The sequence below is a fragment of the Anabas testudineus genome, chromosome 7 (genome assembly GCF_900324465.2).
Source record: "Anabas testudineus chromosome 7, fAnaTes1.2, whole genome shotgun sequence".
NCBI lineage: Eukaryota > Metazoa > Chordata > Actinopteri > Anabantiformes > Anabantidae > Anabas > Anabas testudineus.
Window position 1 is genome coordinate 20,177,614 of NC_046616.1, and position 112,990 is coordinate 20,290,603.

At 40.6% G+C, this 112,990-nt stretch overlaps 10 protein-coding genes across 12 annotated transcripts; 3 read left to right on the forward strand and 7 right to left on the reverse strand.

Moving 5' to 3' along the window:
- The first annotated feature begins 12,332 nt into the window (after positions 1-12,332).
- LOC113166990 (DNA (cytosine-5)-methyltransferase 3A-like) lies at positions 12,333-29,317 on the forward strand. Its single transcript, XM_026367280.1, is given in 27 exon segments — positions 12,333-12,433; positions 13,951-14,083; positions 14,454-14,599; positions 15,558-15,723; positions 15,811-17,537; positions 17,636-17,774; positions 17,943-18,002; positions 18,240-18,295; positions 18,542-18,688; positions 20,551-20,613; positions 20,701-20,718; positions 20,720-20,851; positions 20,943-21,050; positions 21,467-21,596; positions 21,809-21,922; positions 22,082-22,126; positions 22,220-22,299; positions 22,452-22,564; positions 23,558-23,741; positions 24,430-24,514; positions 24,647-24,792; positions 24,939-25,029; positions 25,143-25,291; positions 25,400-25,485; positions 25,606-25,675; positions 25,954-26,072; positions 26,545-29,317. Coding segments are annotated over 27 exon segments (4,506 nt in total). The 5' UTR covers positions 12,333-12,376; the 3' UTR covers positions 26,687-29,317.
- A 528-nt stretch (positions 29,318-29,845) lies between these two features.
- Positions 29,846-31,215, reverse strand: LOC113166985. Its single transcript, XM_026367273.1, has 2 exons — positions 30,994-31,215; positions 29,846-30,220 (listed from the first exon to the last, which is right to left on the reverse strand). The coding sequence occupies exons 1-2, from the start codon at positions 31,128-31,130 to the stop codon at positions 29,905-29,907; spliced, it is 453 nt and encodes a 150-aa protein (XP_026223058.1). The 5' UTR covers positions 31,131-31,215; the 3' UTR covers positions 29,846-29,904.
- Positions 31,216-32,240: 1,025 nt separating this feature from the next.
- si:ch211-197l9.2 (protein SOGA1) lies at positions 32,241-43,817 on the reverse strand. 2 transcript variants are annotated; one of them, XM_026367159.1, is made up of 9 exons: positions 43,763-43,817; positions 39,752-39,976; positions 38,662-38,820; positions 36,892-36,963; positions 35,570-36,787; positions 35,338-35,457; positions 34,144-34,193; positions 32,899-34,057; positions 32,241-32,765 (listed from the first exon to the last, which is right to left on the reverse strand). In XM_026367159.1, the coding sequence occupies exons 2-9, from the start codon at positions 39,947-39,949 to the stop codon at positions 32,610-32,612; spliced, it is 3,132 nt and encodes a 1,043-aa protein (XP_026222944.1). In that variant the 5' UTR covers positions 39,950-39,976; positions 43,763-43,817; the 3' UTR covers positions 32,241-32,609. The 2 variants fall into 2 exon arrangements, with proteins under 2 accessions (XP_026222944.1, XP_026222943.1); XM_026367158.1 differs by lacking the exon at positions 43,763-43,817 and adding an exon at positions 41,604-42,385.
- A 13-nt stretch (positions 43,818-43,830) lies between these two features.
- Positions 43,831-52,329, forward strand: LOC113166950 (oxysterol-binding protein-related protein 2-like). The gene is made up of 14 exons (XM_026367229.1): positions 43,831-43,934; positions 44,254-44,399; positions 44,502-44,613; positions 45,733-45,808; positions 46,273-46,407; positions 46,805-46,902; positions 47,007-47,189; positions 47,422-47,529; positions 47,620-47,709; positions 47,801-47,915; positions 48,441-48,560; positions 48,683-48,806; positions 48,884-48,974; positions 50,209-52,329. The coding sequence occupies exons 2-14, from the start codon at positions 44,363-44,365 to the stop codon at positions 50,309-50,311; spliced, it is 1,392 nt and encodes a 463-aa protein (XP_026223014.1). The 5' UTR covers positions 43,831-43,934; positions 44,254-44,362; the 3' UTR covers positions 50,312-52,329.
- A 1,134-nt stretch (positions 52,330-53,463) lies between these two features.
- LOC113166960 (proteasomal ubiquitin receptor ADRM1-like) lies at positions 53,464-59,763 on the forward strand. The gene is made up of 10 exons (XM_026367241.1): positions 53,464-53,540; positions 54,379-54,595; positions 54,701-54,817; positions 54,965-55,088; positions 55,218-55,304; positions 55,416-55,509; positions 56,313-56,554; positions 57,864-58,021; positions 58,371-58,473; positions 59,429-59,763. The coding sequence occupies exons 2-10, from the start codon at positions 54,386-54,388 to the stop codon at positions 59,530-59,532; spliced, it is 1,239 nt and encodes a 412-aa protein (XP_026223026.1). The 5' UTR covers positions 53,464-53,540; positions 54,379-54,385; the 3' UTR covers positions 59,533-59,763.
- A 132-nt stretch (positions 59,764-59,895) lies between these two features.
- cables2a (Cdk5 and Abl enzyme substrate 2a) lies at positions 59,896-68,333 on the reverse strand. Its single transcript, XM_026367221.1, has 9 exons — positions 66,678-68,333; positions 66,087-66,179; positions 64,647-64,724; positions 64,407-64,506; positions 64,099-64,267; positions 63,895-63,992; positions 62,952-63,058; positions 62,610-62,814; positions 59,896-61,546 (listed from the first exon to the last, which is right to left on the reverse strand). The coding sequence occupies exons 1-9, from the start codon at positions 67,229-67,231 to the stop codon at positions 61,406-61,408; spliced, it is 1,545 nt and encodes a 514-aa protein (XP_026223006.1). The 5' UTR covers positions 67,232-68,333; the 3' UTR covers positions 59,896-61,405.
- A 1,848-nt stretch (positions 68,334-70,181) lies between these two features.
- zgc:198371 (XK-related protein) lies at positions 70,182-75,845 on the reverse strand. Its single transcript, XM_026367208.1, has 3 exons — positions 75,310-75,845; positions 72,831-73,030; positions 70,182-72,562 (listed from the first exon to the last, which is right to left on the reverse strand). Exons 1-3 carry the CDS (start codon positions 75,843-75,845, stop codon positions 71,607-71,609), a joined length of 1,692 nt encoding a protein of 563 aa, XP_026222993.1. The 3' UTR covers positions 70,182-71,606.
- A 1,850-nt stretch (positions 75,846-77,695) lies between these two features.
- rap1aa (RAP1A, member of RAS oncogene family a) lies at positions 77,696-85,907 on the reverse strand. 2 transcript variants are annotated; one of them, XM_026367268.1, is made up of 9 exons: positions 85,804-85,907; positions 84,168-84,319; positions 81,820-81,907; positions 81,293-81,361; positions 81,119-81,175; positions 80,891-81,031; positions 80,040-80,183; positions 79,710-79,844; positions 77,696-78,440 (listed from the first exon to the last, which is right to left on the reverse strand). In XM_026367268.1, exons 3-8 carry the CDS (start codon positions 81,874-81,876, stop codon positions 79,755-79,757), a joined length of 558 nt encoding a protein of 185 aa, XP_026223053.1. In that variant the 5' UTR covers positions 81,877-81,907; positions 84,168-84,319; positions 85,804-85,907; the 3' UTR covers positions 77,696-78,440; positions 79,710-79,754. The 2 variants fall into 2 exon arrangements, with proteins under 2 accessions (XP_026223053.1, XP_026223054.1); XM_026367269.1 differs by lacking the exon at positions 85,804-85,907 and adding an exon at positions 84,484-84,566.
- Positions 85,908-90,265: 4,358 nt separating this feature from the next.
- On the reverse strand, positions 90,266-105,237 carry kdm5bb (lysine (K)-specific demethylase 5Bb). The gene is made up of 28 exons (XM_026367157.1): positions 105,048-105,237; positions 103,537-103,614; positions 102,979-103,101; positions 102,716-102,886; positions 101,321-101,377; positions 100,529-100,675; positions 100,313-100,406; positions 99,742-99,860; positions 99,025-99,183; positions 98,758-98,877; positions 98,500-98,658; positions 98,201-98,382; positions 97,924-98,086; positions 97,687-97,806; positions 96,859-97,053; positions 96,427-96,608; positions 96,108-96,232; positions 95,446-95,596; positions 95,224-95,338; positions 94,341-94,696; positions 93,345-93,483; positions 93,046-93,225; positions 92,487-92,648; positions 91,885-92,370; positions 91,713-91,797; positions 91,440-91,618; positions 91,113-91,358; positions 90,266-90,403 (listed from the first exon to the last, which is right to left on the reverse strand). Exons 1-28 carry the CDS (start codon positions 105,198-105,200, stop codon positions 90,266-90,268), a joined length of 4,584 nt encoding a protein of 1,527 aa, XP_026222942.1. The 5' UTR covers positions 105,201-105,237.
- A 1,703-nt stretch (positions 105,238-106,940) lies between these two features.
- On the reverse strand, positions 106,941-111,986 carry tuba8l (tubulin, alpha 8 like). The gene is made up of 5 exons (XM_026367236.1): positions 111,787-111,986; positions 110,337-110,562; positions 109,437-109,585; positions 107,856-108,536; positions 106,941-107,780 (listed from the first exon to the last, which is right to left on the reverse strand). Exons 1-5 carry the CDS (start codon positions 111,787-111,789, stop codon positions 107,487-107,489), a joined length of 1,353 nt encoding a protein of 450 aa, XP_026223021.1. The 5' UTR covers positions 111,790-111,986; the 3' UTR covers positions 106,941-107,486.
- Between the last annotated feature and the right edge of the window lie 1,004 nt (positions 111,987-112,990).

Consider the following 112,990-nt stretch of genomic DNA (forward strand, 5'->3'; position numbering starts at 1 on the left):
ATTTTGCACAATTTTAGATACCATAGGCAGTATTTATAACAGATGGGATATATTTTCCCCAGTGAGTATTCTAGTTTTGCAGCTTTAAGCATATTTTATTGCTATTGAATTCAAGTATAGAAGCTCAAAAATCTTCTTTTTCCACTGTACAAAATACACAGGTTTCATGAGACACAACATTCAGATTTCTCTTCTGCATGACACCAATCCCTCGCCTCTTCTGAGCGGAGAGATTCGATCATCTCTGAGCGCCACCACCACCCGTACAGTTCAGCTGTGTGACCTGTAGGGTCACGCCTCCTCACTCCTAATGAGGCAAAACCGCTGTAATTACACTCGCAATCCCCCACTGAGCACTTTCCTTTCACCATGAGGTGGACAACTCCTGTTCTGGAGGACCACAGCGAGGGCTGTCTCACACTGAGGCACCACACCTACCAGAATAAAAACCCTCACTAAAAACATACAAGTCTGATGACAGCGTTTTCACACATCTGCTTACAGCCTGACCCACACCTCACACAAACCTCTGGATTAACTGGGTAGGAGAACCATCAGTGTCACCTCCATCCTGTAGATTAAATCTGTCTCTGTCTACTTCTGCATCTTCGACATTAGATAACATAACTTGAAACTCTACCAGTTAATTTATCTGTAAAAGGCATCAACAACTCTGTTAGAATATGTATGGTTATTTGATAAACTGCCTTGAATTAGAAGCCAACTACGCTTCCCAAGATGCATTTCTGCAAGAAATATGTCCAGTAACCAAACTTCTTCTGTCAACAGGTGGCAAGAGTCTAATGTAATGGTGTTGAATGTTACTACTGCAAAAACAGAGAGTTGTAAATTTGCTGATTCCTCAGAAACAAAGCTAATTTAACTGAACTGGTGAGACATTGGACCAACATGGTTATGTTAGACTCATGTTTTAGTTATTTGCAACTCTGTTGTATGTCTAGTGACATCACTTGATTCATTTCAGGCTGCATGTGGAAACAGATTTATAGTGGAAACCCTGCAAAACGTGTCAGTGATAACAGAAAACAGAAAGGACTGAGTGGAAAAATGGAAGAGAGCATAAAGAGGGATAAAACCAAGTTATATCTACAAAATGACCTGTGCTCTCACACAAGAATATGGACAATAGACTCCAGTAACATGTTTCATGTGTCTAAAAAGATAAAGAGATAAAAGAATGACTGAAGTTAACCCGGACCAGAAGTGATGATGTCATTTCTTTGTTTTTCAGTCAATGTTCTACAGTGATATTAAATTGCCTTAGGGACATTTGGGATCCAGTGGTCAATGTCCGACCCACACTAGAGACTAAAGGTTTAACAGACAAATTTATAGCATTTAAAGGAAAATATGCATAAAGTAAAGTAAAGTACTGAGTGAGGTAAGTGCTGCTATACTGTTACTGTGTACTGCACTTAGTCCAAGTCTCCATTTGTTAATTTTACCAGTGAAAATATTTAACACAGATTTATAACGTATAGGAATAGATTTGTATAACTTAACATTAGGTGTTTCCTGCTTTTTTCCTATATTGCTTGTATTTAAGGTCAATCCAATAACATGCATTTAATTGTTGCAGATGGACAAAAGGAAATTACTGAGGCAACTACAATACCTCAATCTGCAGAGTAATTATAGCTCTCAGGTGTGGCAGAGTAAACAGTAAAATATTTCTACATAAAATGGAGTCACGTGGAAGTATAAAGTAAACTGTATAAAAACTTCTCTTTACAAATGTAAAATGAATAAAGTTGTGCACACTTATTTCTACCACTGATGGTATCACTGAGGGGTTTCTCCTCTGCAGTATTTACTTTGTTATACCAGGAGATACTTCCAAATCTTGTTTTAAAGATCATTCTGGTGTAGTTGTAGTGTAAACAAACACAATGTGTTTTGGAGGCAAGTGCATGAACCTAAACAGAGTTTAAGGGAGGACGAACACAGCAAACAGAGGCAGAGAGACAGACAGTGACACAGAGCAGCGAGCGTTAGACTGAATATGACTATGAGAGACAGACACACTGAGGGGGAGTGAGGGTGAATCAGCCTCAGTTAGGGTGGCAACTTACCCTGCTCAGCCTGGTGTTGATCTCATCAGAGTGTGATCAAATCTGAGTGACAATTTGATAACTACTGCCTCCTGATGGTGGAGCTGAAAATTGCACTTCCTTTGTGTCACCCATCCTGAACCGGACCTGTCCTGCAGAATACTACAACATCAATAATATACATTTACGTTTCCTTTAATTGCATGATTAGTTTGTTGGTGCTGTAAATATTTTGATTTTAGACTAAAATATTCTACGTAAGAGTAGATCATTTTTGATTAAAGGGTCAGTTCATCGCATGAAAACATATAACAATTCTCACATGCCAGTGGTGATAGCTTGTCATGAAAATCATTTTTGTGTTATTCTGAAATATATTCAAAATGGTTTGCATATTTTTCAATATGAATAATAAAGAAGGATTAAAATGTGTTAAAACGTGACTTATTTATACAGTAAATCGTGGGTTGTAATCCAAAGTATTACAAAACATCACAGTGGTCTGTTCTCATCACTGGTGTTGCGTTTCATGTGTGATGAGATAAACGTGGCAGTGCAAAGGAGAGAGGGAGCATGCTGACTACATATATAGAGTCTATTATATCCACTCTTCCTTTGTCTGCTCAGTGAGCCACAACGCAGAGCAGCCAGAAGTTGCATTACCAGTCTGGCTTGGTGAGGGGCTGCAGTGCGACGTGAACGCACACTGACAGCCTTATGGGACCATGAGGCAGGGAAGCAGAGCTCTGTGGGTCAGGGCCCAGGGTGGCTACAGGCCATCGGGACAGCACAGCCAAGAGGCAGCCAGGAGACGACAGAATGGGCACAGTCGCCATGGAAACACAAGCGGCCCAGGCAAATCATGGCAACTGGTAACTAAGTAACAGGAAACGACAGGCCATAGAGGGCTGGTTAATCATGAGGAGGGAGGGAGGCACAATGACAGGGAGATAAGGTCCACACAGTTGTGGCTCACCGCAGACGCCCTCTCCTCCAAAGTGTGAGCTCATTCCCTCCCCACGTGCACTCGATTGACACTGGATTAGTGTCAGTGTGAGCAGGAGAGGGTGGAGGGGCAGCCTCCACCCTTCCTTCACCCTCATTTTCTTTGTAAATCCATGAGGGGGTGTAAATGAGCAGACACTGCAAGTAGAGGAGAAAGGACCAGGAGTGCAGTCTGTGAGTAAGTGGCTATAATCAGTGATGGAGGAAGCATCTACATCTTCTACTCAAATAAAAGCACTACTTCTCCACAGAAAAAAGAAAATAAAAGGATAAAATACAAAAAAATAGTGTTTAACTAAAACTACATAAGAATAATGAGCAAAATATCCTCTGAATATAAAAAGTAAAAGTACTGAATAAAAACAATACTCAAAAAGGTTGCATGTGACGCAGACAGTTTTAAACAGAATTGCATTATTGCACTATTTTAATTATGGATTAATTTTGTTTGTTTTGTTTATTTTTTATTTTTTGATTAATCAATTGTTTAGTAAAAAGCTCTAGAAATATCCACACACACACACACAATTATCCATGTATATGATAACTTAAACCAAGGATAAGGATCAAATCAAAAATGAATCCGTTTTAATAATACTTTTCAGGTCAGCTTAAATATTTAATTGGGTAGGTTCATTCAGTTTGTCATTTGTTTAGATGATTTGTATACTAATGTTATCTAATGACGTAACCAGTAAATCCAATGTATTTGAGTAAATTAATTAACAATATTTCCCTCTGAATTATAGTGGATTTTAAATATAATTTAGTAATAGTACAATTCTCAAGTAAAGTGCACCTTTTTTGATGTTGTATAAGTAACTTACAGTACAAGATAAGGCTAAATGTAGGTCTATTCCACCACTGACGTATTACAATGACAATGTGTCAGGTAACAAAGAGAAAGAGGTGCTTAAAGAAACAAAAATGTACCACTTGATTCTGCTGCTGGCCTCATCTCAAGGTACTTTACAGTGTTTAAGTTTTAAGACCATACAAAATATAACTCTACAGAATTATAGAAAACCTAACAACCCCACTTGAGTAAGCTTTAGTCAACAGTGGAGAGGAAAAACTCCCTTTAGAGGAAGAAACGCCCTGCAGAACCAGGTTCAGGGTGGGCGGGCATCTGCCTCGACTGGTTGGGGAGACGGACACAAAGAAGAGGAAGCACAACTGGGAGAGAGAAAAGACAACGTTATCCATTCAAATGGTTGCATTTGAATGGATAGAGAGGAGAGGAGCTCAGTAGAGGTCGCCCAGCAGGCTAACCTATAGCAGCATAACTAAGAGATGGTTCAGAGTCACCTGATCCATCTCTAAGTATAAGCTTTGTAAAAAAGGAAAAGCTTTGAGTCTAGTCTTAAATGTAGAGAGGGTGTCTCCCTCCAGAAACCTGAAATGGGAACTGGTTTCACAGCTTGATAGCTAAAGGCTCTTTACAGCTTCTGCTCATTCTCCTGCTGTCCTTAACTTTATAGTTTTCTTTCTTCTTCACTCCTGATAGTGTTGTTTTTGGCCACAGCAGGAAGCTTCAATCAGCTGATCGCTTCAACACCTGCTCAGCATCAAACACAGTTAATAAAAAGCTAATTAACATAACATTTAGCAGCTAAAGAGCCATATATATCCCTAAATACAGGAAAAGCATTGTGAATAGTAGGCTTATATTTATCTGGTGACAGGAAACCTAATTTTAGCTGGGTGTTAATGCTGCTCTATGATTGCTAAGTGTGTAAAAACTGAAAAATGTTAGCTAGCTGCTAGCTAAGTTCGCTAGTATCAACCTAATATTAAAAGCAAGTGTTCACGACTTGTTTCCACTGCCACCAAGTGGCCAAAAACAGTGTGTTTAAAATGTGATGTGTTATTATGTGAAAGTAAAAGTTAGCAGTGCGTAAAACCACAGTGTTCCTACAACACAACTGTCTTAGACGTTGCATGTCTGCCAGCTCAACCCTTTTGAACATTCCTCTGCAGTCTCAGAGGCTGCGAGGGGGCCCAGAGGAAGCCTGCTACCTCCACACAAAGGCAGATTGTGTGTGTGACCCCACTGACCTAACCACTGCTCGTAACTAAAGCTTTATCTTTCACCCAACATCTGCTTGTTGAACTGGCAGGCACGAAGAGGTTGAGTGGCTTCGAAATCGGCTAGTCGAGTCATAAACAAGTACCGGTTGTCAGAGAGCCAGCTGCTGTACCTGCTTTACCTGATCTGATCCATTAACAAACATCTAGCTGCACCCGATCGACCACTCCCGCTCACGTGCGTGGAATCTGTCAGTGCCACCTGCGTTCGTGCTTGTGCTGCTCGGCCTCGACAGCTGTAATGGGCTCACCGTGGAGAGACACAAACAACCCCTGCTGCCCAACACTCTGCAGCTCTTATGCTACCGTCCTGATTGGCTGTGACATGCTTATAGTGGCCCCCCACCGGTGCACTGACATCCACTTTGCCACGGCGGTGTGACACATCTGATTGCACCTGTCAGGCTCTGTCTTCTAAGCCTTCTCCCCTCAGTTGTCCCACTGACCTTTGTCTCGGTTTTCTTCCCCTTTTTCAAACTTTACTTCCCTTTCTCAGACCTCGTGTTGTTCCCATTTCTATACCCACACCACATGTCCCGCTTGAAAGTGGTTTAGTCAAGATCTGTTTAGCCTCACAACCCCACACATGTTATTCAATAATTGTTACTGTAATAACTGTTGATGTAGTAGTTCAGGTGGGGGCGGTTCCAACCCTTCTTGCATTCTGCTTAATTAATATGAGACAATCTACAGCAGCCCAACTAAATTTCAATATATTAAACATACACCTGTTGGCTTATTACCCACATCACGTCTACATTTGATAATAAACTCAAAATTTGCATTTGAAAAGAAGAAGTCTGGTGTTGCAACTGACCCCATGGGAAAAGTCGCAATGGGTAACAGAGATGATTACAATATTAAAATGCATTAAAGTAGGATTAATGAGCTTAATTTAATTTTTTACCTGTCATATTAGTATGAATATTTGAACTCTTTTAACAATGTATTATAGCTATAAAAATGGCAGTTGTTTTGCTCCAATACTTGCCCTACACACTGCTGTAGTCTGGCAAAAATTTTGAGTTAATTGTTGTACAGGATAAGAGGATAAGTCTTTAAACGTTTAAATGCTTACATCAAATTAGAGCTAGAGTCCAAAAACTAGATGATTCATCGTGACTTTTATTTTTGCATATTTTCCTTTTTCCATTTCTTCATTTACTGCATTCACACTCCACTTAGTTGAAAATGTAACTCTCAACAAATAGTGCAGATGAATAAAGTGGTTGACTATTAACTACTGCAGAAACAAATGACCTACATTATAAAAAAGTAGTTCACACAGCTAGTGTGCCTGTGACTGTTCTCAGGTAGCATCATTCATTAGGTTAACTAAGATGTAATGTTCTTTTTGTTATCATTATTATTTGACTGCCATAGGAACAGTTGCACTGTGTTGCTGCAACTGTCCCCACTTCCACCACTCTTGATAAAACTTATGTTGGCTAACATGCTAACAATGTTATTTTAAAGTCAGCCAAACAATGAATGAAATAATACAATAAGAATAACAAATAATCTTAATAATGAAAAATAAAACATGTTTACAACCCTTAAATTTCTCACTGAGTTTCTGATTTGAGGAAATAATTTACTGAATTATATTTTATCATCAATATCATACAATTTTAACTATCACCAGTGATAGCCAGGGCTAGAGGCATTATGTTACAGCCACACACGCATTATCAAAGGAACACCTAGAGGGACTTCCTTCAAATTCGGCACAAATGCCACCCAGTGATGAACTGATTAGTTGCAGGTGTCCACAAATGAGACAGCCACAGATGAGCTGATTAGATTATGGTGGTCAAAAGGTCAAGTGTCAAGGTCACTGTGACTTAGACGTATTTCCCACCCTCCTCAATGCGATAGCTCTGTAATGCCTGGATGGAATTTCATTACATCTGGTACTTGGACTAGAATATGAGTCTGGACAGACGCATATAAACTACAACGTAGGTAGCAGCAGCACACAACCACAATGCTGTAGTTCTACTTCTTATATGTCTTACGGCGTCTCTTAATTCTGTGTGACCTCCCTTTGTCTGTCTCATTATTTATTCTTCCTGAACAAATCCTTAAAATAGTTGTACTATAGTCATTATTTTTGGATGACAACAGATTGCATGAACTCTTGTATATGACAGGTGTTTGCTGAGAGATAGACGAACCCAAAGAGAATTGCCTGTCTCTGCAGATCTCTTCTTCTTCTTTGGTTTTACAGGTTCAGCTGGAATGTCTTATTTTCACTCACCACTTTCATGGTGTTGTTTGCACTTGGATGTGGCAGAAAAAGTTATCAACTAGATAGTGAATTAAGCATTTTAATATACTCACATATTATGATGGCTTTTGACAGGCTGATCCTGGAGTCCCTCTGACCTTTCGTCAAACCCACCAGTTTGCCTATCAACCCCAACTTGGAGTGGATGACGCCACCATACATCTGCTCCATCGCACCTACACCAACCTAGGCAAGCCTGGGGGCTTAGTGAGGATCATGTTTTTTGATTTCTCCAGTGCATTCAGCACCATACAGCCTGCACTGGTGCAGGTTGATTCTGTGGCTCAAGCTTTACCACACTTACCATCCTTAGTATGTCTGCCTGCAGAACTGTGTGTCTGACACTGTGTTCTGTAGCACAGGTGCTCAACAGAGGAAGGTTCTGCCCCTCTTCCCCCTTTATACCTCAGACTTCAGGTAAAACTCAGAGTCCTGTCATCTTCAGAGGTTCTCTGATGATTCTGCAGTTGTAGGATGTATTCAGGGTAGAGACGTCACCAGGGTTTCGTAAACTGGTGTTGACTAAATCATCTTCAACTCAACATCAGCAAAACAAAGCAGTTGGTGATAGACTTTGGGCAATCTGGGAGTCCTGTCACGCCTCTCTCTATACAGGGGGAGGAGGTGGAGGTCATATCCAAGTATAAATATGACAAACTGGACTGGACAAAGAACTCACTGGTGGCCAGTGTCTTCTTCTATGCTGTGGCAGCAACATGAAGGTAACAGACATTAACAGACTGAACAAACTGATCAGAAGGGCTGGCTCTGTTCTGGGGGTGGAGCTGGACCTTCTACGTGTTGTAGATGAGAGTAGGATGCTGTCCAAACTCCTTTCAGTCCTGAACAATCCCTCTCATCCACTACACAGTGTGCAGTGTGTAACAGAGGAGCACATTCAGTCAGAGACTGATCAACATTAAGTGCTCCTCAGAACGTCACAGGAGATCCTTTCTACCTGTGGCCATCAAACTTTACAATTCCTACCTCCTCTATACTGACAATTTCTTCTTATATAACTGCTGTCATTCCACCCTTGTCATTCATTTATAGACCAATTTTTATTCATCTATTTTCATCAATCTCACATATGCTGTATATATATTGATATTCTGTGTTGATGTTATTCTGTATTGATGTTTGATTGATTTGATTTTTTGGTTGTGGTTCCCTTTCTTTCTGTCTGTGTTGAGAACAACTTTAACGAGGCAAAACCATTTCCATCTGGGATTAATGAAGTTTTTTGAATCTTGAAGAATTTAGCAGTTGAGGAGCCAGATATTTTCCTCAGGAGCTGTATTTGCAGAAGTGTATTGTTACAGGTACCAAAAAGATTATAAAAAGCTAGTTTAGGTTAAAGATCCCTGAGTTGAAACATTTATTTAGGTGCCAAAACACTGTGATTTCTAGTAAAAGGCGGGATTTTTTCTGCTCCTAAAAGTGGCAGTATGAATAGAATTCACTTTATAAAGTAATTCAACAAATTACACAGCAGTGTTGTCTATCTGAGCACAATCCCATACACTATTGAACCTCAATTATGTACTTAGAGTTGAGGGATGGTGTTAGATTGACTTAAAATAAACTACAGCAGCCATATTCATGGTAATGAAGATACAGTATGTCACTCATTCATGTGTTTTTGATTTTGTACAACAATAAGCTCCATGACAGACAGTACCTGGTTTTTGTTAGATTTTTTTTCTCACACATTTTGATAAAAAACGTGTATTAATGTGTGTTGCAGTTAAAGTTTTCCCATCCAATATTTCTCACAAAGAATGAGCAGCAGCAACAACCTAAACTCTGAGGGGCAAAATAAAATGAAAGCCTTGTGATATTAAAGGGGCTGCAGTGTTTTGAGATTAAACTTACATGTTCTCTACCCAGTGAGTTAATCATTTACAGGTATGGCTATGTCTGTCTTAATCTAATCTTTGAGGGCCAAGAGCTTGCAATCCAAGACCAATGCCAGACTGTTATTCAGAGAAAAGCTGCCCTCCATGATGACACTGATTGTTAATAAATGAGCTAGGACAGACCAATATTCTTAACAACATCCATTCTTTTCAGATAACTTTCTAACATATTTGACTCTGTTAGACCAGTGATTCAATGTGTTGATCAGTGGATTTTAGTGTTTTGGGTTTTTTTTTTGTTTTTTTTTGTCCTTTTATGACTCCTGAATTCCTTTGTCTCAAATCTTATCCCAACGCATGACAAAACTGTAAACAAAACACCAACTTACATTTGACACACACATAAACTGCACCAATAAACCATCTCAAAGACTTATAGCAAATGAAGAAAAGTGAGCATCCAGTGCCTTGATTTCACTCTCTCCACTTTAACAACCCTGTCTGTTGGGAGGATGGGCTGGTGCAAAGGTGGCCAGACAAACAAAGCCTGCTCCGACCCCTATGACCCCGCTGTAGGCTACCATTGGAGTGGCTCTGGCCTCAACACAGATGGTGTGACAAAGGCCTGAAGTTATCTTCATACTGATATAATAAAAAGACATTCGCACTGTATTAGCATTATTCCATCATAGGTTGTACACCTCAGTATCAGTTCACAAATACTGTGCCACGGACATCAGCCCCCATGAAGAAGCAAAGTCATGGCTGCTCAGCCTTTGTGGACCCATCTATAAACATTCACTTAAATTTATTACAAAACAGAGCTTGAACACAAATTTATATACATGCATTAACCTCTGGACCTCCTCAGTGACTTCTACCACTAATACCATTGTTACCCTTTAAACCATCAAGTCTGCAGGTATAAATACTAGTAATTCATTATGAATAAAATGGACTATGTGTCTGATGTCATCTTGCATGCATTATGCAAATGTTAAGGAGCTTTTGATAAAAGGTGATGGGGTTCTCATGTTGTAACAAACCATCATCAAACACTAGCCAGGACCATATGAACATTAATAATAATACATCTAAATACCCTGCAGCTTATTTCTCGACAGCGAATGGCCAAACATTTCCTTGAAGGTAATTAAATGACCAAGTGGTTACTGTATGTTTGATCTATAATTCATTCATATGAAACCCTGGGCATTACAACACGTAGTACTACTAACATGTGGATTCAACAACACACCCTTCACTAAAGAGGCAACAACAGTCAGAGTGGGTTATAACCATAACACTTATTTATTGAGAGCATTAAAAAAAGATCAATAAATAGTGGCCTCCATCCACAGGTGCAGTCAGTGTATGGACATTCATTCAACTTTACAATGACTGGGATTGTGTTTACAGGATTTTGTGCTGTTTCTGTTTGACTTACAGGTTTGTTTAGTTTTATTCTCTACTTAGTTAGGATACTAAGATAAAGGACTGTTACAACAAATAACCCACGCTGGCAGCTGTGGCCTGTGTTTATTTCACATATTAGTACTGTTGGGTAGTATAATGCAGAGGGTTAAACAAAAACGAATTATTAACTAGTTATATTTTGCAAACTACTGTTTATAAACCCCTTTATTAAAGTTGCTTCATCAGACCTCCTGCTCCACTGACTCACTGTATGTGCAAGTTAACTATGGGTCAGTGGAACAAGCAGCGATGAAACAAACTTAGCTACACATATAATATACAGCAGAGAAATGTGCAACTGTTGCTGCTTAAACTCTGTTTTTCTGTCACATTTTCATACAATCGCACGATTTCACAAACTATCCTAAAGAGGCGCCATACATGCTGCGTCATGTTATCTCGTGTTTTCGTTTAGGCTCACAACACGCTGCCTGATTAAATGTTTCACGAAACCCAGTCGACCTGAATATTTGTGTGTGTTTATTTCTTCTCACCTGCTCAACAGCCATTACCCTGTCACAACACAACGTAACGTAAATGTAAAATGTAAATGTAAACACAACGTAGACATCCAGTGGGGAAAAAGGCCCGGTCACCAAATAACTAGCTTTAGCATTTGCAACCCAGCCGTCATTAGTATCTGTTTATCAAAGCTGCACTTCGTGTACATCACAGGAAAATCAGCAATCAATGTTAGTGACCTGAGCGACCATCAGCTACAATAACCAACACAAGCCAGAGGTCGTTGGGTGTTCGAGCTAACGTTAGCTTATAATGTTGCAATTGTGGAGCAATGGTACGTCGGAGCGAAACGTTAACTGCTTTTTATCGTAGATTAGGTGAAATGATATAACTAATTAATTTGTTATAAGTTATAATTAAACATGTTGTTGTTATACACAGCTGTGTTAGCACACGTGTGGTTCGTTTTTAGTCTGACAGTACGAGCTCCAGTTTAACTGTTAGCTGGTAGCTAGCTACGTTAGCAGCAACATTTTTCCAATTAAGATTTGGGATAAACTCGTGTTTTGGCCTGTGGTTCAACTCCAGCTCTTGTGTTAGTTAGGGTAGATCACTGCTCAGTCTAATTTTGAGAGGGGTGACCGTCGTAGCTTTGCTAGCTAGTTTCCATAAAGTTAGCGGTTCTCCGAAAACTGAGATGTGGGGTAGCTACTGAAGGTTAAGCCAGTGATAGCCGCCATGTTTGTCGACTAACAGGAAATAATAGTGTTAGCTAGCAGCGTGGCCCTAGCATTATATTGTCTGACGGTAACTAGTTGATCAATGGCGGCCTGTGCTAATGTTCAGAGGAGTGGATGTGTTACGTTACAGTGGGCTGAAACCGAAACACGATATTGATCAACAACATAGCAGCCATATTTCTGTCAACTGAAAATCGCCGACGTGGGTTTATTGCCTACGATGTGCTCATTAATGACCAGTTTAGCGTACGCTCCTTTTTGGGGGGGGGGGGGGGATTGCGCAAACCCGAGGCTAGCAATCCGACCCCGGGACAGCCCCCCCCCGGGTCGGGTCGTCCAATAGAGCTTTAGTGGTAATGCAGACGTCACCGGTGCTTATTGAAAATGTGCTTTCGGATGAAGAGTCAGGGGGACGTCTGTACCTATAGGGGAACGGCCGAGGTAAGTGAACCATTATCTATCTTTAGACAAAACCAGCTTCTCTTATTCTGATCAGACTTTGTCATATTAAATCGCTTTACGCACAGAGTCGAGTTGTTAACGTTAGCGCGGTACCGTTTTATTGTCCTGGTTTGTAAATGCACTCTTCAGCAGCCCCACAACACAAAAGACCGACTCACACAAATACACGGCGATAGCAGCAGAATGGACCCTGAGCACCGGAGAATAGGACTTCCTAATCATGAATCCTGCTTACTTAGATTACTTTCATTTTCCCGGCTTCTGTAATAACGCGTGGATGGACACATCGTCAATTGTAATTACATGTTCCTAAAGTAAATAAAATAGCAATGCGACTTTAACTTGTTTTTTCACCATAATGATAAAACATACAAAGCCACCCCCGTGTCAAACCCAGCTAACCTGATAGCCGCTGCAGCATGTCTGTAATGTGAAATGTTTTAGACAGAACAGGACTGTAAAAGTACGATGCCGGCCGGTGTAGTCTTTGCACCACTTAACTTGGTGCATTACGTTTGATCTTGGTACAGAAAGTAACAGGGTGTTGCTTTCGTGCAGAAGCTCAACTTCTGCCACTGAAAGTTGTGCAGTGAGTAGGTTCGCGGCAAAAATAGACAACGCGAGATCTTCTATAGATTGAAGAAAGGAGGAGGACGCAGCGGCAGCGTGGCTCATGGGTCCCGTAGCTCTCAGCTGCTTCACAGCTCACTGTTTACATGTACACATGACAAGGGAATGATCAAATACAACCGAAAGATGCAAATGTCAAAATTATTTACCAATAAACCCTCATCATTTATCCTCCATTGTCAACCAGACAATAGAGGATTAGGCAACCCACCCACTTGCCCATTCTCACCCACTACCCCCACCCGTAGGAGCCAGTAGCAGAGTAGGGGCATACACGAGATTTCTTAAAGAGAAACAACAACAAACAAATCTTGGACTTCTTTAGTGGTAATCGCCAGGACCTACTTAAATATAGATGCATGCACAAGAAACACAGAGGTTCACCAATCCATAAAATAAGCAAATAGGAGACCACATTTTAATGGACATACTAGGGTAGGATATCAGTTGACTGACCTCTCAGTTTGATCACTTCAGTTCACACAGTCTGCCCTGTTGTGTAGACTACACAGTGTAAACCAAATTGCACATATTTCCTAGTTATGAAGCAGAAATACAGTATATTGTTTGGCAAAAGAGTTAGTGTCAGGTGTTCTGATTAATTAAAGCATATCCATGTTAGTGACCTCTGCACTCGTAAGGCATAGCAGGGTCTGGACGAGCTGGGAATTGAACTGCCAATGCTGCGAGTAGTGAACAATGACTGTCTCCGGAGCAAAAGCCACTAAACAGTTAAAATATGGAGAATGTTAAGAGTTCATGTTTGGCTTACAGAGAAATATAAAAAAATATTATGTACATACGTACACAAGTTAACAATGAAAATAATTACATAAATAAAAATCTGCTGATTGTCTTTCTTACAGAGCTGCAAGATGGAAAGTTCTGTGGTTGTGCCTCCAGACTCCTCCAGTGATAAAACAAGCCACTTTCATTTGCTGAAATGGACCAACAGCCTGCTGAAGACAAACTTCAAAGATGTGAAAGAGATGGGTTCAGGTGATTTATCAGTATGTGCAGAGCTAATGCCATTTCATCTCCTTCAGTCTACTTCAAGCATGGCAACCAGCAACAAGCCACAAATACATGCATTTCCACTTTTCCTGCACAGTGTTGAATTAGTTGTAGTAGCCGATGATTTCCTCCTTTATGAAGATGTCCCTTGTCCTTAACTGCTTGGCTCACCATGAGAAAAAGCAGTGGATTCAGAAATCTTTCAGCCCATGGTAGTTTGGCGTTGAGTAGTCTGCTCCAGCTCGTCTTGGTATAATATCTCCACTGCTACTAAAAGCAGCAAAAGAGAGCTACCTCCCTCCATTGTTTCAGAAGATATGTTCTGAAGTGTCTTTATGTCTGTTTTTTCCTTCAGGTGCATGCCACTGTCAGATCATGGATTCTTCTATTCCTGGCTCTGTTGACATGACCAAGGTGAAGTTTGATGCACAGAGCGAGGAGGACTCTAAGCACAACTTCAGTCTTCTCCACAAGGCCTTCAGCAAGATTGGCATCACAAGGGTATGCATTTTTTTGGTGGAGTAGCGTTACAATTTTTTGTTGTGGTTGAATTTACATAGGAGGAGAAGCAATTTTTAAAATGATCAATTTTGAGAGACAACAATTACTATGTTAATGTATTATTTTTCATGTGTGTATGGTATGCTAGCCTCAGCAACCCAGTTGACATCTAATGTTAGCTTAGCTGTCCTTAATAGCTAGGCTCCTTACATACTTGTTCATAACCCTGCTACCAGAGTTGATTGTGTGAGAGGCTGGCTGAGAGAGTCAATGTGCTGCTCACAGCTCTTAAATGAGAGACGATTTCAGCATGTGGCAGTATGTGTTCAGTATTTGTTGATATTGTGGCAGGCTGCCACGAAGAAATCGGTATGTGAGAAACACTGTTGTAGCACCAAAAATGAAATATTGTAGAACCAGGAGGAGTTCCTTCTTTGGATGTCAAGAAATTTTAAGAAGAATTAGTGTCAATGTTGGAACCTAGAAATGCAAAAATATCACAGGGTGGTTTAGATATTGTAAAGTAAAAAGAATGATGAGTGTGGGGGCAAGGAGAGATCCAACTGGTACATGGTATTTTATAGAAGCTGACTGGTCATCTCGGACCGGAAAGATCCTGAAGAAAACAGACAGATGTGAAAATAACTGCACTACTAAAAAGACCAACCCAGGAGAACAACAACTGCAACAATCTGGCAACAATTAAATAAACTGAGCAGGTGAAATAAACCAGAGAACAGGCACATTCATTCAGGAAATAATCATTGTGGGCTAGAGCAACACAGCAGGCATAACCAAGGCAGACATGGAGTAGATAGGAGCAAAGATTAAAACAGAGCAAGATAGTAAACTGCAGAAAACCAGGAATTCAATGAGTTTTATAGTATTTAATTTGGGGCTGGTATAGAACAAAAATTTATTTCTTAGTACTGTGTCACCTTTTTTTGTCTTGATTTAGACCATTCCAGTTGAGAAGCTCATAAAGGGGGATTTTCAAAGCCACTTTGAGTTCCTGAAGTGGTTGAAAATTTTCTACACAGCAAATGTGAAAAGTACAGAATACGACCCTGTGAAAGTGCGGAACAGCCATGATGTCAGACCTATTGTGGCATCTCCACAATCACGTAAATGTTTTTAAAAATCTTCAGTTGTGTTTCAATCAACACACCTACATTTCTTGTGCAGTAATTGCATTTCTCTTTCTTTGTCAGGGAGCTCTAAATTGGAATCACGCACAGATGAAAATGGTGATGAAACGACTAGAAAGTTCCCTTATACCGAAAAGTGGAAGGATATTTTTGAGTGGGCTGAATGTAGTTCACTTGGAGAGCAATTTACCCACTGCCTGATTTGTACCAGCAGCCTAAACACATATCATAAAGGCCTTTATAATCTTCAGCGACATGTGAAGACAAAGAAACACCAAGAAAGGGCTAGAATTTACAGGAGTTCTGGTCAAATCTGTGAGCCGCTGTCATGTAATGACGCAGCGATTCGATTTCTTCACAAACACTTTTACACTGGCTCGGCCAAAGGCAAACAGGCCCCCAGACATTTTGTACGCTGTATGCTGGGGCTGCAGTATCCCAAAGACATTACACATGTTTGCCAGAACACTCCCTACTGTCTATACATTTATGAAGGGGTAGCAGTCGGAAAGGACGACACTGTCTCTGTGGTTCTTGTTGGGTTTTTTGACATTGTATCCTCCAGGTATTGCATTCGATTTCTAGATGCTTTTCAGTCAGTAGATGATGCAGGAGATCAAGCAGCAGGAGCAGCAGTGGTGGAGATCCTGAATAAATTTGGGTTACCCACAAATAATCTTGTTGCTGCTTATGGTGACAGAAATGGCGAGGCCTCAAAGCACATCTGCTCTCAGCTCAGGGAACTCAACCCAAACATAGTAGCCTTAGGAAGGCTTTACACCATTGCTGATGCTGCTCTCCATGCTGGGGTTAAGCAGCTCTCCAATCAAGCTCAAGAGTTGATGGCAGACATCCATGCCTACCACTCCTCCTGCCCTACAAAGAATGACAACCTCTCTACTCTTTTTGGCTCAGATATCACTGCGGACAGTCCATTTCATCTCAACACCAGCTGCCTTAGGTTTTGCATGTTTGTCACGAAAATTTTGGAAATATGGACAGATCTTGTACTGTACTTTAGCTCTGGCGATGATGATGACAAAGCCAAGTTAATCTGCTCCCAGCTGCAAGATCCCAAAGTCAGGGCAACGTTTATGTTCCTGGAGCAGGCCCTAAAGCCTCTACTCAATTTTCAAAGGCATCTGCAAACACAGGGAAAATCTTGTCCTTCAGACATGCTACTTATGTTAGAGGAAGCCAGTAACCTGCTGTGCACTTACACTTCCTACTTCCTTCGTCCAGAAGATGCCTCTCGCTACCTAAAGGAACATGATGCTCACATTCTTAAGAACAAGAAATTCCATCTGTCAAACCCTGAACTAAGTCTGGGTGGGAAAGTGGTCGAAGACTTCTTGAATAAGTCTGAGGCTGCAGATGCCCTTCCACTGTTGAAAGAGCAGGTGTTGTCTTTCTACATTGCACTCACAGGTTGCATTGCAGAGGAGCTGCCTCTCAGCAACAAGTTGCTTAGGAGCATAGCTCAGCTGCTGAACCCCCACAGCAGGCTGGAATTGACAGGGAAAGCAATAGGGGAGCTTGGGACCAAGCTTGGGCTCTGCAACTCCCCTGATGAGGACAGTCAGCTTATGAGTGAATTCCTTGAGTACCAGCTGGCTGAGGAGGGAGACAATGAAAGTGAAGAGAAGGACAAGCCAGCTGTGGTTTCACTGGAGAAACACTGGGCCAGTGTACTGAAGGACACCAAGCCAACCTCAGTCTTCAGGAAGCTTGTTTTGACCCTGTTGTCTCTCCCCTGTCCACCTCTTAGTGCTCAGCAAGTTTTTAATCAGGCATGTAAAAGGAGAAGCTGTTTTGACATCTGTCATCTGTGTATATGTTTAATTCGTGTTTATTTACTTTTCTGCACTCGCTGTATTTCCTGTCTCAGGCATTAGAAAATGGAGGTACGGCACTGTCATCTGAAACTGAAGCCTTAACAGAAAGCAAGGGTGACCTCTCATCTGACAGCACCAACAACACAGACTCGCCACATCAAACTGAAGTTAAGAAGAAATATAATCCATTAGGTAAATAAAACAAATTTGCACCAAATTTAATGTAATTTGATGAATAAAACACCTTTCATAAGATGAATGTAATGAATTGTACAGGTTACATGCGAAAGAGTTTTGGTTGTTAGAAGTGTGCAAGAAATCAGTGCATTTCCTAATTTGACATATCCACTTTTTTTCTAGAACTGAATGGCCTTAAAGTGATATTGAAGCCGTGTGAAGTCCGCCTAAAAAAACTGAATCGTAAGGAACACTATTTTTTACTTTTTATTTGCATCTTAAGAAAAATATCTGACATACCTTTATTAAATAGTAACTTAACTCCTCCAAATATATTTTGTACAATGTGGTAAATGTGACATTACCTTTAAGCTAATCTAGATCCTCCAGATTTTCACTTTTAGCACGTCATAACGCAGTTATTGCCTCTCTGAACACTAGAACTCACTGTGCTACAATATGTTCTCTTTCCTTTCAAAGAGCTAACGAATGAATGTGATGTATTACCTGGAAGGAACGACGACTCATGGAAAGAGGTAAACATTTATATACCTGAAAAAAATGTTCATATTAAACTTTATTTATTCTCCATCTATTTATCACATCTCTTTTCATTGCGAAACAGTCTTTTGTCCATAAGTCTTTATTTTAATCTTAATGGCCAGATGTAGGCACTGGTATGATGAGGGGCTGTTTGCATATATAACGGCATGTGAGTCTCTTGGAGTACATTTGCATGTGCATGATATTTGAATGTGTAGTGAGAATATGTTGTCTCCCAGAGGACCAATAGGGGAGGTTTTGGCTGGGAGAGCTTGCGCCAGAAGCCACAGGCCCGCACAGTGTTCCAGGCTGGTGCTAGCACTTGGTCTAAGCCCATAGGTCTTGAAAAGGACAACAAAAAGGGTCTGGACTCCCAAGATGAGGGGGTAGGTATACTTAAGTATACTACCTGTAAACCCCTTCTAGATTATACAGTAAATTACAGTTTACCCCATAGTGTGTTGATTAGAAAGTTAAATTAGAAAGTTAAATGTGGTTTGCATGTCGTTGCTGTCTGTAAAAGACAGAGACTGATCAGTCATTTTTGTGGAATTTCAGTTGGCACCATCAGATCTGTAGCAAGCACAGTAGCTAGGAAATTCACAGGCTCAAAATGGACAGGTTTTAGTTTTAGCAAAATTATGGTGTACTCAAATTTATTTCTCTCTTCATAGCAAGTATTTTAAACCAAGGATTTACAACCATGTTTACCGTCCAACAGTCTTCCCATTTCTTTGCTTTGCTGGTACACAACACATATATTATGCATACACATGGCAGAGAAATCTGAGTTCTCTGGAAAACATTTACCTGGAGAAATCAGACTTCTCTAATCCCCTACCTCAAATACAGAAACTACAGTTCAGCTTACTTGAGAAAGTGAACTGTAACCAGGTTACTTAAGTGCATGAAAATGCACTGATTGGTGGGATGTCATGAAATAAAGAAAACAGAAGTTCACTCATAGTGTTGCAGTCTTTAATACTAAAACTTGATATAGTAATAGTTAAAATCCTTGGTTAATTAATCATAGTTGATTTTTTTTTTCTAAAATCTGTTTTTGTATACTAAATAAAATCAAATAATAACATGTAGATTCATTTATATAGTTAATATTTCTAAAGAAATAAGGCAAAAGTGGTATACTGCCAAGAATTATGTTATTGTCGATGTTTTGCTTCTGTACTGCCCCCCATACCTGTAAAGTACCTCATGGTTCCATTCCAGGGCCCATTTAATTTGTTTTGTAAGTGCATTTTCTTGACTCCATCTCTATCTCATCCTGGGTGGCCAAAAATCTGTCTTGATCTTCAGTTAAATGACAGAGGTAAAACAGAGGTAATTCTCTTTGGCCCCCCTCAGTGAGTATAACTAGCTACTTAGGGTCACCAACATCTAATCTCAATGCCAAAAATCCTGGTGTCACTGTTGAATCTCATTTATGTGATGAACATAGTGGCTCCACAGTAAAAGGTTGCTAGTCAGTTTACTATGTCAGTTTGCATATAATGCTACTTTACCCAAGTACATCATAACAAAATACATAACTGATTTGAAGGTGATTTTATTAGTTTTCAAAGCCATGCATGGGTTGGCACCTGAGTACATTACATAAGTTCTCTGCCTCTACTTTACCTCTAGGCCTCCACAGCAACCGCTTCTAACCATGATTAAGACTAGTTGGTAAGGAATAATGTGCCTTTGCAGTGGCTGCTCCAAAGGTTTAGAACAGCCTTCATTTTTTTGTTTAGATGATCTCCCACTATTGCAGCTTTAAAGAAATATCTTAAGACATACATGATTTTGGTTGGCTTAGGTTGGGCTTAATATTCGTGCAATTTTATATTTGTTTCCTGTACTCGCGCCACTCTTGTTTATATTTTTTTATCTTTTCCCATTGCTTTTCTTGTTTGCCTTTACTTAATTTGTTTGTATTTCATGTGTAAAGCACTTTGGTCAACTTCAGTTATTGCAGAATTCAAATTTGAATTTTAAATTTGATATTTTTGTGTGAAAATGGTGGAAAAGATATTTTCTTGTTACTGTTTCGCTTTGAACAAGATGAATGTTCATATTCTAATGAGAAGGGGCTTCTTTACTACTTTCTTTTAATAACATTCTCTTTTTGTTACCTGAAAGAAAATTAGTTTATTGAAAACAATAACAGAGATGTTTATACTGTAAGAAATACACCTAAATTACTTGATATCTTTGACATCATCCTGTTCTAAATGTCGTTGACTTTCAGGCAGAAGATTTATCACCGTCCAGCAAAAACACTGGAAGAGGACGACGGAAAAATGCGTATCAGGTAATATGTTACAGAGAATGCCTGTGTTAAATTTTATCTGCTTTCAGTAGTTTTCAACAAGGTGTACTTTTCTTTGGACTTCTGCAGGATGGGAAAGGGTTTCTGCACAGGAGAGCTGGTCTGGGGAAAAGTGAAGGGGTTTTCCTGGTGGCCTGGTATGGTGATGTCTTGGAAAACCAAGTCAGCTCCGCCGGGTATGCGGAGGGTGGAGTGGTTTGGAGATGGGATGTTCTCAGAGGTTAGAAGTACAGTGTATGTGCTTGAAGTATACTGCCTTTGTTTTGAGGTAGATTTTTTTTTTTTTACATTACCGTTCCTTTCTGTTGTAGATCCAGACAGACAATCTACTGGCTTTCAGTGCCTTCACTAGATGCTTCTGTAAAAATTCCTTTGCCAGCTTCCCCATTTACAAGGAAGCCATCTACCAGATCATTGAGGTAAGAGACAAAACCTGTCAAACCGTCAAAACATTTTGTACCAATTTTTGTTCTACTTGCTTGGTAATGTTGTGTTGTTCTTTGGTTAGGTTTAGTTATAGCTAAGCAGAGGTCCAATCAAAACAGATAGTTGGCAAAAGCAGTTATAGGACTGTTCCTCTGCTTGATGATATCAAAGGGTTTGCTGTTTGGGACTAAACTGTGAACTATATTTATACCAACACAGGCAATTTTCCAACACTGTACCTGTCAATCTGCTCAGTGACCTTTTGGTCCTGTCAACAGAAACAGCATTTTAGTAAAAATGAAACATATTTCATTTATTGTGATGTCAAGCAGGTTGCTTAGATTCACTTTAGAAAAGTGAAAAATGTTTCACCAAATGCTCCAGATTTCGATCACACCTGTATCTGTAGTTGGCAGGTGAGCGTTGTGAGAAGTCTTTTGCTGATGCAGAAGGAAGTAAAGAAAAAGAGCTGAAGCTGATGCTGGACTGGGCTTTTGAAGGTTTTCTGCCTACAGGACCTGAAGGATTCCAACCTCCTGGTATATGCACAATAATAAATCCATTAGACATAATATACTGTATATGCAGGTGAAGCACATTTTTTTTATGAAATATACATATATATATAATGAAATATTTATAGGTGGAAAAGATGTTTTTCGTAATGCAGTACATTATAGTTGATGCTTCTTAGCAACAGGATTTTTTTCCATGAAATGTCCCTTGATTCCATCATTTTCTGATCTCCTAGATTCTTCTGCACATCTTGAGTCTTCTGACTCAGCTCTGTCTGACTACCAGCCTCCAGTAAAAAGAAAATATGTGAAAAATAAGGCAAATGCAGCTGCTGTTACCTACAGCAAAGGTATGTGTTATTTTTGTTCACATTTAGTCTACAAACATAACACTCTCATGAGAGTAATCACATACTAGGACCTACTAGACTATATGTAATATGTTTTATGATAATCATCATCTTTAGTTTTACTATATGTGATTTGTTTTGTGGTATTTTACTTTACAGAATCAATAATAGAAAAGGTCAAAGAGAAAGGCAAAACTATTGAGGGTAAGTCTATGAGATTATGTAAGAAGAAGAAATTATTTGAGCTCCTCTTGACATAGACTTAAAATTCTTAAAGTGAATCGTTTGTTATTTCAGATTTTTGTTTGTCTTGCGGATCATCTGAGATTGAAGTGCGGCACCCTTTGTTTGAAGGTGGTCTTTGTCTAAAATGCAAGGTAATCTCACATCCTAAATGACCTCTTTTTGTCTGTGTCAATGTGGTCTGCTTTACTCCATTCCAGCCCAGTTTATCAGTGTCTAACCTCCATCTGAAACACAGCTGCCAATAACATCTCAAATGCTGCAACGACCATTTCACTGTTTGCAGGAGAACTTTACCGAAACACTGTATCGCTACGATGAAGATGGCTACCAGTCGTACTGCACCGTGTGCTGTGGTGGCTCAGAGGTCATTCTGTGTGGCAACACCAGCTGCTGCAGGTAAACAATCTAATTATTTATTTAATTTATCTGAAACATGCTAACAAATAATTTCTACAAAACTAACTACTACCAATGCTATAACACTAAAGTCATAACCTGGACTAGGATACTGAATAATGAATTTACTAACAAAACAACAATAAATGCAGATCCAAATAATCAGCCTATTAAATTAAAAACAACACATTGCTGGCCTTAGAAATCACATGCTCACGTGCATCCAGCAATGATAACATTTACACACTGTAGTTTTACTGATTGGAGCAAAGTAAAATGTTTTCAATATATGTACACATATTTGTTAACCTCATTAAGAAGAATAGGCTGTGCTGATGGTAGTTAACTGTACGTCATAAATATTATACAGACAGTCTAAATACAAGCACCAAACAAACTAAAGTCACCACAGTAATCTGAAGCCTGCCTGACAGCAGTTCAGTGAAAAGGGCGTCTCGTTCTCTTCTTTCCTCTCTCTTCACATCTTTTCCTTGTGTCCCTCCTTGTATCTGAGAGGGGGATGCATGTGTAATTGAAATGCATCCAGTGAGTAACACTATAGTCTACATCTTGAGCCTCATTATGTTAGCGTGTATTTGTTAACATTTTTGCATATTGGCATTAAATGACATTACAATTTATTATTCCTGTTATTATTGTTGAGAGTTCTATGTTCAGTTCTATGTTCAGTGTACCAATAAATGTACAAACAAGAGACAATCTACAATAATAAACTTTTATTTTTCTGTTTATAAAAGGTCCTGCTCTTATAAACAGAACTGTCCTTGTCCTAATGTATGATTTGTCCAAATTCCAGCCTGAATTTCAACTTTCTAAATTACTAATAAATGAGAAATAACAAGCGTAGTAAGTGACAGTAGTCACTTTGCTCAGATGGCTCAGACAACAGATACACAACTTCATTTAGTGTCTGAACATTAGTCATTTTCTAACTCTCGTGTTATGCTCTTGGGTATTTGCCATGTGTCCCAGATGTTTCTGTAAGGACTGTCTGGACATCCTGGTGGGTGATGGAACATTTGACAAGCTGAAAGACATTGATCCTTGGAGCTGCTACATATGCAAGCCATCGCAGTGTGAAGGAAATCTCAAACTCAGACCAGACTGGAGTGTTAACGTTCAAGACTTCTTTGCCAACACCAGTGCCATGGAGTTTGTACGTATCACTCTTCTATCAACACTTCTACCATGGCATAATCATCAGTCATGGCAAATTGTCACAAGATTTACAACTTTTAGAAATAATTTCAGTTTCAGTCACTTTATTAGGTGAAACTATCAATATCCAGAAGTCCAACCATCATTGTGATTCAGCTCTATGCTCATTTTCAGACCACACCTTGTGGTTGTGGAATAAAATTTAAACATGTTACCTTTATATACACAAAATATTACAATCGCACAATAAGCTGTGGACTCATTTGTAACAAAGCAGATTCCTTGTTATACTCAAAAACATTTTTGTAAAGGCTGCAACAATTATTTTCATGAAATGAAAATTTAATTCCTCTAATTATTCTATAGTTTAATGAATTGTGCTATTGCACCCAAAACAAGAATCATATTCCCAGACCAACAAGCTGAGTGTTACTCTTGCTGATGTCACTCAGAACTAACTACTTTTGAAATGCATTGTTCACCTTGATGAAACTATCTAAACATTACTCCCTGTGTTTCTGCAACATGCTGAACAGCATTAAGTTCTAAGACTTGGGAGTAGTGACAAATGACAGACCAGCATGTACTTCTTGTCACTTGGCCAGTCCTCATTGTAGCATCTAATAATATTCTTGCCTTTTAGGTGAGTTACTAGAGTTAGATATATATCTATATATTTTTCACAGGAGCCTCATAGAGTTTACCCCGTCATCCCAGCTGATCAGCGCAGACCGCTGAAGGTGCTCTCACTTTTTGATGGCATCGCAACAGGTTGGTTCATCCTGTCTTTGTAATGCAGACATCTAAATCAAATGCAGTAGCTTAATGGAAAAACAAAAATGGAGTTAATTTTGCATAGACTATGAATCTTACCTGCATTTAAACTCTTTGGCATCATGACAGGGTACCTGGTTCTTCAGGAATTGGGGCTCAAGATCGAGCGCTACATTGCTTCAGAGATTTGTGAGGATTCCATTGCTGTGGGGATGATCAAGCATGAGGGAAAGATCGAATATGTGAATGATGTTCGCACTATCACAAGGAAACATGTGAGTATAGGCTGAAGTTAGAATACTCATGTTGTTTATCAATGCATGCCACACCAACCACTAAGATCTAATGTGAACTCTGTGATCATTTCATTAATGTATGTAAGTTTATTTGAAAAATTTATGTCTGTAATTGTATGTTGCAGTTAGCTGAATGGGGTCCATTTGATCTTCTGATTGGAGGCAGTCCATGTAACGACCTGTCCATGGTCAACCCCCTTCGAAAAGGATTATTTGGTATGGAGCTTATATACTTGTGTTGTTGTTTTTTGTGGTGATACATATAACTATTTACCTGAACTCCTCTTCTTTAATCACTTTCTTCTTCTCTGTTGCTGTTTGTCCTGCAGAGGGCACTGGAAGGCTCTTTTTTGAGTTCTACCGCATATTGACATTGTTGAAACCGAAGGAGGGCGACGACCGTCCGTTCTTCTGGCTATTTGAGAATGTGGTTTTCATGAGTGCCAATGACAAATCGGACATCTGCAGATTCCTTGAGGTGATTATATTTGATTACTGGTCAATGTGTCCTCATAGCCTGATGGCAGAGGACAGACTGCATTCAGTCATTATTTGTCATCAGTTGCTTTTTCTTATTTTTGTTCAGTGTAATCCGGTTCTGATTGATGCAATTAAAGTCAGCCCTGCTCACAGAGCACGGTACTTCTGGGGAAACCTCCCTGGCATGAACAGGTACAAACTAATACACAATCATTTTCCTCATTTTCCTTTGATGCTGATTCTCACACTGTAAGACAAAAAATATTCTTTAAAAATTCTCCAGTTTACATGCCACTCTGCATTTCTCTTTAGACCTCTTGCTACATCTTTAGACCACAAAGTGACTCTGCAGGATTGTTTGGAAGTCGGACGCACAGCAAAGGTAGAAAGATATAGTTTAATGACAGATAATAACTTGAATGTCTGTACTCTGTTGTAGTTTGTTCTTTCTGAAACAACATAATGTAACCAGCAAATAAGGTATTTGTGGGTCTTGAAATATCAAAGGATAGACTTCAACAAGATTATATAGATATTTTTTCTCTTCTGTGGGCAGTAATATGGGAAAGATTTTTTGGCCTTTATGATTTTTTTCTAAATGCTTTTAAAAAGGCTTTAAAAGATATAAAATTGATTCAGATTTGCTGTGTCTTTATTCAGTTTGAGAAAGTACGCACCATCACAACAAAGTCGAACTCCATAAGGCAGGGTAAGATGGGACCACTTCCTGTCTCCATGAACGGCAAGGAGGACTACCTGTGGTGCACCGAAATGGAACAGTATGTATAAGTATATATGAAATCAGCATGTTCTTGTGAACATACTGTTCACATCGTATATATAATATATATATATATATATATATATAAAAAAGTTAGTTAATACTTTCTAGATGCACTGTATGTGATGCTTCTGTAAACATAGTTTCTACTGCTTAAGAAAGAATATTTTGTTATGTTTATAATAAACATTAGAAGTAGATGCTGATCTTGTTCTTAATTTATTCCTCGTTTGCACAGCAACGCAAACATGAAAACGGCAACAAGTAGGGGTAGCAGTAGTAGCAGTCGTGGTAGTAAGTGATTTGTTTAAGTGCTGAGGTGATTCTTTTGGAGCAGCATCAAATTTAACATTTGTAAAAGTTTAACAAATAGTTACAAATACGTTTTGGTGTGCTGGTGATTTATATGAGGTCCCTGCTGGATTTTGACCTTCTAACTTTAAGTTTGTATGTGTGGTTGACTCTTTTAGGGTCTTTGGCTTTCCCAAACACTACACCGATGTGAACAACATGGGCCGGATGCAAAGACAGAAAGTCCTGGGTCGGTCCTGGAGTGTCCCCGTCATCCGTCATCTCTTCGCCCCTCTGAAAGATTATTTTGCATGTGAATAACAACTGTGAAGCACCAGTGGTAAACCTACTGCCTTATTCTATCCTTCATTACTAAGTAGTTCAAAAAGACCTGATTTAGCATTTAATATTTTGTGTTTGTTCATGAGTGCCTTCAAATCGGTCATTCACAGTCCACTATCACCAGCAGGCAAACACATATTCTTCAGGTTTCCTTTGACAAATGATGGTGCTTTGATCAAACAAAAATTCCTCAGAACATGGACCTGTATCATGAATTAAGATTAGATTGTTATCCAACTATCTTTGGCTTTAACTCAGGTTGTCTGGTATCACAAAGCTGGTTCATCAGTGGAAACATGGGGATCATAATTTTTACAGGATGTTGATATTGTTTACAGTAAAATGACAAGGAATAAATTAAAAAATAGGATGTAGCAGAGAACAAACATTTTTAGATAGAAACAGGTCTTTTAATAAACATAACTAAACATGCTAATAAAAAGATGGTTATAGCTGCATATTAATTTCACACCTTTTTTTTTAGTACCCAGTATGGTATATTTTAAATTAAATGCTGTGCTCTTTGAAGCAGCAATAATCAGTATTTTTACATTAACAGAGTCAGAGGAAGGGGAACCTCATGCTTAGAATGATCACCAGACTGTATGGCTCTACAAGCGTTTTAGCATCTTTTATCCCAGTATTTAGATTTTCTGTCATTGAACTCTTTTCCCCCTTCAGCAGAAAAGCTCTATGAACTCACTGTGCACTACCTGCTCAGGAACAAATGACATACAGACGCAGTTAGCAACTAGTTGAACATTTAGCAGCTAAAGAGCCAGAAATCTCCCTCAGGTAAAGGTGAAAAACAGGAATGAAATGAAAAAGTGAACAGAAAGAACTGTACACCTCCTACACTTATTTATAAACTAGCTTTTTATATTTGCATATTATTGCTGATCTCTACAGTGTCTTATTAAATACTGTGTGATCTGTTGTATGAACATGTCTACGAAAACCAGCCTCCTGATACCAGGTCACCAACTGACTCAGTGAACCCAGAGAGGGCTACTGAACTTGCTTTGTGATACAGGCCCCAGTCTCTACCTCAACACTGATTTATCTGTTAAAATCTGCAGTTATACTTTTAATAAACTTTATTAATTTATAAAACTTTTTTTTAGTGCATATTTTATTTTTTATGTCTGAGCTAATAATTTTTATCATCAACTATGAATTGAACTGTTTTAACTTCTAATGAGTTGATCGTAGCCAGTTTTTAATCTGCCTTTTAATACATTTTATCCAAAAAATGTAAAGAAATCGCCTCACTATGGTGCTCCAGAGGTACTGTGTAAAATTACTTAGACAGACCCTGGGTTTGCATTTGTGTTGACATTTGATCTATTTTTAAAGTTTTTTTACTAGACCAAAAATATTTTGTTGCTACTTATTGAAAACAACGTGTTATGACTGTTAACATTTCAAATGGAGTGTTTTTATTGTTGCAGACAATACCACTGAGGTCAGAATTAAACAGTTTCTTCTATTGAACAAGACATGTGGCTTAAAAGACTGTAACAATGGTTTTGCACATTTGATCCCTTTCACATGTGAAAGTGTGGACACTGTTAAACAAAAAAGCCAACCAAAATGTGGATGCACTGTAATTGATAACTGAAAAAAATCATTGTTGGGGTTTTAAGTTTATCCAAAATCCAAAACATTTCACAATGTACTAAAGTTTCAAAGGAAAGCAGGCAGTTTGATGCTTGATTATTTGTTATTTATCAGGCATAACATTTAAAATGTTTCCAGTTCCTTAAATGAGAGTTTCTTTAATTACGATGAAAGTAAAATCTGATTATTCAGGTTAATTTGATTTTGTTCTGTTGGTTGGACAAAAAAATGCACAACTACAACTTGTTTAGTAGTAGTACATATATATATATTTGTGTAAGTAAATACTTTAGACATACATGCAAGATCACTGGTACAGTCCTTTAAATCTCAGTGAGACTTGATCCCGCGTTAGTTTGCATGACTGTAATGTCTGTGTGGTTTTTAACATTTGTTGTGATTTTCACTGACTCTTAAAACATGGACAGTACTGTTCAGGTGTCTGTGCCTGTCCACATGCTGAACACATGCATGATGGACAGAGCTACAGGCAAATCTGGCAACAGCTTTACCTCACTAATCGTCTGGATGGTGCTATGCTAACGGTGCTAACTGTGCTGGTTTGGTTTTGTTCGTTTTACATGTACCGTAATAGGCACAGACTAAAAGTGAACATTTCTTGTAGACTATGTTGATTGAATGTGTGTTTCTTTGTAAGAAAGAAATGTAGTGAAATATTAGTGTGATGTATTGTCAGTTCCTTTGGTTAGCACAACATGAATGAATGTGCATATGATGGATTGTTACTTTCAAACAGGTCCTGACTAATTTAGTCCAAAATGCCTTTTTTCATGAGCCAAATGTCTAATTCTGACTTTGATGCATGGCTAAAACTTAATTTAGGAAAGAGGGCCCTGGACCCCTTTTTTTAATGTTGTATACAGGTAGTTAAGGTCATACTCAAAGATCTTCTGTTAAATTATGCTACAGAACAACTGGATCTCAGTGGTGCTACAAAACCGTGTAATAAATCATAATGTAATAAATTCTAGCCTGCTGATGTCCCGCTTTGTTCTTTAAATGAAACATATGTGGATGTTATAACTGAAATACCTGATGCTCCTCCTCAAGACATCAACATTGTTTCTAGTGAATCACAGAGACAATCTCTGGTTCTACTTGTACGTTGAGTACATGAATCTACTTTTATACATTTACATAACCTTATTTTTTGTTTTGCTGCCGTTTGTAATAATATTTTCCATTAATATAATTAATTTAGTTAATGACCTGTCCTGGGCTCTCTGGGTCTTGTTAGTCATGAGAGACGTCTGGGAAAGAGACACAAAAGGACAACAGAGCCTCAACCACAACACAGAAGACAGAAGAGCCACACAGATCAGTTTTAAATAGTCAAGGTCATTGTAAATGGAATTTAAGAAACAATCATACCTTCTGATGAGGAACATGAATTCAATATTTCAATGAATTCAATATTCAATATTTTTTACTAACACCTGCGGAGACCCTGTTACATTCATGCTCTGCAGTCCTGATGAATAATGACATACCATCTACTGAGAATTTGTTATCATTTTTATTGAAAAATGTTTTTAATCTACATAAAGGCTGAAATATCATTTGGGAGATGATGCTGTTTCCCAGGGTTTCATTATCCTTTCCCTCCGAGAAGGAGTGGGACTCTGGTTGCTTGGTTTTATGTCCAGTTTTATTGCACCCGGCACTTCCTTCCCTGCCTGAACCAGCTGCATCACCTCTGCAAAGGAAAGTTGTGCTGTCTCTGTCTCTGCTGTCTGGTCTTTACAGATACGAGATTCTGGGTCTGAAGGCGTCCTCTGATCCAGCTGCTCCAAGCTGCAGTCTGTGGGTTTCATATGAGGAGAAGAAGAGCTCCACTGTTTGTAGCTGGCTCGGTCTATGGGCTCAACAAACCTGGTGATTTTAGAGAGTGGAGGCATCAAGACATGAAATAAGAAACAAAAGCATCAAGACATGTTAATAGAAAACAAGTATTAAAAAATTAGAAAAGACTCAGAGATTCACAGAGTCAATGAAGTTAAGTACTTACCGAAATACTATAACTTTGTATCATACTGTTGGTGTAAACTAGTGTAAATCAGAAAAATAAATATATTTTTATGCATTAACTGTTAAAAAATGAAGTTAAGTAAGAAGAGTGGCATTAAAAGTAACTGAAGCCTTTGGGTTTCCTGCAATTAAAAATACTTTTTTTAAATATAGTTTCACCAAAACAACAGTCTACTTCAACTAATAACACACACATCACTGTCACTTGACACAAAACAAACTTGAGTCAGAAAAACCTGCAGTCTAAACAATAAAACAAGAATAAGGGTGAGAGTTAGAGCAACTTTTTATTAATAATATTATTGTGAAATTTATTTTTATAGTTTATTTTTGCTATGCTTCTTGAACATGCTATGTCTTCTTATTTAATTTATGCCATTTTAAGTAATTCTTACTCGGACTTTGTGCTTGTTACTCCAGTGGTATCTTTACTTTTTATTGTTTGAAGTATTAGCTTGTGATTAGCACACATATAAACTGTACCAGAGTAGATCAAAACACAACTGTGGGATCTGATTACACTTGAATGTAGCATGTGGAAAAAAGGGGTTCAACATATTTTAGTCACTCATCGATGACTTCATGTCGGTAAATGAAGCAGCACAGCTGCCACACACCTGTTATAAAAGAAGAGCTTCATGTCCAGCAGTTTGGTTTCGTCCCTGCTGGACTGGTCTAAAACCTTCAGTCCGTCCTGAAACCTCGGATCAGCCTCGAAGTCGTAAGAGTCAAACCTCAAGAAAACAGGCTCCATCTCAGCTCTGGTTTAGGTTTATTTCCATGATTATCCTCTGATTTGAAAGACAGATCTCAGACCGACACAGGAGCACTTCCGGCTGAGTTTGTGTTTGGCAACAACAAATGTAATTAAAGAAGGTGCACGGCTGACGAGAGACAGCAGCGCTGCAGGTGTGGCGCCCCCTGAGGTAGGAGTCAGTACTGCAACACAGCCAGTTACCAATGTAGGAGCCCATCACTTAAGTTTATATTGTTTGTTAGTTCAGTAGTTTATTAGATTGCCGCAGAGACTTGAGGTTGTGCTTCTCATCAGATGTTAGTTTATATTTATAGCAACATTAATAATTTTACAAACAATAGCCAATAAAGACACAGTTCAACATGCTGGAAAATACTTATACATTTTTTCTTATACATTTCTATGACTTTTGCACAACTGTAGGATAACAGCTAGTAAATGTTACAATATGATCTCTATCATACATGTCTTGTACTGTGAATTGTTTTTGCCAGTTTTTCACTGATGTTGTGAAACTGAGTTACACTCAACTGAAGCTACTCCCACATTAATATTTGTGTGTGTGTGTGCGAGTGTGTGTGTGTGTGTGTGTATAAGAGGATGAACATGTGTTGTGAGCTGAAATGTGACACCGTGTGATTGTGCGACTCCTCCGCTCGCTTTGTCCTTGACCACAGTGGGCCAGCTGCCCATCACACCGACTGTAGACAAAGTATTTCATCTGACCTGCTGCAAGAAAATCTGAACCTCTCACAGTAAATTTAAATTGAACTGTAATATCCAGCCAATGTACATATAGACACACTTCGATGTGCTAGTTGGACTTACTTTTCAATGACACTGAACATCAAGAGTCACACGATTAGACAGTGAGGGAAGAAAGGAGGGAGATGATGCTCCCAACTGAGGAGGAAATCTTATCTTATTAACTACTTAGCACTTTCTTTTTCTTTTTTGAGCATGTGACGTACTGTAATACCCAGCAGCCCTGTCCTGAGGCAGCTGATTACTGCAGAGTAAACAAGTTCCTACAGCCTAACAGATAAATAAAATTACATTTAAGGGTTGGTCAGATCTTACAACTTTATTCAGTAAAAGGTTATTTATACTCTAGAGATCATACAAAATGTAGTTGCAGGTCACAATGCAAGTGTAAAATCCGTTTTACAGAAAGTTTAATTGTGTAAATATGAAATAAACTGTTAAATTATATACTACCTACCATGATTGAAATAAAGATGAATCTTTATTATCTGTAAAAAGGTAATAACTTAATTGCACCAAAAGAAATATAACTTGGTTTATTCACAGCTCTTCTGAACCCCACTCTTCTAAATCCCACACAAAGTCTACCAAAACTCCCGGGTCACCATTGTGCAGTAAAGAGTTTAAATTCCTGTCCCGTGGCTCTGACTGTTCTCAGCTGTCCAGAAGTATCAGCCGAGCTGCTTCTGTTGTTGTTTTTTCTCCTTCTGCTCACTCTTGGCTGGAGTCGGTGGCCACGCTCGCAGGAGCCGAGTATCTGTGTCGAAGGAGTCTGCTCTGGTTTGACGTTTGTCTCTGGGTGGCACGAGATGGACGAGGTATGCAGAAGGTCAAGGTGCTGCTGGAGCTGCAGTCGTAGTTTCCATCCTGTTTAGGAAGAGCAGAGACAGAAAAATTAGCTGGCATTCATAATCTTGAATTATGCTTGAATAATGCTTGAATTGGTGGTCTAAAGTGTCCCATGTTATAACAGTGTCATGAGTGTGTATATGATGAATACCTCTGCTGTGGCCGGGCTCATGCTGGGTTTGACACTGTGGTTCAGGCTGCTGCCTCTCTCCTCTCTCTGCTTTATGAACCTCTGGTTGACGATCCTTGTCACACTGTCGTTCCTGTGCAGCGGGACGGCAGGAGGCCTCGTCTGACCTCGTTCGTTCAGGTTCTTCAGGCTGCTCTTCGTCTTCTGTCCCAGGTCTGGTGCAGGTTTCTCTGCCCGGCCGCTCACCCTTCGCAGAAACTCTGTGACCAAACCATAACGGTTGGCGCCTACAGATTTGCTGGGCGGCTTGCCGTTACCCAGAGCGGTGTGGTTCTGCCCTGTACCTGCTCTGTGACTGGCTTGTCGGGTCAATGTGAGGCTAGTTTGGCTTTGGTGATTCAGGTTCCACAATGCTCGATCTCTAGAAGGGGAAAGAGAGGAGGTGGAGGAGCTCAGATTGGCGGCTGAGGCCGCACCAGACTGTCTCCGGTAGAGTTTAGGCGAGGAGGTGGAGCGAGAAATGGGCCTCTCAACTCGACCTGTTACTGCATCCAGCGAGGTGGAGATGTGGTGGGAGCGAGCAGACACCAGGGAGGAGGTCAGGACTCGAGAAGGGCTGTTTCTCACAGTGACACAGTCAGTCTGCAGACCCACACTCACCATCTGTGGCTTCATGTGGGTCTGAGTACATGAGCAGGTCCCGTCCGCCCACCACTCGGCTAATCTCCCCCTCTTCTTCAGTGAACTGCCATGACCCGACTGCGTCCAGGTGGCCGTCATCTCCTTCATGTCGTCACTCAGGTTAGCAGACGAGTCTAGACGGAGCAGAGAGAAGGAGGTTGGCGGTGTGCACCAGGCAGAGGGAGTGTTGACAGACTCTCTCTCTCTGTCTGTGAAGGGGCTTTGCTGCAGCTGAGCCAGCTGGACTCTACGAGCAGACGGGGGGCTGTAGTAGATGCGAAAGACCGACTTCTCCGGGGCAGTGTGGCTTCTCTCCATGGACATCTGCTCAAAGTCAAGATCAGGGAAGTTAAGCGGCATGATTAGATGGTCCCACGTCTTAACGGGGTCCTCTCGGTCCAGCTGGGCAGCCTCCTGGCTCACGTAGCACCAGTTCTTTTTCCTATGGCAGCAAGGAGAAGACTGTTGCCTATGTCTTTGTCCTTTCAAGCTGTAGATTCTGTGAATACAGCAGAAGGTACAACTTCAGTGATCTTCACGAACAAGATGGACAAGATGTGAACATGAATGCTGGAAAACACTGACCTGTCAGCATCACTTTGTTGTCCATTATGAAAGATACCACTGACAGCACACTAAGCAAAGAGAAAAACCACTTAGTACACAAAAAGGTTACTGAACAATGGTCAGCACCATGCCTTATTCATCTCAATAGCAGTTATACTGGTTTCCCACTTCCGACTCGCCTGGAGGTACAAGTATATAAAGATAAAGAGTGACGCTGAGTGTTATGTGGAACAAGCAAAGTATTTCGAACCGTCTAACATTCAAATATGCTGTAAAACAACCATCACTCACATGAATAGGACTTGTTATGTAACACGTGAAAGTCTTTGAAGAAGTAGACGCCCCATGACATCTAAATCACTGAATCTGCCCCTGGCCCACATTTTCTGACTGCAAATTGGTGTTGGCAAAGTCAATATTGTAAATCTGATCTTTGGATTCAGTGTTGCTGAAGTGTGACTGTTTACCAGCCTCTCTCTCTCTCTCTCTCTCTCTCTCATTTCAAGTATTTTGTTGACTTGCTGCACATTCCAGCAATTCAGGTTGGCACAAGCAGCATAATGTGTGTCAAATTTAAATGGCACAGAAACCACATACATCTGACACAAAACCACAAACCAGAGCTGTGGATCCCGAGAGAAGCAGCAGCAGCAGCACAGGAGGACTGATAGCTGCCATCTCTACTGTCCCATTGGAGCTCAGAGCCTCACAGACTCTTGTTCTATAACTAAATGTTCGTCTGAGGAAAGGAGTGATTCAGGGAGGGAGTCAGTGAAATAGAACAAAAACAACCATTAAACAGATAAATCCTCTCCTTGCAGAGCAGATCGAGAGCCATGCTGTGACAAGAAGACATCAACAACCCAAAGATCCAAACTGTATGTGCGTCAATAACTGTTTTTCTATTTGCATTTGAGCCAGCAGGCGTACACAGTAACTGAGGCTATGTAGGACTCAACTGCACACGCACAGGCCCGTGTTTGGACAATTCACAGAATAAGTTGAGTGTTTTCATACAGCAGATTTGAACATGCATGTCCTGTTTGGCTGCAGCCGCTACAAGAGATTAGCCTAAATACTCTGGCATGGGTCTTTTCGCGATGCCCGATGAACTGAGTGTCAGGAGGATGCGTGGCCAGGGAGACAGATCATCAGCGGGGACTTCACACACAGCGGGGAAAAGCAGGCCTGCAGGGTAAACACCATCCTTACCTCAGATGCCTTGCCCTGTGTGGTCTTGGCCTCACTGTTGGATTCCGTCTGCTCATCCCGAAGCTCCACACTGAGGTTTTGCATCAACCCTCGCAGCACGGACATGGTTTTGTCTTTACACTGAATCAAATCAATCCAGATACATTTAGGTATCGCAGATATGTACCTACACAACTGACAGATTAAACTACCACGCAGTCTGCCACTAGGTGAAATGAAGCTTATATTTTACCTTTTTTCCCTGCACGTCAGGTCCTTTAACTTGACACCACTGATGGAGGATCCACAGAATCTGCAGACACAGCTGCATTTTTGGGTTCCTACAGTTGTGGACGTTGTCCCACTGGAAGCTGGGCGCTTGTCTTGTGTCGTTTTTCTCTTCAACCTTGGTGGTGTGAAGGTCTTCATCACACTGCTTACTTGGTGACACCTTCAGTTTATGAGTATTCCCGACATGATCTGCACCGTCTCCAGAGAAAAAGGAGGAAGCGTATGAATCCCAAACACGTTGGTCCTTGTGAACAGAGTTTCTGCTCAAATCTTCTCCTGTTAAAAGTGTCTCCACTCTCCCAATGAAAGCTAAAAGCATGGCCTGCAAAAGCTCCAAAGGTTCATTCAAAGGCCCCGGTAGGATTACCTTGTGCGCCTTACCGCTCGAGTCCACCTCTGTGGTAAAAGCACACGATGGTGATGAGCAATGGCCGTGTCTCTGTGGTTTGGTCAGGAGCTGTATGGCTGAGCTCAAAATGCAGGAATGATCTCTGAGAGCTAGGAGAGTTTCATAGTCTTTCACAGTCATCCCTTTGAGACCTCTGTCAGGGTTTTTGTTGTTTTCTCCCTCCTGACTGTCTGACGGGTCCCACTCACCACCTACAGGACCTTCACGGGTGATGTGACAAGCAGTAATCATCCCTTCAGTCTGTGACCGGTTACTAAGCAAGGATGACTCGACATCACTTCTACCTTTTTCTGCTACCTCTTCCTGACTTTGCTCATAATCCGTGCATCCAGTTTTTAAACCTTGTTCGCTTCCCTCTCTGCCCTTCGCTGTAATAGAGGCTGACACATTGTTCTCCAGTACATCCCGATTCTCCTCTTCCTCATCCTCCCCCCCTCCGGCTCCGTCTCCTATCTTCTCTCTCAGATCGCTCATTTCCGCTCTCAGTCCACGGTTCTCCACCTCCAGTTCGACAATGCGTCGGCTCAGGAGCGTGGCTTCCTCTTCCACCAGCTTCAAGTGAACTTTGACCTCTGCCTCCCTGGAATGGGCGGAGTTGTGTTTGCCTTGAGATGATTGGGTGACATCGATGTCACCGTAGGCTGAGTGGTATTTGGCCAGCTCCTCGCGCATGCCCTCACTGTCTGATACCAACTTGGTGAGCTTCTTGCACATGAGAGCTAATTCCTCTTTGGCAAAGTGGAGTTGGCACTTGAGGTCGGCACTGTCATCCTGTTGGCAAACGAGGACAATTACAATCAGGAATAATACCAGATGCAATTTCTCATGGGTGCAGCCACTTTTTAAATGAATTATGAATTTCAAATATATCAAACCTCAAGCTGTTGCGAGAGCCTCTTCTCAGTCTTACTGACTGATGATCTGATGCTCTTCTTCTTTAGAGAGCACTGAGGACAAAAACATTAGCAAGAGCTCTATTTATCAGGAGTGCATGCACTATGTACCAACAGATCCAAGACTGTAACACCATCCACCTTGCAACTCCTCTTAGGTACTCTCATCAAAATGCTTTTTGTAAAACATCAGTTTGGGGTTTTACAAGTTTACATGCCAGTCTATTTCCTGGTCTGGTGCAGTGTATGACTGAGCAGTGACTTTCTTTTTTCCCCATTATTATTGTTTGATAATATTGTTTTGTGGGTTTGTATGGATAAACACACAACATACTTTTGTTATTAATGAGCTTTAGGGGTGCAGTGAGTGATGTCATTCTTTCACATTGCGCTTTCGGCAAGAAAGTAAATAAGCACATTGTCTAAAAACTTATGATTGAAATACTTTTCATGCCTGTGCCACTTTCAGACATACCTGCACTAATGCACTAACTATGTATGGAGTGATTCTATTTATTCTGTCTTCTACGTGACTCAGAGGTGACAAAATGTGAGTTTGTGAATCTGAGCATGACAACAATAAAAGCTACTGTCTGGTGTCTCATTCTTAGGACGACACTGTGGTAACAATCGTGATCTCATGGTCAGGCTAGACCAATGTCTTTTCACTTAAAGGACGGTACGCTTAGAAACTGAATCCACCTATTGTTACCTGAAATGTGATATTACCCGTTAGTGAGTAGGATGAGTGATGGAGATAAACGATTTGCATTTTAAAATAAAAATGCAGTGTTGGTCTGTGTCGTTGTGTCACCTACAGTCCAGCACCAGTTTCAGTCCCTGAAATGTTCTCCTACACATCTATTTACGTTGTGTCCTCCTAGATTAAGTAATCTAAGTGGATTTCCCTATTGGGATCAGAGGGACTAGCAGGCAGCTGTCTCAGATGAGGGGACCAGACTGAGCTCATGCCAGAGCACAGAATCCTGGATTAAACCGAGCACATGCCACCAGAGTGCACAATCATTCTCACAGGAGCCACGGAGGCCGGAGGAGCTGCGAGAATAAAAGGTGAACTAGAAATTCAATCACCGTCAGGGTGTGGTGGCCTCAACTTAGAAACGTGTTGTAGGTCAGTATGTCACCGCACAAACACCCGCCTTTTTGAATGCCATAAGACACAGTGATCCAGATTTAGCCCAGCTTAATAGAAGTAGAAACAGAGAAAGCAAGTCTATTTTTGTAATCTCTCGCCCCCATCACTCATTCATTCGCACCCGCTTTCCTTTTCTCTGTCCTCTCAGCTGAGGATCTCAGCTGTGCCTGGAGGTTGGACTTCAGCATACCAGGCTGCTTCACCCCGCTCAGGCACCAGGCAGCTGCTGGCCGAGCCCTTCACTCGTATCAGTGATCTGGATCGGGGTCATGTGTTGCCTGACATCAGGGTAACAGAGGGGTGAGGGGGACTACTCTCTGGGATGGGGGCAGCTGTGTGTAGTAATGGAGCAGGATTCCTGAGCAGAGGGATCAAGGTTTATGGAGCATGTCAGTGGTGGAAACTTAAGTTTCTGTCAAGGTTTTGACTGCATATTATTTAATAAAGTTTGTTCTATATCGCTCCCAGACCTTTTCCAGAATCTGCTCTGAATAACAGGGAACTTCAGTTGCCTCCCTCATGAAAATGCACATCGGACCTAAGGTTTGAGTCGAAGTTGTGAGGTTTTAAGGGGCTGTTCTGTTTCAGTGTTGTACCTCTCTGAATTTCTCCACCTCAGCCTGTAAGACCTGCTTGGCCACCTCCAGTTCCTGTGTCTTCTCACGCAGTGCCTCATTTTCCCACTCCAACTGGGAATTTTTCTTCTGCACTGCCTCCAGCTCACTGCACAGCCGGAAGGACACGCTCTTTGCAACCTGCAAGCAAAGCAAAGAGCGGTTTATTATTGCTCCATTTATGGATGGCTTGTGAGATAATGGGCCACTGGGTCCTGCCATGTAAGCTGCCCTCCATCACTCCTTTATAAGAATAAAACCTGAGGATTGCAACACAAATCAACAACAAATGAGGCGGCCTGTGTCTCTCTGTGGTCGTTTTTTGATTCCACTTTACTTGGCCCCTTGCCACACTCAGTAATCTATCCCTGGTTCCACTCAGTGTATCTGTACTCGTGAGCATTGTTTTACGACTGAGTGAAACACATTCTTGGCAGCAGCTGGCAGCAAAGCTAAGAGACTTTTTAAGAAAATGCTTGTGACAGGAATTCACCATGTGAGTGGATGAAGGGGGTGAGGCTGTTGGGAATCCTACACCACCACCACACACCCCGGTTCAGAGAAACAAGAAGCTGGTTGCCACCACAGAGTCTCTTTTTAACCATCCAGTAATCGACCTGCCCTGATTCTGATCAAGATTACTGTGCTTTTATGTTTTCTAGTCATGGAGAACACCTCACCACATAATTACACCATGGTATGGAAAAAATATGAACAGGATGCATGATGAAGGCACTTCAACCTAATGACATTTTTGTGGCATGGACAAACAGCAGTAAGTACTTTACAGAGCAGCAACCAGCCGTGACTCAGGGTGCCGTCAACTGATTACAGCCCTTCAGTGCATATGAACAACTCGATCAATGTCTTTTTCTCTCAAAGAGGGAAATACTTTGTGGGACTATCAGAAAATATCCACTTTGATGTAAACAACGGGAACAGAGTGATTCAGCCAAAAGTCAGATTTCTGAGAAAGAGCTTTTACTGATTGTACGTGGGTAGTGAGTTTTAACAAGACCACACGGTCACGCACACAGTAAAGGAGGAGAGGAGGAGGCGGTGAACATCTGACCTTGATATCGTGCTCCAGACTCCTGACCAGCTCCCCGTCCACCTGTCCCGTCTGAGCTACACGGATGCTGCGGCGCTCTGCCTTGCGGAGGCGGTACTGCAGGATGCGGCACGTCTTGTTGGCCTGCTCCAGCTGCAGCCGCAGCTCCTGCAGCTGGTACTCCCCCTCCTCCTGGAACATGTCGCGCATTTCCAGCATCTCGCAGCGAAGCTCCTCCACCTCATCCTGGACGGACAACACAGAAACACACAGACTTTAAGACCAGAAGTAGCACATTCAGTTAAAACCATTTGTTTCGTTGTGCATTGTGTCGTAAGTGTGAAAATGTATTTTTAAGTGAATGTAACAAAGGGTCAGTTATGAGTACAAGGAAGGGAAAGTTAAAAGTCACCTTTATCAAAGTGTGCATGTTAAATTATTAAGGTGAGTTTGTTACAGCTTCCACTCTTCTCACTGCTGCAATATCAGCATCTGTGCTACAAGTGTGTGCATGTTGTGCAGAAATCAGCTCTTTACTTCAACTAGACCACTGAACATTTGACATTTTTATCAAAAAGGCTGTGTTAAAAAACATAATGTGAAAGAAGTGGGCATATAAGAAGGAAGAAGCTTGGTAAATATTGTACTTCTTACTCCACTTTTTGACAACCATAACAAATGAAGACCTTTTATAACATTGTTAAATGTGTAACTAGCCAGCAAAACAAAAAGACAAATCATTTTCATGGTTTCCGCTTCTAAAATGTGATGGTTTGACAGTTGTTCATATTGGACAAGATAAGATGTGAAAGTTTGACTTTGGGCTTTTGACTAATTGTGATGAGCATTTCTCACTATTTGCTTTTGCATTAGAAATTAAACAAGGAGGTACTGATCATAAAATCAGTTAAAATTAAAATTGTTAAATCAAACTGCAGTGACATGCAGGTATAAATACATGAGTAATAATGATCTCCTTATATAAAATATAACAGTATCACAGACTGTATATGTTTAAAAAACAATTCAATGTAACTGAGTGTTTGTTTTTGGTACTACTGGCTATTTACAAAGGAAATGTTATAAATCTTACAGTTAGAGATGGCTCAAGTGACTCTGAACCATCTCTTAGTTATGCTGCTATAGGTTAGTCTGCTGGGGGACCTCTACTGATACACTGTCTCTGTACTTTTTTGCAGGTACCCTCGGCCGTATATATCTCCAGAATGTAGTTGACCTGCCCAATGTTTTTGCTGCTTGTTGTTGTTTTTGTTGCCTGCTGTTCTTTTCTCACCCCAGCCAGTCGAGGCAGATGGCCGTCCACCATGAGCCTGATTCTGCTGGAGGTTTCTTCCTCTAAGAGTTTTTCCTCTCCACTGTTGCCTAAAGCTTGCTCGAATGGGATTGTTGGGTTTTCTATGTCATTTTCTCTTTAATTATAGACTGTAAAGTGCCTTCAGATGACTTCTGTTGTGATTTGGCACTTTACAAATAAAATTGAATTGAATTGAATTAAATGTACTTTTGAACTGCAGAAATAAAATTGGCAGTGAGGTCATTAATGACTTCCCTAAAACTATTTGAAAAGGTTTACCTGGTGATTTCTCTTTCAGTAAAAGGTTTGCTGTGTAAAATGCTACTGATGATGCCAAAACGGTTTGAATCAGTAGATACTCTTGACTTGTGACTCTTGCATGAGAGCTGCTGCTCACTTGTCCTTCAGTCACTAATGAAGACTGACATGAGCATCATCAGCAAATCCGCTCTGGTGTTCAGGCTCTGGAGGGCCTCCTACTGGGACTCACAAGCTGTTATAGCTCTTATAAACAAACAGGGTCTAAATGAAAAAAATATTACAAATTAATGAACCTACTTTTAAATACTCGTTCTCTGATCTCAAATCGTCCACTTCCCTGACAAGATCTTCCGTTGTCTCCCCCATCATTAGTTCCATAAAAGCCCCTGAGGAGTTGAACACACTGAAGACCCCTGCTGCAGCGTCTGGCTGGAGGGCGCAGGAATCTCTGTCTACCTTTACGCAGTGTTTAACGTCGCCATTCGGCTCACTGTCCGGGCTCATGTACGCTTTCCCCGGTATCCAGCTTAATTCGTTGTCGCTGCTCGGAGAGTCGTTCTTGTTGCCCTCCGAGGTGCAGTCGGATATTTCTGAGCTGCTGTCTGAGGACGAGAGTTTCCCTGACAGGCAGCCGGAGTCTTTGCTCAGGTCCTCTGACGCGTTGCTGGCGTCGGACAGTTTCCTCTGCGCTCCGGGGCTCCGCTGGCACTCTGATGTGGCACTGGATGAGACTTTCCCCGTCCGCTTTCCCGTCGACTTAACTTCCTTCCCGGAGTCGCACTGACCTGACGGTGTGTCCTTGGCGTATGAGCTGCTCTGGACATCTTTAGAAGACGACTCCTTCCTCCTCTTCTGAGCAGAGACCTGCTGGTGCGTCCTGGGCTGTTTCTGGCTCCGGAGCGCAGCCTTTGCGCTCTTGTCTCCGTTTCTGTACATCGCAACAGTTTTTCTCAAATATTTCCAGGAGGAAAAATGAAAAAGCTTGTTTATTTATTTTATAAATCACGATGTTTTCACATATGTGATCAAAGGTTTCCAGCTCTTTGAGTGAAGAAGTGCAACTGATTGCTCTCCATCCTGAGGACTGACACTGACACGCCAAGACGCACGTAGAGAAAGAGGCGGAGAGTGGCCCCTGGCGAGGTTCCGGTCATCATTTCCAAAATAAAATCCTGTTCTCTTGTTGTTTCTTTTGAAGAAATTGAAATATACACTTTCTACATTTTTACAAACATCCTCCATCTTGCTTGTGGCACCCAAACCTGTCCTTTTACCTACATTTTCTTTCTATTCAGTGACAGAGATAAAACTTTGATTAACCAAACTTTCTAGCTAAATCTCATTTTTGACATGGACAAGAAATGAGGAAGGCTCAGGAAAGCGTCTCACTGTGACTCTCCTGTTGATTTAACGCAGTTGTGTGATGTTGCAGCTACAGCCTCTATTTTCTGTGTTAAATATTCCTCAAACCACAGAACCGGAAACATTAATCCCTCAGCTGTCATTTATTTACACTGTAGCCTGAGGAAATATTTAAGTGACTATATTAAGTTTTGCACATCAACAAATCTGAAGGAAACCCGTTCAAAATCCTTTATAATGTCACTATAATCGGATTCTTACCTTGTTGTAGATTTATCACAGAATGAACTGAAGGATTTCAAACCAAACCTGAACATCAGTGAGTTGAATGAATTGTTCACAGGTATAAAGCTGCCACCTTGTGGATAACTGGGGTTTTAAGACCAGAGGAAAACGTTAAGCATTTAATATCTTGTGATTTCTAACGCGGTGCAAATGTTTTAAATTGAACACACATGTTTCCTGTGGCTAGAAATTACAGATGGCAGTCTATTGGATTTAGCTATCTGTTGGTTATTTACAGGCTACAAGGTATATATATATATATATATATATATATATATATATATATATATATATATATATATATATATTATTTAAGAGTATTAGTTACAAGATTTTACATATTAAAGGCCAAGATCTTATAAATTCTGATGCTCTGTCATAAATGAAGCTACTGAGGTACAGTCAAACACAATTAACATGGTGCACAAGTATTTTCAGTAATAAAGTAAAGGTATCACAGAAAGGTTGCAGCTGGCTCACAAGATAAATCTGAGGAAGAGGAAATAAAAAATAATAGCTCTGCTAGACAGGCCTGTAGTCCTTTTTAAAATTGTTTTAGTGAAAAGAATCAGGTCTCAAACAGTTATTTAACCCAAATGAAACCATTTGGGAAGCTGAGAGTGGGGAAGTGAATTTAACAAGTGAAATCTAAAGGGGCCAATTTTGTCAAAATAATGGATTTTTTTTTTATATTATTATCTTTGAAGAGTCCCATCTACCAGATTAATGTACTGTAGTGGAAAGTGAAAGCAGTATAATACAGTAAATTACTGATAGTTAAGTTGAGGACTAGTTGTTTTTCATGTCACCTCATTTCTTCTGTGTTGAAACTAGCTGCTGGGCTCAACATCTGGCTGCCAGCTGATTGGCTGACGTATCCGTCCATCACGGTGTCCTTGCCGCCCACTTCCGCCCATCTTCAGGCAGCTCACTCTTCGGCTGTTTATGTTACCACAGCTTTCATTTCGCCTCAAATCACAGGTATGCCCGATTTAACCGTGTTTAAGTCGTCTTGCGTGTGTTGGTATTTGTTCGCCAATGACCGTGTTGATAACGTTAGCTAATCTCTGCTGTCCGCTGTCCAGCTGACGGTTTAACTCAGTGCAGCAGCGAAGCTAAAGGCTAGTTAGCCTGTCCGAGCGCTAACTAACTAATACCTGAGGCTCTTTGGGGACCAGAGCTGCTGACAGCGAGCTCACAAGCTCTTATTATTCTATGTACAACACTTACTAGATGATGTGAGGCTTTAACGACCACACGCTGCTGCCCAGCTTGGTGTAACGAGCTGCCCGTGTTGCAGGTTGTGTGTTTGGCTGTCTGTGATGCTTGGAGAGAGGCTGGGCTGCAGGGACAGACCGGTGGTGGAAACATGACTTCTGAGTAACGCTTAGTTACTTTCTCAGCTCAGTATGAACAGCGAGGAGGAGTTTTACGACGCGGAGACAGGTGAGACACGTAGTGTCACACACACAAGCTTAGTTCTTGTGCGTTTGTATGAATGAACCTTGCTCTCATTGTCCTCACTCGCTGTCCTCTTGCATCCATCAGGGCTGGAGTCAGATGATTCCTGCGAGGTCAGTTTTAAAGATGCCCTGGTGTTTGACAGCAAGCCGGTGACTGATGGCAGCGCCACACAAGAGAATGGAGTGTGGGAGCGCAGGTGAAGAGACATGTAGAAGTGTGGCATGCATGTGTGTGCAGATGTAGCCAGCTTTAGATACATTACCCTGTTTGCTGAGTGCTCATGTTTTTTCAGACCATCTTCAAAAATAGGAATCTGACAGATGAAACAAAGCAGAGGAGGCTACACACATAATAACATAGATCCATCTTAGAAACTGCCAGAAATGTTTCTTAATAGCAAATTGTGGGTGTTGACACCCCAAGAAATGCACAAACTTAGTCTGAATGAAAAGATTCTCATGAAAACGTGAGTGTCTGAAATGTGCAGGGCAACATCTGCATGAGACAGAGGTGAAAACTACTGCTGTGGAGCCGAAACAGTGTTTCATGAAAATAACATATAACCGACTGTTAAGCACTGAGGTGGGAATAGCCTGCTTTGAGGTCGTGTTGCAGCCAGTGGAAAGCATTGCACAAGTAGCTGGAAGACTGGAATCCACCAGTCATCAGAAAATTCCTGTAATCAGTCAGTGATAATTATCCTAAGCAGACCTTAATCTGCCCAAGATACTGTCTGTCCAAGACAGTCGGAAATACCTCAGAACTTGAAAGGATATGATGAGAAGAATGGTTGAAACTTTCAAAATGAAGAATTGAAAAATTCTTAGTTGTTACAAAAAGAGTTGTGCAAGCTGTGATCTCTGCCAAATGAGGGTTACGAAGTACTGACTTGAAGTTTGTGCAAACCTTTTCTATTTTTACATTAGTGTACTGTTACAGAAGTAACGGTCAACTAATGCTTGATTTAAAAACGCCACTTCTAGATAAATTAAATGTTGTCCTTTTCATTTTCCGATGTAAGCAAATATGTAACTCACCTGTACTTTTGCATACAACTGCACATAAGCATTCATGTTACTACTTGAACATGAATTTGTCTTAGGATGAAGGGTTGTAGGGCTTCATCATGCATGAGCCAGTGCAATCACATTTTTATATGTACTTGTGAGCACCTTCACAGCAGCACATTTATTATTATGTGTGTAGCTACAGTAGGCATTTTTTTTCTTAATGATAATTTTTGGCATTAAATGTCTCACCATTCACCTGTCTGATTTCACATCTTTAAATTTTCGGTTTAAACATGTGTCCCCAGGAAAATCCTTCCTGCTGAAATGATCTCAAGAAACAATTTCAGTGTGTGGAGTATACTGAAGAAATGTATCGGCATGGTGAGTCCTCCCTGACTTCTAACAAAACTGTGACCCCATAAAGCTGCTGCCCTAAGCTAATATTACATTCAGTTACTCAGGGGGTGTAGTCTGGATTTGGAACATCAAATATGAACAAAAAACTGACCTTGTATAATTTGCCTTTCTTTACATTAGATTACTAACATGTTTCTACCTTCACCAAGCTGGTGCTGTGAATTGTTCTCTGATCACATTTATTCAAATGAAAAAGCTTTGCGGCCACCAGAAAGAAAAAAGTAACTCAGATGAATATCTGAATGCCGTGCATGCATAATGGAGTGCACTTCAACATTTCATTAGAACAATATTAGATAAGGTGCGTGATACATGAGTTAAGGGAAGACTTAAGTATAACAGTGCGGTGCCTTCCTTAGAATCTGATGTAAAACTTGTGTCTTCCTGTCTGCACTTCCTGTCTGATCTTTTTTTTTTTTTTTTAACAGGAGCTGTCCAAAATTGCGATGCCTGTTGTGTTTAATGAGCCACTGAGCTTTCTCCAGAGAATCTCAGAGTACATGGAACACACTCATCTTATCCACAAAGCCTGCAGTTTATCTGACTCCATAGAGCGCATGCAGGTAGAAATAATAGACGACTATGATGTTAAACATATTTGTCACATCTTACAGTATTTTTATTATATAATAATAATAATAATAATAATAATTCCTTTTCTTTTAGCATTATTAGCTGTATTAGTATTCAGGACAGATATATGTAACCGACAAAAAGGGAGTTTTTCCTTTCCACTGTCGCCTAGTGCATGATCAAGTTTTGGCTTTTCTATATAATTCAACGGTTACAGTATATTTCGTAAGGTCTTAAATGCTGTAAAGTGCCTTGAGATGACTTTTGTTGTGATTTGGCGCTATACAAATAAAATCGCTTTGAATTAGAAGTCACTCTGATGTAGGACTGCAAGCAACTGGTTAGTTTACTGAAAGTCTTCTGATTCACTTTATGCCTCTGTGACAGGTTGTTGCTGCGTTTGCTGTCTCGGCTGTAGCATCTCAATGGGAAAGGACTGGAAAGCCTTTTAACCCTTTGTTGGGGGAGACATATGAACTCGTAAGGTATTAGAGAACACTGTTGTCAAAAGTGGAACCTGTGTTTAAATTGCATAGCGCAGTTTTGTCTTGATGATAAATTGTTTTTGTTTTGTTGTTTGTTTTCTAAGAGAGGACGAGTGCTACAGGTTGATCTCGGAGCAGGTGAGCCACCATCCCCCTGTCAGTGCCTTCCATGCCGAGTCTCTGAAGAAAGAGTTTAAGTTTCATGGCTCCATCTACCCGAAACTCAAGTTCTGGGGAAAAAGTGTGGAGGCTGAGCCCAAAGGCACCATGACACTGGAGTTACTGAAGTGAGTATTTGTATCATGAGTCTTGAAGGGTTGCTCATACTCTTGTATTTCTGTCTGTTGGGAAACTTTGAATCATTTGTTTTTGTTGCAAGACTAGTAACAGGGGGAGACAGCTACCCTGGCTCAGTCCAGAAGTAATATAACTCATTTTGTAAAACCCCCAATATAAAACAAACAAGTATATTTCCCACATTTTGAACCATTCATTGAAAATGTCCTGGTTTTCTTACAGACATAAAGAAGCGTATACATGGACAAATCCAATGTGCTGTGTGCATAACATCATCTTGGGAAAACTCTGGATTGAGCAGTATGGAACTGTGGAGATAGTCAACCACAGGTACAATGACAAGTACTTTATTGCAACATCTGTACAGACCAGTGCTTAATGGTTGAGGTTTATGTATTTATTTTGCATTTATTTCCTCAGCACGGGAGATAAGTGTGTGTTGAACTTCAAACCATGCGGCATGTTCGGCAAAGAGTTGCACAAAGTAGAAGGTTATATCCAAGACAAAAGGTAAGAGCATGACTATGCTAACAATAACCAGTGTCTGTGGTCGATGTATTTTCTGATGCTGGTTTTAATAACTGTGCTGCTGTCGTACCAGCAAGAAGAAGCGACTAGTGATCTATGGAAAGTGGACAGAGTGCATGTACAGCGTGGACCCCAAGGTTTATGACGCGTCTAAAAAGACAGGAGGAGACTCAAAAAAGCTCAAACAGGTGAAGGATGCTCAGATTGAACTGAAATGTGATTAACTGATTCACATTATCCTCCACTGCGATGAAATGCTGCCATGATTTTCTTATGGTGATTGTTTTTGATATGTTTTATCTAAAGTGAAGTAATCTGTGAATTTTACTCTTCACTTTGAAATGTTTGTTTCTCAAACGGTATCTCTTCCTTTCACAATAACATGCAGTGGCATTAGTAGAAGGTAAGGTAAAAGTGTATTTGATATCTATAGTGTGCCACTGCTGTTGTCTAGTTATGTTCAAAGTGTAGTGTATGTTTAGGTCATTGCCAGCACTAACCCATAATGTCTTGCAATGACATGCATTGTTGCTTGAGAGACGTGTTGAATTTGTGGCAACTGTAGTTCTGTGAATCACCTGTTTGCACATGTACTCTACGTACTGTAAGCTTTGGCTAGTTAGTGTCTACGTCTGATAATGTCATATATCTGGATGGATGTGTGTGTGTGTGTGTCTGTGTGTGTGTGTGTGTGTGTGTGTGTGTCTGTGTAGGAACATAGTTGTGAGGGTGAGGAAGCAGATGAGATGCCAGAAGTTCAAGAGACCGTGACTGTGATACCTGGAAGTGCCTTACTCTGGAGGATAACACCGCGGCCTGCTCACTCAGCACAGGTCAGTATGTCACACACATGCACAAATAATCTTTTTTTTAGATTTCATTCTCCTGTTACTGAAACATAATTATTTAGTGTTAAATAATTATGTTTTACTCTGCTGTGTTTCCGGTTGAGTAGATGTATAACTTCACCAGCTTTGCCATGACACTAAACGAGCTGGAGCCCAGCATGGAGAGACTACTGGCACCGACAGACTGCCGGCTCAGACCCGACATTAGAGCCATGGAAAACGGAGACATAGGTAACACCATCGGGACTTCTGTCCACACACATTAGAAGGACCCTCATGTGATGCTGTAATGGCTTCTCCATGTATAGATACAGCAAGTACGGAAAAAGAGCGGTTAGAGGAGAAGCAACGGGCCGCGCGCCGGGAGCGATCCCAGGATAAAGAGGAGTGGTCGACCAGGTGTGTGTTTATAAGTTGCAAACTTAAAACTTTCCAAGGTGTATTTCAACATCTTTTCAATTGGAGTCTCTTTCAGAGATGTATTTTGTTACAAAAACGACTTTGCGGACACAGCAGCAGGATCACAGAGATTCTGTGGTAGCAGCAGACACAGCTAAGCTATAAGTTCTAATGGTGTCAGATAAACGTGGTACTTTACCACCATCTAATCCACTACTGCCATAAAAATAGTTTTAAAAGTTTCACAAGCTGTCTCTAGGACATCCCGACGTCCCACTGTGAACCGTTAACCATCTTTAGCATTACTGAGCAGGTAAAGTGGCTACATTTAACAAGCTAACCCAAACCAGACAAAAACACTTTCAAATGATAACATCTATGGCTTCAAACTTTGAACAAGGCCCAGCTTTAGGTCATAGAGAGTCAAAATGCGTCTATCTTTGAGCTTCAGTCCATAAAGTGAATCCAGCATCCATGAACTGGTTGGAATTTGCACACACAAATACTGGACCGTCCTGTCAAAATCAAATAAATCCAGTTTGTTCAGATCCTGAGTCCATTTATCTTAATGGTGAGCAGTGTCCGTGCTTTACACTCTGCTGCTAGTGTTTTGCTTACGTCATTTTGAATGCTAACTTTGAATGGACCACTAAGGGACTGGATTCTACAAAACCAGAAGATGTAAAGAGGATGGAGTGTACTAGTAACACAGTTGGGGTTGTCTACATGCACCAGAGTCATACAAATCTACCAAAACCACCAAAAAGTGGATTTGCATAACATGGGCACTTTAAATAGTTCAACAACTGGAAATGGCTCAGACAAAAACTTACTTAAATTATATTTAGTTACACAATCTTTAGAGGCAGTCACTGCAAACAAGTCATTTCTGTAGCTCTTTTAGTTGCGTGTTCATTGTTCTGTGACACTGGGCAGCACATTTCTAAACTAATAGTTACTTACAAAATGTTAACATTGACATTGTCAGTCTTTAATTTAATTGATTAAATAATAACTGCATTTTGCAAAATGCAAATTGGACGTCTGATTTAAACAGAGACTGTGCACATAACTGTATCAACTGCATACAATCTCGCCTAAACAACATATTGTTAGATGGTAGAAAAGTAGTTGCTCCCTTTCCTTGGATCCCAATTAGTTCCCAGGAACATGCATCACTTCTGTCTTAACCCTGTCATTAAAAACAGGTCTTGTATGTTTTATGTTTCATCAGGTGGTTTCAGCTGCGAACAAACCCTTATACAGGAGCTGAGGACTGGCTGTACACAGGTGGATACTTCGACAGGAATTACAGTGACTGTCCGAACATATACTGACACAGGCGGTGCTCGGTGTGAAGACCCCCCCCCCCCCCCCTTTGATAGGATTCACTTGTTTCTCTCAGCCTCTAAGAGTTGTGTTTATGTGACATCCACTGCTGCTTGGTCTTGGTGTTTGAAATAATGAAAAGCTGATATCAGAATCAGGCAGGCAGTTGATCAGATTATCCATAACTGAGACTGCTGTCCACAGGAGAAATGTTATAGAGTTGTAGAGTTTACTGACTTTAAATGTTGACATTGAACATCTTCATTTGACCTAACCATGGTTCTGACAGTAACAGTCCACATGTACAGTATGTTACTCACCTGTTGAGGATTTTCAGCTGCTCCCATGTGATCTCTGAATCACAGGACAGAAAGCTCTGACTTCTAAGGATATAGTAACAGTTTTAGTTCAGGTACTCAACCCTCATCTTTCTTGTAGATGCACCACACACTTCTGTCAAGTTGCATTCAGATATCAGGGGCTATTTAAACACATCTGCTACTTTTAAATGTAACCTATTTGAAAAATTCAATGTCTATTTTAGTTTTAGGCACTAAGAATCACAAAGCATCACATGTGTGATCATTTTCTGTGAATAGAGACTTAAAGTAGGAATGAAAGCTGCTTATAACAACGTTTACTGTAACACGAAACAGTAAAATATTGTTGGTACTTTAGATTGTCGTCTTCTGTAACATAGTTAATGTGTATAATAATTGGTGCATGCATGGTCACCAAGGTGATTATTTACACACGTTAAAGCCATAAAAACTCTTTTCTGCACTATAATACGGTAAATGCATTCATGTAAAGGTTAAAAGCTAAATGGATACAGAGCATAAAGCAGTGGTTTTCAAAGTCTTACTGTGTGGGCACCAACCCCCAACAGTTCTGAAGTGTTATCAGCACAAAGTCAATATCTGTAACTGGATGAATAGAAGAGAGCATCAGATATAAAAGTTGAACAGGTCACATAATTTAGAGGCTTTTGGAGCTGTAACCAAGAAGATAGTGCTGTAGTACTGTGGAAGATAATTAACTGTGATCTTCAACTTGGTTTTAAGCCTGTAGTTCCTGTCACTTGGTGAATTGACACGATTAAGAGTTTACAGAGTTAGCTATTAGCAGTGTACCCATGGATGTATTACAGACAGCTAATGAGGAAAAGTGATGGTTATCAGGTAGGTTCTGGACATAAGGAGCATCTTTATTCTGGGATTTCTGGGCAGATGTTTGAACGTTTATTTGTTATAGGACTGACCACATTAGACCTCCTCTGAAGGTGTAAGCCACATAGGATTATGTGTGTTATGACTACCCCATGGAAGATGCACTTCCTACTTTGAAAACCCCTGGTTTAAAGAGAAAGCTGTGTCATATTGACTCTTGATTATGGATTGAGTGTCCAGTTCGAGGTCCTGAGTCATTTTACAATAATTCAAAGCTGTGTTTTTGGACACAGTAGCCACAGATTAAGACCAGGACACTGTAGGCGTGATGAACCTATGCAAACTGATCCATCCGGTCTGCTCTCCTGAAATGTGAAATATAAAACCCTTAATTCCTCTTCAGCTAGTAGCCAATGTGTGCTTCAGACACTACAGTTAATGAATGTTGTGTGCTGATAATATAATGCTTACATGTGTACACGGTAATGTTTGTTACAGTGTAGCCAATTTTCCCGTTTTGTTGCCAAGCACTATCCTTGCATACAACTGCACATTTGACTGCTCACAGTCCTATGCACATATTGTCTGGTGAAATATCTGACATCATGTCTTCCCCCAACCGCTGTCAACTTTACTCTGAATTCAAAGCACTTTGTGACGCCAGCACACTCTTAAAGGTGCACGTCCAGTCTGATGGGTCCTCTGATCTCATACTCTTTACCCTTCTGTCTTTTGGTCTAGCGTCTATTTGGAAATGTTTACATTGTATGTTTTTTGATCTCTGTTTTCTTCATAGTTATCCAAACACAAGCATATGCATACAAGGCATATTTAAGAAATAAATTATGGATTATGGACTCTTGAAGTTACTGCCTATCCCTCTGTGTGTGTGTGTGTGTGTGTGTGTGTGTGTGTGTGTGTGTGTGTGTGTGTGTCTTATGCGTCACAATATAATTATTTATAACAGGCTTGTAGGACAGAAAACTCTCGAAAGGACAAATTGACATAATGTAAGTAGACTGAATAATTGGCAGAGAAGTACCAGTCTACTAAATATTCAAAACAAAACAAAAATAATTGGCAACTGTCACACAAATTCATGGCTTGAAACGTTTTTTTAGTCTGACATTGTGAAAAATGTTACTTTTCATTGTCATATAAAGTTGTGAAATACATGTTTTGGGGTATTTGGACTTCTGGTTGAACAGAACAAGACACAATGTCACAATCATCTCTGAACAATTTTAGACTAAATGATTTCTTAAATAATTACAGCTATAATAATCTATAGTTTCAGCCCCATCCATAAAGGGCACAGCAACCACTGATAAGAGGAATAATGTATATCACGCTTTAGGCGACTACACAGACAAGTTAGATCACATACATGCTTCTTTTGGTCTTTTCATGGGATTTGTTTACCATAAAAAATATGCATTATAATCAGAGTTATCGTTTAAGGCTCTCACTTTATTACCTGAGCATCACCCTGACCTAAATGAAGAACTTCCCCAGGTTAAATGTACTTTTAAGACTATGTTATTGTGCGCTTACAGCGTGTATTTTCAAACTAGATCTTGCAATAGTCCTCTAACACAGTAAAAGGTTTACAAAGACACAATGGTTGTTGGCTCATTCTGGCTCTGCATCCTTTAAGCTGGACTGAAGAGTTCAGGAACACTGTCTTACCAGCACAGCAGATCTTTGCCAAGTGCTGCTGAAGGCCTGGGAGGAAATCAGGTAAAGTTTAACATGCAATTTGATTTAACTATTATTTTGTGCTCAAATATGCTTGAACATGAAGAATTGTTCATTCTTTATTGTGTTTGTTATGATTCATTTGTTGTATATGTGTACATATACATGCACCCATACACACACATAGATGTTAATCATAGATTCAGATAGTGTTGTGTCATCTCTACCGAACATGCGCATCAGATTTAAAGTCCACATTATTGACACGCATTGCAGCCAATCACAGAGAAGCACTGGCGCCAGTCAACCAATCACGGTTACCTTCAGTGTGTTTGACCGCTCTGCGCTGAACGATAATTCAGAGACAAATGTAAGTACAAACATCTTATTTTTAATACGTTTTGACCTCGCAGGATAAAAGGCAGCTGCGTGTTTAGTCTGTGTGTGTACAGTGTGAATTTGTGGCTCAGTCGTGACCACAGTGAGCTGAAAACAGGCTGTTGTCTGCAGGATGCAGAGTCACTGTGGTGCATCCGTGTAGCTAGTCTAAAACCAGCAGCGTGTTTTTAATGTTTACCTTAATTACATGATTAACTTGAGCCCTGAAATGCTGGAACTGAAGAAAAACCTTACGTTTAATAAGGTAGACAAATGTCCAGAATGAATTAGCAAACAAGAGTTGCCGATTGTGATACACAGAAATCCGTTTACTGGATGAATACGAAGGAGCAGGTGGAAGACAACCTGTCATAGTCTAATATCTGGAACCAGACCTGCTCCCATCCTCATAATCAGTCTGTGTATTCCTGTTTATTCTATGTGAGGAAGGTAATGACATGTTTCAGCACAGGTTTAAAGATAATGGGAGCCATTATACATGTATAAGGATGTATCATTGCAGCATTAGGAGTATTCTGGGATCCACCAGTACATAGTTCTGACCTGGGAGTCTGACTCTCATGAGGTGTTAAAAGATAGTTACTTGATGATGTTTAAACAGGGCCAGGGTTCATCATCGAAGCTTCATTACGTTTGAATATACCAGGGCACACACGGCAGAAAATCTGTGTACTATAATGTCCTCGTAATGTCAAGATAAATTAAAACGTTTGCATGATTTCATTTGATTATACAAGGTTATCATACATGTTTGTATCGTGTTGTTTGGGTCAATCAACTATAACTAGTCCCCTCTGTCCTCCCATTAGTTTCATCATGGCTTCCGGAGCTTTGTTCCCCAGCATGGTGTCTGGATCCCGTGGATCTTCCAGCAAGTACCTGGTGGAGTTTCGGGCTGGTAAGATGACCATGAAGGGCAGCACCGTGACCCCTGACAAGCGTAAAGGTCAGGTGTACATCCAGCAGACTGACGACTCCCTCATCCACTTCTGCTGGAAGGATCGGACGACCGGGAATGTGGATGATGTAGGTGACAATATCTGTGCAGTACTGACCCGGTGTTGTGTGAGCCAGAATTTCAGTGGTGAGTGTCGCATGTTGACCTTAACCTCTTAATTTCCTACATTTTAGGACCTAATCATCTTCCCAGATGACTGTGAGTTCAAACGGGTCAACCAGTGCACCACTGGACGAGTTTATGTGTTGAAGTTTAAAGCTGGCTCCAAAAGACTCTTCTTCTGGATGCAGGTATGAAAGCACATCCTCCATTCTGAATATGAGGTTTTATCTTCTGACTGAAGACTGTGAGACTAAACTCTTAGGAAAACTAATTTAGTCCATCCTCTGTAATGATCTTTAACAGCAGTAACTAAATGCTTGTATTTCTGGTGTCAGGAGCCAAAGACCGACAAAGATGAGGAGTACTGCCGCAAAGTAAACGAGTACCTAAACAACCCGCCCATGCCCGGAGCTCTTGGTAGTGGCAGCAGTGGGGGGCACGATCTGTCTGCTCTGGGGGGTGAGAGATGCTCATATTCTCCTGATCAAACCTAAAACGTGTCATGGACAAAGAACCAGAAATCTATCACAGAGAAACACCAGAAACATGAATCTCAGTGCTGATGTCACGTGTCTTCTGTTTTGTAAGGGGAGGGAGGTCTGCAGAGCCTTCTGGGTAACATGAGCCACAACCAGCTCATGCAGCTTATTGGACCAACAGGACTTGGGGGGATTGGTATGTACCTTCTTAAATGATTCCTCAAGCTGCAGGGCTAACAGTGATCTCATATTTTTAGTTAGTTTCATGTCCACAGGAGAATAATGTGGCTGTTTTCCTGAATATCAGGTGGTCTCGGGGCGCTCGCTGGTCCAGGCTTGGCCAACCTCCTGGGCAGCAGCACCAGCAGCAGCGTTCCTGCAGCCAGCAACTCCTCAACAAGGTATATTATGCTTATTAAGTTAAACCTCCAAGAAGCCTCTTAAATATTGCCTGAACCCTTTCTGATCAGAAACTGCCTGTTCGCTGGGACTGTGTTTTTTTTTTTTTTTTATTCTGTGGCATATTTTTTCTTATTTCTACTGGCAAACACAGAAGATGAGATGTTGCCAAGAAATATATTAGGGACAGTTTTGACAGGCAGGAGGTGGGTGAGCATAAACAGAAGCATCTATCTAAAACACTGACATTAAACAGCCTGTCTAGTAGAAGTCATGAGAGTACAGATTCATTATCAACAGCACATTCTAGTTTCCATGCTGTTATATCATTATCAATTAGTCTGCTGATTATCTTCTCCCTTCATTTACATGATTAGTTTCCTTGTTACTGCTGATTTAAGCTATTTTCAGAGAATTTTTAATTTAGGAAAAAAGAAAGTTAGATAAAGGTTAAAACTCAGTTTTGACTGATTGTAGTTACTGCTTTTTGCCTTTGTAGGGCAGTATTATCCAGTAATTTTCTGTCGATCAAATGTTTCAGCTCTAGTTACATTAGTGGGTTAGAACAAGAAGAATTGACAGGAGGCATCTAGAATAAGTCAAACATCTGTTTTTTTATTGTATCAGTGTTGTTCTCTTAACCCTCAGGTTGTTGTTGTTGTTGAAACACATTCATAAAACGTAGGCAGAACTAGATTTGGTTTAGCACGTAATATCTATAAGAAATGATGATTCACATTAGTACCTTGAGCTGGAGGTTTGGTGTCCAGTGTCCAGAATGTCTTCTATTCTCTCTCTCCTTCAGTCCGTCCACAGCCGTCACCCCCACCTCCACCTCTGCTGCCAACCGGCTTGGTTCCTCTCAGGTGCCCACTACTCCCATCACTCCCTCAGCCACCTCAGCTGCCTCCCCCACAGCCACCACCCCCTCTACCCCTGCTGTGTCCTCTCTGGCTGCGGGGGCAGCCAACCCCACACAGCCCATCCAGCTGAGAGACCTGCAGAGCATCCTGGCCACCATGAACGTACCTGCCAGCGGTCAGGGAGGTGAGAAACCGACCACAGTGAAGGTAGCTTTAGGTAAAGCTGAGAGGAGCTGAGATGACGCCTACACTTAAACAACCAAAAGGGGAAATGCATAATAGGCAAATTAGTTTAATTTCAACTTATTATTTATATTATTTAAATAATTAGCATTGACAACACAACAGTTTCTGTAATATTGTGTAATTTTGACATAATACATTCAGTTTGTTGCAGAAGCAGGAGCCCTCTGCAAACACTGCAGTCTGGTGCTGTTTGTATTTAATTTTACTGTGCCCCACGCCATCAGGCACAACTCTCCATCCTTCCTGCTTCACTGACATGATTTAATACCTTCGCCACGCCTACAGATTCACCGTGTAAACCAGAGAAGGAGCAAGAAGAGGATGAAAGAAATGAAGGATGCAAAATTAGTTGAGGTCTCATGGAGCTATAATCAAAATATGTATTAACAGCACATCACATGGGTATTCTTATATGAAAGGCAGAATTACTATCCTCTCAGCGCTGTGGAGATCTACTGTATATTGTCTTTCAGCTCATTGCTTCAGTTCTCTTTACTGTTCGATCCTCTGTCAGTGTAATTGTAGTGAGCTTTGATAAACCCTGTAGTAGACAAACACAAGTGGTGTGTCAACAGTGCTAAAGAGCTATAGAGAGAATATTGGACCTGCCTGTGTGGAGATCTTTGTTTACCACCTTTAGTACAGGTTAGTGCAGGTCTTGACAGATTGGTCTGTATAGTGACTAGTACACAAATGCAAGAAATAAAAATGGTATTTATATATTAAAAAAGATAATAAATAAAATTAAACAAATAGTCAGAAGACAAAAGACAAAACCAATGCAACTGGAAACCTGAATGGTTTCAGTTTTCTATAATACAAATCTGTACATGCCAGACATAAACAGCTATTTTCATGTGTTCACTTGGGAATAATTATGGTAAATAAGTGCTGTTTTTTATAAAGCATTATAATAGATAATGCCAGAAAATAATTATCAGATGTATTGATATGGATGATAATTGCTGGTTGCAGCTTACAATTCATCTGTGAAGGAATAATACTGCCTGGGGCAGAATTGAACAATCGTAAAGCAACACACAGACGGACCTGGTGATTTGATGCTCTCTAGCTCTTCAAATGATTTGCTGCTATTCTTTCTCATATATCACTGTAGACTAAACTTCGACTGAGAGTCTAAGTCTGATAGTCAAACGCTGCGAAACTACAACAAGCAAAAGTAGTGATTTTGTATTTTTTCGTAATCCTTCGACTAATCCATTTTTGTTGGTGTTTGTCACCTGCAGTGGACCTCGCCAGCGTCCTGACGCCTGAGATCATGGCTCCCATCCTGGCAAACCCTGAGGTGCAGCAGAGGTTGATGCCCTACCTGCCTTCAGGAGAGTCCCTGCCTCAGAGCTCAGAGGAGCTCCACAACACACTCAGCTCGCCTCAGTTTCAGCAGGTAAAGAGCTCGTCCTCTTTGTAACACAGTGAAAACTGGTGTCCTCCTTAGTAGTTCTGAATGGAAAGGGTTTTTTTGTGCTTTCTTTGCTATTTAACATCAGACATGTGTGTTCATAGAGCTGTGAATTTTGTTTTTAGTTTCCAAGTGTCACTGCTTACTGAGACCTCAAATCAGCCATGTAACAAAGACATCACATTAACTTTAGGCTTTAGTTTCAGGCTGAGAAACAATCTACTTTACCTTTTAAACTTATGACGTGCGAGACGCTGTATTTTCCCTCTAGCAGGGCTTTGGTCCTGCTGTTGGTAATTTGCCCTCACTCTTGGTATTTGTTGTCTCTCTGCAGGCTATGAGCATGTTCAGCAGCGCTCTGGCGTCGGGGCAGCTCGGGCCTCTGATGAACCAGTTTGGACTTCCTGCAGAGGCCGTCGATGCAGCCAACAAAGGAGGTCAGTGCTTTACTAATATCACATTCATTCAGTTTTTATATTTAAACAGGATATTGTGATTCATTTAGAAAACATACATTTTTAACATACTTTACTTTTCAAGCGGTTTGTTTCATTCTATGGACCAGTGAGACCTTAATAATGACCTGATACCAGATGTATAAACTGTGCACATTTGCACAGTACAATAGTGTTAAGAGTTAACACAAGCATTTATTTTGTCCATGTCTGTCTGACAACACAGTACTGTGAAAACGTTCTAGGCCACCATTAATATTTTCTTTGGTTTGGCAGTGCTATTATAACTATATACCTATTTATATCGTAGTCACTTGATTAGAATACACATAGTGTCCATAGGAAATGTGTTCACAGTGATTAAAAAAACAACAAAAATATCAGAATAAACAGCTCACGTTGGCTAAAGTGACAAATTATTAAATGTAACCTCTGTAGAGGAATCTGGAAAATTCAAGGACAAAAAACAGAAGTGGAAGATCTGATGAGAAGTTTATTCATTGAGAGATCAGAAGTCCGGCAAGGACCTGGTTCAGCATCTGGCAGCTTCATGTGGATGCCAAGTTGGACCTGAAGAGGCTTGACCAGATTTTTTTTTTTTTTGTGGAAGGAGAGAAGCCAAGAAACCACTTTTTGTATTTCTAAGTTTAAAAAATAAAAAGAGAAATAAATACTGGTTATTGTTCATAAAAGAACAAAGCAAATGGTGCCTAAGGCTTTTGCACAGTACTGTATGTTATTGTATAGTCAGTCTATGTGGATCTTGTACTTCGTACTTTTTACACTTTTGCTTTTTTTAACATAAAAGCAGAGGAGAACACTTATTCCTAACCATACTGGTCTTATGGTTTATAGACTTTAGTAACTAAAAAACTAAAAACAAATAATGAAAATTACTCACAGCCCTAAAATCTGGACATTTGTCATTTGCCTGCAGATGTGGAGGCTTTTGCCAAAGCCATGGAGACGGAGACAAAGTCGGACCAGGACGGAGACTCCAAAGACAAGAAAGATGATGATGAAGACATGAGTTTGGACTAAGAACTCTTAACATTATTCAAAGTATTTATTTAGCTGCTTCTGCTGTTTTACTACTAACACAAGAATTAAGGATGATAGAGTAGAAACTGTAACTAAGACCTAAGACCCCTTCAGCTGACAGGATGTGTTCATCCTGTCACAGCGTGTTGAATTAATGTATACCGATTTATATGAACATGTATTCTACCGGCCTAGTGCGTCCTAACACAAGGGAAAAGTAAAATGATGACAAACACCGCCTTGTGTTGTTTATTTTCTCGCAGTCAGACTTTTGATATCCAAACCGCCCTGAAGAAATGAAAACCGCTGCACACACACTAAATTATTGATCAGTTGACTCGAAAGAACAAACTCCAAAGGCGCTTCAGTGTCTGAAAATATATTTCAAAAACATTCATTTTACAGTATGAAAACAACAAATATTTACCAGTGTGACACAAACCATACAGATGCATTTTTGCAGTTACACACATCTATTGGATGATACACTTTTCTCCACTGCAGACACACACAAGAAACTGAATCACCATCTCGTGTCTGACTAAGACATTCGTGATTATCTGTCCCAGACAAGAACCTTAACATTTAAAGATTCAACATCAGCTGGATGAAATGTCAATGCTAAATATCACTTAAGATAAGACGGTTAACCATTTCACTGCCACTGTAGTTTCAGGCACTTTCCTCCCCCATACTTCTACATTTAATGGCACACAAATGTGAAGAATACACTACTGCAGTCAGGTTAATACCATCTGGAACTTGTAGAAACAACAGATACATCCAACGGTTTGATTTCATATTCTGTCAAAACACTACAGTCAGTTAACTTCCACTGACTTACAATGAGCACGTGATTTCAGTAATGATAGCTACTGTTGCAACTGTACGTCAAAATTTCTCTTTGGGTTAGATTTTAATAACCATTTAGACACAAGATATGAGAAAGTAAAATTCCTGAGAAATGAAAAAGATGACAACTAAACAGGCTATTGAGGAATAAATTCCAGTGCATTTCACAAAAACACACATCCCTGGGTAATGACATGAAACATAAAAAACACATTTACTATAAATAATGTCTCCATAATCCCGTTTCCTTGCACGTGACACCACAGTGGTTATAAATATTAGCACAGTGTCTTCACCAATAACACAGAGCTGCCACATCAATATATTGTATTCAAGAACCAGATAAATACACCAATGTGGATTACTGTGGGACATACAGTACCGATACATTAAAGGCCACTTCTCTAAAAACAGGCTCAAAATTAAAATCATGTTTTTCACGCACCATCTACAGTTTCATGTCTAATGGCTAAAAATGCTTCAATGTCACAGTGGATTTTAAAGGCTTTTACAAAATTAACTGTATGGTTCTTTATCATTCGTAATAAATACTACACAGGCTGTATAGTCATGACAAAGGTGCAAGTTTTCCACATCACATCTCACAGTTCATTTAAATAGAGGTGAAGAATATTAGGATGTACCAAGAAAACGGGTCACAAGAATTCAAAATAAAAGCACAATTAATGTGCTAATTGAACATCTCTAACATAGAGCTCATGACTGGATCAACATCACACGTATTAAAAAAGACATTCAGACAGACACAGGTGCCACCAAGGCTGAAACGTTTGCAAGTGTAAACTAGTTATTCTGTACATTGAGCAAGTGACTCTGATGACTGACAGGAAATAAATAGTACCAGGATTATTTGTTTCTCCAACAGGACAGCTTATAAACTGGTCAATACACACTCACACACTCACATACTCACACACTCACACAGCTTTACTGCACACACACACAAATTGCTGGTGTAACTGCTGAAACCAGCAGAGAGTCAGACATCACCGTGTCTACTCTAACCCTGCTGCACCAGTCTGCGGTAGTGCGGCATGACCATGCTCTCAGGGAGATAAAGTCCCATCTCCAAGGCAACCAGCACCTGGAACTCCAGAGGAATCAACTCCCGTCTGTTGATACGGAAACGCTCCTCCAGCTTCTGCTCGTCCACGGGGAGAAAAAGAGAAGATGGGTTAAAAAGAATGTGTGTTACGATGTGGTCAGAGCCAAAGTGAAGTGGTTGATACCGACGGTTATGTTTCCTTTGTCGTCGTGGCGTTTTAATGCTCAAGCTATGTTGTTTTTTGTTATTGGTGATGAGGATTTCGTTGATGATATAATTGCAGATTGCAGTTTTTGTAGGCCAACACTCAGCTGATTGACACTAGCAGTTTGCTTCACAATGACTGGCTCCACCTCCCCATAAGGTGATATTTAGTGTTGTTTAGATTTAATGTTTATGTACATGTTTATTAAGAGGGATTCACTTTATCATTGCTGCTCTGATAAATCTAACTCTATAACCATTTGCTACAAAAGATCAGTGTTTCACTGTTTCTGCAGCAGTCATATTAAACAGGTAATGCAACATGGATATGTTCTAGTGCTGCTAGCTCAAATTTAAAGCATTCAGCTAACAACATGAGGTGTGGCTTTTGTTGTGAAGTCGACGTGGTTTGTCACTACATGGTTCCAACCCTTCAGTCATGTCACTGTGTCCTACTGAAAACAACTCTGACCTTGAGTAGAATGAAATCCAATTGCCAATTATTGACCAATGCCTTCAGTAAAGTTAAACTGAAATCACATAAAAAATGTCTACTGGTTTTTTTGTTTTGTTATGAGCGTTTCTTTATGTAAAAGAGAAACAGCCTCTTAAGAAACATCAGAAATGCTGCTGTTCAAATGAGCAGGTGGGGAGGCGTGTTTGTGTTTTATTGACAGCAGATGGGAGGCTGCATGAGCTCGAGTAGGAAAACGAGACAAAGTACACAAACTCGGTGTGTAGCTACAAATTATGGGTGTGTGTGTGTGTGTGTGCTGCAGTGGTGGGGTGTTGATGACAACACTGAGCTGGCTCCTACGTGTGTACAGGTTTTGCTACTTTGTCTACACTTCTCTTGTTAGCATTTAGAGGGTGAGAGCTAATCAGTCAACATGTCCTGTTTTGTGTTATTACTCTCTTCAACAATGAGATCTGTGTGTGTGGAAAATCTACTTACATCAATAAGCTGTTTGACTTCTGGCTTCCGCAGATCACTGCTGATCTTTGCAGCCAGAAGTACACAAGCCGCTGCCACAAGCTTCCTGTTCTGCTTGTTGAGGCGACCCTGCAGCACCAGCTTCTCAAAGTAAACAAAGGCCATTGATATAGTGACTGGCTGTAGACCACACTCCTCGCTCACGGCCCTCATCTCCCGCTTCAGGCTAGTGGACAGGAGCAGAGAAAACACATTTACCAATCGTGGCACTGTTTTCTGTGGTAGAATGCACCGCTTGACTCCTGAACCAGACTTAGAAACCACTAAGAAACGTGAGGAAGCACAAAAAAGGTCAATTTGAACCTTCTTATCTTGCTTAGTGTCAGCTTGATGTGAGGAAACTTCTCTTTGAAAGTCTCGTTCATGTCCTTCTTCAAGTCAGATGGTTTGACATACTCAATAACAGTCGTCTGCAAAGACAAAACAATTAAAAAACAGTATGAATTACAACAATAGAGCTTCACAGTTATGCCTATAAACTGTCTGTGAGGCGTGTTTCAAACACACTTATGCTGCAGTTCACAGTCTTATGATGGGGTCTGCTGACCAGCAATAAAATCAACTTCACATAATGGATGTATTTTACTCTATCACGACTGGGCGCTGGTTTAGAACTACTCCAATTCTACAGACAAACCTCAAAAGAAAACACTGAAGATGAAATGACTATGCAAGACTCTGAACTCTGAGCTTTAAGATAGTTCAACACCTGGACATATGCTGTCTTAGCAGTTTTTGACACTTTGATACAACCTTGATGTTACTTGCTTGTCTTTTTCATGCCAGTATAGTTGTAAAAGTCACGTACTGTAGAAATCTTGTTAGTTTTATGGTACAAAGCAGAAAAATCTGTTTTTAGGTAGAAAAATACTGTGCTGTGCAAACACTTTAAGCATTTTGGATTATTCATCATGCAAAACTCATCAGATCAGACTGCTCCAAAAAAGAGCAAGGAGTACTGCAACAGATGTTATGGTCCCCACAGAGCCCTGATCTCAACATCACAGAGTCAGTCTGGGATTACATGAAGAGAGGGCAGAAAATCCACAGGACCCTGGCAGGTTCTTTAAAAATGTGCAAACCTGTATTCTGTACTTTGAATTAAATTAAATTTTCATCACTTTCACTTTTTCTAATATCTAACCTCTTATGCTTACATGACACTTAAAAATTTCGCTTACTGCAAAAACGGGCTACAAGCCCCGTTACATGAGTGCATGTAAACACACACAAAATAAGTCCTCACCACATATGAGGCAAATATCAGAACTCTCTTGTGTCTCCCACATGGCCACTGAGGGTCACTGAGCAGGTTCGGGTCATACTCTGCCACCTCTTCCGTATCTGAAACACAAACAAAATTATAATAAGAGGAAGTGTATTCACCTCTGAGGTCAGTTACAGAGAGGAGAAACATGTGTGTGTCTGTAAGATGTAATTAGAGTCGTACAAGGGTCCTGTGCCACATTGTTGGTCAGACGAGCAGGGGTGAAGCTCTTCTGCCCGTTGCCACGGAGACCTGACTGAGGGGTCTGAGCTGTGCAGGTTTCTGGTACCCCACCGCTCTTCTGCCTCACCAAAGCATTGGTTGGATAAAGGAACTGAGCGTATGACACCGTCTGAGGAGGATAAACCAACAGTTATTAAAAAAAAAAAAAGAGAGAGAGCTTTGAATCAAGCTCATTTATGTAAGTGACGCGTGTATTTCTGCGTTTTCTGTTTCTCATCACAAAAGGGAATTAATAGATGTACACTGACCTTGCCATAGGCGCCTAGCTCCACACCTTCCAGGGAAGGAAGCAGGTCAGCAGCCACCACAGAGGAAAGTCTTTGTCTCTGAGCCTCCAGCTTAGGGTCACTGTTCAGAAGAAGTCACATACACGTTATTTTTACCACATGATACACACACTGCTCTTTTCTGACAATGATATGGAGGATGATGAAAACATAAAAGCAAAGGATGGATGCTCTCTGCATGGGGTGGTGCTTTCTTTGTACCTGATGTGAGCACTCTCTCCATAGGGCAGCACTGAGAAAGCAGCATATAGCGACCGCTTGGCACAAATCAGCATGATCCTGCAGGACACAGGAAGTACAGGCAGACAAAACAGATGGTGTGTCAGTCTACAAACAACTATGACAGCCACTGTTACTCGGCAGCTACTGTACGCACAACAGTCGTCAGTGCTGGAGCTGCAGTGACCGCAAACTCCATCACAGAGTCTCTTCTGTGTTGATCAGTATCAAAGTTAAACAGCTACTCTATCAACATTAATCTAAAGCTTAAAGCAGAAGGGAAATCTGCATCAGTTCCAGTTTGTGCCGCTCGTGTATTTCCGAAGTAAGCAGAGCCAACCAGTCTGACAATTCATGAGAGACACAGAGTGGTGCTAAGAACCGGACTAGATAAAACCTACAACAAGTCACCAACAAGCACATTACACTTCAACTAGGACACTTGTTTAGACAAAACACTTGCCGCATAGTCTACTTAATAACACGACAACCATTGAATCAAGCTGTGCATTTTGGAACTAAGAAAACTTCACAAACACTAGGAATTTTATCTACTCACAAAACACCAATCAATAACATACAGTCTGCAGTCTGTGCCGGAGCAGCTCAACACCCAGGTCAGACCTTGAGGGACAGATATCACATCTCTCACAGCGGGCAATATCGCAACACAGAATCTCCTGGTGCTTAATTAGCTTAGTTATATAACCTACCACACAATGTGTGACTGCCTCAAACAGAAAGAGAAACAGACCTGGGGGGAGGGGGGGTTTAGGATTGCTACATCACTCTCTGCACACACACCAGCAGAAAACACATGATGTATCTGAATGTGGATGGGTAATGAATATGAAGTTGTCTTAAACAATGAAATGTTGTCAAGAAATTACATTTTAAAATGGAATTCAACAGCCCATGGATTGCAGGAAAAAAAAAAAAGAAACAACTATGTGAGATGTTTAGTCCGAGCTTACAGTCATAGTTTAGTACTTTTCATAACATTAAATCCTGTCGAACACATGACCTCAGCGTTGTTTTCTAACACTGGTCAACTAGGTCAACAAACAGCCTACAGTGTGATATTTCAGTCCTGTTTTGCATTGGGGTTATCTCAGTGTTGATGCAATATGGTGTTACATTTCCACACTGCTTTTGCTGAGCTTCCAAGGGTGATTAAATTCACTGTAGCAATCACCACTCAGCAGCTGTACCACTGTTAGGCTTCTGCGGACCTAAGTCTATGTGCCAGAGTTAAGCAGCTTATTACTACACTATTAGGACGAGTACAACACTGCTTGTAAATGCCTGTTTCAGGCTGCAAAATAAAACAGCCATCTTTTCTCTTGCATTGCTCTAACAGGAAATATAGTGAAGTTGTTGATGCACTGTATTTATGTATGTAAATGCCTTTTGGAGACTCACCTACATCCTCTGGTATCATACTGCCTCATGCTCTTGATAAAGTGGACTTTCTTTGGCACCTTGGGTCCAGGAGAACCGGAGACATTCCTCAACCTGAGCAGAGAGCAAAGAAGACACAAAGACCTCTTCATTGAGTCTGGCACCAACCAAACAAAGGACCTTCACATGATAAGGTTGATCAGTGTATGCAGGTTTAGTTAGGTCAGACTAGAGGGTAAAACCAACTCTCCTGATGCAGGACAGCTAAGATTTATTAGGTCTTTTATCCAAACAGCACCTGATACCATTAAATCTGGTGACTGTTACAAATAGTAAAGCAGGAAGCTGACTGTGATTTATATCCAGGACACAGTGGAGGATTATTGAACAGAAGACAAACTATTACACTGTAACTCTGAGTTAAATGTACAACATCCATAACATTACACAGCCTGTGTGAAGGTTAAATGTGTGTACACCACAGAAAGGACTGGAACACTGCTTCATGACAGTCACAGTGAATTCCTGTGATACCTGCTGCTTTCACTCGATGCGGAAGTCAGCAGCCGGTTTAAAGGCCCAGGGTGAGACACCGAAAACGAACACGCTCACCTCTGCCGTGAATCCACGGGGTTCCCGGCCGGGGCCGGGCTCAGGGCGGCGGGCGTCGACCTGACACGGGAGCACGGCAGGTGACCGGTGGGCACCGGAGACAGAGGGGTGTCCGGAGTTAACGTCTCGGCCGCACTTCCACCCTCCAAAAATACCTCGTTGGCACCCACAGCACTTGCCCCGGCAGATCCTGGAGACATTACCAAAGAAGGCCGAGTGGGACTGAGCAGCCCTGGAAAACTGGAGGACGAGCCACAGCCGGCCGCGGCGGGTTCTGTCAGCGGGGCCACCGGCACTTGGCCGGTCACCGGCTGTGGCTCGACCGTCGCGCCGCCGTCTCTGCCCCTGAGCCGGTGCTCCTCGGCGGTTTTCTGGTGGGTATTTCCATCGTGAAGATGAGAGTGAGGCCGCCCGTCAAGAGAGATATTGTTGAGGAACAGCAGAGCCGCCTGTCTCCTTTTCGAGTCCTTGACTTTCCTCCGCTGCTCTCGGTGCGTCTTTGCCGGTTTGCTGTGACCGCCGGCGGACTGCGGCCCGCACACAGCCGTCGCCATTCTAGTTTGAAACGAGTCTGTTCGACGCTACGACTCCCGGTGACCGGTACCACAGCACGGGCCCCGCCCCTCTTCACCATGATTGGACGTGGAAGTGATTATGCGCCCGAGAGCGTGGAAATACTCGAAGGGGATTGGATGGAATTTAAATCATACAAAAATATTCTTATTGCTCGTAGTTGATTGGGTGGATGGAAATAGTGGGCGGTGCCCTGGAAACAAAGGAAATACCCTGAATCAATAAGAGAAATCTAATGAATTAATTTATGATTATGAAAATCCACATAATGCAGCTTCAGTTCCTACGCCTAAACCTAGTTATACACCCCAGGAATATAAATGTCAAGTATTTTTTATTTCCAAGTATTTTTAAATCAATGTCTAAAAGCTGATTATCCATAAGAGGGATTAATCTGTACTCAAGGTTTAAATTGTCCCTCAAACTACAAGTAATGCTGTATAGAAGGTTGTTTTGTACAGGGCACTCATTCGGTAGAAGAATATTACATCATTTTTAGACAGTATATGTTTAAGATTGCTTTTAAGGAAATAAGTTTAATGAGACATAAACAGAAAAGAGAAGGGAAAATTTGAATGTTGGGATATTTGCTCACATTGATCTGTAAACATGAAGCTTGAGTGAGTGTTTCTGTTAGATAGAAACTGAAGTGTGAAAGCTTTTCCATCTCCTGGGTGGAAGTGATCGATGGAATAGATGAAAATCCTGGTCCTCCCTTCCTTTACAGTGTCTGTCTGTCTATCTATCTATCTATCTATCTATCTATCTATCTATCTATCTATCTATCTAAATGAAACTAACTAAATAAATTCAACTATACCATAATATGTTGTGACATGACATGTTGGTGAATTTTACTATATTTGTATGGGCCTACTTAATCGTTTACACTAACTCTGACTCATTACAGTTCTTTCTGCCATTGTGTCTGTTGAATAAATGGACACATAAAATTGATTGTACACAAAATGTAACCAAACAATTCAGTTAAGTTAACTTCTAGAAAGTTTAGAAAAACAGGGTTCAGTTTTGTGTGTTTTGTTTTATTTAGCCATGCTAGCAGTGTGGTGGCAATGCAAAGTCCCCTACAGACTTTGATGATCTCCTTTATTTTCCTCTAAACCCACCTTGAGATTGAGAGTTTTGTTTTAAATAAATATTTATACAAATATTGATGAATTGCCATGAAAACCGATGTGTGAAGCTGTGTCCAAAGGATGAATCCAGACTTTAGTCTGCTTATCTAGTGTTACAAGCAGGTCAAAGTTCGATTTATCCAGTGAACAGTATTTCAGCATCCCGCTGAATGCATTGTTACAATTTCAGTACAAACATTCATGAATCCAAAGAGAGTAGCCGTCTTCCTGTTTCCTTCAGTGACACCAAGAGGGTAATATTTGTTTTTGTTGTTTTTTTGATCAAAATAACTACTATTGTGTTGATGTGGTGACATGGAAATTGCTTCAGGCATTTACATTCCTATCTGGATAAACTATATTTAGTTTTGCACCATGATCAGGTCAATAGTTTCATTGGTCCAGTACTTTGTTTTATGACCTATACACGCCAAAAGAATTGTAACAGCGAGGACATTTTTTTTTATTTCAACTTATACACAATAAACAACCTAGAAGATAGCAGAGTTTGTTTGAATCCATCCATTTTTCATGTGAGCAAATGTATTGGAACATGTGACTGACGTGTGTTATCGTCCAGCTGTGTCCTATTACATTGAGATTGAGATTATTGAGGTTATTCAAACAATGAATAGCACTCAATGTCTACACTCAGTTTCAGATTTGGGTTTTGCCTGTTCAGACTGCATTTATAGTTCAGGAGTGTAAACAACATGATACTAGACACGTCAGTCTCCAGACTTAAACTCTATACATTATTTTACCTGGTAAAGAGCAGACTGAAGGGAGTAACCAACCAAAACAAAGAACAACTGAAAGAGGCTGCAGTGAAAGCATCACAAAAGAAGAATGCAAACATTTCATGATGTCAATGAGTCATAGACTACATTCAGTTATAGCACCAAAAGATTTGCATCTAAATATTAATCTATTTTTAAGTCTACATTTTCCAATGCTCACATGAAAAATAGACAGGTTCAAACAAAGCTTGAAGTCCTCTAAATTGTGTATCAGTTCCAGAAACACCTGGAAATCAAAGCTAATTGTTGATCTTTTGTCTCATATTCATCTTCGGATGAAGTTTTTTCAGTCTACAGTAAAGATAAAGGAGCTTCAGTAAATAAAGACCTCACTGTTCCAATACATTTGAAGGGGTGTGTTTATCATAATTGTTGTTAAATGTTCACATGCTTCACTGGGGTGTTCTATGTCACATTGTCTCTCAGTGTCTGTGTGTTTTACAGTGTAAAAAGACACACACAGCAAAAATCAGGTCAACACACTGCTCTTTATTATAGCAACAACAACATAATGAAATTATCTTCACCTTCTTTTTATTGTTCCATAGTGTTTCTTCTCTCGCTCTGAACAGCAACAGTCTGGCATGACCAGTTTAAGGCTTTTTGATTCTAGCTTCCTGTCTGTGTTTGAGGTACAGCCCCGTCCAACTCCTACCACAACAAGCTGATGTTATGGTGTGGTTGTTAGATGATGGACTCAAACGTCTAGCACCATAAACATGGCTTTGTTTGTGCAACAGGGGTGGTAAAGGTGCTCTTTGAGCTTGTCGTTTTTTTATCTCAGCGTCCTCAGGGCAGAAATGAGCTGAACGGACAGAGTCTACAACAAAACATTTCTCAGTGACACAGTTTAAATGCACATGACAGAACTCCCTCCTCCTACACCCATACACATTCTGGTATGTGAGCACACACACACACACACACACACACACACACATCCACACAGAAGCACACGCGCATGTTTCCCTCTTTGACTATTCTATAAAAAACAACCCTGATGAAACAACATATGGTAACACTTCATTTTATAGCAGGTCAGCTGAACATTGCAGATATGTTCAACTGTGAATGATTAATTCACCTTTTCCTGGGTTTAAGTGAAGAAATTATTTTTCAGAAATTCCTAATCTAACTTAGCCGTGTTCTGTCAAATGTTCTTATATCTTTCCAAACATTTGCACCAAATTGTTTGTTACTTCTTAGAAACGTTTAAGGAAATCATAAGAAGATAACAGACCTGTAAAAGAAAGTGTTACCAAAAGCACCACATACCTGCACCATCATTAATATCAACTCTATTCTGTTCAGGAATCTGGAGCCTGCAACACTTCTTTTCTACAGTTTTCAGACAAAAAAACTAGAAGTCAATGTTTAACATTACAGCCAGTGCTGCCCCCTCTGTAACATGTCTTCATTGTACAGTTCAATTTACATGGAAATGTCTGTGGTGTTGCCATTGTTGTGTGAGATGGGTGCAATATGAAAATACAGCTGTTAAGAGTCCTAAAAAAAAAAAAAAAAACATCCTGCAAATATAATGGAAATCATAACAAAGCTATTGTTGAGTACATACACGTTCTGGAGGGTGAAGGTGTGTTTTATTAGAATAATAGTGAATTCATGTCCCAAAAACAACAGATTGTAAACACACACAAATCTCTCTCTTTTTTAATTTGTTCTAGCTTACTTAAAAAAACAAAGATAGTATCACAGGAATGTTGCTGATGCTTGAAGCCTCGTCACAAATAATCACATATTCCACAGTTTTTACATTCAACTGAAATGTTGCTTTTCAAACTGCCCCTCCGATTTGAAGCAGCGTTCCCAGAGACCCCTTCAACATGAGTGAAAAGCTATGGAAATAAGAATCACCGGTACCTGTGCTGTAGACTGTGTTTAGGATGACAGTGTAGGTTTACCATCTTTAAATGCCCTTCCCACTGACTTTATTTTACATCTTGTTGATGGATGCTTGAGTTCTAGCTGCCATAAAAAATCATACATGTTGAAGTCTCCTTGAGAAGATGTGCTGAAGCACCTTCACTGAGGAGGACTCTGTGCCTCTGATTGATCCTCGTACAGCTCCACTTCTCCACCTGCCTGTGCTCTTCACTAAGTTCGCTGGACAGCAAGTTGTGTTGCTAATCTCAACCTCCCGCTGTACCACATCTTGACCTGACAAATGATACAGAAACCAAAATATCATCAGACCACATCACAGGAGTTTGTCTTTGCTAAAAAATAAAGATGCCACGCTCCGTCTCTTTCTTTGCCTGCTTGTCTCTACTGCGGGACAGTGTAGAGAGAAATCAAGTAGGAGCTGAAACAGATTGTTCAGTGGGAGTCGCCCTTCTGCCACTTCCTTTAAGGCAGGACGTCCGCGCGGCATTGAGCTGAGTCACGGCACCCTCAGCACATCACACGGTGGTCTCGTACTCCATCACTTCTTTGGGTGTGCCCAGACAGCGGTACTGAATTCTTGGCGTGACCGGGGCTGCGCTTTCGAGCACCAGGATGGTTTTGCGCAGCCGGCGGTCAATGTAGTGAGCATCCCAGGCAGGATACTGTTTCCTGGGCAAGTCTATTCGGATGACGGGCCCCTCTGTCCTGGGTGTGAGATGGTGCACCGGGGCCTGAGCACCCCGAGGTGGTCGAACCTGAAACACGTCTCCATCTACCCCAGGCCCATGCTCTCTTTCTGACCCTTTAGTTCTCTGAAGGGTCCTGGGGGGACTGCTCACTAGATCAGGAGGAAGGCTGGAAGCAGGTGAGGCCAGCGACTCCACAGGCACCTCTTTCTCCACTATGTAGCCCCACCCTGAGACTGGACCATCAGGGTGCAGGAGACAGTAGTACACAAACATGAAGAAGGTACCCAAAGCGTAGCTGCTGGCCACCACGCACACCATGATGACGGCGTAGAAGTCTGAGGTACGGGGGCCACGGTACAAGTACCAGACAGTGGTGAGGGCCACGTTCTCAGCAAACACAGTGAGACTGTAGATGAGCATCCTGCAACGCGTGCGCCCCTCTCTCACACTGAACCAGCAGAAAACATACACAATGCCCACCATCATGTTGTAGATGATTTCTTCCCATTTGGACATGCAGAAGTCTGTTTCGCCTTGAATTATCCAAAAGGTCATGATGCACCAGTGGGCCACGATGAAAATGCCGAAGTAAAGCTGGAACACGGAGGCGAACAGGGCAAAGGCGAGAGCGCGGGCCCCGATCGTGAACAGGTGCCACAGAATCTGAACTATGACAGCCTTGTAGGTCATGGGTAGCTTATCATCCCTGGAGTCCCTCAGGACTTTCTGATAGGAGGAGATCATCCAAGCGAGGGATATCAGTGAAGCAGAAGCTGAAAGCCCTGAGGAGACAGTGAGGGAGACACAGAAAAGAGGAATTCAGAAAGCGAAGTTAGATGAGATGGAAATGGCTTCAGGGTTACTGTTTCACTCTCATTTAGCACAGTAAGAATACACAAGGACCTGCCTGGTGGGAGCCTGACTGAGGTGAGCACAAGTGACTCATGATGCTCAGCGTGGGCTGCAGACACATGATTGATTGATGCCTCGATATATATTTTTTGACATGTTGGTGACAGCTGTGCTGATTGCTCATTTCGGGACACTCACCCTGAAGGGGCAGCACCTGACTGGCCTGGATCATGATGCAGAGCTGCAGCACAAGCTGAGGGGCGCTCTTCAGGAAGGACTCGAGCAGACGCAGCATGCTGATATCGGCGCTCTCGAACATCATGCGCCAGTAGTAGTGGCGGCGCTTAGGGTCCCTGTGCCAGCGGCTCTGCACGCCCAAATACAAGGCGTGGACATACCTGTGCAACAGAGGTAGATGCAGTTCAGCGCTGTTCAGCAGAGCATGTAGTTAAGAGGAGACAGAGAAACTGAACATATTTTGTTGGCTTTAGTACTGCAGTTTAGAGAACTTTTTGGACATCAAACGCCAACCCTCAGAAGTCATAACTCTTTATTCCAAACTCTGGGAGCTGTCAGTAGTTCTCGCCAAAAAGCTGGTTGCTTTACTCTTCTGAGATTTAGATTTAGACTCAAACTGAACTAAGCAGCTCTGTGGTTTTAATTTTAGTACAGCCGTCAAGAGAATGTCAAGCTTGTCTGAAATCTCTCTTCAAATGAAATAAGTCAGAGGGCTGCAGAAAAATCTAAATTTGAGGGGTTGCGGAGAGAAAGGAAATCCAAATAAATGCTTTCAATCCAGTCTTTACAGTAGATTGAAGGTTAAGAGGGAAAAGAGCTTTCTGTAAATCCCTTGTTGAACTCCTGAGCTTTGCTGACATGTAGTTCCACCCCCATCTCAACTTGTTCTATCGTGACCTTGAATAAATCACACGCATCATTTTGTATCCACAGATGTGTGCTGTGCAAACACACACGTGTACAAATGTGTTGACATGTGACATCTACTCAAGCTGTGCAAATATGCAATGCATAAATCATTATCTGTATCATTACGCCAGGCCGTGGACTGGTGGTTGTCACGGAGGACTGAAGCTATAAGTGTCTCGGTAATTGCCTCGGGGAGAAGGGTCAGAGGAGTCCTATGTCAACAAGCCCACTGAACCACAAGGGAGTTTGTGTAACCCTTTTTTGTTCTGGTTCCTGCTACAAAAACGAGCCTTGGGATGTAACACACTGAGAAAATAGAGCATACGTGCAGTAATGAGGGTCAAAGACTCAACTACACAGGACGACACACACACACACACACACACACGCACCATTTCATCTCACAGTCTGCAACACAGGCCCATATCACATCTCACGTGCGCTGACATTTAATTCTGGTAGCCGGCCCACATTGATCCTGGTTCACCTGACTAGCTGTGTATCAGTAACGGATCATTCCTGCGTTAACAGCTGAGGGTAAAACACACAGCGGTAATCCTCTTAATGTGCAGACACACTGGTCTGAGAGCAGCAGCAGCGATGAACAGAGCGCACACAACAGCTTTAATGGCATTACCCGTAATTCTGTGCTGCCACAATGTTTTAATGTGCTCCTGGACACGCTCACACAGACATTGAAGTCTCCGGGAGGAAATAAGGAATCAATATATATTACCCATAGGGCTGTCTAAAGAGGCAGGAAGAGAGAGAGACCACAAAGAAGGACAGACAGATGGATCTAGTAGGCCTACACATAAATCATCAATTGATTTGCATTTGAAGTCATCACTACACATGAGTTGCCCTTTTTATAACAACCCAGTGTGTCTATTAAATACAACTTGTCTTTGAATGTGATCACGTTTTGTCTAACCCTCCTCCCACCACAGTTCAGCTGAATGCCTCCTGCCGGCTGGCAGCAGTTCAAGCCTGTCAAAACCTATCAGAGCACTTGAAGCTTGAGTAGTGCCTCACCATCACCGGCTGAGTAGCTGACCTACAGACCTACTACCATCCATGTGAGAGGAATGCCAGCGAGTACACTGGTTTGTTTGTAGTCTCAGAGCATGGCTGGTAATTAAACATGTTTGCGCTCAGCTGAGAGAAGCAGGCTTGAGACTGTGGTGAGATTTGAGAATATGGGTTTTACCAAATATAACAGCAGGAGCCCCCGGAGCTGCAAGTGAAAAGGCACTAAACAGAACAATGCAGCGGATACACACACATACAGGATCAGTGCACAGGGGAAGACACTCTCATGACAGTTACCACTAGTCGCCTGTCAGGATGCTTCTCACCCAGGTCACAGAAGAAAAAGGGGATTTAGTTTTGTATATAAGGCGATTCGTGTGGATGAGTTGATGATTTTCCCGGGAGATGATTGACCTAAAAGCGCGTCAGGGGGTTGGGGTGGTGGTGGGTGGAGGGTGGGTGGAGTCTGAGTCTCTCTTTCCAAGCCAGGGAGAAACAATACAAAAAGACACTCTGGCATTTTGGGCTGACTGACTGTTTGCGGTTCATAAGCGTTTAGCTACAGGGAGCGACGCTGGGCTTTGAATGAAGCGCACACACACACACACACACACACACACACACACACACACACACACACACACACACTCAAAGGCAGATCGGCACAATGTACAGTTTCACCCCTCTCTCAGATCACGTTATGAGGGTTCAGACTCACCTCCAGACCTGTGCCAGCTGAAAGATGTGAATTAAGGCCTGGAAGAGCCACATGAAGGCTCTGCAGCAGCCCCGGGCTCCACCCCCGGTGCCCGGCCCTGGCAGCACCCCGGCCGCGGCCGTGCGGCCAGCGCCCCGCTCGCCGCTGTCCTTGGTGCTGAAGTCGCTCTCCTCCGCTCCCGACGCCGCCACCACGGCGGCCGCGGCCGTGCCGCTCTCCACGGTTTGAGCCAAATCGTAGGCGAACCATCGAAAACTCAGCACCTGCACGACCACGGACGGGACTATCACAAAGACCAGAGTCAGCGCAAAGCACCAGTAGTCCCTCCTTAGGTAGTAGTCCGCGGCCAGCCACAGGTCTGAGGCCCCGTCCGAGAAGAAGACCAAAAGGGCGCAGAGCGTCCAGCAGCAGTCCTGGAGGGAGTAGCGCTGCTCGCGGGAGCGACGCTGCGGAGGCCGCGGGTCCGACCTGGACGGACACTCGGGGGGGATTTCGTTTCGTAGAGAAACGGGTGCACCGTCAGATTTCGCGGCCATGTTTGTTGTAGGGAAGAGAGTGAGTAAGAGATGGGAAAATGATGGAGGAGGGGAGGGGGCGGGTGGGGGGGGGGGGGGGGGGGGGGTCGCGTAGCCTGTCCGCCTGTATGCACGCGTGTGGAGGAGAGGGAGGGGAAAGGAGGCGGGGAGGAGGAGCGGGGTGGCTGCAAGACAGGGGAGTTACCGTCGCTCCTCCATCAGCGGCGATAATACAGAGGAGTGAGAACTGGACAGCAGCGTTTAGACTCATGGAGGGTGGAGGTCCCTGAGGGTGGAGGTGAAACCCATGATCCTGCACATTTACCACTGGACCGGTGCTGGACCCCTGATACGGGCCCCTGACACGGGTCCCGGCTAAACAGACCGTCCTGTTTTATTGTTTTGTACTAGTAAATGGTAAAAGTACTAAAGTACCAGCACAAACAAATAAAAACATGGTGGAGCTGGTTTATGGACAGTTCAGTAGTTCAGTAAACTGGTTCTTGGGGCTGGTCCCATAAGGGGCACGAGATAAGTATGATGATTCAGTGGGATGTTACAGACATGTGGTCCAGACAACTGATTTCAATGAAAGCTCCTGAGCATGACTGCGTTTGTTTGTTTTTGTTGGCAGCAGTACTTACAGCCATCTGAAATGTGACATGGGGACCAGCAGAGGTAACAGGTCAGCTCCCAGGCTGAATCATTTTAGCAGCCCAGCACAAACGCTCTGACCACACCAACAGTTACACACGTGGAAGTAAAACCACAATCTGATTTGCTTAATCTCCACTGGAGCAGTTGGTTAAGGCTGGGTTACCAGCTGGGCGAAGAAGAAGAAACTGCCCAGGGACCCGAACCCCCAGGGGGCCCAAAAACAGTGTAGAGCTATAAACACATGAAGGAGCTGCTAATGAGAACCACGCTGAGCAAAGAGCAGATTTTAAGAAAGACATTTTTTGCAGTGAGTCATCTCAGAGTTTAGATATCCATCAGTCCACAGTTTGACACACTCTGGGGCTGTGGTTCCTCTCTAGCAGTGGATTTCAGCCCAGATGACCCTGAAGGCACCAAGCAGACGCTCAGTAGAAGCTGGGAGGTGCAGCAGGACGGTGGCTAAAGAATTGTTACATATGATCAGTCCATGAGTGGTGAATCCAGATCCCAGAGATCAGCACAACAGAGATGCTGTGCGAATCTTTTATAGATTTGTTTAGTAAAGACTGTAATTATTCATTCAAGCATATTGTGTTATACAACCAGGACTTAGATCAAAAGTTGAGGGTATATTCAAAACCTCTCCCCAGCAACAGGTTCAGACATGTTAAATGTACAGTTGAATGTATCACAAGTTCTTTTTAATGCAGCTATGTTCAAATTTAAAGGAGTCACTTTGTTTCTTCCCGTCATCCCCAGAGAGCTGCTTCTACCTCAATTTGCCCAAAGCCACCATCTAATCAGTTTCTGTTCTGCTATTTTCTACCTTCACTTCCTCTGTGTGTCTGCTGCTGAGAGTCTTGAGTGCTGGTTCCTCTTTTGGCTGCAACCTCAGCTGTAGATCAGCTGAGACAACAACTCTGTTAAAACTCTCCTGACTCAGGATTAGGCTGTCAATTCTGCCGGCAGGAAGCATTGGTTACACTTGTTTGTCTGGGAAGCCTACAACACAAAGAGGAGAACCTGCCCAGGACACCAGTAAAAGCTTCAGCTGCCATTTTCTGGGGAGAAAATTTCTATAAAAGAAAAAGTAAAAAATTGTTTCACACTCTGTAATTTTAGCCCATAAACTGTTAACAAACCAGAAGTGAACCACTTTATAAATATTAAAATAGACATTCAACAACACAACAAAGAAAATAAAAGACCAAAAATAATGAAAATGTACTAAAATTTAATCATTCATAAAAGCTGGAAAGTCATCTGTGACAGGGTAACACAAGAAGCAATATTAGAGTTGGTTTAGTACAATATATTTTCAGCTGCAAGACACAAATCAGAATGCACCATTCCCCCCATCAGTCTATAAAATACTAATTTCCTTAGCTTTATTATGCAAAAATGGAAGTAGAATATATTATGGGAAATATGGAAGGCTTGCAGCTCTCAATATAAAACAAAGTCACTTAGGAAAGATGTTATCAACACACATCCTTGTAAGTAGGAGCGAGTAACTTATGGACAATGATGCATCTTTGTTGACACTGTTAGTGCAGAACTGTATGAAAAGGCCAACATCTCACATGGTTTCATTTGTCACATTATGTCAAAGACTGATGTTACTATTAATAAAACATTTTAGTTCCCATATATGGATTTAAACCCACGGTCTCTTCTTTTACACCGATATTTCCAACAGAAAGACACCTTGGAGAAGAAGAAGAAGAAAAAAAAAAAAGAAGACAAAAACAGTTGTCATCAGGCTGATGATACAAAAAAAGAAATAAAAGAGGTGGATTTCTTTGCTATTAGAAAGAAGAGAAGAGCATCTTGAGAGTATGTGCCGTCTCCTGCCATTTTGGGAGTGGTGCAGTATCTCCATCAGCCTTTCTCAAAATGCTCTGGAGGACTTGGAATGCTGGCACGATCCACTGGGGAACAGTTAATCATTACAAGTTTCTGCAAGTAAGAAAGAAAAATAATGTCAGAACATACCATCACAAAATGTGGTGCACGCGTGCATTTTTACGTCGGGAAAAGAAGTGCTTTTGTGGCAGCTCGGTAAAAGGTTAGTAGAAGCCAAGTTTTGTGCGTCAATCTAACTTCGCAATTACTGAATTACTAAACCAAACTAATTCTACTCAACGTGAGGAGACCTCATGAAATTGTCTTGTGGACCAAACTTGGCCCAAATGGCTCAGAACTTTGAGTTTCACCAGACACTTAAACATCCACGCCTTCATAGCTGGTGATACATCATCATGCCTCCTGTTCATACTGACCTCTTTACAGTGCACTTGCAATGTCATGACGCAAAAAATCTGTTTAGAATCGTTCTACAATGTTTTGCAAAGATGATCTGAAGTTGTTGAAAACTTCAGCAGCGTGAATCAGACAATGTTTCGCACAGAGCTGCAGTTGTGGGACAGTTACACACGATTATTGTACTGCATAGAGTTTGTCATAACGTTTGACAGAACTTTACACTTGTGTCCCCTCATCTCTTTTAGTGATGCAAATGAGGAAGAGATGCTTTAATGTCCAATCTGAAAAGGAGGACCAATAACTGCTTTAATTAATGTAACGGATTACAAGTGAAAGGTTAGTAATGATGTGATGTTCACTGTAATGGATTACAGAACACTATCTGAACCCAAACGTCTTCGTCTGTAATCCTAAACTAAGAAATCCAATAACTCACATTCACAAAGCTGTGAAAACACAAAACACTGCGCTATAATTAAAGGACTGTGTCAGGTAATGCTGTTAATGTTTAGTACGCAAATGGGTAAGTAAATGGTCCAGAACATCCGGCAACACTGGCACACTACGGCACAGTTACGGTGCTCTGACAGCAGATGGAGCCACAACACACAAGACAGGCTGACAACTAATTTACATATAAGCCCACATTTTGCTCAAATTTAGATTTAAAAAAAAGGTAAAAAAGGATTTCTGCAGACTGAAATTTCAGTGACTTTAAACTTACAGAGATATTTTATGTCACAAATCTTTCCCAACAGCTACAAATGGTGCTTTCAATTCCAGTCCAGACATTATTATCCTGTTACAACAGCACACTATTTGCTAACCTTCTGTCAACACTAATGAAATTACTTCTAAAATTATTGTTATAAACCTGTTAATGTTCAGTGACAATTCAGAGCTCAGTAAGCAGCAGGAGCCCCGCACATGTCTGGAATAAATTTTGTTCTGACACCCACTCACCTGGCCTGGAGCTGGGAGGGAGGGAGGGAAGTGTGGGAGGGCATTTTAGAGCAGTGTGCAAGTTGACTTCTTTTTTGTCTTCTTTTTTTCCATCGGCGTTTTTCTGTTGATCTGTCGCACCAGATCATAGAAAATCTACAAAAGGGAAAGCTCAGTGGTCTCAACATTTCACCCATGCCATGACAGTGGAAAGTCACCGATGCCATTTTAGTCACTTCCTCAAAAAAATCGAAGCCTGCAAGTCAGACTTCACTTCACGTTATTTATATATATATATTAAGTCTATACACTATAAAATGAATAGATGCTCGCTGTGTTATTAAATCTTACCTCATTAACATTGATCTTTGATTTAGCTGAAGTCTCTAAAAAGGCACAGTTGCTCCACTGACGGGCCAGATTCTGACCCTGCTCCTTGCCAACCACACGCTCATCTTCCAGGTCACACTTGTTTCCCACAAGGATCATGGGAACCTAAGTGATAAGCAATATCATGATTCGCAAAGCACTTTCACAGTTACAAAAACAAACATGAAAGAGGTGTCTAGTGCGGTGCTTCGTGGTCTTAAGTTTGCTTGTGCTTTCTGAGCAAATATATTTTAGTGAAGTGAAACTTTAACCATGACGCTCACACCAATCAAGAAATTCGCTATGAATAAATAAAGTCCACGCTCAGCACGATGTGTTTGCTCGCTATAAATCAAGAGCTGAAGAGACCAAGACTGAGTGTGGCAGACAGCGTCTAGAAACAGCCCTGACATTTCCACCCTGTCACAAAGTTCCTGCCCCCCCTTTGCTCTGCCCTCTTTCCCACAGAGCTGACTCTAATGAGGGAGTGATGAGCCTCAGAGGTGACAGCGTGAAACACCAAAGGTTAACACTGCAGAGAAACTCTTCACACACTGAGAAGGAGCCTTATGCTGTGGCACTACAGAGACGGCTGATACAGAAACAAAGAATGTGACAGCAATTAGATGAAGTCATTTCAAACCTAAAGCAGCAAATGTTTTCTTTTGGGAGACTGAAATCTGCAAGTACTGGCTATTTTATTCACTCCTACCTTAAAAATGACCGATTGCTGTTTTCATCACTACCTGATTTTAATAACAGTATGTGTGAACCAGAAAATGCAGATATGACAAACATCAAAATCTGAATGTTTTAAAAACCAGACCACTCACGTCCTCAGTGTCCTTTACTCGCAGGATCTGTTCCCTGAGGTCCTGTAGGTCGTTAAATGTTGACTGAGCTGTAATGGAGTATACCAAAGCAAAGCCCTGGCCATTCTTCATGTACAGGTCCCTCATAGCTGTGAACTGTTCCTACAGAACGATAACAAACAGGAGAATCCATCAGCAGCCTGTTGGCATTGACTTCTCCATCTTAAAGCCGTGTCCGACTTGACTTACTGTTCCAGCTGTGTCCAGGATTTCAAGCATGCATTGTTGCCCATCGACCTCGACTTGCTGTTGGACAAACAGGTATAATTTTAGACAGATGAGAGGAAGGATTTTTACTGTCAGTCACTGAGTTGCTTTGGAAAAGACCAGAATTTATTTTGTAATTGTCTATAGCGTGTTCACCTTTCTGTAGGAGTCTTCTATTGTGGGATCATACTTCTCCACAAAAATGCCTTGCACAAATTGGACTGTCTGGAATTTACATAAAAAGCACACAAAAACGTCAAGAATGAAGAAATACATGATCACCAATTAAAATAAGCAACTGGCACTTTAAATAAATATGTAACTTGTTGCTAATATGCCAAGACTAAAAATACAGTAGAAACTGAACCATTTCATTCAAATGTGATACACTTGAATAGCTCCTGTGACTAGAAGCTACAGTTGTTGATATGATATCGTATAGACATACGATTATTTTTCTCACAATACGATTGTGTGTGTGTGTGTGTGTATATATATATATATATATATATATATATATATATATATATATATATATATATATATACATTTTCTAACAAATATTTTTTAATGACTAGGCCAATTTTTATATTGTGCAATGATTACCAATAACATACTTAACATTCATTTATCATAAAACTATGATCGACATATTGATATTGGTTCTGCTGAATCCTACTCACCAATGCTGATTTTCCCACACCTCCTGATCCCAGCACCACTAGCTTGTACTCACGCATGGTGGGCAACTTCACTGGACAGCACAAGAATCTGTGAAAGTATAGAGGAAGGTTGATAAAATTAAGTTACGTTTTCAGATGCATTATCTTGTGCCAAAAATCACTAAGAGCAACTTAGTCATTAAGAATTATTTTTCTTCTTCGACTAAAATTACGCTAGCCCTCACTTATTATTACTGAAACAAAATACAGTGATTAGTTTAAATCAATGGGTTATTAGTGTAAAATTACAGTCAGTCAGTTAGTAATCCATTCGTTACCCAAGACGTCCAGAAATACCGTCATCATCCACATTGTATTTTGGAAGTAGTGAATCTATGAACTAAACTGGAGGGAGAGTGAACGCCCTTTCTGTACACCATCCACAACAATGAGTGGGGGGTGGGTGGGTTGCTGCTGACATTAGCACATTAAAATGTAGTTTCTCTGCCAAAAAATTAGCTCTCTTTCCCACCCACTACCATGGGACTTCAGTGGTCATGACGAGGAGAGAATCGCCTTTAAAAATAAAAATAAAAAAGTCAAGAAATGCTGAAGGAAACCCTAGACTTACTCCTTTACTGTAGGAGTTCAAACCAGTGTTTTACCTGCTCGTGACTTTAGATGATTCAGTGTATGTAACAAAAAAATGGGTTAGAAATTGACCCAAACAACGTACAGTGGAGCTGGGGGGAAATAAAAGTGCAACAGATCCTGAAAATGGCAGAGCACTTAGTAAGTAAATGTTCCAGTACCACAAATAACGTACTCTCATTACAATACAGAGGAGAATGGGCACAGAGAATGACCTATCATCAACTCCATCAGCCTGACATAGTTCAGAGAATATGTGGCCTAGAAAATTTGAGCAGCAGTAAGAACTGACACATGTATGACAATGTTTGAGATGATGACATATATATTAACTTAAATCAGGCTGATGATCCAAAATCCACTAATTACCAGTTAATATAAAGTCATAAAATTGTTATTAAACTCTGTTGATAACAATAATAGTAATTAGGGCTGTCACAAATTTTCCACAGGGAACTAAAAGCATTATGTTCACTGTGGTGAGCAAGAGGGAGTTCAGGCACTCAAGTTGAGATTTCCACAGTTTGAAAGTGCAGTTAAAATTTTATTAACACTGATATAATTTAACTTTAAAAAGCAAATCAAAACCAAATACCTAACCAACATCCCTAATTGGGAGCAGCCGTGATTTTAATAAATATGTTATGAAGCTGGGTAATATCAAGGGCCTTTATTCTGTGCTGTCATTATTTCACATATAACTGTATTTTATTTTTGTATTTTGCTGAAGTGTGAATGAATGCTGGAAAATTGCCACATCACACTCATTTTTCAGCTGGCCTCATTTACTGTGTACTTTGATACATTTGAAAGAATAGGGATGTGAAATTGGAGTGAGGCAACCAATAATCACATAACAATACTGTTCACAAACATGTACATTAACACGTGGACATTTTTCAAGGAGTGCTTTCAAGGAAGTCTGTTTTAAATGCTATTCTGAAATGCAAATGTAGTCGTCAGTTGATGTACAAATGTCAAATAGGGGATGATGCACAGTAAAATTTCATTTTAAAACCTCTTTGAATCTACTAATTACACTATATCTGTGGGACCTTTGTCAAACATTCAGACAAACAATACAAAAACCACTCTGTCACACTCGACCGGCATTTGCAATTCTAACTACAACGCATGAAGCAGCACCAGAAACCCACAGTGTGAGAGAGGCACACGAGGCATTTTACAAAGAGCCATTGTAATGACTCCTCTACTCAAGTACGCCATACAAACAGAAAACAGAGATCACAGGAAGCATGCATGACCACGACACTGAAATCATTACCAGGGTTGGGGGAGGGAGGGGTGCACCTCGGAGGTGACACCAACGTGTGCCTGATGCATTTGTTACCCTAAACAAGTGCGCAAAGGCAAATCATACTGTGTTTAAAATGTAAATTTATGTGGGTGTTGCAGAATTCGCTTCAAAGCCTCAACATCAGATAAGGAACCTGAGCCTTTCCCTGATTAGATATGAGCCTGGACTCAAACATTACAAGTATCAAGCACTCTGAGCTGAAACATTCACCAATCCTACTCATTTTTTGGCTTTGGTCATGTCAGTGCCCTGGTGTAGTGAGCCTGCAATGCTAACAAATAAACATTTGATGGCTCGTATATAAACAATAAGTAAAATATATACAAAATATATACAAATGCCAACAGCATTACTTGTGACACTAAAAGGCAGTTCGTTCTGTGAAAATAGCTTCACCTACTGTGTACACGGCTGCTGCAGATGACAGCTCCCTCTACATCTGGGGAGGGAGGGCCGGCAGATCCTCAGGTACAATGATGTCAGCGGGCAGGTGCTGAGGGTTGGAGCCAGAAAGCTAGGCTGCACCAAAACTGTTCAGGCAGGAAACTGTCTCTAAATCAAACCAAATGTGTAGGTTTTACAATAAGATCGGCACCACATTACTGACCTACATATAGGAACATTAATTTACTACAAAACTAGCACCCGTAGTGTGTAAGTTAAATATATGAAGGGGAAAACATTATGGAAAAACAGGCAATTAGAAAAATTATCACCATCATCTGCTGTGTTGTTTGTTTAATCACATGCTGATGATGTCTTTATGTTGCCAACTAAATTTAAGTGCTGAGCGGATCTGCTCTATAAAGTCAGAAGAAGAGTTGTCACGTTACATAATCCAAAAAAAGTTTGCCTGAAAGACCTGTTGCTGGTTGTCACACAAATATTAAAATGTAGGTTAGTCCTCCACACGTCTCACAGACTCAGTGTTTTGCCTATTATGGCCATTACAGCTCCTCAAGCCACAGAAAATTGTGTCTCACGTTTGTCCGAGTCGTCGTTAACTTTTACTGAAGGTTTTACAAACACACCTCCGATCCACATCTTGAAATAAAACCTTTTAAAAGTTTAGCCAGTGTAAGTGTGGCCTTATATGTTAACAAAGTACTGAGATGTTGGCGTTTACTAAATGAACTAAAGATGAACTCAGTTTCGTGACAAATTGTAGCGTAGTTGCTTTCGAAAGGAAGGGTGTGGCTATTAGTTTCTCTATGCAATAAACTGTGACTTACACCGTTTAAAAGAATCACTCAAAGTAGGCAGTATCATCGGGTCAACATATACATTTAATGTGGATTTAACTCTAGGTTTTAGTGGTCGCAACCGATAACAACAAATAGCGTTAGCTTGATTACGACTAACTTTAGCTTGATAACACAAATGTTAGCTAGCATTCAGCTAACGTTAGGAATGTTTGATAAATGCTAGCTAACGTTATTGGATGTTAGCCTGAAAAGATACGATAATCTATAAAACAAACACGGTGTTAGTTTAACTTACTTTAGCTCGGAATAGCGTAAAAAAAGTTAAGTTCACAGTTTAATGTTAGCGCCTGTATGACAAGCTGTAAACTCCATTTTAAGTTGCCATAACTGTTTAGCGAACACCGGAGGCTAACTAGTTAGCTAGCAAGTTAGCATCCGGCTGAACTCTCAAACCTCCTTTTGTACTTCTTCTAGCGATTGAACTTCAAGATGGTTTCTGTTTACAAGCAGATAAAGTACTACATATTGAAAAGAAACTGTGATATAATCGGATACTGAATTACATGACCCACAAACCATGTTTGTATCGACAAATCGTTAGTTGGTCATTAGCTGACGTTAGCTACTCAGTGCGGTCTTCTAGCTTGTAAGCTAAGCTATTTTACCCATTAAAATTATTTCGTTATAGTGAAGCCAGAAGTCTTTTTGGTGTCTCGTTGTACGTGCTCACACGTTCTGGGAGTAATCGCTAAACCAATAAAGTCACATGATGGATAACGGAGTATGAAATTCTTCATTTTAAACAGAGATAAAGCTTGAGAAGACACTCACCGTGTTCCGCTATGTGTGCGCTAAATCTCCCACAGTGTGAATGTACGGAAGGGTCCGGACAGCAGCTGCTGATTGGATCCGAGTGAGCCTATCACGGCACAGCAGGTGAAGGTGGACCTGGACCCTCAGTTCAAACACGGGCTGCATGTGTTGTCAGCACAGCGCTGCACAGTGGGACTGCTGCTGTGTGGTTTCCACTTGTCTTCAGGAAGATTATAAAATGACCATCTGTCAGGCTCTACCAGCTGCATTACTTATAGTCAGTGCTGCAAAGTAACTTGTACATTCATTCAAATATTGTATGCAGCAGTGTTGAGGTACTTGTGCTTTACATGAGTATTTCCACTTCTGCTGCTTTATACATTTACTCCACTTTGTCCCCTCGGAGAAAAATGTACTTTTCACACCGTGAGTATGACTTCCATCCAACTGGTAGTAATCCTCGCAGCAGATTTCTCTTTTAGAGCTGGGATGTAGGCAAAGTTGGCCATGAGATAGTCTGGGGCGACCTGTCGACAGTAGGGCTGTAACCAACAATGAATTCTTTTTCAGTAGCTTATTTTGATTCCTCTGTTAAGCGATAATCATTTGCCTAACATTAATACTTACTACATACTTAAAACATTAGGGAAAAAGTATGCTAAGTATTATTTCCCAGAGCACGATGTCGTGTCTTCAAATGTCCAACATACAGTTAAAAAACATAAACAAAAGTTTACACACATCCTCATGGATATAACATATATACTGGATACATACACTATGTATATTTAGCATTTAGATGACTTCCCTAACATTCACCTGACACAACAGCTAACTTCATTTTCACCTTTTAAGGAATGTGTGAAAGGGAGAGAACCACAGAACAGGTGGACCAGGAACCTGAATACTGAAAATTAAAGGAAAAGAAGGTTCAATCATTTCTTGAAATGAAATGATAGAGATGCCATCTAGATGTGTGAAGACTCAGTGCAGGAGACAAAGTGTTTGACCTATGAAGTCTGAATATGATTGACTTTTACAGTTAGCAGTGCAGACAGTGGCCTGGTTGTTCTTGAGGTGATGTTTGAAGTTGAATCCAATAACAAGTGGTTTGATGCACCCCCACTGTGACACACAAAGCCACTGGAGTTCTTGTGTTGATTCCTTTTAGCATTTAAAATGACAACAAGATAGAATTTCTAGAACTACCTACAAATGACCATAAATATGTGCGAGTGCAGAGAAGAGAATTGGAGCTGTGCATTGCACCAAATATTCATTAAATGTTGTGTGTCTTCTGTTTATTATTAGCTGATTAAAATAAACACAAGAAAGAAACTACCATATGATATTTTTAATCAATCTTCACTTGACTTTTGGTGCCTGAAGCCTTTGGCACAGCATCCACCTGTGTTAGTCTTGGATGAAAATCACACAATGTTCAGCGATCTCTCGGTGTGGACTCACACCAGAAGCACATGCCATATGAACTGTATCCACCTGAACTCGTAATCTGATAAGTCAGTACGTGTTTAACTTTTAGATCACATGGACTTGTTGAGCAGACTGGGTGCCTGCCAGTAGTCGGCGGCTACACAGAGGTGTCGTGATAATGTAGCTGTGCTCGGTTCAGATCTCCACCTTTGCAGCTGCCTCCACTCAGGTGACTCAGGTGCAATAAGAAGTGAATCATTACACATGTGTTCTACGTGTGTTTTGGTGATTGCTGGGACTGATAATCAACGAAATGCAGTGGGAGTGGTGACTCACCTTCCACAGAGCCTTTCTCTTTCAGTTTACTCACCTGAGAGGTTGATGTGTACACAACACAGACTCGCCAAAGAAGAGGAGTATCAGTCATTCAGCCGTTTTAGGGATTTTATCGGTGGAGTATACAGGGAGTATACAGAATGATAGTAGTCAGCACACAGAACTACAACACAACTATAGTGAACATTCAGAAACCTTTAACACATTTAATATGAAGTTGCAAGCTGTAGCTTTATTCATCAACACCACAATGTGCTCACTCTGTCGTGATTGCCTTGAAAGTTTTCACAGATCTTGTAAAATTAACATTATGTATATGTATATGGGTATAATAACAAATCGTCTCCTAAATGAAAATAAAAAACTACCACTCCTATTTTTCCGACCACTCGTCGAGATTCAAGCTGTAACTGTGCTATTCCCGAGATACTTTGAACGTAGGTACTGGTTCTATCCTCACATTTCGTTGAGTTGTCACTGTGAGTTGCCTGTTCTGTGTGACAGCTGGCACGACAAAGGGCCACATGAAAGAGGAAGACACCCAGCTGGTCACGGCCCAGTGACTGGATGGATTAGATGAGTTACTCTTACTGCATATCTTCCTCATTACGCTGCCTAAATATGGATACTGAGTTCATGACAAACAACAGGCTGTTCATCATCTGACGACTGCAAACATCATTTGATGTATGCACACGACAACGTCGCCATGTTACTCAAACACAGTTCAAACAAACTAATGAAACAGTTATTAGCACAGTCACCATCATAACCTGGGCGTTATAAAAGGCAGGCCTAAAATTAAATAGTGAGTACAGCATGTAGTATTAAGTCACACTGACATGACATGTTGTCATCAAGGATCGGGGCCCTTCAGAGGGTCACAAGATAAATTTGAGGAACTGTGATATGATAAATGGGAGAAAACAAGAACAAATGTTTTTTTGCCTTCTGACTTGAATACTTCTTGTTATTTGAATCTAGCATCTAAAAAGTTTGGCGCTGAGGTGTCTTTGAAGCAACAGGTCACACCTACACTTAATACTTTTGGAAGGGGTTGTTATAAAGGGTTTACTCAAGCAAATACTCAAGTAAATGACAAAATGAACGAATGAATGAATGAAAAGTGATTTGATTGTACAACTTTCTGTGGTTTGGCAACAGCTTCCTGTAAAGGAATTTCATTTGTCTTCACATCAGGAGCTGTTTTACTCCCTGAGCTTCACTCACTGCTGTTAGAAGAGGTGAGTATCCACGTTTTACAACTTGGTGAGCAGTTCATTAGTCTGGTAACTGTGTAAAAATACATTTTCCTATAGTGAGTTACTGCAGCTTATGTGTAAAACCTTTACACAATGATACAACTTTCACTAGTTTGATTTTGTATCTTTTTGCAGGCAGCCCAGATTAGTCCCACGTTCCTATTCTCCTATCACAGCTGTAAGGGATAAGCATCGGGCATTTTTCACCTACTGTTATTTGTTTATAGTCACACACACACTACTGGAAGTAATTGTAGCCATACGTGTTGTGATTAGCTTCCTCTGAAACCTTAAGACTGTGACTGGGAAAGCAAACAGAGCTTTGTCTTTTACCAATGTGCCCACTTTTATTTTAAATGGATATTTAGGAAGTTTGTACAGTCCACCTTTCACACCAAACCTCTGTCATTGTTTTATGGGCAGACATCCCTTTTATTTTTAGTTTCTGTCTTAACTGAGACAACATTTCTTTTCATCACCAATAATACAGACTTGAAAAGTATAGATTGCAAATGACACGGACATAAAGTGTAATGATGTTATTCTATGAATGGTGTATCTAGCTAATGTTGATGAGGACATCTAGTGGTTTCTCTTTCCCGTGTTCAAGTGAAAAAATGAGACTCCTCCATAGAACAAAAGGGCTTTATTCCACAATATAAACCTGTAACATCTTCAGCTACCCCGAGTACTTCCACTTTATGTATGCCATACTTAGATTACATGCTGTGGGCGTACATGACAGCAGTGTCTTATCCTTCAGTCTGCTACATTTCTACTCAACAGCTGTAATCTATTCATCTGTGTAGCTTTCTGTACATCACACCATTGCTAAAGCATTAGCACAACTCAGCAGAGACCAAGCCATTTAAGTCAATTCAGACAAAAATTATTGCTCAGATAAATAAACCTATTCTACAAAAAAGGGGAATAATTATATTTAGATGCATGTACTAAACACCAGATTTGAAAGAAAGAAAATTAAAAATTTTTGGGGGGGAGTGAGAATGAAAATCTTGACTTTTGTCCTCTTAGCTCTGGTTTAACATGCAAGGAGGTTCCAGAGAAGATAATATTAACCCGTGATTAACCCTCTATACTGGATGCATCATGTTGTTAAGACTCCTTTGCGCTGATGTAATGGAATCCCATGCAGCACACTTCACCTCTGGTGATTTTTTTTTTCCATTTAGACAACCACAAACATTTCCTAAGAAGAAAGAAATATATATAATATATATATAATATGTAAAAATACAAAAAAAAACTAAACATTTTGAACAACAAGTCAAAGAGGAGATAGCACCGTTGTTACAAAAGGGTTGGACAGACGCAAGGGAGTTGTCGGGGGTAAGAAGGTCAGTGACACATCCAGACTGGTGGCTCCAATAACAGGCTGATGACAGGTAGGCCTCTTCAGCCTTCCTCCAGAGAGACCTGAGCTTTCTTCATTTTCTTGTGTGTCCATCATTCAGTGTACACCTGACACAAATGTAGTCCTCCTTCTCTGCCATCTCGGGCGTAACTCCAACACAGGCTTGGTGAAACCACTGGTTACAGCTGCCGTCACACTGGACCCAGTCCACCTGCCGGCACACACACCATGGTTTAACATTGTTATTCCTGCTACCCGAGGGGAACAGAACATGATATGAACGTGTTAGCTAACGATTCCTTATTTCTCATTGATTGAGAGCTGTGTTTATGTGCATCTGGTGAACATAAGAATTGCAGATTTGGGAGTAAATTTTCTGTGGGTTTGTCACAACGAGCGTTACCTTTTCATATACAAGACTTCAACTTTCACATAAAATGCTATTTTAAACCTTTTTTTTCAATATGACAATATGTGTGCTAAGTGCTTTCCCAGACCTGCAGATAGTGTATACTGTAATGCACAGTAGAAATATGCAGATATATCAACTTGATCTAATTATCTCAGCCTGCTGAAACATTATTTAAGCTTCAGATAACCTGATCCTGAGAATGCTGAGTGCTGCTCTTCAAATATCACTGCAGTCATTCAGTCAGATCTACAGAACTGTTGAGTACATCACCACCTCCTGCATCACCAGCATAACTTTCATGATATTCAAAGAAACTTTAACAGAGTAAAATCCAGAGCTGCAAAAATCTTCCTATACTGCTAAGTTCACTTTTCTAAATGACACTTTTGATGCACATATGTATTTACAGTACCTGGTATCACCTTAAAGTGGAAGGTACACTGTCCTTGACAATTGATAAACTGCATTTCAGAGATTCTACTGTCGCCTCACAGTGTTTTTTCCTCACCTCGTCTCCCTCTGGCTGCTGACACCTCTCTGCTGGACACACAGCAATTTCCTCCTCTGAATCATCAGACTGGGAGAAATCGGAGCGCGGGGAGGATGAGGTTGAGGTCGGCCGGCGCTGCAGGTTCTTTTTATTCATCTTCTGTCTTTTGTGAGAGGGCTTCTTGTTCTTCACCCTGCGCTCTGCATCTAAACCTTCTGTCTCCAGGCGCCGCTTTGCCTTCTTTTCTGAGGTGGTGATGCCATCCTAAAAATAAAAAACAAAATGAAAACTGATACTGAGGCCCTTATGATGTGTATTGTTAACCAAGTTCTTATTGGTAGGTACCTGGTCAGCTGGCAGATTTATTCCCTGAGAGTTAAACTGCATTTGTTTGTCACAGTCTGTGTTTGTGTGCCAGCTGCTGGTTCTGTCCAATAAAACATGGTATAGACTCTGGACCTCTGGCAGAGACACCTGCAGTAGAAGCCCCTCCACTATCAACTCATCCAGATCCCAACTCAGGCCTGTCACACACAAAAAATACCCAGAATATAAATAATACTGTAAAATGAATGACTGACCATAACTCAGGTTTACTTATGATGGAGAGTCACTGACCCTGCAGCGGTATGCATCTCTGCTCCGTGTAGAAGACAGTCTGGGTATGGCTGGTTCTGCTCCACTCTGGAGTCAAACAGGGAGCCTGTATCAAAACAAAAATTCCAAATTATTTGCAAACAAAACATTTTCAGTGAGCTGATAGAAAAAGTGAAACAAGCAGATGAGTGACCTGATTGTTGTTGTGAGCGTCATCACTGTCTGAGACACAGCAGGTTAGGGTGGGAGGAGTTCCTGGTCTCTCTTCTAGTTCTGGGAGGTTACATGATTGTGAAATCTGCTGCGCTCGCTGCTGCCAGTTAATTGTTCTCTCAACAAGATAGTGAAGTGCGTCCCCCTCTGGCAGGCGCACCCCTATGTGCCGCAGGGACGTTAGCAGAGAGAGGGCTTTGTTCAAGGGGGGTTTTTCTGATCGGTGGCACTGCGGACAGAGCCACGGCCGCGTTTCGCAGGAATCTGACAGGTCTTTGACACACACGCTGTGGAAGGCATCCCTGCAGAGTTCACACTGCAGCATCGCCCCCATGGGGGCTTTCTGACAGACACACACTTTTAGGTTCATGCAGTCTGCTGTGGGAAGGAGCTTTGACTCATTTGCTGCCCTGAGATTAGAGAAAGCCTCCATCTCCCTCACACGCAGCTCCTCCAGAGTTGCCATCTGATTAATAAAATAGAGTCAGAGAAAGAAAGAAAGTCAGTTACTGAAAGTTAAGCAAACCTAATTTATAATAATGTCCTTTATATAGTCATGTATAGTCTAATTACTACACTTACTGCAGAGGTAGAATCCTTGGTCTCTGAAAGAGCTTTTTCCACATCACTAAGAGTGTTGAGCCTTGGTGTTTTCTTCTTGTTACTTTTAAGAGATTCTTTTCCTTTCTTGACCTTCCTCTTTGGAGAACCTGCATTTCCGACTTCACATCTTGGGCAAAGGACCTGTGATGAACAAAATAACTGAGGCTGTTGCACAGGCAGTGGTACATTTTATGCAATAACTTTAGATACTAGTTACTTTTTAGAATCTGATTCATAATACAAATGACAGTATAATTATACGACTATTGATCTCTGGTATGAAATTCACGAACCACTCAGTGGAATTCAAATAATAAATAAAAATTACCATTTGAGTATTTCTAGACTGTGGCAGTCCCACCTTTACTTAAAAAGTTTGAGGACCTCTTTCACCAATGCCAACAGGCCAGTGACTAGTGGCTCTTGTTTCTTCTTTACTGAATGTGCGAGCCAGTTCTTGTTTTTTACCAGGGGCTTAATTATTTATTAATTAATTATTAATGTAATAATTTTCATTTTTAATTTGTGGGATTTTTACCTCCAGTAATGTTACAGTTGAATCTTTGTGAAGGAAAGTTGTAGCTGCAGATTCTTTCCATTCTTGCACTTCAGCCATTAGAGACTCCAGCTTGTCTAAAGGCTCCAGGTGGACTTGGATGGCTTGGCCCCGTAGCACCATGTCAGAGAGGCTGTCCACCATCAGTACTGAACCACTGGCCTGAAATAAGTAGATTATTCCAGCGTTTCAATGACAAACCTTCATACACACAGAATAACACTGATAATACCCCCCACAGTCATGACCCCACAGACATGTAAAATGAAGTGTGTCCTAACCTGAAGCTCCTCAGCTTCTTGAAGCCATTCTTGGGCCTTCCTGATGGTGTCTTTCAGGAGCAAGCAGTTTGGGAGGTAAGCGGGGATGCCAGACGTCTTGTCAGCAACAGCTCTAAGAGTCTCTATGGAGTGTGGTGGTCTGTGGGCATTAAAAAGAAACATTATCCAGTTGGTAATAAACTTGGAGACAATACTTTCTTCACCGCCAAGTTAATAACTACGCATAACAAAAACTGTCATGTCATCTTCTTCAGACGTCCTCACAGAAAGATTCTTTTTCCAACAAACACAACAAAATGTTGAAAATATCCTGTACCCATAGTATTTTTAAGTTAAATCCTACATTTACTTTTAAAATCAATATTTTTTGCATTCAAACATAAGTAAAGAGAAAAGTCTTGGACATAACACTAAAAACACAATAATAACAATATTATTAATATTGTGAAACACAAAAAAAACAAGCTGCAGGAAACTAAGCATGATGAAGGAACATAACTTTTGGAAACTGAAGAAATTTAATCCCTGATTTGAAATTAGTTTATTTTTCCTGACAATGTAAAGAAGAGATGCACATTCTTCACAGCCATGCCATTAAAAGCCTCTGAAAAGCATTTGTGACAGTTAATACTGAACAGCACTGAGTACCAATGGAATGAGGGCAGAACTAAACATGATGCTCACTTTTTGTTGATCTTGTTGAATATTCTAGCAGCAGCATTTTGCACTAGCTGTAAGTAAAATGAAGCAAAATCAGGAGCACTGATGTAATATTACAGTATTCAGTTACAATCAGTGCAAATACCTGGACAGAAAGTTAAACTATCTCTTTAAGAATAAAACTATTTTTAGGAACAGATTTGTTTTTAGATTCAACAGCTTTTAACAGAGCGTGACAACCTGTTAAATGACAATATTTTGTTGTTAAGGTTTCTGTTTTTCCTCCCTGTATTTTAGATTCTAACATCATCATCGATCAGGCTGTGCTGCCCTCACCTGGCTTTAAGGAGACTGCTCGCCTTGTCCTCCCAGTGCTCAGAAACAGTGAGCTGCTCCTGGAGGCGTGCCATGGCTTTCTCCACAGATGGATGAGGTGAAAGGCCGACTCCCTGGTCGATGAGCCTCCTCATGGTCTCCAGACTCAGGGTGGCAGGCTGAGCGCTGGCCTGCTGCACAGCTTCCAGCCAGCGTGCCTGTTCCAGCCTCACTCTGAGGCGAGGCAGCTCAGGCAGCTCCACGTCAAAGTCAAAGCTGACGTCTAACAGACTCTGAATCTCTGCGATGCTAGGAAGTTCATCTGCCAAGACCTTCTCACTGTGCTGTTGGAAGTCTTCGATGCGATTCAAGAGTTCCTAAAGTCAATCCCGACATACAAGAATTCTAAATTAATTTGTATACCTGGTTTCCGTGTTGATGAGAATCAAGTTTCTACTACTGTATATATCACCATCATGTTCACAACAAAAGTCTGTCTCCTCCCAACTAAACCAATTAGTGCAATAATTAACAGTGATTATTCATACCAGTTGTTTTCTTTGTTTATATTTCGATCTAAACTTAGGAGCTCACAAGAGTTTCTGGGAACTCAGATGTTCCTTCATAACTGTAAAACATTTATGCAGAAAAGTGCTCCAAAATAGAACCACATCATCTACTCCATATTGAGTATCTGTGGCATAAAGATTTAGTTTCTATTATGTATTATTCTTGACTTATCATGTTAATGTGTCTACAGATTCACAGATGACAGGATAACAACATAATGTCCGGTAAAGCATGCACCAAGGTGACGGAACACAACAGAAACTGTGCTCATATTAAACTTCATGTGGTTTAACTGTGGTGACATCACACGATGCATTGCTCCTCTTAAGCCTACCTTCAACAATGGGGCCTGAGGGAGACTACAGGAGAGGTTGTACAGCTGCCTCACGAATGAACTCAACTCCTCCACCGTCAACTGGCTCCGTGATTTCTCACTGCCACATCGAAACCTAGGCAAAGACGTCCAGTGAATGATAATAATACAGTTTCCTTACTTTTAGGAAATGCAAAGATGACTCATCTAAATACTTTTGATGTAATAAAAACTTAATGCTACCTGGTCTGCCTCTTGCCATTCAACAGCTGCTGTGCCACTGAGGAGCACTTCTCGGCATCTTGTGTGACCAGACGTAGCCGACGCAGCAGGTCATTGTCGGGGAACAGCTTGGACTCTGATTCAACAATAAGCGCTCGAAAGACAGGCAAACCTGAAGAGAGAACACCTACTTCATCACAGCCTGACACACAACATTTACAGTTTAAATAACCTAACACATTGTTAAGCAACTGAATTTGGGTCACAGATGTTGTTGCAACATTTGCCTAAAGGAAAATACCAGTGGTTTTGGACAGATCAACTCAGCAAATTCTGTGTTTGTATCTTACATTACATTACCACCTAAAGCATCATAGAAAAAAAACACTAGACCATAGTTTTGTTAAATTAATTAATGGTGGCACATAAACTAAACAGGGAAAACGACCCTAACCATTACCAGACATAAGTTATACGGTATCTCCATCACTGAAATTAGCAGTGGAACAATGGTTTAACTATGAAAGTATAATTACCCAGGGTTTGCAGACATGTTTTGGCAGGCAAAGCACAAAATGTTAAGGTGTATCACCTTACAAATAGCAGTTCTATGCCTTAAACAAATAAAACCAGTGGTATGTTCCTTCAGTGCTTTGTTTTCTCATCTGCTCTTTGCTGCTTACTTTTTTTCTTTTCCAGTTTAGCCTCTAGAGTCTCTGTCACACGGGAGGCCCATTCATCATACAGCTCAGCTCGTTGCTTCACAGCATTCATCATGGGGAACAGGTCGTCCAGTGTGTATCTGTAACTGCAGGGGAAAACAAAAAACTCAATTCACGTTGTATACAGTGATAGTAAGACACAAAAATCTTTTTATAGATTATAAAAATAAAGATATATTACATTACATTACATATATACATATATATGTATATTTATATGGTCTGACCGCTGCACACAAAACCCGTTGACTACCACTTAATCAATTCCAGAGGGACTTACTTCAGTGTGTAGCTGGTGATGGGGCAGGAACATAGATCACTGATGTGGTGCAGACAGACCAGTATTCCTGGGCTACAGGAACAGGTGACGGCTGACAGGTAGCAGGTGGTCTTACACTTGATGCACTGCCGCTCATCGTCCTGAAGGTGATCATATTTTGCCTCTTTGCAATGCAAAACCCCCTAAAGACAACAAAGATGTTTAAAGCAAATCCCACATGATGAACATGATACCTTTTTGCACTGTGTTAAAGCCTAGAACCTTACGTTACTACCCATGAAAAATGTTAAAGTTATTTTGCGGAAAGATGTTTAGGACGTGTGTAGAATAAAACGAGGGAAAAATATTTTTTTAAATATGTTTAATTTTGGCACAAAAGCTCAAAATTCACAGTGTACCAAGGTATTGACAAGATACTGAGGACCGCCCTACCATTTTCTTCACTTTCTCTCTCTGTTGCTGCTCTTCTCGGATCATGATAAGCATGTCCTTGTGGACAGCTGAGGCCAGGACCATGTTGAGCGTGTCTGCTTTGGAGGCCATGTTGCACACCATCTCATCGTGGGAGAACACATTATATCGGTGAAGCATACGATAGTGGTCAACACACTGCCTGCCAAGAGGCATCTGGTATCACAGAAAGGAAAGAAATGGTTTGTAATGACAGTACCTATCAGGTCAAATGCACAAAGTTCAGGAAAGAACTACTCTGCAACAACTTTGAATATGGTAACATTTCACTGGTTCCAGATTAAAATGTGACTATTTCCTGGTAATTGAGTCAATAAATATTATTTGTTTTCGGGTCCCTGGTTGGGAAAAACAAGGCATGTAAAGAAGGGATCTAACTAGTTGTTCATTTGCTTGTCCAGTGATTAACTGACTATTGAAAATATTTTTTAGTTGAACTAGGGAAAATAAAAATCGATAAAATCTACAATAAACGCAGTCTTTACTTCCCTTCAGTTCATATTGGTGGCCTTTACAAAGCACATATGTTTTATATGGAAGCTAATCTGAATACTAATGCATTAACAATAATAGCTTATAACCAGCACTTGTGTGTTTCTTAGCAACCACTGGGATATTAGTTTTCTGTGTAGTGTTGTGAAATAATAAACAATTAAAAATTGAGCAATTGTTTAGTTGAGTTCTCTGCCTTTTTATGCCATTATGCTTGAAGAAATATTTTGATTACTTTTACCAACATCTAGTTATGAACAAAAAAAATTAAGTGATTAAAAATTAAGTGACACATACCCAGTCCACAGTGCAGAAGTTGACCGCCTCAGCAAAGTTGAAGCCCTGATTGAAACCACTGTGGTAGGCCCTGGGAAATGTAATGACAAACTCACCAGCACACTGGTTTGTTCTGTAAATCTGAAGCAGACAAGAGACAAAAGATGATTCTTGTTCCTGTTAGAAATATAAATTTTTCAAGTATCAGCTGTCAGCTGTTGGGAAAGACATCCTTGCATGTGAAAGTCAAACACATACTGGGACTCCATGGGCCATCAGGGTGTTGGGGTTCATGATGGTGACAAGCTGGTGCAACAGGTCAGGCTGAGATTCAAACAGCTCCGGGGCCAGTTTCTTCATCACCTCTTCCAGCTGTTCTGCAGCAAAACCAGGAGCTCCATACCAGGTTTTGGGTTCTCCCCTTAAAGTAACGAATATAATGACCATGAGTTTAGTGTTATCAAGATAACAGGTGGGATTATTAAACATAAACCAAAGAAAAAGTCAGAAAACTAGCTGAGCTTTTCTTAAGTACCAGTGCAGGTAATTGATGGAGTAGCTCCAATGATCCTCAATGTGCCAGCAAAAAGAGGAGAAACACATGCCAACATAAAGCCAAGGCAGCGTCATTCCACAGATGTCAGCTGTCACATGAGTTAGTACAGAAGGCTTCATCATTGCAAGGTTGTTGAGGTTCCATCCACACTTGAGGTATTTCTAGAAGAGTGACAACATAGTCAGATCAATGCTTAATAATACCAGCAATACACAAATACATACTGCACACCAGAAAGACACACTTTAAGTATTTTCAGAATATGGGCATTACTTTACCTCATCAGCTGGAGAAACCTTAAATTTTCCATTTGGAATGGGGAATCCGCTGCCAAACTCCTTTGAGGCAATATCAGCTCCGTATTCTACAGTAACGTCCTCGTCGATGGCTCCAACCAAACGCCAAAACTCTTTCTCCACCAGCTCTGTGGGTACCATCTGTACAACACACAGAATAAAAAAAAAAAACTCATATTTAAAATACACCAAGGGAGATTTGACAGGTTTATTTATGTAAAACCATTTGTTTCTACTCACATGAACTGGCATGTTGAAGTAATCAGATTTGAAGGCATCAGCCATTTGTCCAAATGCTCTCAGGGAATAGTCTCTGGAAGCTTGTTCAAAACCGAATCCCTCATGAGGTTTGCTGCATTCCTGTGGATAAGATAAAAATAATCATTGAACAAATATGTTAGAAGTGTTAGTGTTTTTTTGAGCCATTTGCCTTCACAGACATTTCTCTGTTTTTTTTTTTTAGACTGTGCAGATTATTAATCCAGAGTCATTTAAGTTCATTCTCACCTGAGCCAGACACTTGGGGCACCTCCAGTCTCCTTTGGGGACGTCGTGTAGAGGAGGAATCAGGCAGAAAGTGTGATAGCTGTCATCACAGCCATCACAAAGTAACAGACGGTCTTCATCTCCCCCACTGCCGCACACCAGACACACAACCAGATCCACCTGGAGATCAAAAGGATTTTTTTCAAAACATGTGACTGTTGAGAAAAGTGACAAAAATAATGTGCAAAACTCTTCTTTACAGAGTATATTTTCAAATTGGAGCATCTCACCAAATGTATTACATAGATAAGGAATTTCTAAATTCCAACACTCAGTTGGCCGTTTATTGGGTACACCAAGCTAAAACTGCAGCAGTCTAATATAACACTCTTGCAATAAATTCTTCTTCACTATGTTGATAATGTTAATTTTGTTTTATGTTTAATGACTTGTAGATCCAACTTTAAGATAATTATCCCCTTACTGATTTAAATTGGATGCAAAGTAAATAACAGAAACAGCTAGTCTAATAAAGTGTAAATGGACTGTATTGTAAGAAACTTGGACCAACGTGTACTTCCAAATTTGAGGGCGTTATGTAGTATTTGAATTGAAAACATTTTCAAAATTCTTTGCCACTTTGAGTATATATATATATATATTTTTTTTTTGTTATGTTAAGTTGAGTTTAGATGTTTGATATATTAACCTGACAAGTCTATACATTTTTCTACTCACTGGACTCGGAGGTACTGTGGGGATGATCTTTTTGTAGCGCGACTTTGATTTATCAGCTTCAATGATTGGTTCTTTACTTTCAACTGGTTCCTGTTTCACTAGAATAGGAATCTCTTTTTCTGCAAGACAACAGGAAACATTACTAACACCATTTCCAGCATAGCACTTAGGTCATAGCAAAAGCTTGTATAGTAAATATGGTAACACTAAATTACTAATAAACATTTAATTTAACACTTAAATATAGCTGTGGGTAAAGATGCAAGATGCTTTTAAATGTAAAATATCTGTCATCAATTAAGATTCAAGATAGATTCATCATAATATAATAACAAATATTTTATATTATTACAAAAATGTTTTACAATATTGCGATTCATTATCTGTTCAGTTAACGCAAAGAGTCATAGCTGCTGAGAAATGCTTAATTGAATCATTAACGCTTAAAAGTGAATTACAATAACTGTAACCAGAGACCAAATATACATACACTGCTTAAACATGTTAAATAGTGAAGGTTAAAAAAACATATTACTGCAAATACTGTTCATTCTGGGAGACGGAGTCTGACCTGATTCTGGTTTGGCAACAAAAGAACCCATCCTCCTCCTCAGATTTGGCTTGCTCTCACCAGCCTCACCGGGTTCAGTCTTCACACAGACGGTCTACAGTAAAAAAGGAAGGAAAACCGCTAGTAAACTACTAAAATTTGATGTGTGTTTATAAATATGTGGAGAATGGTGATGAATGACGTGAGGTTCGTTTTGCTCTTTGCAACCACACCCACCTCAGGCTTCATGCGTTTGGCTCTGCGAGCACTGGGGCAAGTGTCAGGCGTCTGGACAGCCTGCCTCTGAGCCTGCTGCTGCAGCTTGTGTTCCTTGGTGTCCATGCATTCTGTGCTCCCTGTGCTGTTCGCCGGCATCTGAACACACTGGAGGAAATAATTTGCCTGTTAAAACCAGAGCTACTAAAAAGCTTTTGTTACTGGAAATACCCATGTGCTCTGCAGCAATCATACTTCTCGTTGGAAAGTTGTGATCATGTTATTTTAATCTAAAAATTCAAACACATCAAGGATAGATTTGGATGTGGACCACAAACATTTAAAAGAGATGCACTTACATGATTATTGCTTGAGTTTACCACTGTTAAAAAAACAAAGTGCATAATTCTATATGATAACTACTAGAATTATCAGCAGCTTTCAACTGTGAAAAACTCGAACATACTCTATCAAAGGCTGTGTCTGTATGTATATAAGTTCAACTTAAACAGCCACAAGATAAATCAGGCTGTAAGAAGGATGTGGTTAGTTACACTTTGTTGTCCCTAAAATGGAGCACAGAGGAACATGCCAATCAAATGAAAGACAGAGAAGGATAGAAAGGAACTAAAAAAGGACTGTCTGATGTCTGTTAAAGAAAAATTAAAAAATTATTATATTATTGTTAAGTTATAATTATATATATATATATATATATATAGTATCATTAAGGCGAAATTATATTGTGTAATGCTCAATCCCATGCATTCAACTGTGAGGTCAAGTGGCTTTTTAACCATGACCTAAACGTACCTTTTCAAATTCTGTATCATCATCCAAATGCATTAGTTTGGAAGCTGGATCTGGTTCCTGAGGCAAGAGAGAGCTTGGGTAATTAAACAATTTAGAGTGACCTGTCCACTGTCACACAGTACCAATCTCAGGAGGCTGGATAAGCTCTCTTGCACAACATTATAAATATTAGGATGTGAATGCGATTTAATCACACAACTGAGGATTATATTATTAAGACAACAAATGTAATGTGAAAAGTATTGCAAATTCAAAACTTTCAACTCTACATAAAATATGCAATCATGTCTGAATAAACGTAGACATACAGTAGGGAAAAAAGTAATGACATTCTTCGAAATTTCCAGATTCTCTTTATAAACTGATCTCACCAAAGTCATAAATGGCAACAAACACAGTATGTCCTATCTGATAAAACCCAAACAGTCACAGTATTTCATGTTTTTTCACATCAGTGTGCTATTCACAAGCAGCATCAGCTAATGTGAGCCATGCCTCTCAAAGAAGGAACACAGACCTATGAGCAAGAGTTGCTTATTTACCTGTAGCTAGTTAGTTAGTTAGATATTCATCAGTGGAAAGCTAGAAACATTCTCTATCAATGGTGACAATTTGGTATTCATAAGCAAAAGCCGGGTAATGCAGCAGGAGAAAGGACAAAGTAAATCTTCTACAGAACTGTTTTAGATACACAAAATCCCAGTCAAAGCCCAGACCTCAGCCATATAGAAATGTTGTGGAATGATATGAAAAGAGCTGTTCACAAAAGACATCCTAAGAATATGTTTGATCTTAAGCAGTTCTGTGAGGAAGAATGGTTCAAATGGTTCAAAGTTCATCTGGGATGTTGTGTGAGACTGATCCACAGCTACAGGAAAAGCTTGCTTTAGGTTTTTGCTGCTAAAGGTGGTTAAACCATTTATTAAAAAAAACTTGCTATCACTTTTTCCACCATATTTCTGTATGTTTATTGGGTGTGTTCGGTAAAGACGTGAAAGATTATGAACTAGAAATATTGTATTGGTTGATATTTGTGGCTGTGGTGAAGATCAGATCACATTTTATAGTCAGTTTATTCAGAAAAATGGAAACTGCACACAGTGCCATTAGTTTTGCTTTCCACTCTAGGTTGAAATCCAAAACAAACCATGCACATCCAAATAGCCCATATTTCTATGTGTCTTTGTAGTAGCTTCCAATTCAAAGTGAAGCCCTAATTATTTATCATTTCTAATAATAAAAAAATAGTGATTAAACTTTGTATTCATTTGTAGTGATAAAAGGGTAATATTAAGTCTTTGTTTTAAGCTATAACACTATTTAGTGTATGTATGACAGCGTCACTGAGTGTATAATCAAGATAGTATTTCATATTGAGATGTGTGTCTAACTCACAAGCAGGTTTGCTCCACTCTGAAAGAGATTGTAGGGATAGAGGATTCTCTCATAATGCCCTCGCAGGTGTGAACCGACAGCTTTGCCAGGAGCAAAGCCCATTTGTAGTGCAATCTTGGTCCATCGCCTGTCCCGACAGACAATGTCAAATCCACCTTCATCTGCCACCAGCTGAAATGACGGCAGTTTGCATTCATCATCGTGTTAGTTGCTGAATAGCATTTTAAAATAGATATATATTTACAGTGATGTGAATTAGCAACCTTATTTAGCGTATATAGATCCAAAATCTTCCTTTCCACGTGAGGAATCTTCAGGGTACATCCCTGCAAATCCCAAAATTTGGCAATCTGGTCCAAGAAGTTGAGCTTGACTCTAGTCTGTGCCTGAGAAAAGATGCAAGCAATGATAGCAGTCAGCTACAAATAAATTAAATTCTAGGAATTCAGGACATTTGAGGAAAACTGACATAATCACTGGAGAAAACAATATAGTGGGTTATTTTTATCCAAAAATCACACGGTATTGTGTTCTATTGTTTAAAATAAATAAATAAATAAATGCACCCAGTTTTATCGTTAAAAGCATGGATTAATTTAAAAAAATCAAGGTTCCAAATGTGCAATTTATCATTGTACATGTTACATTATAACAAAACATTAATAACATGATTTTTTCTTTGTTCTATGATCATAAATATCAGTGTAGCCTGTGTAGGCTTGGTAGTCACATTAGCAAGGAAGACGATTAAATGTACAAATCTAAAGTAGAGACAGATATAGCTAAATAATCATTGTTATATTCTGACTAACAAAACTCACCTCCAGCTCATTGAGCCTCTGGATCCGAGGAACAAAGTGAAGTCTGTCCACATCGCAAGCAAATGGAGGCTGCCAGCCCTAAACAGCAACAAAATGACACATGAAGGCGGCAGTAACATGTAGCCTTAAAAGTTGTCTAGTGAGTAGTTTTCATGACTTTCATTCTTGCATTGGTAAGTGATATTACAAAGTCTATTGTTTATTTATTTATTTATTCATATTCCATTTGAAGCTTTTCCATGTGTGACATTTAATTTCAAAGATTAGACTCAAATTTGAGTACTTTTCATTTAGTGACTTAACTAAACTGAAATTTGGCAGACAAATGATATGACTACATCATTGTGGGTTTCAAAACCAATGTTAGAACCAAGTTTAGCAGAAAAAACAAGGCCTCTTGTTACTGTAAGAACACAGCGCTCCTTTTCAGTTTATAGCTCACATCAGTCAATAATTATGTCCATAACACACTCAGCCAAGCATAGATAATGACAATAGCCTATTATACAAGCTGATATCCAAGTTCTTGTTTTAAGTCAGTAGCCACCATCCTCTCCACTGGCACACAAAATGGCCAGATGGAAGACTCACTCACCAGCCCAGCTTACCACAAAGCCAACATGGAGGACAACACCCTACAACACAGGCTCATACATGAACAGTAGCTCATCTTATCTTCAACAAATTATAATCATGTACAATACAACTGCAATGGTGTTCAATATGTCAGGTTAAACCACTTCAAAAACTCTGTATATAACAGCAACAGTGGTCTTTGTAATTATACATCCCAATGTTGTACCATTGTACCATTATGAAGTAATTTATTTAATGCTACAACATAAAGGGGGTATTACTGATATCAAGCCTGGCTCATGAAACAAATACACACTGCTTCTGATGGCCTATTCATTAAAAACTGCCACTTGACCGACAAGTGACGGATCACACGCTGAAAACACAGTGAGTGACCAACTGCATGATGATGCTCTCCAACAAATAATCCCTAATTAACTGTGGGGCTGTCAGGGCAAAATTACGGACAAAACCAATGAAGACGTGCTAACGTCCACGTATATTTTAGGATTATATCATCATCACCATCATCTTCTACGCAGCAGAATGGCTTCCGCATAGCCACCTATGTCAAAGCCCTGAGCTAAATTATGACAGGTTGAGCTGTTAGCTAGCGCTAGTTAGCCTGTTAGCTCAGTGACTCAAAGACCGGACCACCGAGGCTTTGTTGACACACAGTGGACCACCACTGTAATCCACGTTCACTACACTGACTCGTCTATGTTGTTACTATCAAGCTAAGCGTCCACAAACTGTACGACGTAGCGTAAAAGAACCACAAATGAGCGCTAGCTAGCTGTGCAGCACAAAGAATGAACATAGCCGAGTCTCCGCCATGTTGCACAGTCCCTTTAAATCCCAGGTCCATCTACAACCGTCTTAACTAACCGAGCATCCGCGTCGTGTAGCGTTTTAACGCCTTTAATCGCACTCACCGGGGGCGGGCGGACTTTGCAAATGCCAGTTTTTTCCGCGATGGGACGGATCTTATTAATGAAGGTATAGGGATCTCCAAATTCTTCCCAGCTGGGCTCGAAGACCGGGCACTCCGGAGGAGCCTTGAACTCGTCCGGCCGAGACTGGCTCATCGTTTCGGACCGACCCGGTGGTCTCTCGGACAGGACACGTCACTACTTTAAACACAACAAACAAAGTGTGGCCGCGGTACGGTTCACCCGGAGCGTTTTTCTTTTTAAAATGCCGCTTGTTCACCGTTAGACTACTGCCTTTCAGTCGACATCAACACGAGAGGAGGCAGCTTACACACACACACACACACACACACATACACACACTCACACACATACACACACTCACACACACATCCACGCACAGTGAGGAGAATGTTCCAAGGCAGTGAGCACGTCCGCTCAAAAAACTAGACACCGCACAGCTCTTATTCATGCCTCTCTGATTTCTCAATCTCCGCATCACTGGGTATTAAAGCGACATCCTAATAAGTAGCTACACACAAGTATGGTTTCCATTTTTACTACTGCTCCGGTGTAATAAATACGTTGTTAACATGTTTTTATCACATTCCAATAACAAAGTGTGTATATATCTAGATCTATACATTTATATATCTAGATTTATACATGTATATATCTAGATCTATACATTTATATATCTAGATCTATAGATATATACGTCACATTTTCATCTTTAAACTGCAGATCTAAACCTCTACTGTAAGACTGGAGCCATGCAGAACGACTGCCCTAACTCCCTGAGGCTTCAAAAGCACGCTTACTCTTATTGTATCTTATACTTAATAAAAAATTCACCACTTTAGTACAAAATCAACTATCACTAGTCTTCCGTCCTCTTATCTTGTCATCATTAAAACATCAGGCAAGATTTTATTTTTTCAAACAATTATTTATTTTTATTAGCAATATATATGACAAGGATTTTCTTCAGTTTAGTGTATAAAATAAGTGAAACCAGTTAAAAAATGCCTCCATTTCCCCTGGAGTGAAGCCCAGATGGATATATTGCAGGAGTCAACTACAAATTCTTATTCATGGGAGGTTCATGACACTGGATTTAGCCTTGTTTTCAGGTAAATTAATATTATGCCATGCCAACATGAAGATCTGATCTAATAAAAAAAAACAAGTATGATGTATTATTAGATATTAAGTTAAAAATGTATTAGTTTGTTATTGAATGAGATTTACATAATACATCTTCCTAAACCTCAAAATACATTTTAAAATCTATTTAGAAATCCATTAATAGTGTAAGTGACCCTAGTACCACTGTGTGTACAATACTTACTTATCACAGGCCTAACAAACACTTACATTACAGTAGGTAACAGTTATAGTCGGCCAACCTTTACTAGTTTAGGATGTACTGTAGATTGTAACCTGGAATTGTACATTTTGTGATATTGGCTTATGTAAATAAGTAGGCCTACATTTGATTGTACTCAAGGCCCAATAGGTCACACATTATACATGAATACTTAAAATTTAGCTTTTTGAGGATGGCCTAATAACAATATTTTAGTTTTTAAATAAAACTTTAAACACCACTCGGTTTCCACAGTGTGGTGTTGGACTACTTCTTGCGTCAGTGAACATTTCCATATTTAAAGCAGGAACACGCACATAGGCCATTATTGTTAGAGGATGTCTGCTGTTGCGTTCAGAGACATCCTTCAGTGAAATGATTCTTGACATTTTCCTCTTGTATCCACTGGCCCACACATACTTTGTGTTATTAACAGATAATAAATGACATTTCGTTGTTATAACCATGGAAAAGGACTTTTATTCTATTCTAAACTATAATCTCTACAACAATTCTCCACTCTGTCTCATGTTTACATTTGCGCGGATGAATACCTTCAGGTGACACCTTCACGGCTACCGGGACTCGTTGTTTAAATAGGCAGCATGTGATTGGTCGTTTGGTTTGTGATCCCATGACAGTTTCTCCTGTTTCTGCATAAATATGACCTAAACCAAGATCAGGTTAGTTTAAAGAAACTCAATTTAACAAGCGAGACAAACAATTACACTTATTGGTTTATTTTGCTGAAAACCAAAACAAAATGCAAGGTTTAATTCCATATTTTAGATTATTTCATGTTACAGTTTTGTCATTAGCCTACTCTTATTTAAGGAAGAGAAAGGATTCACATGCACCAAAAGTCCCTGTCTGGATTTGTCAAACATGGTGTTTGGTCCACTCAACTAATGCTTTATAGTCAACACAGAAAAGAGTATTTCACAGACCTGCACAGCACAGTATATATGTGTTACAGTAGTTTTTTTTATCTTAACTTAAAGATGACATAATATAAAAATATGATGGAATTTGATTTGCTGTGCAGCAATTACAGCCCAGAGGCCGCACAGGCTTTAGTACTCTTGGTCATCATTTTCAGAATCAGGGCTCATTTGACCTAACTCCTCGTAATCCTTTTCCAGACAGGCCAGGTCTTCTCTGGCCTCTGCAAACTCTCCTTCCTCCATGCCCTCGCCCACATACCAGTGGATGAACGCACGCTTAGCGTACATGAGGTCAAACTTGTGGTCAAGGCGAGACCAGGCCTCTGCAATGGCAGTGGTGTTGCTCAGCATGCACACAGCCCTCTGGACTTTGGCCAGGTCTCCACCAGGAACTGCAGTTGGAGGTTGGTAATTAATGCCCACCTGTTGATATAAAGATAAAGATTACAAAGATAAAGAATCTTATACTTTACGCACTATCTTTGTAAAGTCACTCACCTTGAAACCTGTGGGGCACCAGTCAACAAACTGAATGGAGCGTCTGGTCTTTATGCTTGCAATGGCAGCATTAACATCCTTAGGGACAACGTCACCTCGGAACAGCATGCAGCAGGCCATGTACTTGCCGTGGCGAGGGTCACATTTGACCATCTGATTGGTTGGCTCAAAGCAGGCACTTGTGATCTCAGACACAGTCAGCTGCTCATGGTAAGCTTTCTCAGCCGAGATGATGGGTGAATAGGTAACCAGAGGGAAGTGGATACGTGGAAATGGGACCAGGTTAGTCTGGAACTCCATCAGATCAACATTGAGGGCACCATCGAAACGAAGAGAAGCTGTGATTGAGGACACAATCTGACCGATTAACCTGTTTAGGTTGATGTAACCAGGACTCTCAATGTCCATATTGCGACGACATATGTCATAGATGGCCTCATTGTCCACCATGAAGGCACAGTCAGAGTGCTCTAAGGTGGTGTGGGTTGTCAGAATGGCGTTGTATGGCTCCACCACAGCAGTAGATACCTGGGGAGCTGGGTAGACAGCAAACTCCAACTTGGATTTCTTTCCGTAATCAAGAGACAGACGCTCCATCAGCAGGGAGGTGAAGCCAGAGCCGGTGCCACCCCCAAAGCTGTGAAAGACAAGGAACCCCTGCAGGCCTGTGCACTGGTCCGTCTGATGAGAAGGAGCAAAGACAGAACAGTCTCCAATCACTTAACATGCCTAGAAATGGAGATTTTATGTTATATAATGTATAAAATGACAATATGACAACAATGGGACAATATGAAACACGTGACTCGTAGCAATTAACCTACAGAGAATTGTCACGTGAGTTACCATGGGCAGCTCTGCTCACATTTCTAGACTACATTACACCACTGTAACAGCGTGGCCTTCAGCCAAAGTATAAACTGTTAAAAGAAAAAAGCCACAGGGCACTACCTGCCCTGACACACTCCTTTACGGAGTCATAGAACCAGTACAACATATCCCTCAGAAGTTGGTGAAGGCCAAACACAGAGGAAAAAGAAAAGCAACATTAGACTAAATTAATAATTAATTAAATTAATCAAGTGGCCACAAACATGACTTGAATGAGTGATAATGTTGCTTTGTAACTGCCTGCTGTGTAAATAAGCAACTGTTTGCGGCAGTTTGCTGTCTTATTTGGCAGTTTGGCTTATGTGAACCATGCCTCACCAAAAACAGCTTTCAGAGGACCTATAATCAAGAAATTATGATTTACATAAAGCTGGAAAGGGTTACAAAGTGATGTCGAAGACTTTAGAGAATTCACCAGTCTACACTTAAATGGAGACACTTTGGAACTGTGGCTACTCTACCAAGAAGTGGGCGGCCAGTCAAAATGACCCCAAGAGCACAACAAACACTCATTAATGAGGTAAAGAAACAACCCAGAGTGACAGCCATTAAATTACAAATAAGTATTTTTTTAGTTTGACTTTATACCTATCTATATGAAAATTATAAAAATAATAAAATATTTAACATAGGTATTTGCTAAAAAAAAAAAAAAAACCCTTTTAGTTAGGTTTTATCATTACTACTAACCATTTTACGAACACGCTCCATGACCCCATCAATTATTTCTTTCCCGACAGTGTAATGACCACGAGCGTAGTTGTTGGCTGCGTCTTCCTTTCCGGTGATCAGCTGCTCAGGGTGAAAGAGTTCTTTGTACTTTCCGACCCTCACCTCGTCTGAGAAGAAAAGTTTTTCTTTTAAGTGAGAACAGTCAGATGCACTGCAAACTGATTTTACTTGACAGACCAGACCTCCCTGAATCTGGATTCTTTCCGGTAAAACAGAAATGTCCAGGTGTTTAGCTGATCAACTTTACTGTGATATTATCTTTAACCGTTTCAATCCTATTGACTCATTGATGAAGCATTTACGTGACAACTAACTTACTTACCTAAGAACTGCAAACAAGATTGATTCAAAGAGATTGGGCACATCAACTAGACTATTCCAGTTTATGTAATGGCGAAACAATAAGAAGCATTTGTATAATAAAAGAAAAAGGTTAAAAGAAATTTATAAAGCTTTTTTTTAGTTAGTTCTTTAGTTAGTACTATTCAGTAATGTGTTTAGTTAACCATTAAAAAGTATGAAATAATATTCAAATTATAATACAAAGTATTTGGTCTTCAGTGCGTGAAGCTGCTTAATCATAAATTGAAAGGACATATTGGCTAGTATTCCACACTGCAACTTGCTATTTACACAGTGCACCTATGTAAATGTTAGCCAGTATTGAATAAAAGGTAAAGGTGACGCTACTATTGTTGTTGCTCGGATACCATTGTTCCCATCAGTGGTTACCTGCATTTCCCATATGGTCAAACATGCGCTTACACTAGATGCATCCAGTCACATAGGATGCTGGCAATAATAATAAAAAGCAGAGATAGAGAGGGTAAAAGTAAATATGTGTTCAGGTCTACTCACCAATCACTGTGGGCTCCAGATCTACATATATTGCTCGTGGAACATGACGTCCAGAGCTCCCAGTATTGAAAAAAGTGTTGAATGGATCTTGACGAGTGTTCGACTCTGCAGGACCCTCCAGAAGCACTCCATCAGGACCAACACCGTGTTCAAGACAGAAGAGCTCCCAACAGGCATTTCCTGTCTGGACACCTGCCTGGCCCACATGGATAGAAATGCATTCTCTCTGTCCACAAAACAAGCAAGTACAGATAAAGGTTAAGGTGTTTGTCACAAAATGTATTAAATTGTAGCATTTGTATCATCTGGATGTCCACAGTTCACGCTGCTTTTGATACTCCTGTTGGATATACAGTATAGGCCATTTTAGAATCAAGAAATAATATCAACTAAGGATCTTTAAAACTGTTTATCAAAAATGAAGGCCTTGCACATATGGGAAGTCATTCCAGGTGAAGATGCACATCTGTGGGACCAAAGAATTCAATAAATGCTGGATACTCACTGTTACAATGTAGATTCCACTAAATTAAAGCAGTAAAATATTTTACTGTGACAAACACATTATTCAAGTTGTTCAAATTTAGTGACTTAAATGCTGACCTAACATTTGGTATAAATTATATTTGTTAATTGAAAATCTAAAATTGAACCAAACTTACTCTGTCCCAAAAGGCAATTTTTTAAAATTGTACTTTAATATTACCTTCTGTGGTAGTAATAAAAAACATAAATGCAGGTAGAAGTTAAATATTTATATGCAGTAAATCAAGCTATGTAAAGTGCTTGCATCGGACACTGGTCATTTATAAGTCTGAAATTCAAACTATTAGGACATTTCTTTGCTTCCATATGCATCATGTAAGTGTGCAGTGCAAAAATGTCTGATGATAGCGTGGGTTGTTCATTGATTCGGCACACTCCTATTTCAATTAAGTGTAACCAATGTCAAAAACAAGACAGGCTTGAATTTACCGTTGCCTTTTCCAAATGGCAGCAGTCATGTTTCAACATGTTGAGAATTTCAGCTTTTGTTTTTCCTTGAGGGAGAACATCCCCCAAGATGATTTTTTGCTGTTGAGTGACATTGTAAGATATGAGTAGACTAAAGTTTAAAATGTGACCTTTGCTAAAGATCAAACATCTAAAAAACCCAAATAATCACATATTCCTATTCACTGTGAGGCTTAAAATGAAACTGCCTGCCAGTGATTGTTAAACTAATAAACCTATTAAGATGCACAGAGTAATATGAAGATTTTTTTTAAACATTCAAAAGATATGCATGATAATGAAAACAGCAGTATGTTTCATTTAAAACACATTCAGTGCAAAGTTCTGGGATGCTTTTGATGACATGACACGAAGACATGAAATAATGTCTTGCAAGACTATATGCAAGTGCACATATTTAAGGTTTCCCCGTTTGTAACAAACTGTAATATCTTACCATGATGCTCCAGATGATGCGGTTGGTTGGTTTTGGTGTAGGATATTGTAAGTTTATAGTCTGTTAATGAGGCTCCAGATGGACCGTGTATTTCCACTGCAGTGTCCTGGGACGAATTAACTTGATTCCACCAGCGCTGCTCTTTATATCGACTCTGCTTCAGTCTGACAGTGCGTCTTGAGGGATTCAGACTACTGGTAAAAGAGGGTGTGAGTAAAAGCAGGGAGGGAGCAAAGAAAGGAGGGATGATGGGTTTCCTCCCACACTAAGCCAGTTCTCCCTCAAACTGTTGTTTTAGTCACTTTTTTAACTTGTGGTTACTGGCGTGTGTAATAATAAAAAAATTACATTTGGACAGAAAATTGTCATATCTTCTGTCTACTTTTTTTCTCAAACTCATTTGTTGTAATAATATACACACCTCTGTGAATGTTTCTCTTTTGTCCAGGCAAAGACTGCTGGAAAAAAAAGGGGTCAAGAGGTAACGAGATAAATCTGAGGTTGTGAGATGATTAATGGGAGGGGAACCAGGAGAACACAAAGTTAATGGATCATTTTACTTTTTTGGGTTTCAAATAAATGAAACAATCTGACACATTTAGAGGGAATGTCTTTAGCGGAACTAACAACTAAGGGACATCTGAAACATGACAATAAACCTCATCTAGACACTGCCACAAGACAAAAAGGCTCAGTTGTGTTATACTCTTTATACAGTTAAAGTGGAACTATAGCTGACAAATTCAGTTAATTAGACAAGATTTGGAAATGCATACACCCCTCTATATAAGGTCCCACAGTTGACAGAGCATGTTAGAGCACAAACCAAGCCGTAAAGTCCAAGGAACTGGACTTTATGGCCTCGATATGAGGCACAGATCTGGTGAAAGGTCCAAAACCTCTGCAGCACTGAGGATCCAAATGATCACAGTGGCCTTTATCATTCGTAAATGAAAGAAATCACCAGGACTCTTCCTAGAGCGGGCCGTCTGGCCAAACTGAACAATCAAGAGAGAGGGGCCTTAGTCAGGGAGGTGACCAAGAACCCAATGGTCACTCCGAAAGAGCTTCAGCAACAAAGATTGAACTCTTTGGCCTTAATGTCAAGCATCATGTCTGGATGAAACCAGGCACTGCTCAGCACCTGGCCAATACCATTCCTTCAGTAACGCAAGGTGGTGGCAGCATCATGCTGTGGGGGTGT

What these genes read in the sequence shown, in the direction of transcription:
- LOC113166985 (XM_026367273.1), bottom strand. Translation starts at nt 31,130, where the DNA reads ATGGAGCCTGTTTTCTTGAGGTTTGACTCTTACGACTTCGAGGCTGAT. An exon ending in AAGCTCTTCTTTTATAACAG is followed by an intron (nt 30,221 to 30,993) that starts GTGTGTGGCAGC and finishes TAAAATCACCAG; the next exon opens with GTTTGTTGAGCCCATAGACC.
- si:ch211-197l9.2 (XM_026367158.1), bottom strand. Translation starts at nt 42,242, where the DNA reads ATGTACAGAAACGGAGACAAGAGCGCAAAGGCTGCGCTCCGGAGCCAG. An exon ending in GTCTGGAGCACGATATCAAG is followed by an intron (nt 38,821 to 39,751) that starts GTCAGATGTTCA and finishes CTTTGCTTGCAG; the next exon opens with GTTGCAAAGAGCGTGTCCTT. An exon ending in CACAGGGCAAGGCATCTGAG is followed by an intron (nt 34,194 to 35,337) that starts GTAAGGATGGTG and finishes CTCTTTGCTTAG; the next exon opens with TGTGCTGTCAGTGGTATCTT.
- LOC113166950 (XM_026367229.1), top strand. Translation starts at nt 44,363, where the DNA reads ATGAACAGCGAGGAGGAGTTTTACGACGCGGAGACAG. An exon ending in GTTTTACGACGCGGAGACAG is followed by an intron (nt 44,400 to 44,501) that starts GTGAGACACGTA and finishes TGCATCCATCAG; the next exon opens with GGCTGGAGTCAGATGATTCC. An exon ending in GAGACATATGAACTCGTAAG is followed by an intron (nt 46,903 to 47,006) that starts GTATTAGAGAAC and finishes TTGTTTTCTAAG; the next exon opens with AGAGGACGAGTGCTACAGGT.
- LOC113166960 (XM_026367241.1), top strand. Translation starts at nt 54,386, where the DNA reads ATGGCTTCCGGAGCTTTGTTCCCCAGCATGGTGTCTGGATCCCGTGGA. An exon ending in ACCTGCCAGCGGTCAGGGAG is followed by an intron (nt 56,555 to 57,863) that starts GTGAGAAACCGA and finishes TGTCACCTGCAG; the next exon opens with TGGACCTCGCCAGCGTCCTG. An exon ending in CGATGCAGCCAACAAAGGAG is followed by an intron (nt 58,474 to 59,428) that starts GTCAGTGCTTTA and finishes ATTTGCCTGCAG; the next exon opens with ATGTGGAGGCTTTTGCCAAA.
- cables2a (XM_026367221.1), bottom strand. Translation starts at nt 67,231, where the DNA reads ATGGCGACGGCTGTGTGCGGGCCGCAGTCCGCCGGCGGTCACAGCAAA. An exon ending in CCCGTGGATTCACGGCAGAG is followed by an intron (nt 66,180 to 66,677) that starts GTGAGCGTGTTC and finishes CTCTCTGCTCAG; the next exon opens with GTTGAGGAATGTCTCCGGTT. An exon ending in AGCTAGGCGCCTATGGCAAG is followed by an intron (nt 64,268 to 64,406) that starts GTCAGTGTACAT and finishes TATCCTCCTCAG; the next exon opens with ACGGTGTCATACGCTCAGTT.
- zgc:198371 (XM_026367208.1), bottom strand. Translation starts at nt 75,845, where the DNA reads ATGGCCGCGAAATCTGACGGTGCACCCGTTTCTCTACGAAACGAAATC. An exon ending in CAGCTGGCACAGGTCTGGAG is followed by an intron (nt 73,031 to 75,309) that starts GTGAGTCTGAAC and finishes TCTGTTGCACAG; the next exon opens with GTATGTCCACGCCTTGTATT. An exon ending in TCAGGTGCTGCCCCTTCAGG is followed by an intron (nt 72,563 to 72,830) that starts GTGAGTGTCCCG and finishes CTGTCTCCTCAG; the next exon opens with GGCTTTCAGCTTCTGCTTCA.
- rap1aa (XM_026367268.1), bottom strand. Translation starts at nt 81,876, where the DNA reads ATGCGTGAGTACAAGCTAGTGGTGCTGGGATCAGGAGGTGTGGGAAAA. An exon ending in TCCTGGACACAGCTGGAACA is followed by an intron (nt 81,032 to 81,118) that starts GTAAGTCAAGTC and finishes ATCGTTCTGTAG; the next exon opens with GAACAGTTCACAGCTATGAG. An exon ending in GAGTAAAGGACACTGAGGAC is followed by an intron (nt 80,184 to 80,890) that starts GTGAGTGGTCTG and finishes CTTATCACTTAG; the next exon opens with GTTCCCATGATCCTTGTGGG.
- kdm5bb (XM_026367157.1), bottom strand. Translation starts at nt 105,200, where the DNA reads ATGAGCCAGTCTCGGCCGGACGAGTTCAAGGCTCCTCCGGAGTGCCCG. An exon ending in GCAAAGTCCGCCCGCCCCCG is followed by an intron (nt 103,615 to 105,047) that starts GTGAGTGCGATT and finishes GTTGCTGTTTAG; the next exon opens with GGCTGGCAGCCTCCATTTGC. An exon ending in TCCATCAATTACCTGCACTG is followed by an intron (nt 98,087 to 98,200) that starts GTACTTAAGAAA and finishes CGTTACTTTAAG; the next exon opens with GGGAGAACCCAAAACCTGGT.
- tuba8l (XM_026367236.1), bottom strand. An exon ending in TCTGGAGCCCACAGTGATTG is followed by an intron (nt 109,586 to 110,336) that starts GTGAGTAGACCT and finishes TTTTCTTCTCAG; the next exon opens with ACGAGGTGAGGGTCGGAAAG. An exon ending in TGGAGCGTGTTCGTAAAATG is followed by an intron (nt 108,537 to 109,436) that starts GTTAGTAGTAAT and finishes CCTTCTCATCAG; the next exon opens with ACGGACCAGTGCACAGGCCT.